Source organism: Pholcus phalangioides, unplaced genomic scaffold, assembly GCF_987345545.1.
Source record: "Pholcus phalangioides strain wild (caught in Gottingen) unplaced genomic scaffold, Ppha-v1.0 ptg000022l_1, whole genome shotgun sequence".
In the NCBI taxonomy this organism is placed as follows: domain Eukaryota; kingdom Metazoa; phylum Arthropoda; class Arachnida; order Araneae; family Pholcidae; genus Pholcus; species Pholcus phalangioides.
The window spans coordinates 29,124,758-29,268,936 of NW_028301615.1; the positions used below are offsets into that span (position 1 = coordinate 29,124,758).

General features: G+C 35.9%; 2 protein-coding genes and 1 non-coding gene across 4 annotated transcripts in view; 1 reads left to right on the forward strand and 2 right to left on the reverse strand.

Annotated features, from left to right (window-relative positions):
• Positions 1-5,063: 5,063 nt before the first annotated feature.
• Positions 5,064-70,741, forward strand: LOC149070152 (uncharacterized). Of its 2 annotated transcripts, none has more exons than XM_089250256.1 (21): positions 5,064-5,422; positions 11,730-11,855; positions 34,373-34,561; positions 39,419-39,619; positions 43,516-44,417; positions 46,895-47,052; positions 47,494-47,620; positions 50,290-50,539; positions 51,254-51,389; positions 51,538-51,698; positions 54,715-55,215; positions 55,366-55,571; positions 56,919-57,086; positions 57,406-57,623; positions 58,952-59,234; positions 62,444-62,621; positions 64,087-64,129; positions 66,749-66,843; positions 66,985-67,077; positions 67,623-67,658; positions 69,704-70,741. In XM_089250256.1, the coding sequence occupies exons 1-21, from the start codon at positions 5,270-5,272 to the stop codon at positions 70,322-70,324; spliced, it is 4,845 nt and encodes a 1,614-aa protein (XP_089106382.1). In that variant the 5' UTR covers positions 5,064-5,269; the 3' UTR covers positions 70,325-70,741. The 2 variants fall into 2 exon arrangements, with proteins under 2 accessions (XP_089106382.1, XP_089106383.1); XM_089250257.1 differs by having other exon boundaries at positions 5,068-5,422; positions 39,419-39,613.
• Positions 70,742-91,054: 20,313 nt separating this feature from the next.
• The window catches only part of LOC149070153 (cholecystokinin receptor-like), a 59,718-nt gene continuing 6,593 nt past the window's right edge, over positions 91,055-144,179 (reverse strand). The window contains exons 2-4 of the mRNA XM_089249693.1: positions 97,540-97,740; positions 95,246-95,416; positions 91,055-92,182 (exon numbers count right to left, since the gene is read on the reverse strand). Of these exons, the coding sequence (XP_089105819.1) occupies positions 91,662-92,182; positions 95,246-95,416; positions 97,540-97,740 (893 nt within the window). The 3' untranslated portion in view covers positions 91,055-91,661. The remainder of the gene's footprint in view (positions 92,183-95,245; positions 95,417-97,539; positions 97,741-144,179) is intronic.
• LOC149070154 (U1 spliceosomal RNA) lies at positions 99,448-99,610 on the reverse strand. The gene has a single exon (XR_016195096.1). It is a non-coding gene; the product is annotated as a U1 spliceosomal RNA (small nuclear RNA).

A 144,179-nucleotide genomic window follows, 5' to 3' on the forward strand; every position in this document is an offset into this window, starting at 1 on the left:
AAAACAACGAGAGCTAATGATTTTATTGCCAAAACTCACGCACCCCCCCCCCATCCCGATACCTTTTCAAGGAACCCTGGTTAAGAACCCCTGAATTGCAGTGTATAAATAAACAATTAACGTTTTATGTAAAATATACCCCAGATTTGATCTGCGCATTTTCTTTACCGAGTTTGAGTCATAATTTAATTTGCCAAATATAATTATATTTGACGAACGACGTCACTCTTCCTTGTTAATACGACAGATACAGGAACTGGATTCATTCAGCATATACATACGCTCCAACGAGAGAAAATGTGTATATAGGGGTTCTAGTGCAGGCTAAGACGACTTGATAAGGACCTTATTATAGTGGCTATAGTGCAGGCGTCCTCTTTTCTCAGTTTTCGAACCTGGTAACCCTAGTCGAAAGAGAAATCTTGCCATTTCGTTTCTATTCATATTCAAATATGTCTTTTGGCGTGTCTTTTTCCATATATGTCTTAGAAATGGAGATGGTAATTTCGTTATTTCTCTGGCGATGGAAACTAACTATTTTGCCGAAATGATCGCTCTTTCGTTGGTCCTACCATGTATTGTTTCATTGTAACAAATCATGGTGTGTGAGAGTGTCTTGTACCGCAGGTAGAACCGATCGACTGTCTGATTAAATCTTTGTTTTTCCATCTCAGTTTTTTTTTCTTTGATAGCTTCAGAAAGGGTTAATGGCTTCGGCTTGGAAAATGTAATTTCCAGTTTGCAGCATTGTAGACCATGTAGTATCTCTCATTCTCCAATGTATACAGCATATGCTAACCCTGTACCACTTGCTCACATTCTCCAATGTATATTGCATTTGCTGATCCTGTACCACTTGGACTTTTTGACAGAAACCTATTGCAATGACTGAGCGTTGTCATGTTAAATTGGGCGTTTTGCCCCCTCTATAGTTCGTTTCAGGTTAACTTTGCAGTGGAGAGAAAGGTAGAGAGTGTACTCCTCCGCTGCAAAATAAAGTTCCCATAAATCGGAGCTTTACGATGATCATTTATACAGAATATTTCAATTTTTTTTAATGATTTTGTGAAAAAAAAAGGAAAAATATCATTTTGAACCAATGTTTCTTCGTTTGAAATTTTTAAATTAGAAAAAAATATTGGTTACCATTATCCAAAAATCTATAGCAACCACAACGACATTTTCGCGGTATCCTAGAAATCGTCCATACCTTACCGAGGCCGCGCATCGATACATTGGTTAAGAGGCTTTTGTTGCCATAGCAACGAGTGATGAGGTTCCCTCGTAGCTTCCTCTTCACTGCAAAGTTAACCTGAAACGGACTATAGTTTCGGCCCTGAGCTGAACGATATCCTGCCGGCCGGCTGCCACAGAGGACGTTCGTTGAAACGGAAGATTTAACCACCAACGTGCTTATTATTCCCACTCCCTCATTTTTCAACTCTTACATCGGCAGTGCCGAGATATCTCATCTAATATGATGCTCTTTATTTCGGCAGTCACAAAATATCTCGGCTCCTTGACACCCTTTCATTTTGGAAATGACGAGCCCAACTGCTGGATTGAAAGGTTTTTTTTCACATTCAAACGTGTTTTCCATCCCCTTCAAACCTGTCGATCAACTGTCAGTAGATGGAGTTGGCTTTTGTTCAAAATTTTATAACGGGGGAGGGGGAAGAATTTTTTAGTACATAGGAGGAAACGTGAAATTACATCAAAAAGAAGAGAACGTGTTCTCCTAAAAGAGGACGGGTCATAACCCTAGTTATAAGGATAAAGAAGTGAGATCTTTCTCTACTGTTGCCACGTGGGCCGTATTTGCTTGAGTTAAGGGGGTTGGTGCACGCAAATTTTCCAAAAAACGCATTTTTCAATTTTCAAATACTATAAAATTTTCTGCGTCTAACTGTGCTCAAGTTTTTGTTCTACCTGTATTAAAGTATTTTTTAAATATTTTAATATAAACTGCTGGCAGGCATTACACATGCTAATGTTTTTCACTAAAATGTTTTTTTTCTCAATACTAAGTTTTTTATTAGATAAGGAACATTTTTTCAAACACCACTCATTCAAATGTCTTGAAACTTTGTGTGTCTCTCATACAAGTGTCTCTCTATAGTGTTACATACTTTACCGCGAGGATTTTTTATTAAAATAATTTTTAAAAATTTTATTGCACAAAATATGGGTAAATTTTGGCGATTTTTGGAAAAGTTGCATGTTGTTGAAAACATGAAAGTTAAAATTCAAGAAAAAAAAAAAAACCAACAATTAAAATTCGAAAAGCTCGTTTTAAAGTATGTAACACCATAGTGTTGAGCGGCACGCACAGTTTCAAGACATTTGAATGAGGTGGTGTTCGAAAAAATGTTCCTTATCTAACAAAAAAAACTTAGTTTTGAGAAAAAAGCATTTTAGTGGAAAATATTAGCATCTGTAATGTCTGCTAGCAGTTTATATTAAAATATTTTGAAATTACTTTTGGTACAGGTATGACAAAAATTTGAACACAGTTAGACGCAGAAAATTTCATAGCATTTGAAAATGTAAAAATTGGAAAAAGTGTTCTTTTGGAAAATTTGAGTCCACCAACTCCCCTTGAGTTAAAGAGGAGCTGCTACGTCTCCACCCAACACATCTTTTATGCCTGTTTATTGGATTCCGACAAGTGTGTTCCTGGTGCATAGCGCACTTGCGCGGTATGTAAGAGGACTCAGATTGAATATCCGGTAGAAGCAAATGCTATTTCTTCCGGAAGGTTATCTCGGCACTAATTTCCACAGAGTCTCTTATAAAATTTCAGCTAAACAGGAAAAAATTATCTTTGACCCTTCGTGAATCTTCCGAAATATGCTGCTGGTCATCGAAAAACCTCCACTATTAGGAATAAAAAGAGTAACTGTATATTAAAATCTGAATGCTCATCAAAATTATCTGAAAATATGGGACGTACATGACCCCCACTGGGAATTGACAAGGATCCAGCCTTGGTACACCAGGGCAATTATAATCATTCTTTGTTTTTCCCGCTATAACTTCACTATATAGAGGGGCCCCGAGAAAAGTCTGGCCTGGGACCTGAAAACGTGTGTGTGTGTGTGTGTGTGTGTGTGTGTGTGTGTGTGTGTGTGTGTGTGTGTGTGTGTGTGTGTGTGTGTGTGTGTGTGTGTGTGTGTGTGTGTGTGTGTGTGTGTGTGTGTGTGTGTGTGTGTGTGTGTGTGTGTGTGTGTGGCCGCTGTGGTGGTAGTTGAGTGGTTATATTGACGGACTCGCATCGCGGAGAACTGGGTTCGAGCCCCACAGTAGTAATCGGCTGAAGTTAGTTTTCTGTGATTCTCAACTTCAAGGCGCAAATGCGAGCCGATCTCTCCGTTAAAAAGTCTCGCCACAGAGAGCAACAGGCCTGCAACAGTACAAGTATTCAGTCATTACACTTCAATTCAGAAATATAGATGGCAGTACTGAAAAATCAGACACGATATGCACTCAGACTGTCAGGTACACACATTTACACTTCCGGCACAACTCACTAGGTAGTAAATTGGCCATGGCGATAGATAGTTGTGCTCGGTTGGAAAAAAAACTGATTGTGAAGGCGATGAGGCTTTTTGGATCACGTGATATTCTGAGGGACATACAAGATAACCAACATGGCGACTTCCTGTGCGATTCATGAAAGAAACAAATCTAAATTGAAGAAACATAGAAATGAATCGTTTTTTCTTCTTTTTAATAGAAACTAGAAATTTTGAATTTTTTTTTTAAATTCAAGTTATCGATCTGCCTGTTTTTTCCTGCACAAAATGCTTGATTAAAGTAGCGGAATTTCTTCGATGTAATTTATATGGGCCCATAATTAATTTAAAAACATCCTAAATTATATGGATTGATGAATTTGGATAATATAAGACAATACGGACACATTAATTTTCATTTTCGTGCTTGAGAAGATATAAATAAAAAGCTGAAATTAATGTTATTGCATGGATATCCACCTCAAAAGGCTCATTGTTTTATAATTAATTTTCTAGGCTTCGTATCTCTAAGCGAGCTCAATAGTTCGAAAACCGAAGATTCATTTCAATTTTTAAAATTATTGATGTGGCGGAAAACGCTCTAAATTTCCGCATTTCTAAGCTAAAATCGGCAATTTTAACATTGATCTTTATTGGGGGGGGGGAATTTATCATCCAGTGTATGTAAGATGACCATACGTCCCGTATTTCCCGGGACAGTCCCAGTATTTGCTGTATTTTTGGCCGTCCCGACTTTTCGGCAAAAGTGTACCGGTTTTTCCCGTATTTTGCACGAAGTCTACTTGAATTTTTAATCTTTATTGAAGTCAAAGATTGAAATTATTTTTCAACTCATAAATTATATTGTGATGATTACGACTATAAATGAGAATATTAATCTCTCACATTTGTTTTGGATAACGTTTTGTTTTTCGTGGAATTCATTTTAATCCACTGCAATTGCAGCAATGCATCATTTCTTGCCATTGTGATTTTCCGTAATTTCAACAATATTTGCCAACTTTGTCTGGATTTGGCGTCATTTTTGGCGTTAATTGGCCAAGTCCCGTATTTGGAATCCCAATTTCCCGTATTTCTCTCGAGGAAATATGGTCACTCTGAGTGTATGTCTCTCAGAAATGATGCTGATGATGATTATGACGTCTATTCGAAAAGCCTCATTGATGTAAGACGCCTTCCTCATACTGAATATTAAGTATAAGTAAGTGTTATTGCTGCTATATTGAAGTTAAGTACACTTCACTTAAGTTAAGTATAAAGGGGTTCTACATTGATGTGCTGTTGTATTTCGCACACATTTGTCCCGTTTTTACTTGATGAATTATGGTCACGATTGTGCAAAGTGATATGAAATATCGGAGAATATCACTTAATTTCGTCTGATAATAAATTTATTTATTTTCAAATAAAGATATGGTAAATGAATTTCATTTAATGTAATAAAATGCCAAAATCTTTTGATTTTTTTTTTTCCATAGACGTTACCGTTATCCCCCTGGATTTGAAAAAAAAAACAAAAAAAACAGCAGATGAAAGAGGGCGAGAGTACAGTTGCAATCTCCATCAGCCTTTTTGCATGATGTTGTTGGTAGTCCGCCATTTTCCTGTTTGTGGCAGGATTTTCTTTTGAGTATTGTGCGCGTTGATGTTGGTTATTAAGTGTGTGTGGGACGTACGAATTTCGCTTGGAGATCGCGCTTCAATAGCCGAGACGTTGCGGTGCTTGTTCGGAAATGGGAGATGCTTACGCCGCAGATTATAAATCGTCCTTGGCTGACCTGAATTGCAACAGCAAGCCCGCAATAAGCTGCATGACCATGTTGGCGGAGGAAAACATCCAATATGCTCCACAGATCGTCAAAGTTATTATTGAACACATTCATTCGGTAAGCCTTCCATTTTCGACTTAAGTCATGTTTTACCATGTGGTAAACATTCAACGTGTGATGTGTTATAGTCTATACCTTTCAACAGGAAGAAACCAAACCTCTAAAAACAATCGATTTTTAAAAAAAATATTTATTGCAATTTCTATGTGAATGTGCCATTTGTTATTCACCATTCTCCCTATAAATGTTAAAAATATGATTAATAAATCAATTGCAGTTAAATGGTTGTGTTTTTCCTCTTCCATATGGAAGGAGTTACTGAGTGGGTAAATGTGATGGTAGTTGGTAGTATCATTATCTACATCAGGGGCAGTGAGCTTCCTTCTGTTTGAGGGCCACTGTAGTTACGTGCAACATTACGGGCCGCTTCAGTTAAATTACCTGGAAAACGTAGATTTGTACATGCCGCGAGCAATATGGAGGAACATAGGCAATTAAGTCGTTAAATTTTTACCCTGGGTTTTGTTCTCCACTTTATAAACTGACACTTCAGCCAGGTTTTCCTAGGGGCAGGTTCTTCTGCGGCTCGTGAACCGAATAGGAGCACTTCACATCCACATTAATAGGTAATTTTCTCACGTTACATCAGCAGCTCTCAAACTTTGCCCACCCGCAGTGTCTTCTTTTCCTTTTCAATGCTTATCCATGAGCTCCGCTGGCTCCCCAGAGCAGTTTAACAAAGAATCTCTTTGATAATGTAATTCTCTTAACAGACAAAAGTTGGAGGCACACCAGGGCAACGCGGCACGCAGTTTGAGAACCCAGTGCCACACGTTTTTGTTTTCCTAGCTTAGAGCATCATCTGTTCTGCTGTCTGCACGTACACTTATTTTTGTCATTATTCACATTATAAGAGGAAGACAGAAAAAAGAAAACAAAAGTAAAGAGAAAATCTGTAAAACTTTCTGTGTAGTATGCATATGACATCCAGAAGCAGTTGGCCAATTACACCTGATGTGAAACACTGACATGAGATTCGTTGCTCTCTGTAGTAAAACTACTGTGTAGTAAAAAGTACTGCTTTTCCTGTTGGTGAGTGGAAGGTGTGTTGCACTGGGCGATTCATGTTGCACGCGGTGCAGAAAACCCGCTTCTAGGAAATTTTGTCTTTGATGTTTATCTGGTTGCATTTTGAGCTGGATGAGTGCATCAGAAGTTATTTTTTTCTGCAAAATTATTTCATCCCCACTACATTCATAGTTCGAGTTTTAGATAATTTTTCTTCTAAATTCCCCTTTAATTTTTTTTCTACCCCTAATTTGGCACTCTTCCAATGTCACCTTGTGTGATCGCATGGATTATTACAATGAATTCATTTATGCACTGGTAGCACGAGATGCATGTGTGATTATCAGAATCAAAAACTTGTCAACTTGCCCAACAAAGTGATGGGGGAAAAAATATTGAAACTTTTTATGAGGGATTTGTGTGTGCTTGAGAAGGTTATATGGTATAGGCATTGTAAGTGGTTTTTGTTGCCGACGAATAATGTAAATAGTTCATTAACAGCAGCAGTGCAGATTATGTTAAAACCTGTGATGCACGTCGTAGAACAATCAGTGCTGCTGCAGAACAATCCAGAATTTCAAGGAAAATGTAGAAAACACTGGGAATTTTTGGTGCAGAACATTTCCAGTTAGCTGAGCACTTGTTGCCTGTTGGACCTGATAACTCAAATAATCACAAATTTAATTCACACCAGGGTTTAAGCTACGGTTGCATTTTTTGCAAAATGCGAAAGAAGTAGTAGTCTTTTTTGCAAAAATGCATACAGGTAGCAAAACAAATAGACATCTAACTATCAATCATTAGCATTGTAGCATTTTGCTATCTTCTTTTTATCCTCTCATTTTTGCTTTTTTTGCTAAAGGAATTTTTTATCTATCTATCTTAAACCCTGATTCACACTATAATTTTACCTTGTCGGGGGGGGGGGGGACATATGGCCAGTCAGATAGTTTTGTACCAGATATTGGTCATCCATGATCTCTATTCTGATAACACAACAAATTTTGATAGATTTTCTGTGTTCGATACATGAGTAATTTTATGTAATTTGGTGTGCTGAACACAAGTGTAGTCACATAAAATTAGATTGGCTATGATTTTCTCACAAATTGTAGATTTAATACACATATAATGACACACAATACAAGATGTAGAAAATCATTAGTTTCTAGAAAACAAATATATATGCCACCACAAAAATACGTTGAAACAACATGTTGGACAATATACTGGTGATTTTTTTTTCTATAGCAGAAAAATGCCACAAAGTATGATGACTCAGTTTCACTCTTGGTGACTTCTCGTGTTTTCAAATGTCTTTCTTGCGGGGGGAAAAAATCACCCATACATCTCCAAAAACAGATAATACTGTGGTTGTTAAAAAAAGATAAAAAAAAACTTAACAATAAAACAAAACATTCTTATGCCAGTATTACAATATAGAAGCTTGATAAACGTTCTTTTATAAAATGTGAAAATGCAAGCAATTGTAACCAACAGGCTTATTGGTTGTTTTTCAAGTTTTCTAAGAGAACTTTCATAAAACTTTTATAGTGTAATCCTGGTCTCAGGCCGGGATTATACGATAAAAGTGTTTTTATAAAACTTGGCAAGTGATTTTTTTATGAAAAATAATCAGCTATGTGCAGGGTGATTATAATTAAAGTTCTTATTCTAAACACTACAATAAGAATCAGAATGACTTTGAAGATTTGCATGGGTGCTCCTGAAGCAATGGAATTTTCTTTGACGAAAAAAAAAACACAAATATACAAGTAGATGAAGCTATACTTAGCCAGTGGTATAATCTATTTTGTGGAATCATATTTTTGCACTTCAATAGCATCAGTGTGTGAATAGCACAACTTTTATCAAGATGCACATTGCAACATCAGCAACGCAGTTTCTGAAAAACTATTTGACGATAACATGATGACACGTTATCGTCCGTGGCCGGCTGTCAGTTCACCAGACGTTACAGTTGCAACTTTTGGCTTGTGGGGGGGGGGGGGTGTCTTGTCTTTCTTTAAAATGTTATGCACACTGGTAGGATTGCAAACTTTGGTGAATTGTAAGCACATCCACATCATTACCATACTCTGGCATACATCATGGCATACTCTGATCTGTTGAACAAAACTTTTTGCACTTCCACCTCACATAGCCTGAATACAGTGTCAACATATTCAGCATTTTCTGTGTGAATTATAGTTGCTTGTTAAGTGACATCATTTTTTTAATGTTTCCATGAATTATGAAATTGTGCGATGCTAATTAAGCCCAGATAAGCCCCTCCTTTTTGCTATACAAAACTATTGCTTCAGGAACGTTCATGCAAATTTTCAAGTCATTCTAAATCAGTGGTTCTTAATTTAGTGTTTTGAAATGGAAACTTAATTATGACCACCCTGTATATAATTAATCTGCATTAATTTTGCTCTATTAAACAGTACCTAGTTCTCATCACAGTTTTACAAAGTAGTTTTCTAATTAAGCATATTGAAAATTACTGGAAAAATTATTATTATATGGTTGATAATAGCATTACAAATTTTCAAATACAAAATAATTCTTTGAGGTAACGAAAAAAATTATTAAAATGCAAAATTTGATTTCTGTAAAAAATATTTGTAAATTAATTAATGTGAGAATAGTATTAATTAAATTAATAAACATTTTATTTTAATTATTAGTAGTTTGGATGATTTTCCAGAAATTCTATTTTTAGTGAATGCTATTTAAACCAAAAACCAACCCTCACTTTAACATATGTTGCAGAACAATCTCGGGAATAATTTTAAGGAAAACACACTTCTGCATACAAAACTGAGGAAGTTTTACTGCAGAACATTTTCTTTCAGCTGAGGGCTCCTTGCAGAACAATGCAAACAATTCTGCTTTGAGGTATTCCAGAATAAGTAAGGGATATGTAATCCTTAGAAAAAATTCCAAATGACGTATTGGGGAATAGTATGTACAATACAATGTATAAATGAACAGAAAAAAAAACAAATGTTTGTGCATGTCTTAATGGATTTGATAAATTTGGGGTAAAGCCTATTGTAATAGCAAACTTTCAAAGGTGACATCACTTTCAGACAATAACTAGTAGAAAAAAGAAATAGCAACCCAGATAGTGTCACATAGAAAATGGGAATTATTACAGGGTATGGCAAATCATATAATTGAGGCACCAGTCGAATTTCTTGCGAGAATTTTTTTTGGCAGTGCGTCTTTTAACATTGGAGGGACATCAAGTTCCCCAGAAACATTATTTAAAACTATTTTGAGTGAAAACCATTCTTGGCTCCAAACAAATTTGTCTGGTACCTACATTTTTTTAATCTGCTCAGCTCTGTCCTAGACTCAAATGTAGCAATTGCATATAGAAAAACTTTATAGGTGCCAATATCAATTTCCTAGTCACTACGGTGACCTGGCACCTAGGATTTGTCAAGCGCTGGATTGTAATATAGCTATCACCTTTCCCCCCAGCAAAATATTTTGCATTGTTCTGTAACGAGCGCTCTGCTGACTGAAAATGTTGTTCTGCGGTAAAAATTCAAACAGTGTTTTCTACAGAAAAGAATTTTTTGTTGAAATTCTTATCAAGATTGCAGGGGTGTTCAGCAGCAGCACTGATTGTTCCACATATTATGCTTTGGGGTTGTTGCGGTCAGAGTACTGATAACATGTGGTTATCAAGAGCTTGTTGTCTATTAGCTTTTGTTTAGAAGTAGCTGTAGATAAAAAAAATTTTGCCCTTCCCCCTCCAGAATATCTGTACCCAGAGTTGGGGTTTTGGATAGGACACGCTGGATAAACTGTCTGAAACCTCCAAGTTTCAAAATGTTATGTGGGAACCTTTAGATTTTTCTTTTCATGATACAAACATATTAAAAAAACTAACAAAATCAAAAAAATCTTTCAGAAGGTGCAACTTTCTTTAATGTTTGTTTCAACGAATTGATGGTTTTAAGCTGGAAATCTGATAGTAAATTAATATCACTCCTATAACTATTTAAATTTCTTTAGTTTGTTATAAATGTCATATTTTTTCTACTTCACATTTTATTTTTCATGCACGATCCTGTAGGAGGTTCTAAGGCCAGGATTACACTAAAAGTTTTACAAAAGTTCATTTATGAAACCGGAAAAGTTCAACGAATAACATAGCTGCCAAGTCTCCTGGATTTTCCGGATGCTCCCAAATTCCTACTCTATCTCCCAGACTCCGGAAAAATTCTTATATCTCCCAAATTTCACCTGTGATTGTAAAAATTCCCTACATTTAGGGAAAAAATTATTCCCAAAGAATTTACGTGGGAAAAAAAAGACTGCTGCTTCATAAGCGTTGTGTAAATTGTCACCATTTGTCAAATCATAAAAAAAAAAAATCCATTTTTTTGGGGAGAAAACCTAAAATTAGCCATTCATCCTTTTGAAATCCAAATTTGGCACAATTGCGTTTATCTGCATTATCCGACAGATTTTTTGGATTGTGAGATTTGATTTTTGAGAAGTATTTAACCAGAGGACTTCAACCTACTGGTTTGCCATAATTGGCAATGGCTTGAATGGTGTCACAGTTTTTGCAATGGGAAAATATCTCTAAAATTTCCCTTTTTCTAGGGAAAAAACCTAAAATGTTTCAAAAGATCCCTTTTACATTTGTTTTCATACGGAATTCAGATAAACACGAAAATCTCCAGCATTCTCATTCTCCAAAGTTGACAGCTGTGAAATAAGCACATCAGTTACATTTGAGCGAATATACCCAATAGACTTATTGGTGGGGTTTTTTTTTTCAAGTTTTGCAAAAATCTTTTATTGAACTTTTATAGTGTAATTAATCTCAGCCTAAGTGTAGCAGGTGCTTTAGGTGAACTTTCTATTTTATTTTAAATTTAAAAAATAATTGCGGGGCTCCCACTCGTCTTACTTTTCTTATTTTGTGGTAAAAACACTTTCTTGGTTTTGTTCTACTTTTCGTACCAAAACCTATATACAAAATTCATATAATTGATTTTAATTGAGGGAGGGGGGAATCATTGATATAATGCCAAATACAAATTAGTAGATTTCAATTAATGATTCTGCCAAAGCAGAAATTGTAACATTTTTAAAGTTATTTGGGGAGGGAGGGGGTGTATGTGGACCATTGGATGGTTTATTAATTTTTCATTTGCTTAGTTTGAGGGTTCAACAAGTAGTCATTAGACTTCTCTGCCTGTATGTTGACAGAAGTTAATTATATGAATCGTCTGATTTCATATTAGCTTTTCTTTTGTTACAGGTTTCGCCAGAGACGAAGCTGCCAGTTCTTTACCTTATCGATTCCATTATTAAGAATATTGGAAAGCAGTATTTCACGCTCTTCAGTCAAAGCATCGCCTCAATATTTACTTCTGTTTTTGAAAAGGTTTGGTTTTTTTTTCAAAAGAAAATGTTTTTCTTCAGTCGTTTTATTTGAACATGTAAATAAAGCCTTTCATGTTTCACACAGATTTAAACTTTTATGTCCAAATTGCCTGATTGGAAAGAATGAGAAGAGTACGAAAAAAAATTATTTCTAGATTTTAGTATGCTGCAGTAGATTCCAGTATGTGTTCAACCTCTCCCTCAGTCCAATCTATCAGTAATACTTAGTAATACATATTTGAATTCAAAAATTGCAGAAAAGTGAGAAAGAACAGCATAAACCAACGGACAATGCTCCTTTCTCTTATTTATGCAGTTCTTTCCTAACTTTTCCCTAATTTTTGAATTCAAATATCGACACTCAGCAAATATTGCACTTAACCGTGAATTTATTTGTTGATCCCACGAGAAACAGGGCAACAATTTTTTTTAAACACATTTTGAGAATTTTTCAAATTGAAACCATACCTCTATGTGATGACCGGTTCATGAGATAAAGAGTGCGTCAGGACTTACAGGATATCCTGTATATATGTTTGTTTGGTACTTGATTAAATTTTCTGACTTTTTCCTGGGTCATACTCTCAGGAACAAGTTTTTTATGAAAGTTACCTGTAAAAGAATTCCCCACGATTTCTCTTACTCTAAACAATTCTTTGATCTCTGAGGTTTCCCATTATAAGTACCTGGGCATTATAATCTCTTCCGATCTCCCCTGGAATCTTCACGTTAATTATATTTTTAATGTCTCCAAAAACTCTTTCCTTCGTCGTAACCTTAAAAAATTCCACCCGTCATGTCTTTCACCTGTGCTACCAGACCTATATTCTCCCTGTTCTCTCCTATGCCTGTGAAGCCTGCGACTCCCCATACCCAAACTAACATGGACAAATTAGAATCTATCCAAAATAAGTCTACTAGCTTCGTTTTGAACTGTTGGTCTTCATCTGTCGTCATATCGGAGCTCAAGCGCCAACTCAATATCTAACCACTCTCCTCTCTTTTCTCTCGTTTTTTTCTTTTCAAAGTCTTCCATGGGTTTTTTTAATATCGACACTTTTAACATTCTAATTAAACCCTCACATTTTTCTGTTAGACTCAATCATTCCCAAAAATTACAGCCCATCTTTGCGTCTTCAGATTGTCACAAATTTAGTTTCTTCCCAAGAACTATTATCAACTGGAACAACCTACCACCAAATATTGTAGATTGTACTAGGATTTCCAAATTTTCCTGTACCACCAATCGTAATTTTTGTCATGCATATCTTCTGCATCCTCTTGTATAGGCGCCTTGGTCAAACAATATTGAATAAATAAATAAATGCTCACGACAGCATCAAATCTAAGCGCAGCATTCTAAAGGTACATAAAGGTACATTTGCACAAAGTACAATAATGTAAATAATCGTGGCATATATATTTTGAGTATCAATGGTATTTTATCTTCCAGGCTCCCGAAAAATTCTTTTATATCTCAAATTTTGCCGTGATTGTAAAAATCCCTACATTTAGGGAAAAAATTATTCCCCAAGAATTTACCCAAAAGAAACTGTTTCATAAGCTTTGTGTAAATTGTCACAATTTCATCAAATCACAAAAAAGTTCATTTTTAGGGAGAAAACACAAAACTTGCCTGTCAGCAAGTGTCAATCTGGTCTTTTTAAATCTAAAATTGGCACAATCGTGTGTATCTGCTTTATCCATATGTCCTGTTATGGGCCCAACGTTTGCAAGATTTTATTTTTTAGAGGTAATTAATTTAACCAAAGGACTTTATACTTACTGGTTGTACATGATTAGCAATGGCTTGTATGGTGTCACAATTTTTGCAACGGGAAAATATTCCTAAAATTCCTTTTTACTTTTGGGAAATCCCTAAAATGTTTTAAAAGATCACTTTTACATTCTTTTTTGTACAGAATTTGGATCCCCACGAAGACACTCTTGAATTTTCATTCTCCAAAGTTGGCAGCTATGTCATGCACTTGTGGTACATAGATACATTTTATAATTCCATATGCTGGAGGTGAAATATATAATATGAGATATAAAATACTATGTCCACACTATTAATTTTCAGTACTTTTGTTATATAGTCCACAAAGGTATAGGACACAGTCATATTGCAATAAATAAGAGATGCACTTTATAAAACAGCAAGCTCCATAGAAAGGGATAGAGTTATGGGACAGTGGCTTATAAAAATTTTCTGTATAATAAATTAAAAATCAATTTTCAGTATTCAAATTAAGTGAATACATTTAATTTTATGAAACAGTTCAATTTTTTCTCTCTTCGAATCAATTCAAGCATTTGAATTCAGCCTAAAAACTATGTGGTTTGTATTTAAGACTCCTTTTTTTGTGAACCTACTAGAAGTAGGAATGGGCATCCTCAATTTAATTAGTTTCATTGGCTCAGTAGTTTGAAAATATTTGATACTGTGACAATTTAATAGTTTTTCTTGTACTCAGAGGCATTTGACTTGTTCAGATGCAGTCTTTATTCTTTTTAACGAATCTTTAATACATTTCTAGTTAAACAGATACTTTTTTTTCAAATTTTTCTATATAGTAGGAGATTATTCTATTTAAATCTGGCTACAGGCATATAATTTTTCAAAGATTTGTAAATATTGGGGTTGTGGTTTAAATAGGTTTTTAATTTAATTTGAATTTATCTCGCTCCAATATTTGTAAAATTTCCCTTTTAATGATTGTCCCATTCCTCCCATACCCATGTCCCTCCTAAAAATATTTTTGTGAAAAGTGTCCCATTCCTACCTACTCTCTCCTACTAAAGAAAATCGTTAAACAGCTCTCTTGTAACATTTCCCTTTTGTGACATGGTGCTCTTTATCTCTGACATACAGATTTATTCCTTGAATACACAATTCTGTAACTATGAGAAGGAGTTGGATTAATCAAAAATCTAAAAAAAACGCAAAACACCTTTGTCACATTGATACATGGTTCCCAGTGACCTGCAAAGTCGGAAATAATCAAGCAGATTTAGCCGTTAACTCTGAAATATCATTAAGGTCAATCTAGGATTCACCAAGCACACCAAATATTTTCATTTGTAACTCAACTTATTCATGAATGTGTGTTTGCATCAAAGGCTTTATTAACCTACAGTATGAAATTTTTGCCAGTATTTTGGTTTGGTGAGATGTTGTAAAAATTTTTGGTGTTTTTTTTTGGTCAATATAAAAAGGAAAATTTTTTTAAAACTTAGCTGTAGATATATTTTTTCTGTGTGTGTGTTTTAAGTTGTATTAATTATAGTTGGTTCAAACCCCATGCATATTCTTTATGTAAGATTCGTAAATTGCACAAGTGAAATGTTTTAAATGTTGAGACTGAATTTCAAAACAAAATTAAATCTGATGTAATATATTTTCTCATGCCTTGAAATTCTTCCAAAGGTTTGAAAACTTTTTTGCCTACTGCCAGTTAATTTCTCATCTGTGAGGATGCTTCTCTATGTGGCAACATACATTGTCCCTTGGTTTTTGTAGTTTTAAAATCAAAAACTGTTAGTCTGCTAGTAAGAGATATTTTATCCCCAAAGCAGAATATGCTGAAATCTGGTAGAATTTTAAGAAAAGCGTTAGCATACAGATAACAAGCATTACACAGAAACAAACTTCACATTAGGCTCGCTACGCATATTCCAAAAGAACATTGCAGGGGATCTCAGCAGCCTAGAAAGTCTTGGGGGGGGGGAGGGAGAAATCCGGTAAATGAAAAATGATTAGGGGAAATGTTAAAATATTTGGAAGGTTGAAACTTTTTTTTTTTTTTAAATTACCGTATTTTAATTGTGTAAGGAACCCCCTTATTTTTTTAGTGTAACACTTGGAAAAAGGTTGAAGATATATCTTTATTATAATATTCATTTACTCTTACTTTTGGGACCCAATTGTAGTATATATATACTATTAAAATATGGTATAGGATGGCCTATTTCATTCTGGAGTTTTGGTCAGGGAAATGATTAAATATACTCTTGGCTGTGAAAACTGCATACATTTCTCAGATACAAACTTCACATTAAGTACATAACACTTATATTACACATGCACCGAATTTGCTTGAAATTCGTCAGAGGAATGCTCACGAGATGCATGTGTGGTTAATTGGTAGTAGTAATATAAAGTCCCCTAGACAGCAGTTTGTTTCCTTGTAATTGGATTTGGCAAATATTTACCTTGAGGACTTAATTATATCTTGATCCAGCTACAAACATTTTTAACCAAATCTTAAAGCTAGGTTTTGAACCAATTATGCAGCAATAAACATGGAAACACTTTTGGAAGGCACTGGGTGAAAAGTTCATAGTTATAGTTAACACCATATGTCATTATAATGCTTTTGATGAGGGTTGAAAAGAATTTTGTATTTAATGTGTCAAACATTAAATTTCTTGACAATTCTGTGATTCAAAACCTGTTTTAAATGTTAGCTATGAATGAACTATTTTATAGCTTAAAAATAATTTTTGCATTATAATTGCATATTGCAAGTGCTTTCTGATGAGTGTAAAGTTTGTCATGAAAATTGATGTATGCAGTTTGTTTGAAATGTGTAAAATTATGCATAGATTGCATTGGTAGAATTAGAACAAGCATGTACTGCTGCTAAGATAAAATTTTACAGGATTACCTTGCCGTTTTTTACAATTTAGAGATAAATGGTGTTTGAATTTTTGAGGCTGATGCAAACTTAAAAACTAGTTATTATTGTGTGTATTCTGATACAGTGAAATATTTTTGAAGAGACCATTTTACAAAAAAATTGGCTTTTTTAAAAGGGTTGTATCAGTTTTGACCAATTTAAGTGGTCAAAACCAAAACTTAATCAAAATTATTTCCATTAATTCCTAAAAAAAAAATATTTTCATTAGACTGCCTAGCCTAGTATAATGACTGAAATTAAGTATGAGTACTCGAATGTTGATTTTTTTTAAATTTTATTCATAAGATTTACTGTCATCTGTAATAAAATTGAGGACATTGATGCATGTCCAAAATCAAAGAATAATAGGTAGAAATCAAGGTTGGCCAGGTTTTAAACATCGTAGTAAAAACCACGCAGTATTTTTACTGTGTTTTACCATATTGTCCTTATTAACATATTGTAACCATACCTGAAAATATGGTATGATGTGAAGATATCTATAAGCAGATCAAAGAACATTAATTGTGAAATTAAAAAGTAAAGTAAAACTGGTTGCTGTTTTCAGCCATTGACTTTTCAGCCATTTGAAGTAAATCACTCAAAGTTGTCGAAACTGATAACAATCAGTGGGATTGAAACAGATTTTATGCTTGGCTGAAACTAGTCACAATGGATGTAACCCCTTCCAACAATAATATTTTGATGCTTGTTGAAAGTAAAAATTTAAATTTGAAATATATGAAGAGAGAAACCATTACTACAATTTTAAGACCATTTCAAGAGTTTAGTGTTTTTTTTACTGATTAAAACCAGTTTTGGCCATGAATGAATGAACGCCAGAACTTTGCCACTGGACTTATCCCGTTGCCGAGATCTCTTCCAGCCCAGCTTCGTGACCAGTTTTGGCCAGTGCTTTGGTTGAAATTTGTTTACATCCCTGCTTTTTAAAGAGGTAGCCTTTTAGCAATAGAGGATGAAATTATTTTTCATGCTGTAAGTGGACATTAATGGCTAATAAGCTATTAATGCGGCATTTCAATAAAATTGGTATGATTTTTTTTTCTTAAAATGAATTTTGGCTGAAAAATTTGATCTGCATTCTTGTCGTAGTTGAGAATTTTGTAGGTTTAAATTTTCATCTCTAGTCCCAGACTTATTTATTTACATGATGCAATTTACTGTTATTTAGCACATGTAGAGAGAGAAAGTTGTTTTTGGAATTTAAGGAGAATAGCATAACCATATAAATATAGTGGATAAATTTTTTTCTCAAATTTTCTATGACTTGACATTATAATGACAGGAGTTTCAAACTATCTTGAACAGTGAATAGCTGTTCTTTTGTCCGCAATGGGAAAAAATCAAATATTCTTTTCTTCACTAAAACTTCTTAAAAAGTATCTATTCATTTTCTTTGACTTATTTTTGCAATAAAACATTGTTTATGTACCAAGTTTTTGGAAAAACAGCTTTATATGATCCTGCATTTTATGTTAAAAAAGGTTTGATTGTGATTTTTTGAGCTCTTGTAATTTGTGGCTTCATTTTCACTTGGCAGTCCACTGACAAGATCAGAAGTATAATCTGCTTGAGAGATTGCATATGTGGAATGAAAAAACTGCAAATAGCCATCAAATCCTGAGCAATGTAAAAATACCTATGTAAGAGAGCTTTTCGATGCTGACTGCATTGTGCCCTGAATGAATTCATTTGGTCAAAAACATTAGTGGCACTCAATAGTAGAATGAAATTTCATAATTTCTCTGTTTACCAACTATAGGGCTCCTACTTTGTAGGTTTCATCCTACTTTTTTTTTTAGCAAATACTATCAACATCCATGTAATTGGTTTCATTTTAGGAGGGAATCATCAATATATTGCCAAATAATACAAATGTAGTAGATTATAATAACTAATTCTGCCACAGCAGAAATTGTTTAGTTTTTCAGCTTACTTGGGCGGGGTATATATGGACCATTTGGCTTGTTAATTTTTCTTTTGTTCAGTTTGAGGGTTCAACAAGTAGATTAGTCATTAAAAACTTCTGTCTAGATGTGAAAAATAATTTTGTATTTACTACTCCATGGTCTTGGACCATAACTAACATTCATCCATTCACTGTTTAAAATTATGGTGCAGGTTTTGTGTATTTTTCCTTATAAAATTTAGTTGATGCCTAATTTGTTTTTTACGATTTGTGACAAACCGCAGGTGCCAGGTTGCCATGGCAACTAGTATTATGGTATTGGCCTCCTAAAATTTATATATCTGTGATTACCAAATACATGGGTGGGATGACACAATATTTTAGGAACTTGTATCAGCTCTCCTCATATGAAGAAAAATTTGAATGAAACCATAATAAACTTCAACTGTCTTCAACTCTTGATAGCTGCCATCTATAAATTTGTCTAAGTAACAACTCAACATATATCATGACACATTGAGTTATAACTAAAAAAAATAACTTGAATTCCTCATGCTAGGGGAGTGATTTCTTCAGAGAAGTTTCACTGTTTTAATTGTTAATTTTGATGTCCTCATTTTTTATAATTTATTTGGAAATTCAATTTGGCTACTGATAAAATAAATGTTTAGTAGACTTGGCAGATATTCCTGTATGTTTGTGCAGCGGTGCATCTTGTTAAATGAATTTTTCATAATTTTTTTTTTGTTTGGGTGTATACTCAAGTATTTTTTAAGTATAAATTTTAAATTCTAAACTTCCAAGTAATTTTATTGCTTAAATTGATCAGAGTCTGACTGGTGGAACTATATGAAAGTTTCTATTAGGGTTTTTTAGGGATGGGACGAATAGTCATTTGGCCTTGGTAGAATATTTGATGGACATATGTCAGCTTTCTTGAAAATTCATCACAGTTATAAATTAAATTGGTGTTTCTAATTGCAAATAAAATTATTGGTAATTTCAAATGATTGATATTAAATTTTAATTATACAATTTATTAATTTAATGTTAAAAACTAATCGTAAGATTTTTATTGCCATGACATTGACAATTAAATTTAATGATTTTTAATTATTTTAATACTACTTACAGAATCAATTTTATTTCAACCCTTGTTACCAATTTTATATCTAATTAGGAAAATGTCAACCATTATTTACTCTCAACAAGTAATGCATTATAAAACTTTAAATGTTAATAAAAATTAACTCACTCTCTTATTTTCTCTTCTTTGGATGTTCTTTGCCCCTATTGCCTCTTTCAGTAGCTCAATACTAGAGATATGAGGTGATATATTCTCGCTCTTAGAGAACGAGAATATATTCTCCTGGATGTAAAAATTTGAGAACAATCGAGAATATTTCTTTTCATTTTAAATAATAAATTTCTTTGTTAGTTTTGTTTACATTGCAAAATATAAATCTGTTTTCATTGCCCAAAATATTTAAAACAATTTTTTTAGTAAAATCACAAGGAGATTTTTAACATAATTCTGTGGTGTGTGGTCAGAACATATCTCCAAAAAATGGCTTTTTGATCTAAAAGTAAGTCTTGTTAATTATAACTAATTAGAAGTGAGGTGAGATAAATGCACAAATATGTGCGTATGGCTAAACATGCTGAGGTATATTTTCATTTGTATTTGCGTGTATTCTTTATTTTTGATTTTTAAATGGAAATGCTTCTATCTCAAAAATGGGATTTTGGAGTTATGTTCTGACCAAACACCACAGAATTCATCAAGGAGAATATTCAGAGTATGACATTTTACTGTTGAACCATTGATCCTAGAAGCAGTCTTTCAGTTAGAAAAAGTATGTGAATAACGTGTACTCAGATTTGTTACTCTCCTGTTGATAGCAAAAAAATCCCACGTTTCTAAGTGCATTAGCTGAGATATTAAAATTCTAGAAATAGAAGAAAGTTGGGGAAAATCATCATTAAAATTAGGTAAAAAGCCCCAAAGCAGAATGTTTAGCACTGTTCTGCGACGAGCCCTCAGCTGACTGGAAATGTTCTGCGGTGAAAATCCCCATGCATGTAACAGTGTTTTTTTCCCCCTTTTTCTGAAAATTCTTCCAAATTGTTCTGCAGTAGAAGTAATTGTTCTGCAACGTACGTCGCGGATTTTGGCACATTCTGCTTTGGGGGTAAAAAGTTTATACCATTTAACACCTTCCTCCCTTTTTCAAAATTGAATATCTCGGCTAATAATGCACTTCATAACATGGAATTTTGCCCAGGGCCCCTGGGAATTTTGTTTTACAGGAAAGTCGGGGCAACTTTTGTACTGAGTTTTTGGGCACACAGACCGTAAAATAAGCTAATTTTTTAATTTTAATAACTATACAACCCCTTGAAACACGAATAACATATCTGAGCATTACACATTATTTGGATACGTTTTCTAATTGGAAGTATGCCTCTAGGGTCAATGATTCACCAGTAAATTGTCATACGCCTTATTACCTATGTATCCTTGTACATTCGTGCTCACTTCCACCTTATTGCAGTAAAATTGTTTTCAGTTTCATGTTTTCCTTATCCTAGAAATTCACTCTGACGTAACCTCTTTCAGAGAAAGGGATATATATACCCACACTATAAAATATAATTGGTAAAGTTTTAGTTTGTGAGAAAAATTTCCATTATAATTTTTTAAATTAGTTTGATGTATCCTGATTTATGTAATTATTACCTAAGCATTATTCAGCCAAATACCAAATTACAGGCAAATATTCGTCCCATCTCTAGTTTTTCCCCCATTCTCATTTAGTTATAGAAATTCCAATAATTTGGCGATCAATAGGTTGTGGGTAGAAACTGTTTGTGATGAGCTTGGACATCTTTCGAAAATAGAATGTCAAAAAATTATTAAGAAAAATGGTTCTGTAGTTCTTCAGGGCTCAAGAAAAATTCCTCTGCGTTACAAAAATCTTTAAAATCTTATTTTGTCTCTTTTATTGCATTCCATTTTCATCAAACGTTGAGAGGTCTCGTTTTATAAATTTTCCTAATAGGATGGCAGTGTTGCAAATTTTGAGCATTTTTGCAGTGATATTTTCACTGACCTTTTAGGTGCTCAAAGCATTGAATAGTTGGTTAAAGGAGTTTGCTGTCAATTTTTTTCGATTGGCTAATTCAGATTTGCATATTTCTAAGTCGAGATTGAAATCTAGTGCACGTCAAAGAAAATTTCATTCATGTGCATTGCTAGTCAGCATTCTCTCTCAGAGTCGCTGTGGTGGTTGAGTGGTCATAGTGACAGACTCACATTGCGGGGACCCGGGTTCGAGCCCCACCCACACCACTGTGGTGGTCGGCTGAAGTTGGTTTTCTGTGGTTCCCAACTTCAAGGTGCAAATGCGAGCCAATCTCCCCGTTAAAAAGTCTCGCTACAGAGCAACAGTCCTACAAACAGTACAAATATTCAGTCACTGCACACCACTCACTTCACTTCTGAGATATAGATGGCAGCACTGAAAAATCATACACACAACACTAGATACACACTCAGACTGTTAGGTACACACACTTACACTTCCGGCACAACTCACTAGGTAGGTAGTAAATTGCCGCTGCGGTGGTTGAGTGGTAATAATGACGGACTCTTGTCACGAGGATCCGGGTTCGAACCCCACCGTCACTGCAGTGGTGGTCAGCTGAAGTTTGTTTCCTGTGGTTCCCAACTTCGAGTCGCAAATGCGAGCCGATCTCCCCATTCAAAAGTCTCGCCACAGAGAGCAACAGGCCTACAACGATTAATTATTCAATCATTACACTTCACTCATAGTTAGAAAAAACTGGTGGAAGATGACAGTACTACACATAACAAGCATTACACAGAAACAAACTTCACTTCACGTTTCACTACACGTACACTCCCGCATGTACCAATTCGTTAGAGGTTCCGCAAAGGAATATGGATGAGGTGCATGTCTGGGTTTAGTAGCAGTAGGTAGTAAATTGCTTATGGCGATAGACCTGAGTTGTGCTCGGTTTGAAAAAAAAAATCTCTCTCAGAATGTTTATTTTATTTGTAGATCAAAAGGCGTTAAGATCTCTATCTTGACTTTCAAAATATGTGGTTGAACAGTATTCACGGAAAAAAATCTATATGTAGCAAATCTCCATGTAACAAAGTTGCTCTCTTCCGTCTGTCTAAAAATTAAAAAATTAGTTTGAAAATTAGAAAGCTTGATATACATTAACAAGGTTTGACGGAGTCTTCCCTTTGCGAACCTTTTCTCAAAGTATTGATCATCACAACATTCAGTTTACTGTTTTCTTTGCATTTATGTCCCATTGTTATAACTGCTTGTTGTGTTGTCCTCATCTAAAAAATTCTTTAAAATCAATTGATCTATTATTTGCTTGTAGCTTGAAAATTTTATAAAACCACAGGTGTATGGGAATTCAAACGCGAGTGATTTCTCGAAGTTATTCTGACAGAACAAACAAAATAAATTCAAAGAAAATTCATTGCATTAAATTCTATTTTTTTCCTCATGAAAAGTTTGATAAAGTTTTACTATTAAATCTTTGATAAATCTGAAAAAAAATTTGTTTTCTGTGTATTGTCCGAGACATCACAATTAGTTCAACTAATTGTGAAAACTCTTATTCAGAATATTAGGTAATTTTTGCCTACCAAAAAATAAAGTGAGATTTAAAATTTTTGTGCTTGTTGAAAAGTTGTACCCAGATATTCACTTGGTTAGAATCTGATTTTTAAAACATTTGAATTTTGATATGAAACATGACCTTGCACTGGTGTTTTTGTATTTGTATTGAATTTATGATAGCAAAATAAAGTTTGCATAGGAATGTGTGTTTTAGTCTTTTTTTATTTTAAAAGTATATCATACATCAATGAATGATGGATTCATTTTTTGGAAGGGTTTGGAAATCATATTCAAGGAACCATTTACATTGAATATGATTGTGATGTATATAATTGAATTTAGGTGCAGGGATATTACTTGTGGTGAAATATTCAAAGCAAAGGAGTATTTACAATATTTGAAACAGGTGCATAATTAAATCAATTTTATTTCATGCACAATTCGTGTATGATATGTCTACTTCTATAAGCATGTTCATGATACTTGTCTTTCGATTTCATGTGGAGCAATATTGAAAATTCAGTACAGGAGTAACCGAATCTAAGGTTGAACTGACCCTTATAAAATAATGCTTTCTTGTGAAGCCATTTACATAGAAGTACAAGCCACTTTTTTGTGAACAATGTTTGGTGATGCATAATCAATGAAGAAATCAAGAGTGATGTGGGAATCCCTTCAAACAGAACTATGATTTATCATACAAAATATTTTTTTAAAACAGTCTCGCGTCTATTTTTGATTCCAGAGGATGTCCATAAAAGTGATATTTAAATATTCAGTTACCTGCATGATTGTTCCAAACCCGTGACAACTTCAGGGTATTTTAGGCTCAATTTTGATATCTGCTGTTTTGCAAGCAAAACTGTTGTAGAAAATCTGACATGTCACCAGGAATGGAATAAAATTTAGAACAATTGTCAATTTAGACTTATCCTTTTCTTTGTTTCAGCTGAATCATAGTGAAATTCAAATCAAATATTTTCTTTTATGCATGTTTTCAGTGAAAAGTATCACTGTGGTAATCGCTAAGTATAAAAAATTAGGGGTCATTCAAGTATTACGTCAGCATTGAGGGGTGGGGTGTTTGGCTTTGCTGACTTTTGATGACAAGGGGGAGGGGGTTTTGAAGGTTGCTTATGTCATTAACCACCCCTTTTTGAAGATATGAAATAATCTAAGCTGCTGATGGGGGGCGGGGGGGTCAAAAATGGCTGAAAATTTGCTTACGTAATACTTGAATGATCCCTTAGACAAATTTTTTTTCGTGGAAAAGGTTATTTCATTTTTTTCTTGGCTTGATAAATACTTCTTATCCTAGTCATATTTCCTTATGAATAGATACATAATTTAATGGAAATCTTTGTTCTGAGATCCATCAGCTCTTTATGCTGTTGATAACTTCCACTCCAGTTAAGAAAATTTGTACCTAGGTAGTTTGTATCTAGTTTAAATAAAAGATGGAATTAATGAACTTGCATGAATATTATGCATATGAAGGGTCGGGAAAAACTCAGTCCATAAAACACAAGATTTTCCAGGAGATTAAAAACGAGCTGTGATTAAGAATATTTAACCCTTTTATGATGTATATATTTCATCCCTTATTGCAGCAAACTGAAAGTATTTTTGCCTCTGGTTTTTCATGATTGAGAGACACTAGTGAGCTATATATACAAAAGCGTACAAACATTAATTTAAATGTTTTTGGACTGAAAGCGTTCTTCCCTCCCGACCTTTCATATGAGAGATTAGCCCATTAAAGCAAGCATTATCAGATATGTGTAAAACAAATTCACTCTGGATTTTTAGAAAATTACTGTTTGTAATTAGATTTTGAATATTGATGTATTATCCCTGACATACAGATGTCAGTTTCTGAAAATCTATACAAAGTCAATTTTTTTTTTCTTTATTTGCATATCATTCATTTTTTTTAAAAATTTATATGTAATATTCCAGTTTTTTTCTATAAACTATGAGGATCATAATTTGGCATGACAAATTGTATCTGTGTTGCTACTATAATGCATAGATAAGTTATGTGTAAATCAGCGGTTTTGCCCATATACTTCTTGTCATGGGCCCCCATTTATAGCAATCGAAACTAAAGCCATCTATCGGCAAGAATGTTTTCGAGCAATGGACATTTTATCCAGTTCTTGTAAATGTGATGCCATAGCAATGCCATCTACTAGATTACAAAGAAATAAAAAGTTTCATACTCTTATTGAGAGCTGCCACCACAAGTATAATTTTGTCAAATATTACTGCTGTAGTCTACCAATGTTGCAATGATGCTTTTGCATGTTAATTTAATGAAAACGTTTCTTTTTAGTAATTTATATTATATTATAATTTCAATTTAGCATTAATTTTTTTCATAATTCTACAATTTGGCAATGGACCCCTATTTGGGAACTGCTGGTGTATATGATATTAGTTTTTCTGCTGCTAATGACAATATTTATTGGAGGATTGAAAGTTGACATTTATGGGCTTTTTTTAAGCATACATCATTGACTGCGCTGATTTATTTTTTCTTTATTTTGTGTTAAGAGCTATTTAAATAGAAAGTAAAAAATGAATTTAGTTCTCAGTAGCAAGCTGGCTGATCACCTTGTATCCATTCATGGAAATCTGAAATTGAAACATTGCTCAGGTATCTTCCTGTGTCAGGAAAAGTTTTTTTTTTGTGATTTTTTTTCTCTTCTGTCAAACTGCTTTTGTAAGCAAGCATTAAGCATCTTGGGCTAATAAAATTCTACATTTATGTGCAGATTCCAGATGTATAGCCTAAAAATAATTTAATAGATATCACTTATATGTAGGGCTTGAAAAATCCTGGGTGCCATGGTGACTAGAAAATCTGTATTATGCCTACAATTTTCTATATGCGATTGTTAAATCGGTGTGGGGATGGCTCACAATTTTCTGATTTCATAATAAAGTGCCTTCTAGTATAGGAAGGAGCCCCAAAGCAGAATGTGCCAAAATGTGAGACGTACGTCACAGAACAACCAGTGCTGTTGCAGAACAATCTGGAAGAATTTTGAGAATAGTGTAGAAAAACGCTATTATGTACATGCAAATTTTTACCGCAGAACATTTTCAGTCAGCCGAGGGCTCGTTGCAGAACATCGCAAAACATTCTGCTTTGGGGGGGAAGGAGTCATTCAAGTCCCAGAAAAGTTGGAAAAAAAAACCATTTTCAAGACTTTTTCTTATGTAAAAACCATGATTGGGCTCTTGAGAAATTTGGTTGGCACCTAATTTTTTTTTCTGATTTCTCAAGCCCTTTAATGTGAGAGATAGAGTTTAGTGGTTAATTTATGGATCCTTGTATTGATAAATTAGATAAGTAATTAATTTTTTTTCAATAGAGTAATATGATTCAATTATTTTTCATGTCTTTTGAACTTTGAATTAACTTGAACTGTTCACCGCTTAAATTATTTTTTAAGTAAGGCATTTCGTTTTTGACATTCTCATACACAATGACATTTTAACAGCCATTGTCAGAGTTGGTAACATGTATACACTACTTGGTGTGTTTCTGCGGTCTGATTGTTAAGAAAAACTCTTCTTTATTTGCTGTAGAAGGTTTTGTGCGAGTAAAATAGAATTTAAAATAAAGCAGAAAAGATCCTAATTTTATAGCAACAATAACGTCAAAATTATGACCTACAATTTTCCACGAAAAAAAAATGAAAATAATACCAGCATTACATTGTTGTAATGCTGGATGTATGAAAAATAAATGTTTGATTGAAAACTAGTTGAAAATTTTGCTATATGTAACAGGCCTGTGTGCCAAATCGATATTTTATTTGCTGAGTGACTTATTAAATATTGTCTGCAATTTCTATTTCCATACATGGGTCATTCTTTTGTACATTGTTACAAGTACAAAAACAAAGTAAACAAGGGAAATAATGGTGTCATTATTTAGTCCATATTGGTTTTATGATTACATATTTTCCGTTTTTCAAATATTTAAAGAACAACTTTTGACGTAATTTGAATGGAGTAATTGAGCGAGATGACAGATCAAAATGTAATGACCAGTGAGTAAAAACATGCACTGTTGAATGACTTTCCTTGGTAATCTTGAAGAAACTGGTGCAGTACAATTATTGTACTTTCCTTTATCAATGAATCTTGATTCATTGATAAATGAATCTTCAATACATTGATTGTTTGTCCCTACACACTTTCAAGTATTCAATGTGTTTTGTCCCCTGACCACTCCATTCTTTATTATTTAAATCATTTGCTCTAAACTAGTGTTATGCTGGCCGATGATGACAGAGTATTTTTTTTTTTCATTCCATTAACTCCTTTCGGAAAAGGAAAGAAAAAGCAAAATGATGGTGAAATGTGGAAATTCCCTGGAAATGACACATTGACTTGTTATAACACCAATTGTTGTTCGGATGTATACTAAGATGGCTTTAAAACAGGCTTTTTGCATTATAATCCCCATATAGAACATTTTTTCACTGAAAATTTATGGCACTACAAGGAGGGGAGCTATAACAGGGTTCAACTGCATATATTTTTCACAAAGAAAAGTAAGAAGAGAGGGGGGAATTTTTTTTCCATGATTAAGTGCAGTTTGCCAAATCCATTGTTGCTGTTCAAGATGAGATCAATGATCATATTTTTATTTAACTTTTCTGTAAAAAATTTCAGTTTGGGTCCTACAATACTTGCTGCACATCTGCTGTCACAAGTACTTGTGACACAGCATATGTATTTGAAATATCAAGTAAAAAAGGGGGAGGGGGGGGGGATTTTCATTTGCCCAATAAAGTATTGATAAAAAAAAATATTTAAAATTATAAAAAGAGTGAAATATGGAAGTGTGTTGATCCTAAAAATATATATTAGAAATAAGAATGTATTTTTAAGATTAAAAATGTTCTAAGCAGAAAATTATTAAAAAAAAGTTCTATACCTAATATGTTTTTGCGTAAACTGCCGTGGACAAGATTTCGTCTAATTTCATGAGGATGACCCATGTATAAAAGCATCAAATTTTCAATGTTCATGCAGAAAAATATTGTAAATTTTAATTATTTGTACCTTTGATAAATTCCAGGTGTTTTAACTTTTCGATATCAGGTATGGTTATTATAAATGGAAATTTTCATTAGAGAAAATGGAAATTAAATTTTCCCAACACAAGTATGCTGGACAAGTTTCAAGAAAACGTGAGGAATTGTTTCCATCTCAAATGTTTCACAATATTTGAATCCAATTGAATGCAGTGAAATTTGCATGATGATGCCATTGTGAGAAATACTTTTAGGTGCTTGTGAGGGTACATGATAGGATTTAAGCTATATGAAAAATTCCTTTTGCAAAAAAGCGAAAATTAAGAGAAAAGCTTTAGCAAAATGCTACAATGCTAATGTAATGATTGATGGTTGGATGTCTACTCGTTCTGTACCTTCTGTATGCATTTTTGCAAAAGTGGCTGCCGCTTCTTTCGCATTCTACGATCTTCTTTTGCGAAAAATGTGACCGTAGCTAAAACCCTGGTACATGAGCAGTCACATCCTAGATTGCCTGACCAGATCTTCAACATTTTGGTTATTTTCATCTGTATGACTGCCTTGGTTTTTATAATACATTCGACTATCGTTATATCGACCCCCCCCCCATCATTCCATGAAAAAAAAAGACATGGAGGTAATTTTTGAAAGTTCGGGGTGAAAATAAGCTTTTTATGAGAATTCTATTATGTTCTATCTTATTATAAGAAGCAATTGGAAATTATCTGGCTATATAGAAAATACTGTACTAGTTCATTCCAGGCGCACACTGAAAGTGATAATTTTCTGTGTGTCAATATGTCATGGTCAGAACCTTTCATACCCTGTCTCCTCAATTTCAGTTCAGAGAAAATCAGACTTCAAGAAATGGAGAGGATTATATGTGTGCAACTGTAACACATATAGGTATTCATTAGACATCCTATAGTGTCTTTCGCCATTACAAGCTGACTGTGACCTTGACCTTCGATGCCACAGAATTCAAACTCGCTTAAGACAGATTTTAATTTCTTTGTGGAAAAACAGGTGGGGTATACCAGGGCCGTCATTTCAACTTTTTACAGGGGGGGGGGGCAAAGCACATGTACTCAATGTATGTATATATATTTGTGTGTATATATATACACCATTTTTTATGTATTTTCGAAAGCCCCCTAAATGACGGGCCTATGGTAGACTGAGTTTGGATGTTGTGTTGGATTGAAGGGCTTTTATAGGTTATATTGGACGAAAAATAACATGGGAGGAAAGGGTAAATAAATAAGGGGTGAATCATACTAGTTGTTATAAAGGAATGGTCAACATTATGATCGGGTACTGTGCCATGCTTTGAACACAAGCTCCAACCTGTCTGTGGATAAATATTCTGTGGCAAAGTGTGAGTATATATATTTGTGCAAAATCAAACATTGCATTCAGCTGTATTGGGAAGTGTTTGCTGCCATAGAAATTGTGATCTGTGTCTGATGGAAGGGAAAAAAGATTATGGAAGAATGCACATCTAGGGGAGCCACATCTGAAATACAGAGGAATTTCAATACCTGGTCACTTTTTTATTTAACTGAAAAAAAAAACCTGCCTAATGCTAATGTATGATAACCAAGGCTTGGAGGATGATGCTGGTTTAAAAACTTGGAAAATACTCTTAAAAAAATGTTATTAACATAAAACAAATTTATTTTAAAACATTGTTTTTGAAAGTCATTTTTTTGTATTCACGTTAATTTATTCTTAACATTAGATTTCATCAAAAATTACCAAAAGAATTTTTCAAATAAACAATTTGTAATGTAAAAATGGGTTGGAAAATATAGAGACACAAAATATAAATGTCTACAAATAATGTTTTATTCAGAGACAAATTTCTCAACATCAGATGTTATTAGGGATATTTGAAAAATTAAGTCGGTGTCTCTTCAATTTCAAAATTTTACGATGTTCCCTTCAAGACATCAGAAATTTTTTAAAGCACATTAAGTCCGTGTATTTTTTTTTCTTTTTATCATTTTGTGAAATTTTGTAAAAGCGAAGGCCTTAGCACACTTGAAGAACTTCATTGACTTTATCAACATCAATAAGTTCAATGCCTTTCTTGAAGGACTGAATGATGGAAACCAGAATTCTGAAGCTTGATGTTGTGTATGTCATTTGCCCTTCAATATTCCGCTGGGGAAATAAAGCTTGCAAAATCTTAATGCGTGCTACCCCCAAAACAAAATGTTTAGCACTGTTCTGCGATGAGCCCTCAGCTGACTGGAGATGTTCTGCGGTAAAAATCCCCATACATGTAATAATGTGGTTTTTTTTTGCACTTTTTCTTAAAATTCTTCCAAATTGTTCTGTAACGCACGTCATAGATTTTGGCACATTCTGCTTTGGGGCATACTGCATCTTGCGGATCAAAATTAATCTAAAATGAATTTGAAGATTTAGAAATCTCAATTCCTGTAGTTCATGAAAGTATTTTCCTATGTTCCAGATCAACCCCTTAGAAAATGTCTTCTTTTTCAACCTTCCACATGGGATCAGCATTCCTTGAATTTTTTTTCATTTATTGTTTAGTGAATTGGCCAGCTCTTCGAATTTTTACTAAATATACTTAGAATTGATACGGAACTAGCCTGTTACCTGTGAAGGAAATTAAAATAGGGTGATGAAAATTTTTTTTTTAATTCTAGCCTTGTTTATAACTACCCAATTAGCATACATATAATTTTTAACCTATTTTATTCTGAAAAAAAGAAATATTGAAAGGGGAAAAACATCCCAGAACTTAAAAAAATTCCTGGAAAATGAAAAAGTGCAACAGAATGCAAAAAATAAGTGCCCAACATTTGGGCTTTGATAACTATAATTTTAGGTCCTCTTAAATGTATGAATTTAATGGATGTCTTGCTTATTTCAACTTTTCCCTTTTCAGAGCATTCAAAAATGTAATGCACATGTAATTGTGTCAAGTTGATCAGTTAAAGGAAAATTGTTTACTTGGAGACCATATAAGAGGAATTAGTCAGAGTGGTGCAATCCACATTTTGAGAAAAACGTTTTACTAGACTATTTTTCATAGCCCCATGTTAAAAATTTGGTGATTCTAGGGCGCAATTTTTTCTGTCAATAGTTTAGTATTTCTGAAATTAGGATAGAATCATTGAAAATGTGACTCTCCTCTGATTTGAACCCCTTCATATGTACATTGAAAACGTGATATGAAGATATTTTGCGGACCAAGAAACAACATTTTAGTCTGAATTGTATATATTAAGTGGCAACATGATCAAATTTATAACTTTTTTTTTTTTCATTATTGACATCTTTAAATCGACATTGGTACCAAAAATGTACTTGTGAGCATTCATTCACCCACCACGAAAAATTATAATTCATTAGTTGATTATATTAAAATTCATTCAGTTGGAGTTTGTCCTTGTAAAGGAGTGTATTGCATTACACTTCTGTGTGTTACACAAAAAAAAGCAATATTGAGAGCTTTAATATTTTTGGTGATTAGATGTGGCAAATTAATGGCATTATATTAGACTCCCTCGGAAGAATCAATAGGTGACAAGTTTAAAAAAAATACATCGAAGGTTTATCTTGAGTATAAGTCCTCATTGAAATGGTTTCGATATCTCTTCAAAAAGTATCATAGAGGGATTTATTGTAATGAAGAATTATCATTGTGTGGAGAGATGATTAACATTAGAATGTGAACAATGACTGAAAAAATGCAAGAACATGCACAAAATTGGGAGCCGAGTATGACATACAATCTCTTTCCCCATAAATCTTTTGTATAATCACAATGTTAGCATTGCAACAGTTTGGCATTTGCAGATTCCATGATGTGGCTATTTGCTGTGCATAAAACTGCACGAAAGAATTCTTTTGCAGGGGATTCACTTGATTTGGCTAAAATGAGTTCATGAGCACAAACTTGGCAATTGGGAACTCACGTTTTTGACACAGTCCCACTTTTAATTTGATCACCTATAATAATTAAATGCATGTCAGATACTGATATGGTTGTCATATTTCAGAATGCATTGTTCAATTATCGTACTCTACTAATGATAAGTGCAATTCTTTGGGGAAATAGATCTATTGCTGGTCACATTGGTGATCATAGCTGCTACAAATTACAGGTACTGTCAAAATCAATATATTAGAAGAGAAAATAGCAGAGGCTTTTTACACGTTATTTTTTGTAAGCAAAAGTGTCATGAAGTAGCTGGTCAGTAGAGTTCTGTTGCTGATTGTTACTATTAACCATATCCCATTATACAAGAAAAGTTTTAGAGAAGTTGATATACGCTTCCCCCTTTCCAATGCACTTATGACACTATTTCATATTCCAACAAAACTATGCTGACCACACATATCGACATAAATATATAGAATATATTTCATCCATTGAAGTTTTTTTCCCTGGTCTGTCTGCTAGATATGAAGCTTCTCTAATATGTCTGAAATACAGTAGACTCAATAATCTGGCCCATGCAGTAATCCAGCATTTTTTAGGCTGGTTTTCGAGTATATATGTAGAAGAGGGGAAAAAATAACACTATCTTCTCTCTGTGCACAGAAGTTTATCATTTTAATGGACTTTTTTTTTTTTTCAATCTACTTCCAGTACTCTGACGATTTCAATAATTTGACACACCTTGGTCTGATATGTGCTATATATATATACACTAAATAGTAAGAGTCAAAAACAGATCTTCACCAGCAAACTATTTTTTTAAATGACTTTTTTGCATACCAAAGATAGACATCAATGTATGAAGTGTCTATTTTATTTGGTCTTCTAATATATTGTCACCAAATACACCCAAAACCTAATTGGGGTTTTGTCTGTATCTACCTTTAAATCAAAATTTTGAATATCCCTAATTTTGTTATTTACCTATTGGAAAGATCTCAAAAGGAATTTGTTGGAAAAAAATGATTTCACATTTTTGGCTGAAATAGGGCTGCTATCCACAGGTTGCTAACTGGTGGTCTATAGGCTTATATTCTCATCCATTAGTTAGAACCAATAAATAGTGGACTTCACGATAATTTCAAAGATCCATGAACTATAATGCATGATGGACTGCATTATATTGCCAATGCATAATCATGTGATTCCATTTTATCACTAGATATTTTAAGCAGAAAATTACATTGAAAGTAAGAAATGAAATTGGATTTCCCAACCAATGTGTCAATGAAATTCATGGTTCTGCTAAATAAATGATTACAGGATCATATACATAGCATTTTTGTGTCTGAGAATACTCGTAAAGAAAAATGTAATGCTACTGATGCACATACCATTGAGATTATATGTATCCATGTAAAAAATTTTATTTTATTTTTAAAAAATGTCATAAATAAAATTTATATTGAAAAGCATTTTATCATATCTTGTGTGGAAGATTCTGAAATATCATCATACAATCCAGGCTCATTGGGACAAACAGTATATCCTCTATGCAAGTCATTGTCATGGGGGTTTCTAATACGTGTGACAAGTGTTTGCATCATCCAGGAACAAATGTAGCAATAAAATTTATTTTTTGCGAGTGGTAAATGTTATTTGGTTTAAAATGCCACAAGCAACTTAAAACTGATGGCTGTACTGAAATGTATCTAGTGAAATAAAATTTTGAAGATGTTGATTTGCTAAATGCATATGATTACTTGGAATCTAAGTTATAAAATAATTTATATTGCATTTTTACATGTAAAGCGTTTGAATTTCCAGCTTGAATTTTTGTAGTATCTAACATTGAGTGAATACTTTTCTTTGTGCTTACGCACATACACATATACAGAATACATTTATATTTTTCCCGTTGTGAAATGATTTTTAAACGTTTTACCCATTTCCATCCTTTTCTTTCATGTGTTTTTTGTAGTTATAGAAATATAGTCAATCTAAATCATGTAAGTAAATCTGCGTGTAATAAATTGAAATGCTTCAATAGTGTATGTGAATTGATGAATATTTTGGTCTGCAAATTGAATTAAAATTTTTTTTTTAACCATAACAGTCAGGTATATATCTTATTCGTCCTTGTAATATATCATGATACAGTATTTGGAATATCACACATGAGCATGTGAAAGCGAGAGGAGGAAGAAACAAGTTGATTGATTTGATAAATGTTTTGTAAGTTTATACATTTGCTCTGACTTAGGTTGACGAAAATACAAGGGCTCTGATGTATAAATTGAGACAAACATGGAATGGTATATTTCCTAACAAAATACTTTATAGTATTGACACACGTGTGAAGCAAGTTGATCCTGCATGGCCTATAACTGCTCAACCTCCCACACCAAGCATTCACATTAATCCGAAGTTTTTAGCCCCTAATAAAGTGGAGGTAAGTTTGTCACTTTCAGAATATGCAGCTGCAGATCCTCATGAAACACATGTGGCCTGCTTCAGTTTTTTCAAGTTAATTTTTATGAATGGATTTGTGGGAAAGAGACATTTTGATTTTTTTGAAATTTATTTCCACAATATATTCAAAAAGAATTAGACTGAAGTAATGAAATACACCAATTCTTCAGAATTTGATATAGTATTCCATTACAAAATCTAATCCGTGTAGTGAGCTTGCATACCGGGAAAAATAAAATCTGGAAATCTTTTTTTTTCTTTCACAAATGTGCTTTCATTTTGTAATATGGGACATGAATATTGTAATGGTGCATTTTTTTCACCATTTGATTCCGTAAAAATCATTAGTTTGGTTTATTATAGTGGGCATTGAAAAAAAGTGTATAATTCTACTTTGTGCCACCTACACTAGAACACTACACTATTTGGGCTGAATAATTTTCATATTAAAGAAATTGTAATTAGTAATTTATTTGCTTGTACAATCTCATTAGTGAGTTTTCTTATTTTAGCAAACAAGGTATTGTTATTCAACATTTTGTGAAAAACTGAATTGATACCTGGATTACATATAATATCTGGACTATATCTCGCCAATATTAAATTGTAAGACTATAAACAGTTGAATCCCCCTATAGTGAACTTCAAGAGATGGGAGAAATCACTTCATGATATAGGAATTCCAGGTTTTCATACATTGTTTCTATGTAAATTTATCTGGCGGGAATTAGTAAAGTTTTTGTTGAAACAAGGTTTTTGGGTGTTGTAGCCTAGGTCAATAAGATACTTACCTAAAGTACCAAAGGATGTTTAGAGGTGTCGCGAGTTCAATACCCAGTTCGTCCTTGTCTGAAAACTCCTGACACATGGGTATAACAGAAACGGTGACATGACCACAGAAAAATATTGCTACCACAGGGAGTCCCACATCGAGGGGTTAGTGCACCAACCTCTCGATGAATATAGAAAAGGCTGCCATTCGGAATCAAAAAATAATTGTAGGTTCCAGTCTAATTAGCCCTTGTGCAGAAAATGACCGTGGTGCAACAAAAATGATCAAAACAAGATTTTCACTATAACTATTTATTAAAACTGGAATCTACTGTATTACATAAATACAATATCCTAAGACTATGTATAGAAGATAACTTATCACAGTTTCTGATTTGTTAATTTTAAAGTTTTCCATGACACTGATTTCCTTTAAATAATCTGCCCATGCAAATTTTGCAACTTATAAAAGAAAAAAATCATCCTACAATCTACATGAAAATTTTTGGTTGCTATCTCTTATCACCAATAATGAGATGCTGAATGGAAATAGTTTGTGGTCATGATTTTTCAGACAAAATGTTGTCATCTAAATGCACCATTATCATAAGTATTTAAAAAAATTATTTTTGGAAATATTTATTCTTATTCAGAAGCTGCAGATAATATGTAGAGCTCGGCACACAAATTTTGTTTTAGTGCAAGATCTGCATATGTGCAAAGAATTAATAATTTAATTTCTACATCATTGAAAAAAAAATTTTTGAGAAAAAGTTTACTGTCATATATGCAAATTAAAAAATCTTCATAAGGTCACATTTTAAGAGTTGAACAGGTTTTTCTAAAAATACAGAAAAAAAGAATTTAATACACAGGCTATACAGTTGTTTCTTAATGCAAACTGCTTGTGTCAGAAGCGCAATGCCAATTTAAGTGGGTTATCCATTAAGTCGCTCAAAGCACAGTAAAATTGATGAATTTGTTTTAGTTATCACTTTTTTTTGCAAAACTGTACAAATATAACTTTTTCTTGTGTACATTTTTCAATTACAAAGAGGTGTTTTACTCCCATTGTGCAAACAGATAATGAGGAAATGAAAAAAAATCTCCACACTTCAACAGTAGTCATATTCGCATTGCTTATTTCTTGGTCTGAAATTTTCCAATCGGGGTTTTGGGTAATGAAAAATAAGGGGAAAAAAATTATATCAAGGGATTTTTTTCAATAAATATGGGTTTGACAGTTATTTTCTCTAGAATTTCAGAAACTAATTTGTTAAACCATGATATTCACGGAATCAGATTGTTATATCAGGGTCCTACTGTATATATTTACGGTATTTATTCAGGTCTCATTATTACCACCTATCATTATTTATGATAAAGGGGTGAAAAAAATTTCAGATAAGTTCTATTGCTATGGTGTACAATTTCACATAGGTTCATTATTATGTACAAATTTAAAATCCTACAGTTGTCCCTTGATCACTTGTTTTTTCATGTAATGGGGGGGGGGGGGGGGAGGAAGAGAGGCTGACTCAATTTTTCTTAAGCATTACCTTGGATACAATCCGGAAAGTTTTGGATTGAGAATAATGACTGGTGCCTCATATATGAACTCACTTATTTTTAAAAACAATTTTGTTCTACACATAATTTCTTATTATTGGAATGGTATTTGCGATATCAATGTGAGCAGTGTTTTGCATTCTAAATAGGGTGAACTTGTATTTCAACACGCTACATTACAACACACAGGCGAACTCATGTTTTTATCCTCAAAGTAGCTGAAAAAATGTTTCCATGAAAAACCAGTCTACAATGTGTTGAGGAACAGAATTATTTTTATTCACTTATATACAAGAAAAAATATACAAAAGGGAACAAACATCCGCAGACCAGACGTTAAATGCTGATAAACTATATTTTTACTTATAAAGTTGGCAAGGCAGAATGTGCAGGGCTGGACAAATAAAAAAAAAATCTGGGAACCAAAAAAAAAAAAATTTAGGCTCTAAGAAAATTTTCACCCTTAGAAAAAGGTCCAAAATAATGCTTTTGACATTTTTAAGGTATAGTGACCCTCTCTCATGTTGGCAGATGTGCTATAAATTCCAAACATTTTGTGCTGTCCTCATCCTTTAAATTAGTAACTACACAATAAAAAAATTAGGCTCCAATACCAATTTTTTAGTCGTCATGGTGACCTGTTGCATAGGATTTGTCCAGCCCTAGTAATGTGGCTATCCATGCTGACACCATTACAACCTAGTTAAGATATTCCGTAAAATCATAAGCACAAACAGTATTATAGAAATGCGTGAAAATGGAAAAAAGACGTATGAATATATACATCAAGTAAATAGTAAATCAAAAGAAAATATAAAATTTTTGGTTGTGCCATCGATTTGTTAAAAATGTCAAAATGTTTTAGGTTATTTGAGGAAGATAATTTTAATATTTTTAAATTATGAATTTGTTATTGTAACAACTTCATTGACAGCTTCACCATTAATTAAATTAATTTATGGTCTTGGACAGTAATATTCAAAATTATGATGCACATTTCTATAGGTGAAACAACAGTTTGCTTAACAAAGCAGTTGGATATATAGCCTTATTCTAGGTTTAGTGATTCTGATGCTACATACAACGGCATTCAATTGTCTTCTGTATCTCTCTGGGGCATGCAGAGGCATAAACAATATTTACAATGCTTAGCAAAGAAATGAAAGTGCTTCATTTTTCAAAAACGACTACATTGACATGTATTATAAGTGAAATAGAATATGATGACTGCAAAATTTTTTTGGAAGTTAGGTCAGCATGTCGGTGCTAGGTTAGAAAGGGGTTCCTGGAAAAATCAAGTGATACAAAGGAACAGTGGCCAATTTTTTATTAGGAAAAATGCTTTTATAAAATTTAATAGATGCCTGATTTGTTTTTTATGACTTGTGACAAACCTTAGGTGCCAGGTTGCCATGGCAACTAGTAATACTATGGTATTCGCCTCCTAAAATTTATATATCTGTGATTACCAAATACCTGTGGGAGGACAACACAAAATTTTAGGAACTTGTAGACACCATTAACTTCATTTTCACCATTTGGGTTGCACACTATCTGCTGCTAAAAATGAAAATTTAATATAAATTTGAAAGCGAGGGATTTGAACCAATGGTATAACACTGTAAAATTTATGATTTTTTAAATGAAATCGGTGCTGCTGCTTCTGAAAATCAAATTTTTAAACAAAATTTCACTTTACTTGTGCAGAACTAGAGATTAAACTTAATGATTATAAAGTCTTGTTTTTGATAGCTGAATCGCATTTGCCCTGCCCCTCCGCCAAACACCAAAGAACTGAGAATTCTAGTGTTATGACATGGTTACTTTATTTTCATTCTAATTTCTGCTTTGTTCTGAAACGTATCTCCACCCCCTCAGAACAGGTTCACTCGGCCAATACATACAATCCGCAATATCTACAAGTATTGTAAAAAACCGAAATTCAGGTTTTCAACCAATCGGTGTCATTGACAAGTATTGATGAAAAACCTGAAAATTTGGTTTTCTCAACTGGTCAATGTTGTGGTTGTATCACTTATATCGGCCCAGTGCGAAAACCCCAGCATTATTAATCTTTGTGGACCACCTTTGGAAATAGATACACTTTTTGGAATTACAAAATCGAATGACCAACTAATAGAATATGGTAACAAGCTACCATAAGTCAACATTACAGTATGCTCGTAAAGCATAGACTTTTCAAATGTTTTAGTTTTGGATTTGTTAGTTATAAAAATTGGGCACACAATAGAATCAAAATTGTCAGGATAAAAGTAATTTTAATCAGTGACTCACACTGTAGAAGAAAATCGCAAAGAATGCTACCCATAATGCTAAATATATTTAAATTCTGTTTAACATCAGCTACTGACATCTTATACACCTCAAAGTATTCACTTGCACACAGGATTTATGTGGCACAAAATGTGTAATCCATGCTTTAAGCTATAAAATTTATGCACAATGTTAAAAACGTATTGTTTGACTCTCATGATAGAAACCTTCAAATAAGCTGTTGTCAAATCAGGTAGAAGAATCAGAAAAACTGAAAGCTGCTCAAAATGAAGTTCTGAAAACACTTTTTGAAAAACAAAAGACGCTTCGGGAGCTAGAAGAAAGGAAAAGAGAACTGGCTGCAAAGCAGTTCCTCAGTTCTCAGTTGCCTCATGGAAGTGCTGATTCTTCTGTTGAAGTACGAGTAAGTTATTATTATTTAGAGGAAAAATGCTGAAATAGTTTTATTTAACATTTTTCTACAAAATAAAAATTTACTAAGAACTATTTTCTACTACTAGCCAATAATTCTTACTAGCTAATAGAAAAGGCAGTAATCATACTACCTTTTCCTTTATTATTCATTAGAGAAAAATGCTCGTCTATCTGCCACATGATTTATACTTTGAAAACATTATTTTGATTATGCTTAAATATATGGAGTTAATGTAAACACATTAGATAACCACTGTGCAGTTAAACATACTGACACGCAAACACACATAAGCATCTCAATGAAAGGAATGTATACTAACGCAGAATTCTGGACATCGGAAATTAAACTTACTTTCGACTCTTCTAATAGAATTTTCTCACCTGAGAACTCAGAGAGGTTCCCTTGTGGATCTACAGAGGTTGTCACGGAAGTTTGTTGCTCTTTCCGGGGCACATCACGATATGATAATACTTCTGGAAGTGTCAGACGTTCTGGTGTATATGTTGGCCGAACTTGGCCAACATGTCTTCTGGTGACTTCAGAAGAATTTTTACAATCGATCATAGTAGTACCAATGTGGGTTTTCACCATGCCTGGAACCCACTTCGAACCTTTGGCATAATTCCAGAACCATACGTCGTCTTGAACTTTATATTCAGCATTAGAAACGGACGCTGAAAAAGATGGCAGAAATTTATCTGGCCTGAGTGAATCGAAACATGTTCTGATTTCTCGACCAAACATTTGTCTGACGAGATAATGCGGTAACAGCTGAAAGAGTTTTCCTATAGTTAATCAGGAACTGCTGTAAACATATAGGAAAAGGCAAAGTCTTGAATTTATACAGTCCCGACTGGACAGTTCTAATGGCTCTTTCTGAAATTCTGTTTCTTTGGGATATGATATGGTGCAGTTCCAAGGTAAAAAACATTTTTGTGCAAAAATTCTTGAAACTCATGGCTTGAAAACGAAGTCCTGTTATCGCTTAATAATAATTTTGGCACAAATTTTGCAAAAACTTCTCAGAGTTTGTATTGCCAAGGCTTCCACAGCTGTGATTCCTTGAAGACCATATCATGCGTGAAGTTCTGACAAGACATGCTCTTGAAATATCTCAAAAATATACACTTTGATACCTTGCAAAATAATATCTTGTTCGAATGAAAATTCATCTTGGTATAAACAAAATGGTCGCATATCGTCTGCTACTTCTGTAGGCCATCCATCTTGAATATCCTCTTCCTCACCATACACACTACATAAGATTAGTGTTTGAGTACTGCCTCAATGTATGAACTTAAATTGGACTGTCATCTATAGATTTTGCATTGAATATACAAGTTCTGCCAATTGAGGGGAAGATCAGCACAAGAGTCGGGTAATGTAACCTACTCAACGTGTGTGCATTTGCGTTTGACTTGCCTATCTTGAATTTGAACCTGTATGCATATATAAGCAGAAAGTGTCAAAGCCCCCCCTTTGAATTTTAGCAACAGCTACAGTGGTTTCTTTTCCGACAAAATGTCAACAAAGGCTGACTCCATTACTAAAGTAAACTCTGCCCAAGAGATAATTTCTAAATCTTGTTAAGTCAAATAATAAGTCTTCTTTTTCAAAGTGGCTACAATTTTTCTCAGCCTTAGTGAGAGACCTCAAAGCAAAAGTATGGGACAATCTCCAAGATTTGTTGGATGAGAAAGGGCCACACCTAATTTAACTGGACTAGCATCCCAGGCTAAAATAAGTTCTTTGTTATCGAAATCACTAGCAAAGGAGATATTTTCAAAACAGCTTTAGCCTTGGAAAATACATTTTCTTCCAGAGCAGACCATTTCTATTTTTGATTTTTCTGTAATAAAATATTCAGAAGAGCTAACAAAGTTGCCATATGAGGGAAAAACTGTAATATGTGATAAGTCCTAAGAAAAACGTAGTTCCATCTAATGTTCCATGGAACCATTCCTTGCAACATTAGAAGCAGAAGGAGCTTTTTCAATCGCATCCAATTAGTACTCACTGGGTGCAAACCAAATTTGTCAATATGATGACCTAAATACATGAGTGTCTTTGAAAAATTCAGATTTTGCTTTGTGCAATTTTATACTTGTACTATCCAATCTAGATAAAACCTTGGCTCAAATGTTAAATTTCATCTTTACCTGTCACAATCAAATCATTCAAATAGACTGCAACACCACACAAACCTTGTATTAATTTGTCCATTTCTTGTTGACAAATAGCTGGGGTAGATAAATACCAAATGACATTTTTTGTATGAAAACATACCACGATGCATATTAATGACTAGAGTCATTATCAAGTTCAAATTGACAATAAGCATCCTTCAGATCCAACTTGGAAAACTTTTGACCATCCTCAAACTGAGAAAATATATTTTCAATATTTGGAAGTGATTACTGTTCTAACTCTGTGGCAGAATTAGCTGCGGTCTTAAAATTGTCACAAAGTCATAAATCATTAGGACTACTTTACCGCACACCAACTCCAATCATATATTGCCATGTGGCAATTTCCAACTACTGGAGTTGTGTGCAAAATGAAGGTGCCATCTATCAGTGGTTGCCTCAGTCTTGATCGGTAAAGAACTTTTCTGATATTCTTTTGGCTGGATTCGAACCATGGACATTGACAGCAACCTAAATAGTGGAAGTCAAGCATCTTACCACTGTGCCACTCAGGTACTAGTTTTTAAGACTGGAACCACTGGCGTAGCCCATTCAGAAATGTTAATGGGCTCAATAATGTTCTTGCGTGACAGTCCAATTGATGATCTAATTTATCATCAACTTTAGCACGGATCACTATCGGCACCACACAAGGTTTGAAACCTTGGAACTGCATTCAGCTTCAAAACAAAGTTCACTTTCACATTCCACGTAGCACAGACACCAGGAGAAAACCGACAAGCCGAAAAACGCAAAGCCGATATCATGGCATCACAATGAAAGGAACAGGTTATATATATTGATGTACAAATATTCCAGTGGCGCCACCTAAGGTTAAAAATATGAACAGATATGCAACAAACTTATAGCATAACATTCAGATATATCAACCGATTTAATAGCATTACGATTGCTCAGGATTAGTTCTGAAAGTTAGCAAGCATTTTCTGACATATTTTTGGAATACAAGAAAAAAAGTGATTGCATTAAATTTATTTGAATTTAGTCTTGGAAAGATGTGGCGAGTAAGTAAATGTAGATATTTTTTCAATTTCTTTTTCTCAATTGCAGTAACAATGTGACCGGCTAAAAAATGATATAAATTTGACATTAATAATAAAAATTATATTGCAATTTATCAAGCATTTTTCAGTTTGAATCCTCTACCTTTTCTTCCTATATATTTAATATTTTATGCATCGTAACTATTTTTAAAATAAATAGTATGAGTTGCATGAACTTATTGATCAAATGAAGCAACTTGAAGTGCTTATTACATTACTGTATTCCCGCATGTTTTTGTATGCTCCAAAATTATGAAGTTGATCAACATGTGGGATGAATCATTTTTTCCCTCATGAATTAGTTTTTGTGGTCTTTGTTTTCTATACTGTTTGCATCCACACATCAGTGAGCCTCTGCATATGCAAAATTTGGAAATTAAATATTAACCCCTTCGCCTCTGGCACTGAAGAAACGAGTCTACTCGTAAAATAAAAATTTGCGGGAATGATGTTTAGCCTGACATTTTTTACTACTTTAGAAAAATAATTTGCTTTTCCTATGACTTGAAATTTATTGTACCTTAATGATGCTATTCTATTGTCTTCTTCGCCATACCAAATGGTGTATGGGAATACAGTAATTTGTTGAGAGGGAGATTTTAGATTCACATGCATCTTTTTTTTGTGTGTTTAGGTTGGGGATCCTCGCATTCATCCAAAACTGAATCCTAATTTAAATCAGAGAGACCCTAGGGTAAAAAAGGCACTCTCTGCGATGCTGAACAAAAAAACTATGCCCACCATTTGTAAACATATATCATCAGACTCTACACCAAAAAGTGTAAAAGATGTGAAGAAAATTCCGTCTGTCATTGCCTCCTCAATTTCCAATGCAAGCACCAACTCTGTCTCCAGTGTTATTACAGCAAGGCCCACAGTATCCATTCCCTCAACTCTGATCTCTTCTGTCGTAGTGCAGAAACAAGAAACCAGAACGAGTCCATCAAAAAATATTTCTGGGAAAGTGATCAAAGATGAATTTTCGAAATCTCATAAGCCATCACAAGTTCCTAGTGAAAACAGAAAGGAATCTGCCAGAAATAGTGCAAAACCATCTAGACACGACTCGGGTAGTGCTTCACCATCTAAGGGTGTTTCAGGCAAAAGAAAAAGACGAAGCGATGAAAAGATGTTAGACATTGATAAAACTGACAATTCCTCACCGTCTAAAAAGATTCACCGGGATAAAGGGTCAAAGAAAAAAGATAGTCCAAAGAGTAAGAATGTGGATAGATCAGAAAATTCAAAAGATTCCAAGAAGCATCTTCGTTCGCGGTCAAGGTCGCCGATACCAAAGTTTGTGAAGAATTCCGAAAGAGTTGGTGTTGCTGCTGATCCGCGCATGAGAAAAAAAGAAAATCTTGAAATAAAGCACGTGGATAATGAAGCAAAGAATAAAGATGCTCAAAAACTTAACGTTTCCAATGACCCAACAAGGAAGAATTCCCCAGTTCCAGACAAAGAGGGCAGCAAAGAAAATATCGAGGATTTACAAGAAGAGACACCAGATTCCTCTGCAAAAGACGACGATGATGGGTGAGTCAGACATGAAGTTTCACTATACTTAAATCTATTTTTTATAATTTTGTCAATCCAAATTAGTTTATAAAGAATAGACTTATGATCTCGTAGTACACTGCTGTATAAAATTTATGCATGAGTATTAAAGAAAAAAAAATCTTCAATGTGGTTATTATGGTTGAAAGGCTATAAATGGTACGAAACTAATTTCTGTGATGAAGTTAGAAACCTATGAAGCACGTAACTCGTGGTGTAGAATATGCAAATTAATTAACAAATTGAAACATTTCACTCATAATCCTTTTATGAGTTTGTTTTCCCATTATGTTTTCCCATAAATAGAAAGTAACTGATGACATTTTTTTTTTTTTCATTTATGCATATGTCGAGTATATTATGAAGAAATTGTTTAGAGAAATCTCAGCAATAGGGTAAGCGCTAGGGAAGTTCGAAGCAGCACGATACGTAGAGTTGATGAACAGTGACATTCAAAATTGATGCCTTCATGAAAATGACGTAACACAAATTTACTAAACAATATCTTTAACCTACTAAACCACACATGTACCTCGTCCATATTCCTTTGCGGAACTTCTAACGAATTATTACATTTTGCAGTGTACATGTCTGTGTTGTGTTTTGTTTCTGTGTAATGCTTGTTATAATGCTGCCATCCTATGAGTGAAGTGCAATGTTTAATGATTTTACCATTGTATGCCTGATGCTCTCTGTGGCGAGACTTTTTAATGTGGAGATCAACTTGCATTCGCACCTCTAAGTTGGGAAACAGAAAACCAACTTCAGCCGACCACCACTGCGGCAACGGTGGGGTTCGAACCCACATATGCTTAGTCGAACTTTGTTAACTACTACAAATTGCAACTTAATCATCAATATTCGCATAGGATAATAATTACCAATTTTTATAATTTTATCATTTGTTACAAAACTGGTCTCAAAATTTTAATAATTTGTAATTATAATTGATTTTAGCTGCTACATTATTCTACTGTTCTGGAATCAGCATCACTGCGGAATTTCTTGACTATACTCTAAGCCTGATTTATGGAAACAGTTCACAAAATTAAAACCTATTTTTTCTTCCACTGACTGCTTTAAATACAGCTACTTTCCTCATACCATTGGTGAATGGAACAAACTCCCAAGCTCTATTGTTGAATCTCCCACTATCACTAGTTTTTTTATCCAATATCAAACAATATCTTTGTCATTCTCAATCGCATCCTCTTGTATAGGCCCAAGGGCCAACCATATTGTATAAATAAATAAATAACAATCATCAGCTACAAAACTATTTCCCAAAATTTTCTTATTATGATATCAAGGAAATATACTTTCATTAATGTACTACAATTTGTTCTTTCTGATACTTTCCATTCTCTTAACGCATTTGTGCCCATGTGTATTTTTTTCCAATTAAATTTGTAACACCTACATTTTCTCGTTGTACTCAAAATGTACAGAAAACTGTACTCAAATGAGTATTGGTACCAATGGGTTAATGACGATAAAAATATTTAGATTTTGAATGGTACACCTTGACCCACAGGTTTAGTAATATCCATCAAGTGGTATGATGCACTCCATCTGAACAATGTTAAAATGGGCATTAAATTATCAAAGAAAGAGTAGAGAAAAACAGAATTTTCACAAACTTTTACTCCCCTAAAGCAGAATATGCCAAAATCTGCAACGTACGTCGCAGAACAATCAGGAAGAATTTTAACAGAAAATGTAGAGAACACTAGTGTGAGGATTTTCACCACAGAACATTTCCAGTCAGCTGAGAGCTCATTGCAAAACATTCTGCTTTGGGGCCTTTACTCCTCTTTAAAGATTTGCCGCTTAACAACTTGCATAGGTGCCAATGCTTCCGATTTGCCCAGAAGCCTTCTGATTTTTCAGCCTTATTAAAATCTTCCGGTCTGAAATCAGATTATTCCGATTTTTCGTATCTTCATAGAAAAATCCCTAAAAGTCCTCAAATTGCTTTGTTTAAATAGAAAATCCTTAAAGAAAATACTCTTCCAGCCCTTGCAATTTCAGGACCCCGGTTTCTCAGGAAAAAATATGGAGAATGGGAATTTCAAGTAGGAAAAATTGGTAATTGTCACCAAATACGATGCCAAAAGCATGCAAAGCGGCTAATTATTGCTAAAAAAAATCCGAACAGCAAAAAATTTGTCCCGGAAAAACAGGATTTATATCATATACGGTCACCTCATCAGACCATAGGGTGCCAGATTGCTGGAAGGTAACTGAAAAAGCTCATCTAAATAGCAAATTTTTGTGCAGACATGCTGTGGCATGTTTTATTTTTTTTTATACTCATAGAAAACCCACCTTAAAATGCCAGATTGCTGGATTAGCGCACTGGCGGATTATTGAGAGTCTACTGTATATAGTTTTTAAAATTGAAGATTAATTATAGATGGATAATGTTAACTGCATTGATGTAAATTTATCTTTAGCTTTTTTGCGAAACAAGATCAAGATTACAGAACTATGTCTAAAGGTTTGAAGAATGGTCCTCAGAAAGGATGGGCCATGTATAAAGCTGCACACCCAGAGCAATTCAGGATGCCCCACCCAACAGCTGGAAATGAAAAAAGAGGTTTTGATGATTTCAGTGAGTCCCATAAAAGATTTAATTTCAGTTTTTCCTATTGAAGACTTCCATTCTTTGTACATGCATGCTCACAAACACACACAATAATAATGTGTATTTTTCTTTTGTTATGTTGCATGTTAAATTGAGAACAGTAAACCTTCATTTTAATTTATTTAATTAATTCAATTTAAATTTATCAATTTTTTTTTCTTATTTGTATTGTCTTATCAATATGTGAATTATAGTTACTAACGACCCTATTTACTGACAGAGTTTAACTGCAATCGCAGGTTAAAGGATTAGAGATAGACACGGATTGGTTAAAATCCTGAATTCAATCTCTATTTATTGTTTAGGATAAATTACAGTTAAACTCTGTCGGCGAATACGACTGTAAGTGTAACTAAAGAAACTTTCATAGCTGAATGATTTTATGATTTTTTTCATTTTTTTTTACAGAAAAAATGCCACCAAGGCATGGCAGACCTTTCTATGATAATGGTAGGATTGAATATGATCGGCTAGGTCGGCCTAAAATATCTAGGGCACGTATCATGCAGAGCATTTACATATCAAAACCTCCAAGGTTTGTTGTTTTCTGCTATATTTTGTGTACAGGTATCTCACTTCACACGATTTTGAAAAGTTGATTTTAGAAATTTCAATTTGCAAAATTTGGTCGGTAGTTTGATTTTAATCCTGAAAATAGGCTTACAAATTAGAAGTATGACATAATTAAATTAACAAAATCTGTTGGGTTTGTTGATGTAAATGAGACAAATAACTTGCAGACCTGCCAACTCTCCAGATTTAGGTGGGAGACTGGATTTTCCACCCTTTCTCCTGCTCTCCGGATTTTGGCAGAAAATTAGATTTCCCACGAGCTTTCACGTTGTTGTGATGTCAATGATTGCCGTCGTCGTTAGGGAAAACAACCATAGAGGACAGCCGTGGTCATTTCCATCGAGCAACCATAAAAAATGCCTTGGTGACCGCATTTAAGTAACTGGCAAAGACGTGACTTTGTTTGCATAGCGTTTATCAGCAATCATTTATCAGGGGGATGTCCTTGGTTGCCGAAATTCCTGTATAATTGTTATTGTATTCCATTAACAGCCGTGCAGTAAACACAATAAGTTTTTTCATCAGAAGCTTTGTACTTAGGATTTTTTTAATTGCTTCCTCTGATTAAGTATGTCTTTGGGAAGAAAATATAAAACTGCTTTTAAGAGTTCATATACCCAAGAATAGCATCCATGAAAGGAAACATTTATGTTTTATGCACAGTATGTAGATGTGATTTTTCTACTCTATATGGAAAGACTGACATTAAATTATATTCTGCTCAGGGACAATGCAGAACCTGCCTTGGGGGTAGGAGACTTTTTCTTAATTGATTAAAAAAATTTGTTTTTTTGATTGAGTCTATAAGTGTCAGGGAAGGCGATATACCCCTCTTGGGAAAATTTCTGGATTCTAAAAGTTGGCACGTCTGAGCTTGTATTGGAAGAAACTTCCAAATCCAATTCACCAGATCTCACTAATGAACATCTTTTGGTAACACATCAATAATGTCATCAGAATTTTAATCAAAATCCATCCCAATGAATCTAGAATTGTCTTATTTGCGAAAAATATTTGCAATTCTCTAGCTCTGTTTTTAAAGCTTTCATAGAAACACGAATTCTTATCAGCTGAATTTGGACTGCTTTCATTAACAGTATTATTGGTCTATCATATTAGGCTCTTCAGGTAGGAAAACATCCACATTCACACTAGAATCAATCAGAAGTAGTGAAGACAAGTAAAAAGTATTAAATTTGTTCATATAACCTAAATTGCCAAGATTTATTTATATTTGAATAATTGACTCATTCAAAAAAACAAAGAATATTTTGCTTTCGGAAGTGTGGTTTATTTTTTTCCTATTCTTCTGATGAAAACCCCCATCTTACCCATGTTAAATTCAACTAACTCTATGCAATTTTGTCATACAAGATAATTTTGTGGAACCAATTAATTGTGTAAATTGAGGGATGCCTGTATGAGCAGTGTTAATATATTCTAATAAATTCATTAAAATGTTGAAGTGTTTTATCTTCCATCAGTAGCGCACAACATGTTAAAAATCAGGATAGTCTACTGACTGAATGTTTGTCTTTATAGGTCCCAAATGATATCAAAATAATATTATGAATGCTTTAAGAATTAGATTTTGTTAATTATTTCACTTCTGTGCAGGTATTATGTGGCATAATTTTGTGAGCTGCATGTGTCATATTTCACCCATTTGAGTTGTATCAGCAGTTTTTAAGTTGTGCATTGAAAAAGTTTTGTGTACTTCATAAAAATTAAAAAAAAAGTAACAGGGCGTATGGTATTTTTCTGGCCAATCGTTGGTCTTAGAGGCATACTTCCAATTACAAAAAGTATACAAAAAACTTTTAGTACTCAGATATCTCATTCATGTTTCAAGGGGTTGTATAGTTATTGAAATAAAATTTTTTTTATACAGTCACAGTGTGCCCCAAAACCCAATTAAAAAGTTGTTGCTCCTTTCTCTGTAGATGACAACGAAAAAAATTTCACGTTTCTAAGTGCAATAATTACTGAGATATTAAAATTCGTAAAGCAGAGGAAAGTTTGAAAAAAAACAGCATTAATTAACTCTGCTGTTTTTTTTTTCCTGAATTTCCGATGTTTTCGAACATCTCAGTGAATATTGCACTTGGAAACGTGGAATTTTTTTTGTTGGCATCAGGAGAGACGGCTGAATGTTAGTTGAAAGTTGTTTTTGCAGTCAAACAAGTTTTCCACTTCCTCTAATCAAGAACTTTCTGACAGATTTTGAGCACAGGATGTTCGTGTAAAAATTTAGCTTTTTTATTTTGATGACTATACAACTCCTTGCAAATAAAGGTTCTTGTGCATATTCCATATTCCACATGCATGCAAGGATTAAATTTGCTATGAGCTGAATAAAATGAACTTTTCTGATTTAAGTTATTAATGTAGTAAACTTCACAAGAGCCTGGAATCAATTGGTTGATCACAGTCAGTGTTTTAGTTCATCCTTGTTATAAATTATGAGTGAAAATGGCTTCAAAATTTCTGAATTCCGATTCCATTTTATATCTGCTTTTTAAATTCCTCAGAATTAAAAAAAAAAAGTATCAAGTTCTATTAGTTCGGTCTTGTTCGGTCTTAAACAAATTTGAGGAAATTTATTGAATTTGCTATTAATTTCAATTCTAGGGATTTTGATAATCGGTTTAGTGGCCACTCTGGTATGAAACTAATGTCACATCCATTGATGGATAGACGTTTGCATGACATATTTTCTGGGAATCCAAAAGATGTGTTGCGTCAAGCTGAAGAACAGTACCAGTTGGGAAGAATAAGTGAGAATCAGTTCCGTGAATTGCAGCGAGATTTAGAGAGAGCATGGGCAAGTGAAGAGTACCAGCATTTCAAAGAAATGCAGCAGCACTCCAGGAATGTTCCTGTATGTTTGTTTAGCTTATTTTACTTTAATGTTGATATGAGATACTGTTAGAATTGCTATATATGATATATGACAAAACATGTATATTCAATGATTTCCATTTTTACTTCAGAAAATGGAAAACATGTAGCAGCACAAACACGAAACAAGCACAACTTGACAACATAAATACGTTAGGGCCACACATACATTCAGAACACACATTCTCTAGCATGGGCCGATTCATTTGAAATTCTGTAGAGGAATGTATACAAGGTGCATGCACGGTGTAGTAGTAGTATATAGTTATGTAGCTTTTCATTTTAAATTTTTGAAGAGATACATTTCAGTTGTGCTCTTTATCATTTCTAATAATTGCCTATTTAAGTTTTTATTGAATAAAATGTGAAGAAAAAAGTAATGATCCGAATTAAATAAATTTACTCATAATATACATAGAAACCTTGCTACAACGATACATACCAATAAATCCCTCTACAATGATATTTTTTCAAGTCTTGTCTATACTCCTTTGTTAAACTCCCACCTCTCGATATAATGATAATCTCTCTGCAACAAAATTTTTCTTGGTTCACAAAATATTGTATCAAGTTTTTTTTTCACTGTATGCTGTTTGCATTAATTCTAGTTTTTCCCCTTATAAAACATACATCTTGAAATGACCAATTTTAACATAGTTGTGCATTGTATAATCTTTTTTAATTATTATCTTAGCCATTTGATGAATTCAATGTGCCTTACAATGAACGGGACAGACAAATGATTCATAACAGAATGGATCCAGGCTTTACTGGTAACAATGGACCACATCCAGTTGACAGTGATGATCAGTATAGAATGAATGATAGAGGTAATTTCTCATGGATCCTTATGTCCCTGATAAACTTGCTCATATTTTATATCTTATGGATTTTTGATCTCATTTTAATTTTGTTATTTTTATGAAAATCAAAGCAGGTATTTTCTTTTGCTAAAACTTTTTATACACCATCTTTCAGGTTTTCCAGCTCCTCCTCCAGATACCTCCACATTCAGACTTGACAACAAGAACCGTGTGATACATTTCATTGATGACAAAGCTGTTATACTTCTGGACAACGAAGAACCAAGGGAGTTAATTTTCAGGGGTCAGCCCACGCAAGTTGAAATAGAGGGACTGGTAAGGCTATTCTTTCTCACATATTGAGTAAAACTCAATTTTTTTTTATATATACCAATTGGAATTTTAATACATGTTAACCCTTACCAGGGGTCTGTCCAGCCGGAATTTGGGTCCGGAAAACGGACCTTTCACAAAATTCCGGGGCTAAAAAACGGACCCTTCACAAAATTCCGGGGCTAAAAAACGGACCCTTCACAAAATTCCGGGACTAAAAAAAAGGATGTTTCACAAAATTTGGAGGATAATAAACGGATCCATCACAAAATTCCAGAAAACGAACCCTTCATGAAAATTACGTCGTAAAAAACGAACTTTTGCGACTGCTGTGCGACAAAATTCTTATCAGTTATGACCCTAGTTGTAATAGAAAGCCATTGATCTTTTTTTTTAAGCATGCATTGTTGGCCCAACACCACCACCCCCTCCCCCATAGATGAGTAATCTTATCTATAGAAGTTGTTGGTTGGATACCGGAAAACATGACCTTGAAAAGGCGATCGGAGAAAGAGCGTGACCTTGAGAGGGCTTTCCTTGTTTCTAGTCTTCTTGTTAGGACATCCCGCTGGTTGACCACGGATTGACCGCGTCCGATATTTTATCGCACAACCTATGCCATTATGCAAACGCTTTAGCCCCGCACTTCTCCTCAAATGGTCTTTGAATCACAACCTCTTGTTAGTCGTAAAATCAGCGTAGTTGATGCTTATTGTAGAATTGGATTTTTTGTGCACGTTTTTTTTCCAGTATTGTGCTTTCATTTTTGAAAATTTAATATGAAGCGTGGTCGACCACCAACAGGTGGAAATTCAAGGAATAGTGATTACTACATTAAAAAAATACGGCCAACTGACGTTCGGGGATGCAGCTCCATAACATCGTTTTTTAAACGAGGATCTGAAAACGTCACCAAAAAGACGTCAGATACAGATAATTCCAATTGTGCTAACCCGGAAAAAATTACTGAAACATTGCTTCCTTCATCGGTTTCGAACCACGCTGTCGAAACCTTGGAAACGGCGCGATACATTACCGATTTATCGGAGGCGCCTAAAGACATTACCGATTTATTAGAAGCGCTGAAAGACATTTCGGATTCTTCGAAAGACATTGCCGATTCGTCGGAAGCGGCGGAAGAGATGACCGATTTATCGGAAGTGGCGGAAGACAATTCCGTTTCTTCGAAAGACATTACCGATTCGTCGAAAGCGGTGGAAGACATTGCTGATTTATCGGAAGCGCTGAAAGATGCTACGAATTCGTCGGTAGAGCCGGATTTTAAGAAAATTTCATCTACAGAAGCTAGAAAAATGGGTCCAAAAATACCGAATTTGGTGAACATCGCACGTTTTGAGAAGCTTCACAGTTGGCTATGTTACAGCATTTCTGCATCTGGCTTTCTTTGCAAAATATGTTCTACATTTTTTTGATAAGGGACCCTGGATTGACCAAGGGGTGCAATTTGGTGATCACCCAACACGATGTGTCAACAAGCATATATATAGCCAGAAACACAAACAAGCTGTGAGTGCATCCAAAACTAGGAAAATGATAATAAAAATGAAATGAAATAGGAAAATGAGGTTGCTGTTTAATTAGTATTACTTTCACTGCTATTTTGAACGTTTTCACAAAAATGAGGTACATTTTCACAAAAATAAGGTACATTTTCACAAAAACAGGACCCTGTGCAAAAAGTCTGGACAGACCCCTGCTTACAGCGGCAATTCTGAGATATCTTGTCAATCTTGATTCTGCTTTATTTGTCACCCCGAAATATCTCTAATAAAAATGCTTTGAAGTTGTTTTTGCAGTTAAACATATTTTTCACTTCCTGTAATCAATCGACTGTCAGTGGGTGGAGTCAGCTTTTGTTCAAAGCTAGATAACAGCAGTGAGAAAGAAAGAGACTGTGTGTGTGTGTTTTCCCTTTTTTTTCAGCACAGTAAAGAAATATACGTTCAGTGTAAATAATACAAAAATATTTCCCCCCCAAAAAATGGTCTTTTTAGAAAGCCACACATCTCATGGCAGGTGTCTTGGCATTACAATGAGGGAAATGAAAGCACTGGGCTAATGAAGTTAATTTTCTTGGTTTCTTGTTGGGTGGGGGGGGGGGGCGTTTATTAGCTCACAATCAGGAAAAAAAATCTTGAAAATAGGTGGTAATTTGTAGAATGTTTGATTTGCAATGTGGCAGTTATAATGTGGATCAGAAAACATTTTAAAAACTGCTTAGAGGGTTAAATGTCATAACTTGCAGTTGCTATTGTTAATCTAAAAAAAACCAAAAATCTTTTTCTAAATGATATTTTGCTGCTTTAAAATTCATCCTTGAATCAACTTTTTTTTTTTCAATAATGTCACAGTTTAGGCCAACCTTCTCTGAGTCACTTGTTTATTTTTATATTAATCATCAATATTTTAGTTTTTATAAATCAACAGAATCTTTAATTTGCTATTGAATCATGAAAAACATTTTGGTTGTTGAGGTTCAGTGGGATCATTCGGTGACTAGAAATTCGAATCTAATTGAAATTTAGAAACTAGTCACCATTCTAAAAATATTTGACATGACATACAAGCATTTGTGCAACCCATAAAAAAGTCATTCGCTTGATTGCTTGCGGTTCCCTTTTTCCCTTTAAGCCGATGATGTTCCTAACATGTTGCCCAAAATCTCTGATAAGGACCTATAAACATTTAATTCACAGATGACATGGTTATACTCTTACTCTTTTTAAAAGGGATCCGGGTTCATTAGATGGTCTGAGTTCTCAAGGGACATAGTGACGTCGCTGAGCCTGCATGTATCTTTAATATTGCACTTGTAAAAGCTTATTTTGGTTTTTTATATGGGAGAACAGGATTGAAAAAATGTTATCATGCAGTATTCTATATTATTCTGCTGATTCTAATGAAATTGATTAATCATTTTGTAGACACATTTTCTTTTTGGTTCAGTTTATGATTGATACAAAAAATATATAATATGACATGTTTTTTTTTCTTTCAGAAGCCAATAATGCTGAGGTTTGATGGCAAACCAGTCACCTTTGAGCTCAATGGAAAAATGTATTCATTGAAATTTGGTGCTCCTTCCCGTGAATTGTACATAAATAATATTCCATACAAAGGGGAATTTGGAGGTCCGCCTTTTGAAGTGGTGCTTGGTGGCCAGATTCGAAGGGTACGACTTGGTGGGCCTCAGCCTCAGGTTCAAGTCATTGACTGCCCTGTATCTGAAGACTTATTCAGAAGAGTAATGGCAAGAACCAGGGGGCATAACATGCAAAATGCATCTATGCATTTAGACGTAGATATGAGAGGCAATGCTGCTTCTGCTGTAGATCCAGCAATCAAGGACACTGATTTACGTCTGGGTGGTCCTGACATGGATAATTTGAGAGACAAGTCACAGTTTCCTGGTGGTAATTTCAGAGGGCAATCAGTGTTTAATGTGGCTAATGCTGGCCAGCTTCCTATGATGGGTAACCAATACAGGGAATCTATGAAGGTAAAGTTATTGCATTATAATGATTGTTCACTTTTCATTTGCAATTCAATTTTAATTATTTTCAATCTTCTGATAGTTTTTATAAGTATACACATGTATTTGAGAGCTTGTCTCATACCACCTAATAAAATGATTTTTTTTTCTATACAGGATCCAAGTTCTTGGGAGCACCAAAATGATCCTAACAAAGTGCCTTCTATTTCTGAGCAAGTTAGACACTCAGATAGTGGGAGATCACAAAATATGCCACTTCAAGATAGCAGATATTCATGTGAGTCAAAACCACCAACTTCAGCTGCACCATTCAATCAACATCTACCTCCACCAAATATGCCATGGCCTGTCAGAGATTACAGGTAAAGCTTATGGAATACAGAAATAATATGTACTTTTTTTTTCAAACAGAGCACAACTCGGGTCTATCACCATAGGCAATTTACTACCTAGTGAGTTGTGCCGGAATTGTAAGTGTGCGTGTACCTAACAGTCTGAGTGCGTATCTAGTGTTGCCATCTATATCTCAGAAGTGAAGTGAGTGATGTGTAGTGACTGAATATTTGTACTGTTTGTAGGCCTGTTGCTCTCTGTGGCGAAACTTTTTAGTGGGGAGATCGGCTCGCATTTGCGCCTAATATGTACTAGTGCTCATGTTCTTATGGTTGTAAATCTTTGGCTGCATGAACAGTCAGAATTATGCTTTTCTCTATGAACAGTTCCCTCTTTTATTAACTTGTATTGTGATTCATGAAAAAGTGCCTCAGCAACCTTCTATGCTCATCATCTATAAATAATGGAGAGCAGTTTAAATGTTAACCGACTTCAATGAAGCATTTAAAAGTTGTTATGCCAAACATTATTTTTTATTCCGTATTGTGTGTTCATTTTGACCAAAGAGGCTTTCCAGATATTTTCATAAAGAACATAATTTTGCACTGAATTGAGATACCAACAGTATCTCAAAGGGGAGGGGGGGGGGGAATTAAATCCTTGATTAAAACTTCATCACAATGTCAAAGAAAGATGAAAAAATATAAACCTGGTATATAGTATTCCTTTGCGTCCATTGTTTGGAGTGTATAAGCTCTTGATAAAGTAAAGAAAAAATAAACTGTCCTTGTGCTGAAGTATCTTATAAAGTGCAAATGTGTGGGCATCACAAGACCTTATACACAGTGGTAGTCAGCTGAATTTGCTTTTTTGTGGTTTTCCACCTTTGGTACAAATGCAAATGCTGCTTTCCTGTTTAATGAAGGCTCTCCTCAGAGACAGCAGCAACACAATTATTGCAAATTACAAAATTCATGTATCTGCTGGAAGATAGATGGCATAATAAGAACACATGACATCACACAAACACCATAAATACGTAAGGGACCCCATTTATGTTCAACATTTTACGGCATGTACTAATTTGGGAATGATAGAAATTCCTCTGGGGTGTGTTTATGAGGTGCGTGTGGGTGTCACCTGCTTTGCCATCAGTGTTCATGAATTTGCCTACGCTCATGTGCGCTTATTTATCAGTTGATCCATTATGTTATCTTAGCACAATAGTTAAAATTCTGTATATTTCTCTTTTAGTAAATTATTGTCAAGTGTAGCTAAACAAATTTTATAAATTCCATCAGTTATTCTAGCACAGTGAATTCTGGTACATTCATTTTGTTATATATTTAACATTTTTTTTTTCTGTTATTTCACAGCCATGAAGTCCAAGGACCTCCACCAGCTCAAGTTTCTGAATCAGTCAAAACATTTAATGCTCATAGAAACAGTCCACAACAATTAGATCCACTATCCAAAGAGTATTCTGATGTAGCACAGTCAAGGCAGGGTGCTCTGCATTCTGGCTACATTGGAGAACCCCCACGGTACTTATTAAAATTTTATGATAAAATATACTTATTTGAAGTTTTTTTAAACCCATTTGTATCCACTGTATTCATTTGATTACAGCTTAATGAAGAACTGTTCTTATTTGATGACAGCTTAACAAGAAAATGTGTGTTGCAAATTTTTTTGGAAAAGATACTTTTTCACACACAAAAGTGGATTAATGTTTTATAAATTTAAATGATTAACCAATTTCAGAGAAAAAGGTTTTTCATTGATTTTTCTATCATAGCAGTTTTGAATGCTGATGTCCAGAATAAGCAATCCATCAAGTCTTTATGATATTTACCTTTTCAGGTTGCAGTTGAATCAGCTTGGTGTTCAAAACAGACTTCCTCATCCTCCGTTACCACCACCATGGTTCAATAACCCCCCTCCTGACCAGAATGCGTTGCCAGTATTGCCACCTCCTCCAAGACCACCATTGCTTATGGGCATGGGAATGCCACCAGAATTGCAATCAATCCCTGTTTCATCTGGTGCATTGTCAATACCTGGTATACCCGTCTCTCTTGGTGAGTGGGGTTCTATATGTATGTATATTTACATTTACAGTTCATTTACAGTCAAATACACTTGATGCTCATAATATAAGCCCAACCCCGAAAATTGTGGCCTGTTAAAATCGTCAGCCAGATGAAGGCATTCTGTAGGTCTGTTGTTATATATGACAGGTTGTTTTGTATAAAGTGATATTAATATACAATATATTATTACATTTGTACTTAATGATAATTCAAGTTATTCTGTAGTTTTAAGGAGAATGTAGGAGAATATTTGTGTTTCCCCACTTCTATAAATTCACTCGGGCAGTTTCCAAAAGCGTTTATTAATTAATGGAAATGTGTCCAATAATTTGAAACTGAGCCCAATGTACATCACACGCGTTGTATTTTATTGTGCTTTGTTAATTTTTAGCTAGCGATTCCCGCCTATTAGATAATAACACTATTTTTTCCCAGATGGTGTGTCAGGTAATATGGAATGCTATAAGTATTATCTGAGTTGGGATAAAATATGTCTTCAAGATGGAAAATTTAGTAAGATAAAAGAGGAAAGATATTTAGAAATAACATGCATCCTGTCCTCTGAGGTCCCACCTATACTGTTTTGGGACAGAGAAGGAAGATTGTATTTGTGACTTTAGTAAACAGACTACTACATCACCACATCAACTACAAAAACAAAAGATGAAATTTTTATTTTTCATTGTCATAGAAAAATAAAAATAAAGTAAAAAAAGCTCATTAAATCTTGTTTTTTACACATTCAAATTGGTTTTCTACACACATTTTGAACCCCCCTCTTCCATATAACCCCACAAAAATGATTTTTTAAATTCCTTTTCTTTTTAGTTATAATATTTATTTTTTAAACATGATGCACTTGTCGGTGCAAAGACTAATAAAATTTTACAGAAATATAATTTTCAGGTTTCTACTATATTTCAAATTATAATAATTGGAAAAATAAATGTATCATTTCATATTACCTGAATGCACTATATATATGTATAAAATTTCCATAAATTTGGCTTCATATTAAATTCAGAATGCTTCCTCTATCATATGATGATATTTGAGTCTTCAATTAGACAATCTTTAGCTTTTAAACATCATTGTGCTTCATCAAATTTGAATTGCCATCAAATAGTAAATACTGGGCATAATGGGAATTTTTTCCCCTTCCATCTTTGCGACTTTGTTGTATTCAGTCGTTTCTGTTAATTTTTTATTCAAATGTAATGCTATGGTTCATGGACTTTTTTTCATCTGCTTTTCATTCTGAAAACAAATATTGTGAATAACTTATTCAAAAATGTATTTTTTTGTGTACCCCTTAGCAAATACCATAGCTGCACCACCTCTAGCAGCTCCTCCACCATTCCCTCTGCAGCCAACAGCGGCTACAGCGCCTCCAGCATTTGATATAGGTATTCTTTTTGATAAGCTGTTGGCAGCTGGGATAATTTCAAAACCAAGTGTTCCAGCAGGAGAAGAAAAGAAAGAGCCTGAAGATGAGGAAGATGTGAAAGAAAAGAAGAAGGTTGACGAGGATGAAGAAGAGGAGGAGGAAGAAGAAGAGTATATTCCACCCATTGAATGGAAAATGGATTCCTTGAAGGGGTGAGTTATGCTTCATAATTCTTATTTTTCAGTCACCCAAATTATTTATGCATTTCAAAGCTGGCAAACATGAATATCTGGCTATCGCTAGTAAAATTTTATGAAAGATGCAATTCTGTTGTCTGTATTTTTGATACATCTAGTTATTAAACTCTACCCTTACAGTGTGAGACATAATTATAAGACACTCTTAAATTTTAATGAAATCATAAAAAGCAAAGTAAAAAATGTCAAATTTCAAGCTGTTTTATGACATTGCAAAATAATTTTATACCAAGTATGAGGAATTCAAAAAAATATTTTCATGTTATTTTATGGAAAACAGAAAAATATGTTATGGACGAAATTATAAGACACCTAGATATTTGAGGGAAAAGTAAAATAAAATTCAAACAAATCAAATAATTATAAATTACAAATACAAATACAAATACAACGCCACAACAGGCAAATTGCCCAACGAGGTGGCTGACTTAAGAACATCATGGATCCCCGAGCCATTTTTTGGAGGCCCTACCTACTACTACTACACCCCCACCCCCCGCGGAACCCCCCAACGAATCGGTACATGCGGGAATGTGCGTGTACGTGTAGTGAAACCTGACGTGAAGTTTTGTTGTTCCACTGTAATGCTTGTTATGTGTAGTGCTGCCATCTGCCACTAGTTTTTCTAACTATGAGTGAAGTGTTATGATTGAATGATTTATCGTTGTAGGACTGTTGCTCTCTGTGGTGAGACTTTTTAACGGGGAGATCGGCTCGCATTTGCGCCTTGAAGTTGGGAACCACAGAAAACCAACTTCAGCCGACCACCACTGTGGGGTTCGAACCCGGATCCTCGCATCGCGAGTCCGTCACTATAACCACTCGACCACCACAGCGGCTACAAATTATATATTTACACAAATTTATCAAAATCAATATTTTGTATAACCTATATATAATATATTTTGTATAATATATTGCTAATCAAAGCAAAAATGTGATCAGGCATGAATTCAACCAAATCAATGTGTGTGTCACAAGAGACATCATTCCAAGCCTGTGATATGGCTCACTTTAGGTGCTCGATGGAAAAAAATTGCCTCCTACCTGCGTGCACTGATCTGCAAAGGATGCCCTACAAGTTTTCCATGGGGTTGAGTTCAGGTGTACGAGCCGACCATGAAAGGACATGAATATTTTCTTCCTTGAACCACTGCTTTGTATGACCTGACACACCAATCGGTGCATCATCTTATTGGAATATACAATCTCTTCACCACAAAGAACTTCTTTACATATACAAAGTTGCTCCTGCAAAAGTTCTACATAACTTTTTGAGTTCATCCTTCAGAGTAGAAAAGCTACATCAGTCTTTCCTCGGGCAGAAAATGCTTCCCAAACTATCTTTGAACCACCACCAGCCATTGGAAGGCTATGCTAATTCCTGCTTTGCAGACCTCAAATCATGCCAACATGAATGGAAATCATTTGTGCAATCAAGATTGATTTTCTTTTAATCGGAGAATATAACAGAATACCACTGATGAGTCCAAGGCATGGTACGTTTTGTGAGAGTCAAATGCAGGCCCATCATTGGGGGGGGGGGGGCGGGGCGTTGCCCCCCTCCCTGGCTTTTGAAAATACACTACAAATGGTATATATATATATACACACCTTTAGTGCATGCTCTTTGCCCCCCCCCCCCAGAAAAAGTTGAAATGACGGCCCTGGGGTCAAATGATCCTGTTTGTGTTTCAAAGTTAATGGAGGTGTTTCTTCATTTTCAGGAATTTGTTTTTACTTGCAGAACTTAAAACTCTTCAAATTGTTCATTTTGAGACACTGCTATTATAAGGAAGATTTTTTATTTCTGAATGATGTTTTGCTGCTTACTGCTATGGCAACATTGCAGGCATAGCAGCGTTGGGTGCACCCAGATAGTTATCTAGAATGTCTAATTTTTTTTCTATATAAGTTTTGGAAACGCCGGTGCCATGCAATAGCCAAATTACATGAATATCACTTTCTTGCAGCTCTACCCAGTGGTATTTTTTTTACTGATGAGGTAGTTGTAAAGATGGAATATTTTTATTGGTTTGTTATCCAGTGACGTAAAAAAGTTGATTTGCATAAAGTAACATAGTGCTACACTACTGTAAAATGGTTGAAATGAAAATGTCTTATATTTCTTACCTCCTAAATTCTTACTGGAATTCACAAAAATATTAAAATATCAAAAGCGATTTCTCGGACATCCTTGGGATTTCTCTCACAATTGTAAGCAACGTAACTGATATATATTTAAGTTTCATTATTGTGGAAATATTCTTTCCGGGTTTTTTTTGTAAATATTTTGTGGCATCTTATAATTATGTCTCACACTGTATCTAACAAAATAACAAAATTCATAATTACAGATGAAAAAAATAACATTGGTTATTTTTCAATCAGGGAAGAAATGGGTTGTTTGGAAGGAATTGATCTGTTTGAGTTTACTTTTCTTTTATGCTTAAATGTCAGGCTATATTGAATTTAAAGCCTTATTGCTAATTCAAGTAACCAAAATATGATATCAAAAAATTATACACCTAACATCATAGGTCATTGTTTTTTTACATTTTTTCTAATTTCCAAATTTATAATTTGAAGGCGTATGAACTTCAAATAACAACAAAATCTAAATCTGGGTTTTCAAAAATGGGTGATTTTGTCTCTTGAAGAGGGATAGAATAGAGTGGGTGGGTGGGGGAGAAGAAAGGCATTCAATAGAAGCTACACATATAACAATAGGATCCCATGGGTTGGTGTAAGTGAGGTGGGGGAGGTGATGGGGCGAAAGATTTCTTAGAGACCCCAAAGCAAAAAGTTTTGCAATGAGCCCTGAGCTGACTAAACATGTTCTATGGTAAAGAATTTCTATTTCAGTGTTTTATTCATAGAAGAATTTGTTTTCCCTTTTCTTAAGATTTCTTCCGAGCTTGTTCTGTAACAGCTTTGATTGCCCTGTGACATAGGTCACAGTTTTTAGTACATTCTGCTTTGGAACTGAGAAATGGGAGAAATAAGTTTGGATCTTAAATTGGGAGGAATAAGGATGGATTTGTGAAATGACACTCTATTGATATTAAAGGGTAAATTTTGATAATTTTTAAAAAGTTGATATTTTATTTGATCTGTAAAGTTTTTTTTTCATAATTATGATGTCTCCTGGTTTTTTTTACTAGGCATTATTCTGGAGTTATATCCATACTGTACAAAGGCTCTGAATGTCAGTCTTGTGGGATGCGTTTCCGGGATCCTGAGCGCTATAGTCGACACTTAGATTGGCACTTTAGGATGAACAGGCGCGAGAAAGATGGTGTGAAGAAAGCATTTTCCAGGAAGTGGTACTATGAAGTGGAGGTAAATAATGGTTCAACAAATGAAATGAAAATAAACTTTTCATGTTTAGAACATTTATATTTTTCAAGACATGCTCATTTCTAAAAATATGTAGTCATCCCATTTATCATAGCTGCTAAGTCTTTTGAATTTTTCAGAGGCGGCTCCCAAATAATTTCTACTTCTCCCACACTCCCAAAAAATTACAGAAATCTCCCAAATTTGGACTGTGATTGTGAAAAACCCCACTGTGGAGGAAAACATTCCAGATAAGTTAGATGGGGGAAAAAACCCTTCTTTTTTTTATCTCCAAATTTGTCACAGGCATAATGTAATATTGCCATTGCATCAAGTTGATCTCCAGTTAGGAGATCCACTAGACTACGACGTCAACTACTTCCAGACAGCGATCTCGTACATCTGTTTAGAGAAGAGGAAGAAGAAGAGGAGCCTGAGTAGTCGAGAATAGTTTGATCTACGCTGGCTTATCGAAAAGCTGGATACAGGCAGCAATTACTGACGAATGTCTTTGGACCAAATCAAACTGCACGGTGCAGCGATTAGATCAACCCAGCAGTAGATTGACAGCTTTCATTGATGTGATAGTTACTGATCCAATGAAAATTCCTGAAGAGAAGCAGATCAAATTTTATCAAGAACTATTCCCGATTATGATGATTATTATGTGATTTATAACCTGTGATTTACAATTGTGATTTATTTACATGAATCACCATTTTTCGATTACAAATTTTATACTTGTTTACTGGCGAGGTGCGTAATGGCACCTGCCCATGTATGTAATATATCTTTCTCAAGATCAATAAATGGTTAGGTTTCCCGGAGGCACCCGAGTCCCCAGGGACAATGTGCTTATATCACTGAGTGTGACAGAGCCTGGGTGTTTCTCGGTTCCTATCACTATCATTGCATCAAGTCACACGAAAAAAACAAAAAACAACATACATTTTGGAGGTGAGGCCAAATAGCCAGTGCCAATTCGGCTTTTCTACATTCAAAATTAGAGATGACTTGTATTTAATTTGACTATATGCCCTGTTAAGTCGGTATGTCTCACTTTGGGTCCAGTTCAGATTTGTTTTCTTGGTGTGACTTGATTTGAGAGTGGTACTTGAAGGCAATTTAACCTATTGACTGAAGACGATTGGCGACTTGGTGCTAATCAGCAAAAATAAAAAATGCATTCAATTTTAATTTTATTAACGAGAAATCCCTATATTGTTTTTCCAAAAACCCTCAAATTAATTTTTGTACGGAATAAAGCAATATGGATCCACCCAAAAACCTCCATAATTATCATTCTCTGAAGTTGGCAGCTATGCATTGCATATAAAGATTTCCTTAAAATTTATTGATAATTTAATCGTTCATTATGACCATTGTTTCATAGATTTTTTGAAATTGTCCATGCATTTTTTTAATATCTATTTTTTTTTTTTTTCAAATTTTCTATATGTTTTTTTAGGACTGGATACAGTTTGAAGAGTTTGTAGATATTGATGATAGAGGTGAGTTATTCATTTACACACCCTATAGCTACAATTAACTGTTCCATTATTTGAAATTTTTACCTGTTCATGATTGTGAAAATCAATTTGTATATCCCATATTTCACCATACTATTGTATCTTGCTAACCTGTATGCTATCACGATAGGAGCATGACTCGTGCAGGTCAATGAATTACTAAGTAGGAAAGACTAGATACCAAGCGAAAATGAAGTTTGGTAAAAAAAAAAAAATAATTCACGCGTCTCTCTGGGAATCTAACCTCTGTCTCTACGTGGTTCAATCAAGTGTTCTACCATTAAGCTATATAGGACTGGTATTTTTTCCCCAGAGACTACAAATGCTGAATGAGATGGCATGTGTCTGTCTAGCTCAACTAATAGCTCTTAATCTTCACTTAGTATCTTATCATTCATGCTTTGTGTGAACAACAGAGTGTGACATTGTTTCTCCCCTATGAATTATTGTTAAATTAACACTTTTCTTATCAAAATTATATTTAAAATACAGTTTTTCAGTTTTTCAATGCATTGTGAATGATATTCTCAGGGCTCCCACTTGTCCTACTTTTCCTACTTTTTTGGTAAAATGTCCTACTTTTGTCCTACTTTCTCGGTTTTGTCTTACTTTCTAGTTTTTGTCCTACTTTTTTACCAAATCCTGTCGGCAAAATTTGTGTAATTGATTTTAATTGAGCAGGAAATCATTGATATATTGACAAAAATATTACAAATGTTGAAGAATGCAATTAATGATTCTGCCAAAGCAGAAATTTTATCATTTTCAAGGTTATGTGGGGGGGGGGGGTGTATGTGGACCATTTGGTTGATTAATTTTTCATTTGCTTAGTTTGAGGGTTCAACAAGTATAGTAGTCATTAAAAACTTCTGTCTGGATGGAAAAAATAATTTTGCATTTATTACTTCATGGTCTTGGACAGTAACTAACATTCATCATTCAAAATTACGGTGCAAATAGGTGAAACAACAGTTTGCATTTCAAAGAAGTTGGATACATAGGCCTATTCTAGGTTTGGTGATTCTGATGCTACCCAATAGCATTCGGTTGTCTTCTGTATTTTTGAGGCATGAAGAGGCATAAACAATATTTACAATACAAGATATACAGAAGACTGGATGCCGTGAAGATATTTATTATTTCAGATGTTAATTTTTTAAGGAAGGAAAAAACTCATCTCTGCCTCTACCGGGAGTCAAACCCGGGTCCCTCGATTGCCGGACGAGTGCTCTGTCGAGGGACCCGGGTTCGACTCCCGGTAGAGGCAGAGTGAGTTTTTTCCTTCCTTAAAAAATTAACATCTCAAATAATAAATATCTTCACAACATCCAGTCTTCTGTATATCTTGTATTAACAAGTGGAGAGCGACATTCATGTCAAATATTTACAATGCTCAGCAAAGAGCTAGAAATGGAAGTGCTTCATTTGTCAAAAATGATTGCATTGGCATTGAACAGTAAAATGTGAACAAATCCCTTTAAAAAATTATGGACAACGCAGTAAAACTATCTGGTTCACCTTGCCTTATTTTAACCGCTGTGGTGGTCGAGTGGTTATAGTGCCGGACTCGTGATGCGAGGATCCGGGTTCGAACCCCACAGTGGTGGTCGGCTGAAGTTGGTTTTCTGTGGTTCCCAACTTCAACGCGCAAATGCGAGCCGATCTCCCCGTTAAAAAGTCTCGCCACAGAGAGCAACAGTCCTACAACGATAAATCATTCAATCATAACACTTCACTCATAGTTAGAAAAACTGGTGGCAGATGGCAGCACTACACATAACAAGCATTACAGAGAAACAAATCTTCACGTCAGGTTTCACTACACGTACACGCACATTCCCGCATGTACCGATTCGTTGAGAGTTCCGCGGGGTGGGGTGGGGGTATATGTGTGGTGTAGCAGTAGTAGGTAAGGCTCGGGGATCCATGATGTTCTTAAGTCAGCCACCTCGTTGGGCAATTTGCCTGTTGTGGCGTTGTATTTGTATTTGTATTTGATATCGGATCTTGTAATCTACACATTTTGCACACTGTGCTTTTGAAAGTGGTTTCGAAGGAGCGTCATTCTTAAAAAATGTATATCTTCAAAATTTGCTGTGCATTGTTGCACTTTGGAAGACTCGGGAAAAAAAAAAATGTAATATAATTATATGAGGAGAGACAGCTTCATTTATCATTTTACTTTGGCTTGAGTCAATCTTATAGGAAACTGAAAGAGTGCTATGAAAAAAAAAAATTAATTGAAAATTAATTGTTTTTTTAAAATAATTTTATTTTAGGGATTTTTTTTTCATTACGCTATGATTATGTTGTCTAAGGGGGGTTACCCTCCCCCATCCTACTTTTTAGTCCTGCATTTTCCTACTTTTTCTCATTTTTTGAGTGGGAGCCCTGTATTCTGCAAAAGAGAAAAAAACCCTTGATTCTTCCATATTTTCATTACACACAATAAAACCTAGATGTGGTTTGGAATCACGGAATCAAATATATTGTGTCCATAGTCCCATTCTCCTATTATTTTATTGAAGTAATAAAAATCATTTTTATCGCGATTACTGATTGGTGTGTTTCAATTAGTTGATCGGTTATGTTTTTTTCCAGCTCGGAGCTTCTTTGAAATGCAAGCTGATCAGCAGTTTGAAATGGAGGAATCCACTGAACAACCCAGTGTACCAACAATGGGACGAGAAGCAGAGGTAAGTGTGATATTAAAAAAAAACCCAATCATTGATTAAAGTATAGTTCACTGTATGAACAGTTTAGTGCAAGACATGACTGTTATTTGTAAGTTCAGCAATATAACTTACGAGAGCTCACATTTTTTTCCCCTCACATAGGCTTGTGTTGTATGTGGTGAGACATTCAAGCTTTTTTGGGTCGAGGAAGAAGAGGAGTGGCATCTGAAAAATGCGGTCAGGCAGGATGAACAGGTCTGTATCAAAATTTTGAAATTCCATTTGCAAAAGCCATAGGTTAAACCAGGGAATTTCAAGGCATGGCCAACTGAGATGTTCAATAACACGTGTTGGGTAGCTGTGTGGCCTGCAGGCCTCATTAACCCTAGAATAACTAACTAAAATAAAAACTGCATGTTATCTATATTACTATATTCCTGAGACATAGAGTTAGCATTCTAGGGTTAACAAGTCAATTGTAGGTTATGCCACATTTACAGTTGAGGCTGTCTGGGTTAAACCATTCAGAGTAGGCTCTAGAACTGTAACCCTTTGTGTTAATTTTTGAAAAATTATTATTGACTAAATCAGTCTTCCTAAAATTTTATTAAACACGCCAGACTTGCCATGAAATTCAGTGTACAGACAGTTTAATTTGATAATTGAATTTATATTTTATTTATTATCATTAAATTTATTTTGTATTACAAAAATTTTTGAGGTGTAAATTAATTTTTAAATTGCTCTAAATCATTTTTTTAAACTCTTTAACCATATTTATATATATTTTCTATTTCTAGGTGTATCACCCTTCTTGTTACGAAGACTTCAAGAAGGTATGTGTTTGCTATTTAATCATGTTCATTCTATCAATATGAAATTAAGCAAAGAGAGAATTTTAATTTCAAAATTTTTCACCATTATCAAGCCTGAATATTATGAAAGTGGAAAAAGAACCTTAAATATTTAGTCTGATTAAATGCTATTCATATGTCGCATACCGTATTACCCCACTATCCAAAAATTCTTAGGGAAATCCTTCAGGAAAATTCTTAAATATCTGAGCTCGAACAATCGATTGAATTGACTGATTTAAATAACTGATTACATTTCATCTCGTTTCTCTTATATGAACTACCTTAGAGACATGTAATTTGAATGTCACACGCTTGCTTTTGCTATCATAAATCTTGGTTTATTGCGTACTTGTTACTAAGCATATTTGTTGGTTCTTGTAGGTTTAAATGAGTTCATAGGTGGAGATAGACTTGTAAGTCTGGGGAGGCGCGGTTATTATTGCTGGGGGGACATGATGATGTCAATTCATATATACATTAGATCAGTCCACTCCACCTTTGACGCTGGGGGTCATGCCCATGACCCCCATATCTGCCCATGAGTTAATGGAAAAATTAGTGGACTGTGAAGTATTTTCATATTCTTTGATTAAGTGTTTGTAGAAGTAGAGCAAACAAAATTGCACTGAAAAACTTGTGAACAAAATGTTTACAAGAAAATGTTGTAAAGGTGCGTATACATTGCCATGGTTATCATGCAATGAAAGCATTCGCAATTGGTTCAGTAATTTGTATGGTGTTGTGAACAATTCTTGAGCTGTTTAAAATGGACCCACCTGGAATTGGTTTTTTTTTTTCAACAAACACAAGGGAAAGAAAGGGACAAAAAGGAAGTTAATGTACCACAAACAGATTAGAATAGCTGCAGGAGGTTGTACGCTGCAATATTGGTGCACTAATATATACGCGCCTAATATAAAAGTCACAATATCTGAAATAAGTTCTTCAATATCTGAAAGTGCAGAAAAGAAAAAAAAGTGAAAATACAGTTTTCTGTATTAGGCGGGTGATAATTAGATTCAAGCTATAAGTAAATGCTTAATTTTCATTATTGTTATCAATTCGTGGATTAAACATGTGAAAATGATTATTTCATTTATATTTGCATATTTATTCAGTGTTTAACATAGATTGATATTGGTCTTCTGAATGCTTCATGTGATTTTTATTGAACCTTGCTTTCAAAAAGCTGGTATCTTCCGATTTTTAAGGCATGTTGGCTAATGTGAGGTAATATGGTAATATATTTTTTTAGGGTCGGGAATCTCATATTAACTTTCAAATATATGCGGAGATACACTTGAACATCTGAGGGAGGGGAATGATGTCAATACATATGTGTGTTAAGGCCAAAGAGTCTGAAATAGACCATTTGACGAATTGGCCTGCCATTTCACATATTGTTCATTTGACCAGCCAATGTCTGATCTTTACTACTTTATTTTGGGCTTGGCCAGCCACTTCCAGAAATGACATGGAGTGATCAGCCAGTCAGGAGAAAAAAAACCCGCATAATATTAAATTTATTCTTTATTATCATCACTTGTAACAAAATGAATTTCTATGACATTTTGAATTGCAAAACAAACCAGAAGCGATGGGTATGTTGCTATCAGACCTACATTTTCACATAAAATTTATCCAGGGATCTCCTGTCGCTTTGAGAAATGGCAGACCAAGATAAAAAAAACAAAACGAGTAATTTGTAACAAAATGAGTGGCCAATTCACAAACTGGCCAGACTTGCAGCTGCCAGCTTAACATAGATTGATATTGGTCTTCTGAATGCTTCATGTGATTTTTATTGAACCTTGCTTTCAAAAAGCTGGTATCTTCTGATTTTTAGGCCTATTATTGTCTAAATGTAAAAGATGCTCTATACTTTGGTGAAAAATATTCTTCTGAGGAACTTTTTTATTGATAAATTGCTGCTGGGCGTCTTTCTTTCTCTATTTTTCAAAATGTCATCAACATTTTAGGGATTATTGTTTGCATAGGTATTTATTTATATCCCATTATTACAGGCATCTGAAAAGGCTGCAACCGAGGCTGAAGTAAAAGAAGTCGTCATAAAGGAAGAACCGCTCTCGCCAGCGGAAGAAACTGTGATACAGCACGATGAAGATTTTAATGTAGATGCTGATCTTGCATCAATAAAAATAGAGATTGATGAATCTGTAACAGATTTAATGCATTCATTAGTTACACTAGTAGTTGAAAGTTGTGAACCTAGTAACGAATCATTGCCCGAGGTAGACAAGGAAGTCGTAGAAAATGTAGACGAGATGGAACAAGAGGAGGTTTTACAGGGTAAACCAGGAGAAGAAGAAATCATAGGCGTTATTTCCGAGTCAGAGGAAATGGATACTCACGATAATCTACCCCTTGACGATTCTGAAAAGGTTGTGATAGAATCCGGGGGAATCATAATGAAATTCAGGGCCGAAAGTCTCAAACCGGCATCTCCCGCAACAGATGCTAATGCCGAAAAAGATACCGTTTCCAAAGACAGTAGTTCGGTAGAAACGAAAGAGCAGGAGGAGGAGGTAGATGAATTCAGGCCTCCTACGCCTGACCCACGTTTTAAACAAATGCCGCCTGTCCAGAGAGGACTCGAGCTTTCTGGGATGTGTTGTATCATGTAATTATTCTAAGTTCAATCAATTTGCCAAAAAATGAACAGAAGAGTGTGGGAGTCGACAAGCGTTTTAGAAACAGGATAATGAACCAAAATGTTTCTAGTCATGGGGTGGGTGGGCAAACATTTCCTTTTTTTTCGTTATCAAGGGTTTAAGAAAAACATACTCATTTGATCTTTTTAAATACTAAAGTCGGAATCTCTAGATTATTAATGGGAGGGATGGATATAGTTTCAGAAGCCCAAAAATCCTTCAATCATTTCTAAATAATACTCGTGATTGTTTAGTTTGTTACGAAAACTTCGTGCCTTCAAAAGAAAAAAAATGGTGGATAACATTGTGCATAACTGTATATAGTTTTTTTTTTCATGTGTATAGGATAGATTCATGTGCGAGAGAAATAAATTTTCTTTATAAAACAAATATTACTTTGCCTTTGGTGTAAGTTATTTCTGAATTATTTGAAATTGAACTTTTTCATCGTTGTTGTTTTAATGTTTGCTGAGATCAATTTTGGACGCTGTAACAAAACAATTAGGAATTAAAAAGAAATTCATTTGAAAATTTTTGTTTCATGTTTTGCGTTTGCCTGGTCTTTTTCTGTTTTTCATTCAGCCAGGTGTCTGTCCAACCTTATTTTATAGGGTCGGATTTCTGTGAAAATGATCCTTAATTTTGTGAAGAGTAATTTTGAAAAAAGAAATAGCCCTTCTCGTATATATATAAAAAACTAAATGCCATTTATGATTTTGTTAATTAGTATTTTGTTGAGGTTCTAGAAAATAGACCTAAATTTTGGCTGGACAGGCTCCTGTTAGCTTTTGTACATTACATTCAGTCCTACTAATTTAAATCTTGAGTATTATACTCTATGAATTGGATTTGTTTTCAACATTTTATTGGCAAGCATTGAAATATTCAGAGGAGAAATTTTGTCGAGGAGTTATATATATTAATCAAATGAGGTACCCTGAATGCTATCGCATGCCTAAAAAATGCCAATATTAAAAACATATAGGTTTTTGTACTTTGGGGAACCTACTGTGATATCCATAGATGTGAATAGTTTAAAACTCCCATGTCATTTATATTGTTTTCAAGCTTCTCTATCGTTGAATGCACAGCAATATGCTTGTCCCCCCATATAGTGTTTCCCCTCCAAAATGCAAGGATTAAAAATCGTTCTTGCTTGGCTTGTCAAGAAATAGGATACATGCGTACCTTTGAGTCATTTTGCTGGTAATCACAGAAACTTCATGAACAGCTTACAAGTAATAATCAAATGTTGCTTAGAGTTCCTTAGAAGAATCAATGCAGACACAAGCTCAAAACATAACTATGCCTTCAGTGGAACTTTGGTTAACGAGCTTAATTCGATCAACGTGCTCTTTATTGAAATCAAACTTCCCCATAGGAAATAATGAAAACTCAGGTAAAATTCGTTCCGTAAAAATTCTTAATTCACATAAAAATTATTAATAAAAACGGCATTCATTCAATAGTATAACACAATAATATAATAAATACAATAAAATATATATAATGTAATAACGTCATAAGTAAAAATGCAATACGATAATGCTTACAATTGAACTTGCTTTAAACGACGAGAGAGAGGACTACTGTTTATAGGAAGAGACTGACTCACTTTTTCTGTAAACTTATTCATTTTGTGTGACTTTTGAAAGGACAATCATCCAATGACATTTTTACCTCTGTTTTAGGATTTCTCGGAAATGGAGAAATTGTATTTTTGTTGGACAGATTCATTGCTCGCACACTGCTAGAGCTTTATTTGATTGGTTCTTTTCTACAGAATTTTGCAGATTCCCACATTTTGCACACCTCTTTCCTCAGACGAGATCATAATCTCTTGCTGCCGCATGCACTGAGGGTCCATCAGTTTGTTTATGGTCGACTATTGGTCAAGCAAAACTTATAAAAAAAATTACAGTGCAGCATCTAGTTTCGTACCTCAGGTATTCCGTCGCTCAAAAAGATGTATCGTAAAACCTAGTTGTAAAACACTGCTCTTAAAAGATTGTTTCAAAATATTTTAAACTATTGAATTAATATGTTAAAAAATGCGTTGCATAAATGTAGGCTGACCATATTTCCTCTATAAAAATACAAAATTGTTAAATGTCACCAAGAATGATGCCAAAAAGGTAAAGTTCTCAGCTAAAATTGCCAAAAGAAATCACCAAAGGAAGAAAATGAAGCACCATCGTGTGGAAGCAGTATATATTTAAATGATTCTGTGCGGGCAAAAAAGAAAAAAGAAACCTGTTAACACATCGTGATACAATTTATAGAGTTGTAAAAATAATTTTAATGCTTAATTTCAGTAAGAATAAAATTCAAATGACTTGAAAATTCGGGAAATGAGGAAACATTTTTATGAAAAAGTCTGGATGGTCAAAATGTACTTGAAAGTATGGGTCATATAGTCACTCTACACACATATGGCTTCATGTGCTTTCTGATTTTTATCGAAAGCACATTTCAAGTGTTTCAAGCAAAATGATTTCTGCTGAAATGTCCTTTGATAAAACTACAATTTTTTTTTTCTTTTTAAAGCAAGACCTTTAGAACTCAATATTGTCTACAAGCTGAAATTAGAAATATAATTGTTTTAAAAATTATTTATTTTAAGTAAATTTGAAATGCCAATTTATACATTTTAAACTATACATTAAAATGAGTAAATGTGGAATATAAATAAAAAAAAATCCAATTCATTTCATTTTTTGAAAAAATCATGATTTTTATCAACCACGATATGAATGTCCTTGAATTTTTCAATTTTACCTGGAAAAGTGTTTTTTTTTTTTAATAGTTCTTGAATTTTTTCACTTTTAAAGAATGTGAACCATGAGAATGATTCACTCATAAAAATTCCAATTTTACTCCAAATTTCGTTTAGAAATGATAAAACTTCTTGAAAGTTTAGGTAAATTTTTTTTAGTTATTTTAGTAATTTGTTATAGTTATTCCTCGCTTATGAAAAAAATGCCTTTTTACAAAAATACTCCTTGGGATTTTTGAGAAGAGTGAAATTACTCTTCAAAATTATATTTTCGGATAACACTGGTTCCTAGTGAACGGCAAAAGTCGGGGAAATATGAAAATTTTGGTAAAAATCAAGACAATTTCGGATGTCTCTCGTGGATACGCACGCCAGTAATGCGCAACATCGCATATCTAACAAACTGTTTCAGTGTGTGGTACACCTGTTGCTTCAGTTATCCCCAGAGAGAAAAAAAATTAAGCAGTGTCAAGTCTGGTGATCACGGCAGCCTCTCCTCAAACTTTTGCTCGTTCATCTACCAAAGATACTCGTAGCATAAATTGTACTTTTTTTAGAATATAGAATTTCTACATCAGGTATACTATGAAGTACCACTGCATCCAGAATACCAACTTAGTAATAGGGAGGATCCGGGGCCGTCTTAAGAGCATCATGGGCCCCCGGGCCAAGTGATTTTTCTGAGGCCCTACCAGGCAAATTCTTGAACATTTCAACCAGATCTCATTTTTGTGAGGCCCCCAGGCCGTGCCCGGGTGGGCCCCATGCCCATGACGGCACTGGGAGGATCATCCCTAGACAATCATGGATAAAACTAGTGTGTGGTAATGCGGCAAGCAGAAGTACAAAATTCATGAAGGTGGCCAGTTTTGGAACGCACTCGTACTTGATAAGATTAGATAAGTCTAGGTTTCTAAGCCGCAAATACTTTATAAAACAAAAAAAAAATACATGAAATGCATTTCAGACCACACGAGTAGCCAACTGGAACCGGCGTCAAGAACAGTTGGGTGTATATCTAGGCAGTGGTTCCTAAATTTTTTACGCCACAGAATGTTTTTTAGGTGAAAATTTAATCACGGAGCATTAATTTTGAAAACACTTGAACGATCTTGTTACACTAAAGCGGCACAGAATTGGAGGTAGACAACAATATGCGTCTTGTGGCACTACTCAAAATCATCTGTTTCATCACCCCTTTACATACAGGCTTTCTGTAACAAATTTGAACAATATATGGTTGGAGTACCAGCGATAAGTCTCTGAAACTGGTATCTTTATTTAACAATCAAGGGCATTTGTGCCAATGCTTCCGATTTTTCAGCGTTATTAAAATCTTCCGGTCGGAAATGAGATTCCGATTTTTCGTATCTTCATAGAAATATCCCTAAAAGTCCTCAAATTGTGCTTTGTTTGAATAGAAAATCCCGGAAGCAAATACCCTTCCAGTCTTTACAATTTCAGGCTGACCCCGGTTTCTCAGGAAAAATATGTGGAATGAGGATTTCAAGTACGAAAAAAATCGGTAATTGTCGCCAAGTATAATGCCAAAAGCATGCAAAGCGGCCAATTATTGCTAAAAAAAATCAGGACAACAGAAAATTCGTCCCGGAAAAACGGGATTTTTATATGGTCACCCGTTGAAATTTAAAAAAGTCCCTGGGTTTTCCCTTTTATTTGTGTGACGTGTTTTCTTTGATGCGGAATGTGCCATCACGTGATAAACTACAGATTTTTCAAGTCTGCGAATTGGCACCTATGCAAGGGGAAGAAAAGATGAGAAGGTTTTCATTGCGTCCCCCCTCGTTCACCCTCCTATGTAATACTATGTATAAACTGAAGAGCCAAAAAAACTGATACAGGCATGCGTATGCAAATGAAGAGATATGGAACCAATCAGAGTACGGCGCTGCTGTCGGCAACGCCTATACAACACAACAAGTATCTGGCATAGTTGTTAGATTGGTTACTGCTGCTACAATGGCAGGTTATCGAGATTTAAGTGAGTTTGAACGTGGTGTTATAGTCGGCGCACGAGAGATAGGACTTAGCATCTCCGAGCTAGCGATGAAATTTGGATTTTCACGTACGACCATTTCACGAGTGTACCGTGAATATCGGGAATCCGATAAAAACTTAAATCTACGACATCGCTGCGGCCGGAAAAAGGTCATGCAAGAACGGGACTGACGAGAATCATCAAACGTGACAGACGTGCAACCCTTCCGCAAATTGCTGCAGATTTCAATGCTGGGCCATCAACAAGTGTCAGCGTGTGAACCATTCAACGAAACATCATCGATATGGGCTTTCGGAGCCAAAGGCCCACTCGTGTACCTGATGACTGCACGACACAAAGCTTTACGCCTCGCCTGGGCCCGACAACACCGACATTGGATTGTTGAGGACTGGAAACACGTTGCCTGGTCTGACGATTCTCGGTTCCAATTGCTTCGAGCTGATGGACGTGTTCGAGTATGGAGACAACCTCATGAATCCATGGACCCTACATGTCAACAGGGGACTGTTCAAGCTGGTGGAGGCTCTGTGATGGTATGGGGCGTGTGCAGTTGGCGTGATATGGGACCCCTGATACGTCTAGATACAACCCTGGTAGGTGACATGTACGTAAGCATCTGATCACCTGCACCCATTCATGTCCATTGTGCATTTCGACGGACTTGGAGAATTTCAGCAGGACAATGCGACACCCCACACGTCCAGAATTGCTACAAACTGGCTCCAGGAACACTCTTCTGACTTTAGACACTTCCGCTGGCCACCTAAATCCCCAGACATGAACATTATTGAACATATCTGGGATGCGTTGCAACGTGATGTTCAGAAGAGATCTGCACCCCCCTCTTACTCCTACGGATTCATGGACAGCCCTGCAGGATTCATAGTGTCAATTACCTCCAGCACTACTTCAGAGAGAGTCCATGCCACGTCGTGTTGCGGCACTTCTGCGGGCTGGCGGGAGCCCTACACGATATTAGGCAGGTGTACCAGTTTTTTTGGCTCTTCAGTGTATATATATCTTATTTTACTCGTCAGAATCAATCAATTCCCGTTCATAAGGTTACCAATTGGCGTCCTAATGAGGGAAAGAACGAAGAGGGAGCTCGAATATACTTCTACCATCTACAATGGGCTGAGATATCTCGCTCTTGAGCGGGAAAAGGTTTAGACTTTAGAAAGTGTCCAAAAGTAATAAAATTCTATGGGGCATTTCAGAGTGGAAGTTACACATGGAAAATGATCAGCTTTGCGATTCAGTTGTTATAGTCTTTATAATGCTTACCTCTTTAAAATTGTAGTTGCAAGAAACATGAAAATTAAAAAAACAATTATGGGATTAGCAGTAAAAAAATGCGAATTTGTTACATTTGGAACTCTTAATTTTGTATTGAAAGATATTCATCCCATTACATTTGAAGAAAATTATCCGAGACATCGATAGTTGAAAGTAGCAATAGTGGATGTGGTATAAAATGTCAAAAATTTTGGCAGTCAGTTAATAGTAAGTGTTTTATATATTACCTCATTAAACAGAATTGAAGCCGCAGTTTTGTTCAAAGCCCGTTGATTTGTCAAGAAAAGATTGAAAAAAGTTCAAGAATTTTCCACCGGGGGGGGGGGTAGGCTTTTGGTTATTGCTATTGTATAGCGCATGTCCAATTTAGTATACCTAGACACGACTTCCATCGCTCTATCTTTATGCATACAAAAGTTATGACCTCTCGAAGATCTCGTTTACAGAGACGCCGCAGAGTTTACACAGACATATGCGCTGCCTCTTACAATCGTTTTCAACCTCTAAGAATCGTTTTGGGATGCCCTGGAGCAAAAAAAAGATAAATATCGAGAGAAATAATGAACACTGAAATTTCACTTAATCTTGAATAATTTTTCTGGAATATGGCGCATAGACTCATGAAAGTAGCGTAGTTGTGTAGCAATGCGAGCACGCGTGGAATGATAAGGTTAGAACGCCACCCGGTGGAAAGTTTATAAAATTTTTGTGTTATCTAAGAAAGATATAGACAAAAAATTTCACCGGGTCTTAAAAAGGTGTTTAGTTGATGAGAAGCATACTTGATTATATGAATCTATACCTAGCACGGATACGATCCTTGTCAGGACCCTAGCGTACCTTCTCGGAGGGGCCCCGAGGCAGACATTTTCTTATGGGGTCCCTTGAAAATGACAAGATTATGCAAAATAAGTGTACATTTTTTGTGAGGCTTCCACTTATTTCGGGGTCAGGTTGCCTCAGCCTAGTTACGGCCCTGATTCTTGTACACTTACATACAACAGGATTATGGAGAGGCTTTGGCAATAGCCCCCTACCCAGTACTTTATCTGGTACAGACTCATCCTGTGATCTGGGAATGAACAAATTTGTGTATTTGTAACCATCCCCACTCCTCGAAAAATTACTAATGTGATATTACACATACATTTATTATGAAACGTAATGACCATTGCCGTGATTATGTTATGTGTTCGAGAACGAAATTTTCGGCGTAAAAAGCGCCCCACAGGAAGTTTGGAAACCACATCAAGAGGACCCGGATTCGATTCCTGCAGGCAGCTTCCAATTTTTAAAACACAAAACTGCTGGTCGGATTCCATGCAACCATTGTGGAGTCTAGGTAGCAGGGGCGATTTAAGCGAGGGTGTAAGGGGGTGCGGTGCACCAGGTGGTAGGTTGTAAGGGGCGGCATCTTAGGCTTTAGTTAGACGCCATTTCAGTATCAAATTTGTCGCCATGGGCTATAGCCCGCTAAGTCCCCCTGTAAATACGCTTCTGCGCATGACATCATGCTGTGAATCATACCTTGTCGACAAAGATGTTGAGAATAGCAATTTTTCTGGAATGGTCAGATGAGGGCGAATTAAGAATTTGGCTTCTTACTTGTCCGATCCCTGGCACACCAGAAACGCCGTCAAAAATAATTTTTGAAATAAAAGTCGCCTCGTTATACTTCCTCTTTACAGGATAAGTGTCAGTAATGGTGACTCAATGATGAATAACAATAACATTTGTATTGTTTAGTGAGAAATTTGGCATAATATTAAGAAAAGTAAATGATTATAAACAAAAAACGGGACAATCTTTTCAAAAGCAGGATGTATGGTCACGTATATTCCGAATGGTAATTAATCGTATGCAGCTTTGTACTACAAAAAAATCATTTTTTTCCCCCTATGGTAAAGCCCTGCCGGCCTCCAGCAAAAGTAGTTTTTAGGCTTTGCACTCGGGCGGCAGATAAGAGCTCTAGCCTTTTATACTAGCTATTTCACTGCTGGGGGTTGCCCCTAATTCATCAGTTCTTCAGCTCCCAAGCCTCATTCCATTCTATTAGTGATTCGGGGGAGGGGAATTCAATGCTGCTGCTGTTATTGGTTCTTTCACGCGCACAAAACTAACATCTAGGAGTAAGCAAGGTGCTCCCAGGCATAGAGTTAGTTTCTCTGCATTATTAATTTCTGCTTTTATCTTCACTGTGGGGAAATATCTTGGAATTATATAGAACCAAATACATAAAGACGATTCCTTTCGGGAAGTTTAGTTTGCTCGTGTACGTGTATCGAATTTTCTCTCTCTCTAACGTGTATTGAATTTCTAACCTGTATATTCCTTCTTATACCGAGCGAGATGTATCGCAGTGGTGAATATCCGGATTATTCTGGTGAAAATTCCAAGAGATCAGACACACACGCACTCACGCACGCACTTTATACGTTCGTCATGGAACATATTCGCGCTGTATATTTCAGAACTATATTCGAAAAACTGGACTTTATATTTCCATAATTTACTTCGAGACGAAAATGCGAGCCGGTCTTCCGTGTGAAATGAGTTTCTGGGGCCATTCAAGTATTACGTAAGAAGATTTTTAGCCATTTTTGACCCCCCCCCCTTCCCCGTCAGCAAAATTTCGTCAGCAGTTTAGAATATTTCATATCTTCAGAAAGGGTGGTTGATGACGTAAGAAACCTTCAAACCCCCCTCCCCCCCTTGTCATCAAAAGTCATCAAATCCGAAACCCCCTCCCCCTCCTCGATGCTCACGTTATACTTGAATGACCCCTCTCCTCAGAGAGCATCCAGACCTTCGACATCAGTGGGTGCACTGCACAACCTTCGGCTAGCGAAAGATGTTCCGGTATAAAAGTATCCGCCCACATAAAACACAATGAATATCTTGGCTGACTATATTTCCTTCATAAAAATACAGCAAATCGAAGTCCATTCGGCGGGATATAAAAACAAAGGTTGGCCAACTGAAGCAAGAGCGCACATTCAGATGTGCGTGGGAGGCATGCGTATTCTTGGGAATGCGTAGGAGGCGTGCATTAAAATATGCGAAAGAGAATGATGCGCTTATTATCCGTAGGAATGCATAGGACACCATTTGAACATTAACGGCCGTATTCACCAACACATTTTGATCTACAATCGCAAGTTAAAGGATTAGCGATCGACACTGAGGTTGAAATCCTCATTTTAACCAATCCGTTTCGATCTCCAATCCTTTCCACCAGCGATTGCAGTTTAAACTGTGTTGGTGAATACGGAGGTTAGATATGCGTGGGACGAATGCGTATACCTAGATGTGCAGGGAGGTCGTATTGCCCCTAGCAGCCGCAACTCCCACCGTCGGAACAACTGCCCCCCCGTACGCCCTTTGCTCTAATTTATTCCTCCTTCCGGACAAGATATTTTGTAAAATTTTTATTTATCGAATGTATCGAGATCAATCCGCGGTTGATTATATTTGCAGCCACGTTTTTTCGTAGCTCGTAAAAAAAAATTCACTTTCTTGAAATTTTGTTGGTTATTTGTGCCGATTCTGCGATTTCCTTGCGTCTAAAGGATTGAACCGAGTGCCTGTCAACAGAAATTGAGAATGCGAACGTAAAATTTTGAGAAATCGTCATTTTTCTCGTCTGGGTGGTGGAACTATTTTCCGCTGTGGTTGTTGGTGGCGGATTACCACTGCAGAGAAGAAGTAGTTGCTGGGTATGTAGTGACGTAGACAGCAACTTAAACAGTAAAGAAGGAAAAAGGTAGGCCATTTGTTCTTGAACTGATTATTTGCAATCAACACGAAGGCGCTTGCCATATTTTTGAGGCATTTTGCGGGACAAGTGTTCTGGTCGATTAGAAATAGGCCAATAAATTTGAAAGATACCGCTGACCAGAACGTGATAAAAGGTGCGGGACATTGCTTTGACCATATAAAATACGGGAAGAAAGGAGGAAAAACGCCTACCATATTGAATTTAGTGATTGAAACGGCTATTCGGAGATGCAATGCCTGAGACAGCGTCACAGACAGACCTTGAGGAAATTAGGGAAGAGACCATAGACAGAACGAAGATTGACATAGAAAACTCCTTTACAGAAGTTAAAGCAATTATTGACGATATTAAGAGAACAACAGCAGGGAGTAAAGCAGCAAAAGTTGAGTTGTTTTCTAAACTTGACTCAATTCTAACAATTTCGAAACATGCTCAGTGCGAAATTAGCAGGTTAAAGAATGAACTAATGCAAAAAGAAGATATAAGGAGAGATAGAAAAGAAATTGAGGAATTAAAGAAAGAATTTAAGGAACTGAGGGAATTTGTTAGAGAGTCACGATCAGACAAGACATATCGAGACGTACTTAAAGAAGGGATACACAGGGTTGGCGAAGTGGAGAAAAGGGATAATAAGCAACCCAGTAAGAGTAGGAGTAGGTCTAGGGTAAAGCCTAGACACATATTGACAATAAAACCAATTGAACCAACACAACCAGAGGAGACAAGACAGGAAATACAAACAAAGTTGAGCCTCTCGAAGAAACCGATACCAATCCACAGAAATTGGACAACTAGACAGGGAAAATTGATAATAGAGACGAAGGAGGAGGAGGACTTGGACAAATTGATTGAGGAATTCAGGAAAGTCGACGAACTTGCAAACAGATATACAATATCTAAGCCTCTGAAAAGGAACCCACAAGTGATCCTGTATCAAGTAGAGAGTACCATTCCAGATGGCGACCTGATAGATGATATCATCTTAAAAAACAGATTGGAAGAGGCAAAGATAGACATTGTTTATAGATATCCTCCCAAGGGAAACAAGACGACTAGTAATATTATTATTGATATTGATCCAAAGAACTTCGACCAAATAATTCGAAGAAGACGAATCTTTGTTGGCTGGACTTCGATCAATTTTAGGGAACACGTTAGAGTAATCCAGTGTTATAATTGTTGGGCCTTTGGCCATATTGGCAAGTACTGCCAAAACAATAAAATCTGCCGAAAGTGTGGCTCTCGAGACCACGTGATACAAGATTGTACAGGTCAGAATAGGTGCAATAATTGCGTCATACATAATTCGAAATTCAAAACAAATTTTGACGTTGATCACCAGGCAACAGACACAAATTGTCGAATCTTTCAAAAAGAGCACGATAAACAAAGAGAGAAAGTTAATTATATAATAAGAGACGAAAATGCCTATAAAAGCAGCCCATTTGAACCTTAATCACGCCATTGGAGCAACGGAACAACTCTCTGCTGATATTTCCACTCTTGATCTTCAATTAATTAGTATAAATGATCCTTATTTGAGAAAACGTAAATTGGTTGGCTATCCCATGGACCTTCGCATTGTGTCAATTGATGAGGACCCAAAGACTGCTATTATTGTCAATGATAACAGACTCCTAATACAGGTTAACTATTGCACTAAAAATATAGTGGCAATTAATGTAAAAAGTGAAGATATGGAATTTGTCTTCTTGTCGATCTATTGCGAGCCTTCCATTAATATTGAAGATTACTTGAGAGAACTCCAACACTTGTATGAGAGGGATCAAAGACAGAAATATGTCATTTGTGGAGATTTTAACGCAAAATCAAGAGCATGGAGTCCACGACCAACGGATAGCAGGGGTAGAGCCTTGTTGGATCATATCAATCTATTTGATTTGATAGTCGTAAATGACCCTGCAAGTAACCCAACATATTCTTCCACAAATGGGATTAGTTGGATCGATCTGACACTTATAAAGAACATACCTACTACTGACATTCTCCATTGGCAGGTTTCGGATCATGAAACGCTTAGTGACCATACACTTATGCTGTTTGAAGTTTCTACTAGTGTCCCAACACCGTACTTCAAGAAAACCTTGAGAATGGCTGACATTGACATTTTGAATTTAAGAATGGAAATCAGCACTCTTGCACATAAACTGCAAGAAATAGAAATAAAGGAGTCGAATATTGACTCATACATAACAGAAGCACAGAATGGCCTTTATGAGGCTGCGATGAAAAGCAAAAGTAAATTTTATAAGAGAAGGAAAGACGCCAAATGGTGGACAATAGACCTAAAGATCAAAAGGAAACAAATAAGAGCCCTTAGGAGGAGATTTCAGAGGGAAAGGAATAGTGATGAAAGAACAAGATTGAAGCTGCTTTATAAACAAGAAAAAACACGATATAAAAGAATGATTATTGACACGAAGCGAGGATCACTTAGGGATTATTTGGAAAAAATATCGGTCAAAGATGCCTTTGGCACCCCATATCGAATCTTAACAAACAAGATAAATAGGCCTACTGTGGCAAGTGGCGTAAGAAGACTAGATGGAACAATTACAAACACATATGAAGAGACATTGGCAGAGTTGGACAGCCATCACTTCAGAAATACAACCTATGATGTTGACGACATGACACCATTCGAAGCTACGACGGTAGATAGAGAGGCCGAAATAACAGGGGTAGAACTAGAGAGTACCATCGAACAAATGAAGATTGGTAAAGCTCCTGGGGCAGATGGAATAACTCTGGAGTTGATAAAAGAAATGTATATTGCAGACAGAAAAAGATTCTTAGAACTCTTAAACTACTGTGTCAAAAACAGTATCTTTCCAAAACCATGGAAAGTGGCCAGGATTGTTTATATACCCAAAGATGGCAAGGACCTACGGAGACCAGAGTCATACCGTCCAATAAGCCTCCTTCCCGTCTGGGGGAAGATTTTAGATAAATTGTTGACGAGAAGATTAACAAATTACTTGGAGAGGTGCGGAAAATTGAGTCCCCGACAGTATGGTTTTCGAAAAGGCCGGGGTGCTAATAACGCCTTGCATGCTTTGATCCAGAACATAGAGAATAATATACGAAGAGGCTTTTACACATGTCTCATCACTCTGGATGTGAAGAGTGCGTTTAACTCTGTTAGATTGTCTGGAATAAGAAGTCTAATGAACAAATACGAAGTGCCAATACCACTAGCTAACATGGTAATGGATTTCTTAAATGAAAGAAGTATATTTGCAGGAGCTTCGAGAGAAGTTAAATACTATAATATAGGTGTGCCGCAGGGCTCATCTTTAGGCCCTATACTTTGGCTTATATTGATCAACGACCTATTGGAAATGCAGTTAGATGAGCACGAACAAATTCAGGCATTTGCCGATGATGTCATAATTTTACTTAGGTCGACGAATTACAGCATCTTCGAACAACTATCCACTCCAATATTAGATAGAGTACACACTTGGTGCCAGACCCATGGATTAACTCTTAGCTTTGATAAATGTAAATACGCAATATTCAAACAAGGCCAGGAAGTGAGACGTTATCCTCCCATAAGACTAATGGGAAACAGTATCCCCCATGTCAATAAGATAAATTATTTGGGTGTCTTGCTGTCACATAATATGAACTTCACAGACCATTTAGATATGAAATTAGATAAAGTGAATGGTTATATTCAAAAGCTAAGAAGAATTGTTAAGGCCACATGGGGCTTATCTCCAATAGTGGTGAAAGAGATATACATTACTTGCGTGGAAAAGATGGTACTCTATGGAGCAGAAGTATGGTTCAAGGAACTACAATACTTGGAATCAAAACTTGAACAGATACAACGAACAGCATTGTTGATTGTCACTAAATGTTATGACAGTGTTTCAGGGCATGCTCTACAGGTTCTTTCCGGCTGCGTGCCCCTTTTCTACAAAGCAAGAAGCATACACAAGATGTTCACCTTGTTTAAACTTAGAATGCCCATTCAAATAGGAACGAGACAAATACAAGCCAACGAGGTTCAAGAAGAAGATCAGGATTTTGACGAACCGTGGAAAATGACAATTCTAAACTACGACAGAAGAGAGGAAATATACACTAACAGATACTCAGCATACACAGATGGATCAAAAACAGACTTTGGGACTGGCCTGGCCTATATCATATTTGAAGCAGAGAACATTTTATATCAAGATAAAATAAAATTGTCAGATAATACTTCAGTTTTTATGGCAGAATTGCTTGCAATAAAGCTGACAATTGAAAAAGCAATTGAGATAGGATTATCTCAAATTGACATCTACAGCGACTCGATGTCAGCCTTAGAAAAATTGAAATCATTAAAGAAGACAGATAATATTATCAAAAATATTAGACAACTGCAAGAAAAGATCAGAATAAGACTACATTGGGTAAAAGCCCATGTAGGCAACCCTCGCAATGAACTTGTAGACAGACTGGCTAAAGAAAGTACAACGAAGACTACCATCGATATTCACTGTAAATATTCAAAGTTCCAGATACGAACTTTATTAAATCGCGATAACATGATCCAGTGGCAAAACCTATGGGACAACTCTACTAAAGGTCGTGCTACATATTACTTATACCCGAAGGTAAGCTGTGGCAGGATTAAAGGCAACTTTTATGTTAACCAGATACTGACCGAACACGGCGCTTTTGGTTATTATCAAGGGTGGAGACACCAGAAAGATGACTCTTGTGTATTTTGTGGTGAAAGGTGTGCAAGAAGAAGACATTACCTGTACGATTGTCGTTACTGGAAAAGTGAAAGAGAGATAATCATACCTCCGGATAAAAGAAATCTCGACATATTAACTCTTTTAAGAAACAAGGAAATTTATGAATTTTACATAGGAGTCATCAGAAAATCAATGGAGATATATCTCGAATATTGGTAGGGAATAGTGAAAAAAAAAAAAGGGAGGAGAGAACTTTTCCTAACTATATTGCGAATAATGTGTGAATACTGAAGCTTGTGTCATTTTGATTTGAGTTTTATATTTTTAAGTTATCCCATGAGATTATGGGCATATATTTCGTATTTATTTTTACAGAGTGAAGTTGTTGTTTTGCATAGTGGATAATCTTTCTTTTCTTTATAAAACCCCAAAAGCTGAGGGGATTGTTATTATTTTTATGTATTTTATTATTTTATTTATTTATTTTTCCTCGCGAACAGGCTGTTCGCTTTGATGGTGTTTTTGTAACCGTATAGAGTCTCGTGTGATCTTTCGTATCTTTAATATTGTTTCCGGCGATTTGTTAATTGGAAGCTCCGGTCCGGAATTATGATCTATATTTTGTCGAAGCCCTGATTTTCATATTCCCCCATTCTTTGTTATTTATTTTTATTTATTTACTTGTTTTGCTTATTGTTGCGCAATTGATTTGGATGTAATTATACTTTATTCGTTGTTTTTCGATATAGAGTTGAAGTAAACGGAAAGGGGGGGGGGAATGGAATGGAATAAATGGGAAGCTTAAATAGCCAAAAAAAAAATATATATATATATATATGTGTGTGTGTGTATATATGTGTGTATATGTATATATTTTTAGACATCTCTGAGAAAATTGGACTCTTTGTGCTGAGAGGGATTGATTGAAATATTGAACTTCAGAACCCGCTGTATGCCTCTAGGGGCGGGACAGCAATATATATGATTGATTATCGAATGTATCTATAAAGGTATCAGCAAAAATATATGTATACGTGTAAAATCAAAAAGTACCATCTAAAGTCAAGGATAGATGGCGCTGTAAAACAAAATTAATTCATATTTTTACGCACGATTACCGAAACCTAAACTCTTCTGAAACGGAACAAATTTTTCCAGGGAAAAAAAAAATGATATAACTATACAGGACACTGACACAAAAAGGAATGTTTGCAAGTTAATGTATCGAAAGATGCTCACAGAACAAGAATCATTTCGCTCAGAATGTTTGAAAGATCGACAAAACGTAAATGTGGGACAAAAACTCTGTACATAAGATTAATAATTCGGTACCTAAGTGCCGCACGGGACCGTGCAATGAACAGCTTGACACGATCAGCTAAAAGCTCATGGACGACAAGCCACCAGATTTTTTTCCTTCCTTAAAAAATCAACATCTCAAAATCAAAAAAATAAATACAGTATCTTCACAACATCCAGTTTTCTGCATATCTTGCATTAACAAGTGGAGAGCGACATCATGTTATCTGGAAGCTTGTCGACCATGAGCTATTACAGGGGCGTAGCCAGAAATTTCCTTCGAAGGGGTGGGGAACCACTTTCATTTCCCGGGATGACCAAAGTGATAGAACAATAGATTTGTCCATTTTTTCCCCTTTTTTTCGGTCATTTTCTCACATTTTTTTTGGGGACTAGACCCCCAAGTCTCGCCACAGAGACAGACCTACAAACAGTACAGATGTGATTCAATCATAACACATCATCCACTTCACTTCTGAACTATAGATGGCGGCACTGAAAAATTAAACAAAACACTACATACACACTCAAGACTGTTAGGTACACACACACACAGTTGCACTTCCGGCACAACTCACAAGGTAGTAAATCTCCCATAGATGGTGATAGACCTGAGTTGTTCACCGTTTGAAAGAAACAAAGATCCCCAAGTCCCCCTTCTCGCTACGCCCTTGAGCTGTTAGTTGATCGTCACTGTCCATTGCACGCCCTAGTATAGGGAAATTCCTATCTTCTCTGTAGCTCAGTGGTGAGAGCACTCGTACAGTGAACGAGGAATCCCGGTTCAACTCCCGCAGAGTTTTTTTCTTCCCAAAGAAAAATCAACATCTCAAGAAAGAAATATCTTCACACAAAATCGTTTTTTCTGTAAAGCTTCATTATATAATTTTTTTTTAAAGACAGATTGAAGTTCTTGACTAGTACACGACCTCCTATATAACCGTGGTTATATAGGAGGTCGTGACTAGTATGACGAAAAGAACGGGATCAGGTGAAAGAGAACTATTCAGAAACCCAGAAATGACACAAATAAACGAATGAAATAATTTATTCAGAAATCAATGGTGGGACATTCACAAGCATAAACATATTGTTCTAGAACAGTGGTTCCCAACTTTTCGTGTTTCGAGTACCACCTGAAAATAAGTAAGAGGCGTGCGTAACCGAACACCGAACAACCGAAAAACCACTGTATCTTGAGAATTTGTGCTTGTGGATGCATGAAAATTTTAGACTGACAACTGCAAGTGGAACTTGTAGAGCTTGTGGAACATTTTCCACTAAAAATAATTTTGATTAATGCTGTACGGACTAAGAAAAGGACTTCTCAATCACTTTTCGAGGGGATTCGCTGAGTTGGCTTCAAACCTATATACCTTATAGACTTTAAAACTCATACAGGGACATTTTCCTATTGAAACTAAAACGGTCTAAAAGCTATGAGTGGTGCCTCAGAAAACATTAAATCTCTGTCAAAACTGTCTCTATGTGTCTACATTCCCAAGATATGGCTCTGCCATTTCATAGGTCAGTAATATTAAAAAAACCAGAACCCCCCTCTATATCAGTGTTTCTCAACCGCTGGGCCGCGGCCCGGTACCGGGCACTGACATCATTAATACCGGGCAGCGAGTGTTTCATTTTTCCGTTTGTCTTGTGTTTGACCGGGCCTTCCACTCACAAAAATGAATGAAACCGGGTCGCGGGCTTGCCAGGGTTGAGAAACACTGCTCTTCATCAAATAAAACATCCTTATTGTACAAGGTACCGATAGGCACATGCTGTTTGGTCGATTCACGCCACTTTTAGCTACGCTGGGAGGTTATCATCTCGGGGTTTTGCATATACTAGACATTCGAATTTTTTTTTTTATCACATTAGGCACCTTTCGACGTGCGCAAGCGAAGTTGTATTCGTTCTGGAATTGCACCTGAGAGAAATTTTTCACTCAAAAACTGTGAATAATCGTTTTTTTCTGGCGAATAGTAGGAGAGAAGAAAGATTTTTTGCAAAAGCTTTCAGCCCATAATTCTCGGGCCCATTTCAGAATCTTTTACTAACAGCCCTCAATTTCTAAATTCTTCCCGCCATTTCGTGACCCAGGCATCGAAGTTTCTTTGGGAGAAAATATTTTGCCTTTTCAATTTCTCTCATAATATGTTCTTTCTCTTAAAAAATTTTATATTTCACAGTGCATGACTGATCGAAACAGTCTCGGCTGTTACGCCAATATAAGAAAAATTCAAAATTCTTTCTTCGACGTCAGAAACTACGCGTGTCTTTATCCAGGTTTTGACCTTCACTGTAATTATTATTTTTTTTTTTCAAATGAGAAAGTACAGCACTCACCAAAATTATTTTCAGTGGGAAATGTTTAGTTCAACTTGTAATTATCTCTCCAAAATTTTCATGCACCTACATCTCAACATATAGTGGTTTTTCGGCTGTTCTTGAACTTTTTTTCTCTGTACTTTACAGTTTTATACAGGGTGATTCCATAATTCCCGTTGGGGGCCGTTCAAGAATTACGTAAGCAAATTTTTAGCCATTTTTGACCCCCCCCCCCTTGTCAGCAAAATTTCGTCATCAGCTCTGCCCCTCTGAATCCAACTCATATTTTCATAAAGGGTGGTTGATGACGTAAGCATTATCCAAACCCCCCTTTGTCATCAAAAGTCAGCAAATCGGAAACCCCCTTCCCATCGATGATGACGTAATACTTGAACGGCCCCTTGCCGCAAATTACTGGTGAACAGTTAATCCTAGACGAGCCATGCTTCTAATTAGAAAAATTATCCGAATAACGTTTGGAACTCAGATACGCCATCATACTCACCGCTGTGGTGGTCGAGTGGTTATAGTGACGGACTCGCGAAGCGAGGATCCGGGTTCGAACCCCACAGTGGAGGTCGGCTGAAGTTGGTTTTCTGTGGTTCCCAACTTCAAGGCGCAAATGGGAGCCGATCTCCCCGTTAAAAAGTCTCGCCACAGAGAGCAACAGTCCTACAACGATAAATCATTCAATCATAACACTTCACTCATAGTTTGAAAAACTGGTGGCAGATGGCAGCACTACACATAACAAGCATTACAGAGAAACACAAAAAACTTCACGTCAGGTTTCACTACACGTACACGCACATTCCCGCATGTACCGATTCGTTGGGGATTCCGCGGGGGTGGGGTGTTGCAGTAGTAGGTAGGGCCTCCAAAAAATAGCTCGGGGATCCATGATGTTCTTAAGTCAGCCACCTCGTTGGGCAATTTGCCTGTTGTGGCGTTGTAATTGTATTGTATTGTATATTCATGTTGCAAGGTGTGTGTGTGTTATTATTAAAATAAAAATGCCAACTTTCTATACGTACACCCTGTCCTCAAAAACCCAACTAGAAATATGTTGCCCTGTCTCTTCTGAGGATAAAAAAAAATTCCCGGTTTCCAAGTGCAATATCCACTGCGATATTTGAATTTAAAATTGGAGAAAAATTAAAAATTTGGAGAGAGAGAGAACATAGCATAAAAACGAAGAAAAAAGCGTTAACCGTTAGTTTTCTCAGATTTTTGAATTCAAATATCTCAGCGAATGTTGCACTTGGAAAAGTGGAAATTTTTTTTTGGTTGACCTTAGAAGAAACAGGGCAACAACTTTTTAATTGGGTTTTTGAAGATAGGGTATCCGTATACTAAAGTTAACATTTTTATTTTAATAATATACAACCCCTTGCAATATAGAGTATCTAAGGTCTGTACGTTATTAGGAAGTCATGCATACATTTTAATGTGCGAGGGAAGGTTCGTATCCAGAAAGATATGCTGGTGCCACATGCTTACATCTAGATATCAAGGAGAGGTGCTCATACATTCAGGTATATGGGGAAGCAAGAGCGTACATTTAGACATGCATGGGGAGGCATGTGTATCCTTAGGAATGCGTAGGAGCCACGGAAGTTCAAGTATGCGAAAGGGCGTGATGCGCGTATTATCCATAGGAATGCATAGGAGAGGTTCGCACATTTAGATATGCGTGGGCATACCTAGACTAGATGTTCAGGAAGGGCATGCGTAGATTTAGATGCGCAGGCTGGTAATTTGAGTATTATTCATAGGAATGAGCAGGAGTGGTTAGAACGTCTGTATATGCAGGTTACGCAAGCACACATCTATTTAAGTGGGAAAGACGTGCTTATTTCCTGGACATGTGTAGGAGGTTTTTGATATGCCGGAGACACGTGTACATCTAAATATGCGGAGATGGCATGCATATGGCATACTCAGAATTTTCTCAATTAGGGGGGGGGGGGTTTCAATTTCTTTTCTTCTCAACGAGGGATTTTTACGTTTTTCCTCCAAAATAACACTATAATCTAGCGTACGCTAATGCATATGCATACATATGTGCAGGATGTTACATAGATCCGTAAATAGTTTAAAAATTTCATAAAAATTGAAGAAATTGGTATATTTGAGAAATTATTCTCACGAAGAGAGGGATATTCTTTTTTTGTTACAGGAAAAAGAACTAGTCCAAATTTTTTGTCGATAGACGGAGCTGCACGAAAGCAAATCACTGGAAACCATGCAAATCAATATATGTAAAATTACATTACATGTAAAATGCAGGGTGTACGATTAACTGAGCATTCCCAAATTTTCCTGTTTTTATCGCTTACATAAGGTTTTCATTGAGATGTTGACATTGGTGGGAAAAGCACTATTGGTCTAGTTGTTTCATCTCAGCCACGAATCGCCGGCTGCTACTTTACGAACGTTTCGGACGCAGAAGAGATTGAAATAGTTTTCCACGGAATTCTCGATCTGCTTCCGTGAAGCGTCCTCTATTGATAAAAATTTGAATTGAATTGTTTTTCTATACCAGAAAAAAAAACCACACATTTCGTGAGCATAAACTTTTCGCAAACCGCATTCAAATATACTCCTTCCTTGAATTTTCTAGAATTTTTAAACTATTTAAGAATTTATGGGACACCCTGTACATGCTTGGGAGCTGTTAGTATATTTGATATGCTGGCGACGCATGCGTATATCTACTTATACGAGGAATGCTTGCGCATGAAATACGTTAGAAGAGTGCCTACACTACTTGAATATTTTGCCATAACCTGATACAACGTTTGGTATTTTTTAAACTTTTTAGAGGAATTTTTACCTCGGAACGGTCGGTTACGTTATCCGAAAAGGACAGAGGGGTATGATTGTGAGCTTATACTACAGGTTGGGAACCAGTGATCTAGAATAAAAAGCTTTTGACATGACATTAATTGGATATAAATATTCTCGGAACCATCCAAATATTTATTATTTCCAAAATCTTCATCAGAGAATATTTGAAGTTGTCTGTGATTTTGAAAAAAGCTCAGGTTTCTTCCCATGAAACATCAGATGAAACGTGTTTTGGCGCCAGTTTATGACCTCGCCAGGGTCCTCTTCCTAAGATGGAAGCACGCGCTGAAACTCTGGATGAACTCTCTCCTGAAATTGCGGTTCATGAAGCAGTAGGTGATCGGGTTGCAACAGGACGAGACGTAAGACAACAGGTGGAAGAAGGAGATGGTGAAGTAACCGAGTTTCTTGTAGACAAGCTCGGGTTCGAAGCTCGAGATGGTGTTCACGACGTAGATCGGAGTCCAGCAGACGAAGAACTCGACCACCACCACGAACAACATGAAGGTGACCCTCTTCTTCAGGGCTATCCTCTTCTCCATGTTGCAGACGTTCATGCTGCGCGTCGTCGAGTTCCTGTTCTGGCTCCTGATGGAGTTGAGGCCCGTCGACGTGACGGTCGACCGCGTGGAACCTTCGTGGGACTGGAGCACCACTTTGGTCGTCTTCACCGAGTACTTGGCGGGCTTCCAGAAGAAGCATTCTTCGCCGGAAACCACGCTGGAGAAAGCTGCGCCTTCGCCAACTGAATCGACATTGTTTGCTGCGGGAAGACAAATAAGAAAATGGGTAATTTGATGCATTTGGAAAACAAAAAATGCCTTTTGGCCACTTTGCGAATTGCTCAGACTTTGACCGTACAGTAGATATACAGTAGAACCTCTGGATAACGGACACCCATGGGACCAACAATTTTGTCCGCTAATGGGGAGGTGGTACGATATGCGATGAAACCTCGGTTATACGACTTTTACATTTATACGACGTTTGGCTTCTTTCGCAATTGGTTCCTATACATTTTAATGTTAAAATGTAAAATGTTACTGTGTAAAAGTGATACACCGGTGTTGAGAGAGAGAAAGAGATGAATGACCAATCGTTTAGATCAAGAAAGTTTGATTTAATATTTTTCATCACTTTCGCCGGTGATTATGCATAATTCCCAAATAGTTGGAAAGTGATAAATATGGAAAAATTTATAACTTTTGCTCTCCTCACTAAACCAATTAATAATTTTCACCAGTACATGATACGTGTACTTCACATATTTTGCAATAGAAATAAAATTAAAATAAGCGTGAAGATAAAAACATTGATAACATGATCGGCTTTGCAATGGTGGCTTATTTACACGTTATCAACAAACAAAAACCAACATTATCATTCGAATTCACCATCCTGTCCGTAGTTATGTTCAGTGAATAAAAGTAATTAATTGACGATTTGTCATGTTCACTAACACGAACTTGGGATTAAACATAATCTTAATTGAATGTGATAAATTCTTGATTTTTATGACCAAAGGTTAATAAAGTAGAGCTTGCCTGATTTTACTGTCCGTTATCGAAATATCCGCTAACGGGGATCGGACCGGATATCAGGAAAGTGTCCGTTAACGGGGAGTGTCTGTCAGGGGAGGTTCGAAAGTATAGTACATTCGCGTAGTATGGAATAGTCGGGTAATATAGAATAACTGGCTTTCTCTGCCTTCAGGTATGGAATCCAAGTGTAAGGCCGGGATTACACACTTTAAAAGTTTAATAAAATATCTTTTACAAAACTTGAAAAAAACACAACCAATAATTGTTTTGGTTACATTCGCTTGAATGTAACAGATACGCTAATTGGTTGCATTTTTAAAGTTTCATAAAATAACTTTTATCAAACTTTTAAAGTGTACTACCGGCCTAACAGTGATAAAAACTTCAAAATAACCCATGATGTTATGGAGCCGTAGCTAACAACCTCCAGGGTCATCGGTCCAAATGCGGCCCGATAAAGGGTTCCATCCTGCCCGTGAAAGTCCGGTCAGTAGAAATGTCTCAACATACAGAGCATTAAATACAGTATATCTAGGCTAAATATATTTCTTGAAGAAAAGTACGGGATATCTCCAAAAAAGTTGACGAGGCAAGTAAAGTTGCTGATTACCGCTAAAGGTATCGCCAAAAGCAAAGTAAAATTGCCAATCACAGCCGAAAATTGTGAAAGGTAAGTAAAAATGCCAATACAAATACAAATACAAATACAACGCCACAACAGGCAAAATGCCCAACGAGGTGGCTGATAAAAAGATGCCCATAAAAATATGGATGTCATGTTTCAAAAATACAGCAACCCCATTAAAAATGCAATTAACACAAATTACAAACAATATATACACATGATAAAATACTATACAATGCCCATAAAGAATACTTATGGTTGTCTTATTCTAAGAATGGATAGCTTCTCGATTTACCCCAACATGTTTATCGTATTTCTTTTTAAACGTGTCAATTGTGTTACAATTTACTACCTCCGGGGGTAAGCTATTCCATTCATTAACAACCCTATTAGAGAAAAATTCCCTGCGACACCATAACCTTGCATTGTCCCTCACCAATCGATACTGGTGTCCCCTTGTAAAAGCAGTCGATTGGCGGTGTACTAAAAGTTCATGGTCCATCCTATCCATCCCATTGAAAATTTTGAACACTTCGATCATATCTCCTCGACACCTGCGTTCATCCAATGTAAACATATTCAAAAAATGAAGTCTCTCTTCATAACTCAAGCCCTGTGTGCCAATAAGGACACGCGTGCCTTAGAGTAGAATAGTATCTGAAAAATTTGCCAAATGCGAGTAAAATTGCTAATAACAGCCAAAACATTTTTCAGAGACATTAAAGTTGCTAATTGAGAAAAATTTCCAAGGGCAAGTGAAGTTACCAATACAAAAATATCGTCAAAAGCAAGTAAACGTGACAATTACAGTGAAAAAAAAATTGTCAAATGAAAGTAAAGTTGCCAACTATCGCTAAAATTGCTGAAAAGTCGCCAATCGCGGAAAATGATAGGTACTACCGAAAGTCGAAATTTACAAAAAAAAACAAAAAAAAAACACGAATATGTTTCACAAACATGTGAGTTGAAAATATCGACTATAGTTAATTATGATACAAAATAATAATCATCATGAGTCATAATCATCATAATATGTGTATAGAAATAATCGGAAATAATCGATTTCACACAAACCAAGTCTTGTTGAAACTAGGGTGAAAAACGGTACATTTCATAAAAGAAAGTAGAAACGGTCAAAATTACTGCAAAATCCTCTAAAATACGTGTCATTCGATCGATGAGTGGCGGCTCCTCAACATGGGGGCGAACCAGTCTTAGGACTGATGTGCTATTGATGATGATGATGATCGATGAATACTAATTTCTGGCCCCCGCGGACTGAAAAGGTTGTGCATTGTGCAACCCGTAGTGGTATTCGCCAATTACCGGTGAAGAAATTGTTGAAAGCAAGTAAAATTGCCAGTCAAACTTTGGCAATCAAACCACAGGCAATCAAAAATTGTGAAAGGTAAGTAAAAATGCCCATTGCATCCGAAAAAATTTGTCAAATCAGCCAAAAAAATTTTCAGAGGCATTAAAGTTGCAGATTCAGAAAAATTTCCGAAGACAAGTGAAGTCGCCAATCCAAAAGTATTGTCAAAAGAAAGTAAATTTGGCAATTATAATGGAAAAAAATTGTGTCAAAATGCAAGCATATGATATTATATTCGGGTATACATCCGAATGTATTATATATGTGTAGAATAATGATTTTTTTTACCATCTTCGCAAAATTGATTTTCCGGGATTTCTCGGCTCAGAACCAATCCTATGCGCAGGTAAGAGACGGCCATGACCAGCAGAGGCACGGCCAGCAGACACGCGTCCAATGACAGATTGAATATGCTTGCCCATACGCCACTCGGCCAGTTTTCACGACATTTGAACTTCCCTGCAAATATACATGGTGAAGAAAATCATTCTTACAACAATGCATTAGACAACATTCGATTTTGCAACAATGTATGAGGTAACAGTATAATTTTTGTAACAATTCACGAGAAAAAGAGTGCGTTTTTTTTTACGCGATGATGTAATAGTAGACTTTGCAATAGTGCACGAGGTTACAGTAACTCTTGCAACCGCTGTGGCGGTCGAGCGGTCAGAGTGACGCCCTCGCATCGTCAGGACCCAGGTTCGACCCACACCGTCACTTTCTTTCTTTCAAACCGAGCACAACTCAGGTCTATCACCATCTATGGGCGATTTACTACCCGGTGAATTGTACCAGAAGTGCAACTGTGTGTGTACCTAACAGTCTGAATGCGTATATAGTGTCGTGTTTGATTTTTCAGTGCCGCCATCTATATTTCACAAGTGAAATGAGTGATGTGTTATGACTGAATTACATTTGTGCTGTTTGTAGGTCTGTTGCTCTCTGTGGCGAGACTTTTTAAAGGGGAGACCACACCATCACTGAAGTGGTGGTCGGCTGAAGTTGGCTTTCCGTGGTTCCTAACTTCTTGGAGCGAATGCGAGCCGATCTCCCCATTAACAAGTCTCGTCGCAGAGAGCGAGTCCTCTACAAATGTACAATTAGTCAATCATTACACTTCACTCATTGTGAGAAAAATTGATGGCAGCACTATACATGACAAGCATTACGCAGTAACAAACTTCACGTTAGGTTCACAACACGTCCACGCACATTCCAACAGAGTACTAGGTAGCAGTAGTTTTTGCAACAGTGCACTAGGTAACTAGTTTTTGTAACAGTGCGCTAGGTAACAGTAGTTTTTGCAACAGTGCATTAGGTAACAGTGGTTTTTACAACAGCACACTAGTTAATATTTTTTGCAACAGTGCACTAGGTAGCAGTAGCTTTTGCCACAGTGCAGTAGGTAACAGTTGTTTTTGCAACAGTGCACTAGGTAACAGGTAACAGTAGTTTTTACAACAGTGCACTAGGTAACAGGTAACAGTAGTTTTTACAACAGTGCACTAGGTAACAGGTAACAGTAGTTTTTACAACAGTGCACTAGGTAACAGTAGTTTTTACAACAGTGCACTAGGTAACAGTAGTTTTTACAACAGTGCACTAGGTAACAGTAGTTTTTACAACAGTGCACTAGGTAACAGGTAACAGTAGTTTTTACAACAGTGCACTAGGTAACAGTAGTTTTTACAACAGTGCACTAGGTAACAGGTAACAGTAGTTTTTACAACAGTGCACTAGGTAACAGGTAACAGTAGTTTTTGCAACAATTCACGAAGAAAGGAAACCTTTTACAACAATGCACGAGGTAATAGTAGTTTTTACAACAGTATAGTAGGTAACTATATTTTTACACCAGTGCGACGAGGTAGAAGTAGACTTTACAACAGTGCACGGCGTAAAAGCAGCTTTTTACAACAATGCGGCGAGTTAGCAGTAGTCTTTGCAACAGTGCATGGGGTAGCAGTAGTTTTTATAATGAAAGGTTTAATGTGTGTGTGTGTGTGCAGTCTTTTTTCCCTTAAAGCCGGTCATCCACTGCGAGCCACTCGAAGCGATAAACAAGTCGCGGGCAGTTGTCTGTGTCTGTATTGACAACACTGATCTCATTGCAAAGAACGTGGGCGAACGTCGTCAACTACAAACACTTTCGGCGACTGTAGCAGTCGCCCGACCAAATCCGATTTGAATGGGATTTTACGGGTCGGAATTGGATTTTACCTATCGCTCTAATCTCTTCGTTCCCCCCCCCCCTTTATGGTCTCCCTCCCTCTTTTCCCAAGTGAACATAGAAGCTGAATATTTGATCTTATTTTTATTACGGGGTTTTTTAAATACAGATCCTCCAGATCCATTTCTCAAAAATTTTACTTTTCAAGTATTTCCTCAAGTCGGACACACTCGTCGGCAGTCGCGAACTGAGTAGCGTGGAAGGGTCGCTTCCAGTAGACGACGTCGGACGACCCTAGTCGTCTGACTTTAATGTCGGCTGTTGCCGCTGGCGTTGCTCGCCGGATGTTGTCGCTCCCAGTGGACGACCAGCCTAATTGTTTGGGAAATGTAAAAAAAAAAGTACTCACCTGGTGGTTCTGTAGGCAAAAGCATAGCCACGCACGCAATTGGCGACATAAGCGCCAGCGACGCCAACCATATCCCCACGACGACTTTACAGGCGTGCTTCGACGTCTGCCAGCTACGAGAACGCAGAGGTTCGCAAACGGCGTAGAACCTCTCGAGCGAGATTGCGACCAGCGTCCAGGCACTTACAGCTACCGTCACGCCTATAATAATAATATAAAAAAATCAAATTAAAATGAATTAATTAATCATTACGGCTAAATGAGATCTAGCTAGATCAGTTTAGAGACAATTAGCATTTGTTTCCATCCTTAACTTGCATAATGTTCCGAGTAATGGAAAGTATTTTCCCCGAATAAGAAAGCTTAATTACGCGACAGACATTGTAATTAATTTTGAAAGCTTAAACAAAAAAAAGGAAAATTAGTACACATGAAGCGCTTTGTCTTCTTAAAAGCAGAACTAACGAATTGTTATAATTAAACCAATATATATATAATTAAGACCAATTAAATTTCGTTTTCGAGAATTATCTGAACTGTAAATGATTAGTGATAGCTGCAGCCTCTATATTTATTGCTTTTAATTTAAATTGGGCAGAAACAAAAGAAATTTTGAATTAATTTACGTCATTAATTTACAAATTAAACGAGCAGAAAAAAAATTGTCGAGATTATTTACAAAAATTTTTTTTGAAGAAAAGCTAAATTACAGATGAAGTCTACAGCAGTGTTCTTCAACTATTTTCCGCTACCGGTGAAATTAAGTGAATAGTTTTGCGAGCCGGCATAAAACGGGAGAAATAATTTGCGAACCAGCCAAAAATAATTATAGAAGTAAAATGTACTAGATCCGATCGGACAAATATACTTCTATATTTACACTCTACTATACAGGGGTTCTTAACCTATGGGTCGTGATCCGAACCTGGTTCACAATGGCTCTTGAGACGGGTCGTACACATGATCTTCATAATTCGTTATACAGTCGAATCCCGTTATAGAGAACTCCCCCAAGAGACCGGAGAAATCACTTCGTTCAATTTAAATTTCGTTATAAAGGAATTCCAGGTTTTTGCATTGTTCTTATGTAAACTTATCTGAAGGATTAGAGAAGTGTTAAAACGGGAATTTCGCTATAACAGTATTTGTTGAAACGGGATTCGACTGTACATCCATTCGGTGCGTTACTGGTTTATGAGCCCTTAGATTTTGGCGATCTGGACTGGGACTCAGACATTTTTGTCGGACCTCTTGAGCCATGACTCTATTAGCCAGTATTTTTGGGGACAAGTCGGCACCAGAAAAAAAAGCGTCTATAGTAACATTATTATAGAATGCACATAGCAATGCTGAGAAATACTTATACTGTACGAAAATATAAACAAATTAAATAAAAATTGATGGGAAAAATAAATTTCGCAGCTGATGAAAATTCGGAATTTATGAAAAAATGAATTTCAGAAGTCATGAAAATTTTCATAAACTTAGGGGGGCCCCCCTCTATTCTATTCGAAGGTCCTTGGACTCTGGCCTTGTAGGCTCACCAGTTAAGAAGCTCTACTTTGCCGCACACCAACTCCGGTGTCATATCGCCGTATAGCAATTTACTACCAAACGTATTGGGTTGGAAATGAAAGCGTCATCTATCGGTGGTCTCCCCAGGTAAGATGAAAAAGTTGTTATTTTACTTTCTTCCCCAGGATCGAATCTACGGACCAGACAGCAACCTTCATGGTGATAGATAAGTACCTTACTGCTGCAACACTCGTGCGCAAGAATAGCGTTGAGTTGGAACCCCTCCTAGGATGATGCCACTCAAATAATTATATCATTGCGGGAAGAAAGTAAATGTGCCACCCACGAACACAGGCGCTTTTCGGGCCGTAGATGTTAACCGCTCAAGGATGGGAGGGATCAGCGCAAACGCTAACCCTGCTACCAAAAATTATGTGCATCAAGCAACCGAAATTAGCGGATGTTGCGAGCTTGCAGCCTACCAGAGTGCAATGGAAAGTCTCTGCGCGGAAGAGCCGCCTCCTTGATTACGGCGTCTCCAGCATCAGGTAAGAGGGACCCCCTCCTGTCTCACCTATCAAACAAATACAAAACTATTTGTTATAATTCTTGAAGTAAAATTTTTTGTTGGTTTAAAACCGGTGTGTAGTATGAAAATGAACGATGGGCTGTACACTACGATACTGCTATAAATTTTATGCATCCCAGTTGTTTTATGTTTGCCACAGAATTTCAGGAATTTTGTTTGTGTGCCGATTAGAATTGAACCTGAAACTGACAAGCTGTAGGATATTTTTTTGAAGATAATCCACCATAAAATATAGAATTTTTTTTTTTATATTTTGTAGATGGCACCAGGTGTTTAAACCAAATAAACCAAATAAACAAATGTCTGATATAATTCTCGAAGTGAAATTGGCTGTTGATTTTAAACCGGTGTGAAGCATGAAGATGAACAATATATGGTATGTTGCCATATATTGTTCACTTTTCAAACTGCATGCATACCGACGTAAATTTTATGCGCGAAAATACCAGTTAATATGTTTTCGGTGCTTAGAAGAAGAGATTTTGCGGCAAACATAAAAACGTATTGACGGGCATTTTGGCGCATAAAATGTATCTCTTCATCATCGCGAAGCTTTAAGGTAACCTTGTAAACATTTTTTCTCTTCCCGTTTTATCTTTTCTCCTCATAGTGAATTTTTTTTTACCCACATATATTGTATCTTCATACTATATACATGTAAGAGCGATAGAGAAGAGAACACGTTGGGTGAAGGCGAAAAGAGACTCAAAAAAAAAAAAAAACCTTATCTATACCTTATTTTTTTACCTTATTGTTTTCTTTTTATATATATATTTTTATATATATTTTTTCCCTTTCTCCTTCTTTTTCGAACGCGCGATTAGGTTAGGGCAAGGTTACCATATTTATCGCCGATTAGTCAAATACAGTTCATCTGAATTTCTTGCCAATAGCTTGGCAAGTGAAAGGTGTTAAGATAAATCCAACGATACTACTCTGGTTTAATGCATTTTCTAGAGATGTGAGATGAGATTCTCGGAGAATGAGAATATTCTCCTGGATGTAAAAATTGGAAAATAATTGAGAATATTCATTTTTCTTCTGAATAATGAAATATTTTTTTACTAATTTGGTTTATATTATGAAATATAAATCAGTTTTTTCATTGCCTGAAACATCACAAAAAAACAAAATTAATTTTTGACATAATCACCCCTCCCAATGGAAATTTTTAGTTCGAGAATATTATGATGAGACGTTTTAAAAGTTTGGTTATGGAGATTTTAGAAAAAACTTTGCGATTTAAACCTTAAAATTATTTTAAAATAAGATAAATTTTTATAAATAGGTTCACAACAAAAGAAATTAAACCAAAGTTGATTGATAAAGGAAGCAATTCTTATACAATCATTTTCATTCTAAGAAGATACAGAACTGTTGTTTTCTTCAATGTACATCCATTTTAAATTCTGTATCACTCATATTTCTTTAAAAGCTGTGCAATTCAGCCCTGTTAGTTTAATTTTCTTGCTTTCTAACTTTAAAATTGTGGTCTACAAACATCAATATTCCCATCTTCTTGACGGGAAGAGAGACAGAATATTCTTGAGAATATTCTCTCAAAGGACTACTATTATAAATTACTAGAGAATATTCTTATCAAAAATAACAATTATTATACAAAAATAATAATTATTATTCTCAAGTTATTTATCGAGATTATTTATTATAATACATGTTATTACATATATTCTTGATAATACTCTCTGGAAAGATTTCGGTAACTGAAGAATATTCTCATTGAGAAGAATATTCGGGAATATATCTGGAAGGCCTATTATTAATAACTTCAGAATAATTCTTATTATTTTCCATAAGAATATTCCCCAGTAATTTATAAAAGTAGTCCTTGCAGAGAATATTCTCAACGATATTATATGTAACTATATTATAAATAACAGGAGAATATTCTCATCAAGAACTTATAAAAATATTTTCAAGCAATTTATAATAGTAGTACTTCCAGAGAATATTCTCCGAAAGATTATTCTCGAGAATTTTACATCTCTAACATCTTCTAGTCTGAGCACTAGGCTCGCGGCTACGTTTTCGTAACAAAATTATTTTACGCTGTATCTCGGGATGTTCATAACGCAAATGAAAAAGAATGGTATCGTCTGTTAGATATTACGGGAGAAAAAAATCCGATGATACCAATTTTATTATGTCAGTACCTGCCACGCAAAAGCACGTACAAAGAACTTATTCACGTGAAAACTTGCGTTCGCGTCTACGGTACAGTCTCTACCCCAATTTTATTTTACTTTCATTCATCTTGTTCAGCCACTCTCTGGACACCCTATATTTGCAGTCTCCACAACATTATATTACGGATATATTTCAACATCTGAAGTATTTTTTTTAACAAAAATTTCAAAAAACAAAAAGTTACTGTTATTTCGCTATGCAACAATGTTATTGGAATTGACGGAATATTTTACAAGGCACAAACCACACATAAAAACTATTATTTCCACTCCATACGTATCATCATCTCGTCACTTGCCACACTAAAAAAAAAAAAAAATATCACCATTTTTCCGCTCAAATTCAAGAAAAAAGATAAAAAATTAGAATAATCTTTGACATTTTCTAGAAAATTCCAAGAAATAAAATACATTTCTTATTCCTCTTTCCTGGAAAAACTTGTAAGAATTTCAGCATTTTTCCCTCTCTCTTATTTCTGAAGCGTAATAAATACGTACGCTTGAGAAATTCGTTGAAATGCGTTTAAATATTTTTTTCCCTCTTTTACTAGAATTTTGTTATTATTATTTTTCCCCCCTTTAAAGAAGACTACATAATAATAACCATTGTTTGAATATAAAATGTGACATCCAGATCTTTGAAAAATAATCCCTTCAAAAAGGGAGGAAAATTCCTGATATTTTTTATTTATAATATTATATAGATAGGACTAGAAAAGAATCATGATACCCATAAATTTATGGAAATTTCAGGAAAATAAATCCTTGGAAGATATTAGATTATATGGGTTTTACGCCAAAATATTCATTTCTTAAGGGAAAGGAATTGTCCGCATAAATGTCTCGAAATCTTCAAAAAATTGCTGAAAATGTCATATATAATTTGATTATTAGATCTTTCTCAAAAAGCCCGAATTTCAAAACATGAGTGGTGATGTTGAACATTTTATATTTGCATTTTTTTTTTCGGGAAATAAATTTTGATATTGATTTTTCTTATACGTTGAAATGCCATTAATGGATAGTCCAGATTATTTTAAGGCCGTAACAATGTGCTTGGCCAGCTGGGGTAAGCATTTTGACATGTCCGTAGGAAGGCATGCCACCCCCATGTCCTGCAGCAGGGCCCTTAAGCCCGACTTTTCACGGGACAATGTATAGTGATTATAGTGTGGAAAATATAGTGTAGAGAAAAAAAATGATGATAATCGTCCCGGGTTCCCGGGATGAAACCCTGTCTGTCAAACCGTTGTCGGGGGGATGGTTGAAGCGATTGCGTCGGAGTCAGGGGTGTTGTGGGTGCTCAAGCACTCATAGTAATTTTAACACCGGTCTCTGAGGCCCCCCTAAGTTGTAATTTAGTAATCAAAATTTTTCCTATTCTAAGCTCAAGAAATGAACCCGACTTCCAACGCACGTGGATTGAAGGATGATTTTGGCAATCCCTGTCATCCTGGGGGCGGGGGGGGGGGGGTTCCGAGGCACCTAATCCGTCTGCTCCTCCCTCTTAGTTGCGGCCGTGTTTGCAATCGCCGATCCGGGGGTGGGGGTATTGTTCCTTCCAAGAGCCGAATAATACGGTAAAAAATTTACATGTGCACGACGGGCATGCAACTTAAAATTTTCCGCGCTGTTGGCGTCGAAAAAGACGTCACAAAATTACAATTCATCTGTCTCATGGAATCGCAGCCAACTTACGGTACGGGATCGGAACTGGGGCTAATCCTGATTAAACTGAGGACATAACGCAAATTTACTAATAAAAACGGGACATCCTGGAGAGTTTTTCTTGAGAGAGAGCACTATATAGTGTCAAATTGTAAGGCAACGGATAAAATTACCTATAGGTACTTTAGCCTGGGCCTTGAACGGTTTTGTTCAGTGTTCTTCAACCTTTTTGACATTGAAGGCCACTGAAATTGAATGAAAATTTTCGCGAACTAGCATAAATTGGAGATTAAGCTGAAAATTTACAAATTTACAAACCTTCTGTCCTATTATATTCCATATTTATACTTTGTCATTATTAAATACAAGAAATCGCGTTAAGCAAGGACCCTTGGTGTCACCTGTTTGTGAATGAAAACAAAACTGTGTCATAGTTTTCAAAATCAAATGATTGTTAGTTTTAAACCATGTTCAACATAAAAATACACAATATCTATAAGTATAAAATTGATTTTCTCTCTGTCCGTTCTCTACATCAAATCTATCATTTTTGATCGATCGTCGTCAAATTTTGCATATATTCCAAACGGGACCCGACGTGAATGATAGGCTACTTTAAAAGTTTGTCAGACTGGGCAAATGCCCCAGATGGACAAAAAATTGCCGGACAACAATGGTTTCTGAGCCTGAACAATCACTTTCGGAATGTTTACTTTGGATACCGTGGCTCCCTTGCAATGCGTTTGAGACATTCATATGCTTTTACTATGGTTTGTCACTTCTTTAATGCTGCCCGTATTATGTATAATACTTTATTCCTTTGTAATGGTTTGTCACTTTTTCAATCCCCCAGTAATTGAAGAAAACCCGGGCAGCACCGGGAATTGTAGCTATTATGGTATAAAACTATAAATTTTTTATTTGTATGCTGCATACCGGCATAAGTTTTATACGCCAAAATACCGGTTCTTTCCTTCTTTTTTTGGTGTCCACACAGTGGTTTTGCGGAAAACTCAAAAATATGATAACCAGTATTTTGGCGTATAAAATTCTACGTAGGTATGCAGCATAAAAACAAAAAAACAAAAATATAGTTTCATACCGCATGTCGTTCATTTTAATGCAGCACATTGTTTAAAACCAACAACTATTTTGTTTTGAGACAGATGATAGTCTTATTTTCATTCACTACGTGACAGCAGAGTTCCCAGTGCAAAGATTCTCTACTTCAAGCAATATTTATGCGCAAAATGTTTTATCGATACGGGAAAGCGAACAGAATTGGAACTCCCTCATCAGTTTTCAAGGCAACATAATTTATTGTTCTGACACATGCAAATGTTCGGGAGTAATATTAAAATTAAAGAAATAAAAGAGTGTTTGAAATTTTTTTACATGCCCGCATCGGGCATGTGGTAAAAAAAAAACTACATTCCCGGTCGAAATGTTTACATGTCTCGGGCATGTTGGACAAAAGATCTATCTAGCCTTGGCCGTTTTTTCCCGAGTGGCGTGGTGGTAAGATGCTCGTCTACAATCGTGAAGGTTGCTGTTATGGTCCTGGGTTCGAGGGAAAATGTGGATAAGATATTTTCTCCTAACGAACTTGAGGCGACCATCGATAGACAGCGCCTTCATTTCGAATCCATCTCATTAATAGCAATAAATTGCAATATAGCGATATGGCCAGAGCTGGTGAAGTAGCCTAAGCCATTGAAACTTTTCTCTAGTAGAGAGAGAGGTTTCAGTGCAGTCACAAATCTGCGGTCTACAGATATGCAATCGCGGGAATTTAAAAATACTACTTACTAAAATGGAATACAGCTGCTCTAGAATACATACTGCTCATTAAAAAGGATACAGCAGTCGAACAAATTAATTACAGTCCATCAGGTTCATCCTTCTCATTAGAGTTGCTATTTGTAGTTGTGTTTGTGTGTGTGTTTTTAAATAGTGCAGTGATCTATCTTTTGTTTGTGCGTCGGTGCAAGGAAAATAAGAAAAAAGACGTATAAGTGAGAGAGGCGTATAAGTGAATAACATTATTTTATCTATAGGCCTACTGTACGGGAGTGCAAAAAAATCATCCGCCATATAACTGAGAGAAACTTATAAGCGAGAGATCACAGTAATATATTATTATAAACAGATAGTTTTGAACTGCGATGCGAATATTACTTTGTCAATGTAATGTGAATCATAAATATGAATCAGTAACATCAATCATAATCAATGTAAATAGGAATCTTATAATTTTATAATTCACAAAATTTAGTTTTTTTATGTTTCAAATAAATTTTACTGTAATTTCATAATTTTCTTTTCTCAGTCAACACTTTGTATGGAAAACATATTTATGTAAAAACTTAAGAATTTCTCACCGTATCTTTCAATTTTTTTATGGTGATTTCTAACGTCACTTTTCCATGAGGATTTTTTTATTTTTGAAAAGGGGATGGAGGGCCGAATTCATTTTCGAAACACTGATCTAAACCAAGCTGATGGAGAACATGGCGACCCTTCCCCCAGGAGGACACATGGATTGTACTTACCAATTTGGTGGATACACAAATTGAAGTAGTACAAAGCCGTAGTGGATGAAATGGTGAATTGAATTATTGAGTTTTCTTATCGCAATATTTAAGTCAGTATTAATTTGTATCAACCATTGTCAATGCATCTCATTAAGTGTAGGTACTTCTACTTTACCAAACACCAACACTGGCCATATCGCTATTGCAATTTACTGTCATTAATGAGATGGGTTGGAAATGAAGGCGCTGTCTATCGGTGGTCACCCCAAGTTCGTTAGGGAAAATATCCTATGTATATCCTCCCTTGGGTTCGAGCCCGGGACCGTGACAGCAACCTTCACGGTGAAAGAAAGAAAACCTCACGGTGGTAGACAAGGTACTGTCTGATCACCTTCAAATGGATACCTACTAAGTTCATCACCGATCTGATGGAAAGTTCGGTAACAGGACAGTTTCCTCTTTCAGAGGTTACATTTGGGTTATGCCTGGGTTTGTTATTGTTTATGTGTTATGTCCGAAGTGGCCAGTAGCTGGTCGGCGTTGAAGAGATTTCAACGGGTATGCAATCGAAAGAACAATCTCCTCTTCTTATTTCTCGCACGTGTGCAACTTTTCAAGAATTTCATCAATTAAATTGGCTATTTCCCCGAAACAATTTTCCACCTTTATGGCAAAAAATTAGAATCTCTTTGGCAATAATTGACATTTCTTTTGGCGATAATTGGCGAGTTCTATATTTTAACGTTATTTAGTATTTTCTGTATTTTTCTTCATGAAATATGGACAGACTAACACTTAAGAAAGTTTCTTCAAATGGGGTATGCTAATCCAAGAAACAATCTCTTCTCTTAAGGCGGAGATAATTCTCAAATATATATACGACAGCAAACGGAGGGAAAGTAACACGGACGAAAAAAGTCTCGAGCAAAAAAGCAAATTCCCATCAGGAAAGTCAGTCAACTGCAAATATAAGTCACATTCGTTAGCTTGTACTTTGGGCCTTATTGACTCATTAGTAATGGACATTGCCTTTAGTTTTGTTCTAGTTGTTTTATCACACACACACACACACACACACACACACACACACACACACACACACACTCAAAGCGCTAACGAATGACAACTTAAAACAAGGTAGACGAATACATTGAATGCTTCGTCGAGCTAATGCACTTAAAAGTTTTATTTTCCCTCGAGATTCCAAAAAAAAATGACAGAAAGTTCTTTTATTTCCGAGTGACCGATTTGATAATCGATGATGGGATATAAAAGGAATCGGATAAAGAAGGAAAATGGCGTCGCAACTCATTTTTGTGAAAAGAGGGCGCATTAAAAGAGGCGTCGGAAGCTTCATCAGTTCATCGTTTTCTTGGTCGGTGACGTGAAAAGGCAATTTGTTAAGGACACTGTAAACGGATTCTAAGAAGATTTTTCTTTAATGACTTCCAAATGTTTTTTTTCTTCTTCTTCTTCTTCTTCTCTTTGGACAGTTTTCTCTTCCGTCTTTTCTAAAAGGAGTGTCATCTGTTCCGACCAAGTACATAATATAGAAAGAGAAGAAGTTTGAGGAGAAGAAGGGTGTTGTGCTTTACTTGTTAGATGTGTTGCCAAAGAAAGAAACAAAAATAGAAGAAACCCCCGATGATTAATCCTTTTTCTATTTTAAAGATTTTAAAAATTGAGAAAAATGTCGATATAAAGTTTCGAGATGAATTTCCCCCATCGAATCGGTTCTGTCCATATTATTTTAGGTATGACATTGAAGAATTACTTTCTCAGATCCTATTAATGATCAGCGGTTCTCAACCGATGCTCCGCGAAGGCCTCCGTGTGTACTCCCAAGGGGCTCCGCAGCCACTCGAGGACAAAAAAAAAAAAAAACTCGTAAATTTCAAAAAAAATAATTATAAATAGTTTTAAATAATAAAAAAGTAATTTTGATGAATAAATGAAATATAGGCTTACAGGGCTTCGCGAGTCCAAAAAAGGTTGAGAATCGCTGAATACATTGCGCGAGCAGGTCTATATTTCGAACAAATCCAACCACACGGTTTTATTCAGATCTATTTTATTCTCCAGTCTTGCCTTCATATTGTTCACTTTGGGGTCATTCAAGTATTACGTCAGCATCGATGGGGGTGGGGGTTTCCGATTTGCTGACTTTTGAAGACAAGGAGGGAGGGGGGGGTTTGGATGATGCTTACTACCCTTCATGAAAATATGAAATATTCTTGATGGCATCTTACTCGGTGCGCCAAATACGAGAAAAATATTTGGCTAGTTTGTGGGCACCTGAACTAACATTCTACCTATTGATAAGTCCTCTACAGACCCACTTTAATGATCTCTAAATGTTTCACGGATGCTTCAAGTGCTCTGGAAATGTTTCCTGGCCGCTTAAGTGCTCTGGAACTGTGCCACGCATCACTCAAGGGATCCGTAATTATGCCACGGATCACTTAAGTAATCTGGAAATGTTCCGCGGGTAACTTGAGTGATGTAGAACTGCACTGAGGGCCGCTGAAGTGCTCTGAAACTGTCTGGGAGGGGCACACGAGCCCCCCCTCCCGCGTACGTTTCTGATCTCACCAATATGCGTTAGGATTCGGAGAGGCAGAGCTGATGACGAAATTTTACTGAAAAAGTGGGGGGGGGGGGGAGGGGATCCATGATGTTCTTAAGTCAGTCACCTCGTTGGGCAATTTGCCTGTTGTGGCGTTGTATTTGAATAACTTTGTGGGGTTTTTTTCATGCACGTTACATGTTTTATGTACATATACCATAATAAAATTAGAAATAATAAGGATAATAAACCACCTACAGGCCACATAAAAGACGAAATAAAGACACGTATTCAGTTGATTTGTAAGATTCTGCCAGTCCCTGCAGAGAATGTTCTTTGGCCTTGCATATTTAGCCACATTATTATATCTATAGGTTGAGATGTTTCTAATATGTGAGTATGGGGATTCTCTGTTGCTCTTAAATTGTTTTCGGCACAGCTTTTTAACGTAGTTGAAGAGAGAGAGATAGTTGTAACCTTTGAAGATCCTTCTGAGAACTTGTTTTGGAATACAGTCGGCCCCCCCGTATTCGCGGGGGTTACGTTCCGGGGGTGACCGCGAATAGCCGAAACCATAGTTTTTCTTTCATATCTCGTTTATTGAACATCATGAGAAAGGGCAGGGTGACGCAGAGGTAGAAGGGAATGTAAAAGAGAGTGCAACGATCGCTGGCGATGTTTTCTGAAAAAAACGTTGTGATTTTTCTGTTTGCCGTTCTTCATATCATCAGTATGTTGGAGTATGTTGACAAGGCTTTCTCTACTAATTTTTCTACACGTGAAGAACGCCAAATAGAGGGATCTATGTTATGAAAATAATCTTTTGCTAATTTGAGCTTGGAAAGCTTTTCTGCTATGTTACTTGTGGTCAACTTGTCTTCTACTTCTTTATCTTGATCTTCATCTGGTACCAGTAAGCTGCATTAATTCCTCCTCGGTCAATCCAGCATCAAAAGAAATTCGAGTAGCATGTATTCACTAACAAGGGAACTCCTGACTTCCAGAACAAAACACCGTTTAAAACAATTCAGGAAAAGTGTTTTCATAGTCCAAGCCTTTTTATTGTTCGCCCAAAATACTGATAGCTTTGACTTATCGTTCCTTTCAATTCTCACGGATTCACAGATTTGAAAATGATGGTGGGCTTTATCATGCTACCCATGTACGCATTTGCGCCAAACTACATAGTAAGTCTATCTCTACTCGCCTTAAAAAACCAGGAGCTCGCTTTTCTTGCTTAACTTCTTTGCGGCATTTCCTTCCAAAATAGTGTAGTTTCGTCAGCTTTAAACACCTGCTGGAAGTGCATAACCCTTCTCTTCAATAATTTTCTACAAAGTTTTTGGAAATTTTCTAGCTGCCTCCTGGTCGGGAGAAGCTTGATCGCTGGTGATTTTTACATTGCGTGATCCGACTCGTTTCTTAAACCTATGGAACCAACCTTTACTTGCATAAAATTCTGATGAAATAGACGTTTATCACCAGCCCTTTTCTTACGGAAGAGTAACATTTTTCGTTTTTTGTGTTAAAATATTACAATCATTTGGAATACCTTTTGTATCAGTCTTGTATTCACAAAAAACAACATTTTCTGTACGAGAAACACGTGGATCCCGTAGGCGCTGCAAAGTTTTGACTGCCACGGGTGCAACTCAGCTGAACGAATTTTAGAGATTCCTTTTTCTTTATATATCTCACCGTAGATGCACATCCTGCGCGCACATCCTTAGTGACGTCCCTTATTCCAATTTTTATCAATAGATGGCGCCACTATTACGACCAATAAAACCGGTCACAACAATGATTTTTCCCAACTCAAAAACAGAAGTACTGAAAAAATGCGTGTGAGGGGGAAAAACCCCACAAAAACACGCATATCATATCTTAAGGAGGCCTGGTGAGCCCATGCATTACTATGGACTTACGTAGGACTTACCTTTGATGGTGGAGAGCCGCACTGGTGAGCCGGGGAGTTCAGGGAATTTATTCTAGAGAAACTTTCAGATAATAACCTCCCAAACTTTTGAAATTAAAAGAAAAAATTGAAACATCACTTCCAGTTATTTTTCTTTTAATAGTTTTTTTTTCCAACTATCAACTTGCGATTCTCGTTCTCCCACGCCCCTCTCTACGTACACCTATACATTGTATCCATGTAACGGTAAATGTGATAGATCCAGTTATTAATAACCGGTTATTATGCATATTCACCGAGCATTTTGGTAACGTTGATAAATTTCCTTAAATGTATCACTTTTACCGGTGATTATGCGTAATACCCAAGTGTCGTTGACAAATTTAATAATTAGCCTACTAAAAAAGATCACTTTACCGGCGATTATGCATAGTTTTTACACAAGCATCGCGATAACTCATGCGTAGATTGTGCAATTACATCGCTGGTACGATCGCTAAATTTGTTATCATTATATCGGGATCCGACTATATTCATCACACATACTAGATTCATTTGGAATTTTTTTCATATTTATCGAATTCACCAATTGCACTAGGGTTATGCATAATCAAGATAAAGGCGACAAATTTCAAGTATTTATCAAACTCACCAACGACTCTTGGGTGTTATGCTTATTCACCGGTAAAAGTGATAAATTTATCAAACTTACCCCTTAATAACCGGTTATTATCTACAATAACCAATTCACCGATTTATCACATTCATCGTAACATATACATAAAGAACTCCATCCGATTCTGTCCGGCATTTTTGTTTTTGATACTTCTTCGACAAATTTGAAAAGAAAATATTTCAGCAAAAACTTATTTACGAGAGTTCCCAGAAAAACAACACTTATTTAGCTGCTGAAATCGATTCCGGGAAACTACAGTTAGATTGAAGAAGAAACAAAAGGGGAAAAAGTTCAAAATATAATACCGAAAATTGAAGAGTATGTTGTTCCAAGATCTCATTTTGATCTGAGACTTTTAGCTTCAAACATTGTAGCTCCAATTATTTCTCACAATAACAATGCACTTTATAGTACCCCCTCCTCCTCAACACTAAATCAAAGATTTGATGATCGATTTCATCGCATGATTCTCTGCAAAAAAAAAAAAAAGATTGTAACTATTCACTGTACAATGATGTACAATCTTGACTCTCTTCGAGTTATTTCCCTTTGTAACAATACCAGCTATAATTATATAGGAAGTAAAAAGAAAATAATCCAACACGTGTATGACTTCCATTACTTTCAAGAATTGTTATCGTACTACAAACGAAAGTAATTATTTTTCGTAACAGCGTTTCTAATCGATTATAATCGATTTTCTTGATGTTGTTACAATTTAATAGACTGTTGAAAAACGTGAGACGAGTTTTTTGACATTGTGTTGAGCATGGGTTTTCTAAATTGGCTAATAATAGCTCCGGACCGTGGTGACATTCATCATTATTATGACGTTTCCCCACCGAAATGTCTTTTTTGATAGATTTTCGGTTATTTCCTGCCGTTTTTGTTGCTTTTTCTGGGAAAGGGTGTTGCCAGTTTTTTCCACTGAAAAATATTGGATTATTCTGACAGTTTCCTGAATCCGATTATATGAGGGTTTTCTTTATTTTTGTCTCCCCCTCCCCCCACCATCCCCATCTCCGAGTTAATATACACTGTCAGATATAGTGAAAGAAATAATTTCAGATTTAATGAATGAAATAATTTCAGATTTAATGAATGAAATAATTTCAGAATTAATGAATGAAATAATTTCAGAACTAATGAATGAAATAATTTCAGAATTAGTGAAGGAAAAAATTCAAGAATAATAAAATTTGCGAATAACTGAAAGAAAAAAATTGCAGAATAATAAAGTTTCAGAAATAATTTCAAAAATAGTGAAAGAAATGATTTCAGAACCAAATAATGGAATACAGGAAATAATTTCTACAATTAACTTTAAGATTAAGTAGAAGAAATTTATTCAGATCTAGAGTGAAACGAATAATTCCAGACTTAATGGCAGAAATTACTCCAGAATTAATGAAACAAATAATTTTGGAATTAATTACAAATAAATACAAGAATAATAAGATTCCGGATTCAGTGAAAGAAATAATTTTAGAACAGTACAATTTCAGAATTTTGACTAATTGAAAATCAAGTAAAATATAAAAAAATGATCAACAGAAAGGGGGTAAAAATAGAAATACCAATTGTAATAACGGCACTTGAGTGAAATTGAAATAAGTTCAGGGGGTTCTCAAACTGTGCACCGCGGCGCCCTAGTGAGACTTAAATCAGGGCGCACTTTGTCAGGGGCGCACCGGAGCAGTGTCAAAGGTTTTTTTTTGAAAATATCCTTTATTAAACAGCTTAGGGGAGCTGGCGGAACTCGCAGATAAGCACTGAATATGAAAAAGGGGCGGCGCGGATGGCAAACGTTTAAGAACCCCTGAATTAGGGTAACTATAAGATTAATATTGTCGTATTCCCTACAAAATCACTGCAATTCACTGTATTCCACTATTCTTCGGGAAGAATAATAATGAAGTAGCATTTGTGAACGAAAATTCGCAGAGATATCAGTGGCTGAAACTCTTGATTTCTGGCATTTTTCTGCATGCTAAAAATAATTATGTCGCAAAAATATCGAAGGCTTCGAAAATATTGTCATAATTCATCAATTATCTCAAGAAATTTTCGTTCACATGATACGGTGCAAATTCTTTCCAGAATAATAAGGACCGGAACAAATTTTAATAAATGACTTTTTTTTTATCAAGGGTCGTTTGAAAAATTTTAATTTTCATATATTTCATTTAACTCGAATTAACATTTCATTTAACTCGAATTAATATTTCATTTAACTCGAATTAATATTTCATTTAACTCGAATTAATATTTCATTTAACTCGAATTAATATTTCATTTAACTCGAATTAATATTTCATTTAACTCGAATTAATATTTCATTTAACTCGAATTAATATTTCATTTAACTCGAATTAATCGACTCGTTGTTCGTTGACTCGTTGACTCGTTGTCACTATCCCGGATGCAACTAGAGTCACCGATTTGGGAATTCTCATTGACGAGCGACTTAAGTTTTCTGAACATTGTTCAGCGGTTGTCAAAAAAGCGAATAGAATGCTTGGTCTCATTTTCAAAAAGGTCTCTTCGCGTTCTCCTAAAGTCATTCTTCCGATTTTTCGAGGCTTAGTTCGTCCTGGACTGGAGTATGCTGTAAGGTTTTGGAGACCATACCTACAGAGGGACATAGACTTGGTTGAAGGGGTGCAGAGAAGAGCTACGCGTGTCCTTATTGGCACACGGGGCTTGAGTTATGAAGAAAGACTTCATTTTTTGAATATGTTTACATTGCATGAACGCAGGTGTCGAGGAGATATGATCGAAGTGTTCAAAATTTTCAATGGGATGGATAGGATGGACCATGAACTTTTAGTACACCGCCAATCGACTGCTTTTACAAGGGGACACCAGTATCGATTGGTGAGGGACAATGCAAGGTTATGGTGTCGCAGGGAATTTTTCTCCAATAGGGTTGTTAAAAATGGAATAGCTTACCCCCGGAGGTAGTAAATTGTAACACAATTGACACGTTTAAAAAGAAATGCGATAAACATGTTGGGGTAAATCGAGAAGCTATCCATTCTTAGAATAAGACAACCATAAGTATTCTTTATGGGCATTGTATAATATTTTATCATGTGTATATATTGTTTGTAATTTGTGTTAATTGCATTTTTAATTGGGTTGCTGTATTTTTGAAACATATGACAACCATATTTTTATGGGCATCTTTTTATCAGCCACCTCGTTGGGCATTTTGCCTGTTGTGGCGTTGTATTTGTATTTGTATTTAATATTTCATTTAACTCGAATTAATATTTCATTTAACTCGAATTAATATTTCATGGAATCGACGAATAATAATAATACTCTTGAATTATATATCTGTTATGGTAAATTTGATAAATCTGGTCATCATACATATTAACCGGTTATTATACATAATCGCTGAGGATTTTGGTAATTTTGATAAATTTCCCCTAAATTAATTATTTTACCGGCGATTATGCATAGTTACCCAAGCGACGTTTGTAAATTATAAGTACTAAAAAATTATCAATTTTACCGGCGGCTATGCATAATACCCGAGCATCGCGTCGTTGTTATACATGATTAATCGTATAGTATATGATATACTTTACAGAAATTCACGCATGTATCATAATGATATATGTGTGATGATAAATGATATCTATAACTTGTACAAATATCTTTGTATGTGATAATGATATCAGTTATCACATACAAAGGCGATAATTTTCAAGAATTTCTCATACTTACCAACGACACTTGATTATTATGCATATTCGGCGGTAAAAGTGATAAGTTTATCAAACTTGCGAAAACCATTGGTAAGTATGCATAATAACCGCTTTTTTTGTATGATAACCGATTTATTACATTTGCTTCAATATATCCACTGTTACAATTCAAAACTTTATCTTCTAGGTGATATTTTTCCATATTTTACTCGAATTTAAGAATCAATAGTAAAATATTTATCTTTCTGCACTGCTACATACAGTATCCAATTAAATTTAACACAATTATTCACAATATGTTCCAGCTTAATTTTCTTTCTTTGGGTGTTATTCATAGATTCAAATTTCTCTGAGATAAGCTCTTTTCATCACACATAGTTCTTATCATCACAGTTACGCTGATTAATAAGTAAATATGATTTTTCCCTTCAAAGTTATAATTTTTCGAGACGGATTATCACAATAGAGTGACTCTTTAACAACATCTGGAGACTTCACGGATTATTTTAAAGCTGAATTTTTGTAATAAAAAGACAAACAAATTCAAGGAATTTGTAGGATAATTTTGACTTTGTTTGTCTTAAGAAACTTTGAAGAGTGCTTTCAAGGAGAGGGATTAAATGAACTTTTACACCAAGAACATTCTACTAAAACAGCCTTTCTCAACCTTTCTGAACCCAAGGAATGTCTGAAATAATTTGACGGACTACTTGTGTCCCGTATTACAGGACATTCCTTTAATTTTGTTGGTCAGATTTTTTTTATACAATAAGTATTGAATTCATAATATTTACTAGAGTCATGAATACACAGCGTTTCTATAATTTATAATACTATGATAATTATGACAATAAATATTCATATCATATATTTTTCTAAATTTTTCAGCAATTTTAATAACAAATTGTGATTGTGCCTATTTCTGACACGTTTCTGATGACGATTGGTGATGCCCCGTATTTTACCCTATTTAAGATCCTAGTTTACAGTATTTTTCTTAATGAAATATGATCATGTAATTTTTGAATTTTTTTGAATAATTTGGATTTTTTTTCCACTGCGATTTGTAGCAGTCCTTCATTTTCTCCACCTTTGTACAATTTCAGAAGTAATAAGCAAATTGCATTTTTTTCACTAAATGTAGCGATACCCCGTATTTATCGCATCCCGTAGGATCGCAATTCCAGACACTATGATGTGTATGTTGAACATCATCGGCATGAATGTGCAATTTTTATTTGAGCTCATATGGATATTATTAAAATCCATCACAAAAGTTTTTTCATTCAGTAAGTTCTATTAGAATTAATTTTACCAAGTCTGCTTGCGGACAACTTATACCATCGTCGCGGACCATAGGCTGAGAAACACTGTACTGAAACTCACCATTTCAACTGGAAATTTGATCGAAACATTAGATATGGAAAATTATTCGAGATAAATCCGCTAATTATTTCGAATTCAGAGTATGATAATTCCTTTGCATGAAATCTCCTAGTTTACATTTATTATTCGTGGATGGAAATATACGTATGAGTATTCATATTTGTTGCATTTATCCTTTAGTTTGGATTAATAGTTTGGATAACGTTATCTATTCAAATTAATCATACGCAAGCATTAATTTTAAAGCAGATTTAGTCGCAAAAGAGAATATTTATTAATTATTCCGTTCTAACATTATACGGTAATTTACCAGGTTGTGAATTGCGTCTGAATAACGGTACACGTGAGTTCATAATTAGCGATGTTGACCATATGACACGTATTTTATGGGATATTAGATGATCGTGTTCCTCTATCCAGACTGGAAGAAGTTGAGAAGTTAGTCGCGAATACACGTCGTGACCAGAATTCAAGATCCACGTGTCTGTGTGCGAAAAAGCCCAATCTATTGCACGACGAGATTTCCATAGGACACAACCGGGATGTCTAGCCAATTCTTGCCAGAAATTGACCAACCAGTCTTGAAAAATATTAAAAACTAGCGATATACTACTTGGAGCTGCTCAAGTTCTCTTGTATCGGGAAAATTGAAGAAGTGAATTTTTTTTTCACTTATTCGATTCTCGAAATATGTGCTCTCACAAACTCGGTCGCCAATGGCTAACTGCAAAGATGACATAAAGTGTGAGCCCCCGACGTCAATGGCGGAATACAAATAGAATATACAGTTCTGAGTGAGTCACTCTGTCGCCGATGTGAACTAAAAAAAGGCATGTATATGTAACTTTATTTTAATTCAATTCTTTCTTTCTTACCCGGGTTCGAACCCCACCGTCACCACAGTGGCGGTCGGCTGAAGTTGGTTTGCTGCGGTTCCCAACGTCAAGGTGCAAATGCTAGCCGTTCTCCCCTTTAAAGTCTCGCCCATAGAAAGCAAAAGGCCCACAACGGTACAATTATTCAATCATTGCAATTTACTGATAGTTAGAGAACTTGATGGCAGATGGCAGCAGCACTACACTTAACAAGCATTACACAGTAACAAACTCCCCGCTAGGTTCACAACACATACACGCACATTCCAACATGTACCAATTTGTCAGAAATGCAGCAGAGGAATGCGGACGAGGTGCACATGTGGTTTAGTAGTAGTAGTAGACTTAATTCTTAATCTATTCCTCTGTTTGTTTACATCTAGCGGGGGGGGGGGAGGGTGCATGTGTGCTGTAGCAGTAGTAGGTAGGGCATCCAAAAAATGGCTCGGGGATCCAGGATGTTCTTAAGTCAGCCACCTCGTTGGGCAATTTGCCTGTTGTGGCGTTGTATTTGTATTTGATGCAACGAGAGGAGAAAAAGAGGAATTTGAGACGAAAAACTATTTGTATTATAATATAGACATCCAGTTTTTCTGTCAAATTTTGAAAAATAAAAGAAAAGTAAAAGATTACTCTGCACATCGTGATTGCGATATAATGGGTTGCCAAAATGCCAAAACTAACGTGGGCATAATTATCACGAAAACATACGCCAGCTTGGCGATGACCCCCGAGTCATGTCTTTTTGTTAGTGAACTTTGGGCCAGGGTTCTCCGGCCACTTCGTAAACTGGTTGGTCCAAGCTCTAAATTCAGAGATTGGCCGGGTCAATTTACAACGAAATTGGCCAATTCGTGATCTGGCCAGCCACTTTGCGAACTAGCCAATTCCAGGATTCGGTAGTAACATATCTACTCCATCAAACCTTTTAAGAAATACCCACAACCGTAAAAGTAGGAGCAATTTTACACCTGAAAAAGCTTCAATTTAAATCAAACAAAGAGAGCAATGATTCAATCAAGAATATCTAACGAGCAAATTTCGTTCCTTTCAATTTTATTAGAGAGCTTGCGACCAAGAAATTTGCATATCTCGAACGAGAAACTGTCACCGTCACCAAATTGCTACTCCATCGATTTCTTATCGGAGAAAAAAAAAATACTTTCCAAGGAACAATCTTGAATTGAATTCGAAAAAAAAAAAAAAAAATCTTGAAAATTCTTCATAAATTTGGGCACAATTGAACAAAATTTATGGACATTGTCTATGATTATTTGCATTCAGTTTATAACTGAATACATATATATAAATTCTGGATTTGCGAATGACATTGATAAATGCGGGGAAAACGGGAAAATAAACGTTTCTTCATGATCCGACATATGTTTTTGAGAATCTCCTCCATTGTCCATGATGTGATACTCGATCTCGTGCCATGAATTTCAATGCCGATTTCCCCCCGTCGGCTGTCATTTCCATAACGCGTTGCCGTTTAATCGAAGCAAGTGAGGGGGGGGGGGTAAGGTAGGCACTGCAAATGTATTTTTGCTGCTGTTGCCAACAACGATGATATAGAATATATTCGAGGTTTTCTCTCAATGGAAATGCTATTTATGAAACAGAGATAGATATTTCTGAGCTGTCATGTAAATATGCCCGATTGGAATCAGTCATAACTGTATTTTAAGGCACCGTCGTGCTTTATGTAAACACATTTCAAAGGATATTGGTCATAATATGTAAATTTGTATAGGAAAGAACAGAACAGCTGCTCTTATAGGGTTCTGCGACAGGTGCGCCGCACCACCAGGTCCCAAAATTAGGCTGTCAAAAGCTCGAATACAACCGAAAATAATGGTTCTGTCCCGTAAAACATGGGACTTACATTCATCGTACGCCAGCGGTTCTCAAACTTTTCCCACCCGCGACTCCTCGGGTGTTGTCATCCTGATTTTCGCCTTGTAGGTTATGGGCGGGATTTTGAAACTTCACAAAAATATCAAGTTATAATGTAAGTAACCATTAATCATACGTAAAAATTATGTGCAAATTGGTAAAGAAATTGGAAGAGCGATGAATGTGTTGATGAACACAGAAACACAAATGTTTTCACTAGTGTCCTGTACAGTTGACTTAAAATATTAATTTCTGAATTGATGGAAAACAGTAATATGTTCATCTCTTTTTTTTTTTTTGGAGAAATTTATGTTATTTTCTTATGGTGAAAAATATTTTCGGGACTAATTCTATGGATCCGCGATTCTCCCCAGAATAGTCAGGAAAAGAATAATTCTAAAGCACTGAACATACATGCATGCATTGATACACCAACTATTCGTGACGCTTCTGACATAGGTTGGAGATTTGCCGAGGAGCTCAACGGCCACTATAGTAGTAACATTTCTTGGTTATCGAATGTATGCCCTGTGTCCGACATTCAGACATAATGAATAAATTCGAAAAGATATACACTACAGCACGTCAAGCTTAAGTTTTAAAATATTATTTGAATTGAAAGTTTTATATATAAAGATAACCGATATTTCACTGTATGAGAATATTTCTTTTTATAAGATGATCAAGCATTCTGTAAATTATTGAGAAATGGATTTTTCCTATGAAAGTGCAGAATTATCAGCAAAATGTATGCATACGTGCAAAGTCAAGAAGTACCATCTATAGTCAAGAATAGATGGCGCTATAAAACAAAATTAATTCATCTTTTCACGCACACTTACCGAAACCTAAACTGTTCTGAAACGGAACAACTTTGCCCACGGGGGGGAAAAAAATTAACCGATATTCGACTGTGTGCATCAAATTTCTCTGAGTGAGCTCAACTGTATTAAATTTCATCAAAATAATAAGGCGTGGATTCAGGCTGATGTGTCGAAGAAATTGTCTTATTGTGCATTAACGGTTGCAGCTGTCCCGTATTTTACGGGACACGCGGAATTTTCCCATATTTTTGGGGTCTTGGGGGGAAGAGGGCGATCATCCCTAGCTTCTTCCTGATACGAGCTTTGCACATAGGACATTTCCCCTTAAGAGATATTTTTCTATGGTCCACTAACGGTTATTACTTCTCCAAACACCAACTCTGGCTATATCGCTATATTGCAATTTACCGCCATTAATGAGATGGGTTGGAAATGAAGGCACTGTCTATCGGTGGTCGCCTCAAGCTCATTAGGGAAAATATCTTATCTATATCCTCTCTCGGGTTTGAATCTGGGACCGTAAAGGCAACCTTCACGGCGGTAGACGAGCATCTTACCACCACGCCACTCGGACGTTTCACTAACGGTGACTGCCCCTTATGAAAATTATCGCAAAATTTTTCGTATCATCAAGGGGACCCCTGCGTCTGGTAAGGTTTGACCCTGGAGAATACAAACAGCCAGCAGATCGGCAACCATATTTAGAGCAAACCTTTCTTAAAGGGTCACCTTAGAAAAGGTGGCCACCTCCTATAGACAGAGCCATGTTTACGTATGAGCCCAAGCTAGCTCGTCCCGAAGTGCCTTATATTCTTAGGAAGCCTACCCGACAATATCTGGCGCTCTGATTTAAAGAGTAATTATGTAAATTAGCCGACTTTTACTTCCAGCTAAGTATGGGATCACCAAACATTATTTCGCCTCTTGGTCGTCTATGATATTATTGAGACATCCCTGCCTATACAGCCAGAATTTTCTGTCACACATCTGAATGGTCCCCTCGTCAAAAAAATCGCCAACAAAAATATCGTTCGTCGAAACAACGCTTGTGAAAACACCGTTGTGACGAAAAGATTGCCAAATGAAACATTTTGGAATAATACGTTTCCAAAAATTAATTATAAAATTAGACGGCAAAACGTTAGGCGATATTTTTGGCGAAGACGTTGGCGATGGTTTTGTGTTGCGTTACTCTTTTCTGAGTTATCAATTCGAATAAAATTCATTTCTCTATGATTTACGTTAAATTCCATCCTTTAAAAGTATTTTCTTTCCCCCTAAACATTATAATTCCCTTGGAAAAAAATACATTATTCATATTTTTAGAGAGCATAATGCCTAGATAATGAATAACAATGCTCTTCTCAGAAAAAAAAAATATATATTATATCACATTAACAATAGCGTCTATATCTGAAAATGCACGTCACAAAAATTGTCCAATTTTTTTCCCCTGTTGTTGTCCTTATCATGTACACGGTCTCGTCTCTGGGACCACTTATTACATCTCTGCACATATTGTATATTATCTTTTTTCGTGTCCCTAATAACTAGGATATAATCCAAGATTTATCTTCTGGGGAGGGCTTGTGAAAAGAAGCTTGCGAGAGAGAGAGAGAGAGAGCCCGCTGCACGAATATATACGTGCTTGTGAGACAGCAGGCAGTACTCGATGATTTATATGTACAACACTGATCTTTTCTCCTGTTGTATTTTTTTATGCGTCTGATATAATGGAGTTATATCAACAATGTGATCTAATGCGCTAAAGAAAGAATGGACGAGAAAACGAGCACTCTTCGAATATAATGTCGTTTCTTTATTTCTCTGGACATTATGATAGCGCGTTCCACTTTACTGTTGTTAGTAAGTTTTAATTCCATACGAACGGATTTATTTAAGGATTGTTAGGATAATTATAATTTCAGAAACAGAATTGTGAAAAGTACGTGACCAAGCTTTGAATGCCCATGGGACACATTTTAAAACTATTGAAAAATCAACCGAACAACACGACAGACAGACAGAATTTAATTTTTCTCGTCGCTGCCCAGCCCAAAGGGCTGCCTGGCGACTTACAGACTGCTCTTGCTAGCTATGAAGAGGGTTATAGGCAAGTTTGTGCGTGTTTGTGTAGATGTGAAGCGCTTGTAAGTTAATAGAGAAAAAAACCCCCAAAAAAACACATACAGTCCGATAAATGCTACCATCAGAATAGGTAAGAATATAAGAATATAATACACAAAGATCAGCCAAACTGCATCAAAATGCCACTCTATGCAATAGAGCAGTTGATCAGTAAAATCAATAGTAGTAAAAAAAAAAATGTATATATATATACATACACATATACACACATATATATACACACATATATATACACATATATATTATGCGAAAAATGCATATTATAATGGACACAAAAATGAAATTACTTATGTACAATTCACCAAAACGCTACATAATGCACTAATGAGAAAATAATAAAAAAAAAAATAAATCTAACATACAAAAGAAGTCATAGAAAAACAAGTGTGTTAGCCGAAATTATACAAATTGATGCAGTGCAAGATCAGTCATGTACATCAAACCACAATGCCACTCTATGCAATAGAGTTGATCGATTATTTCGATAGCAAATTAAAAGTACAAAAATATTATGATAGATCGACAAAGATTATACAGCTCAGTAGTTCAGACTCTAACGCACCGACCATAGCACGTGCAGCACGTTTTGAGGCCTGAGAAATTTTAGTCTTTCACGTGGGTTGTAATCGACCAGCTCTCTCAGATGCTCGTATTCTGAGTTCCTCATCCTTTCAAAGTGATCCTCTGAGATTTGTTGGATGTAGCTGAGGATGGTTGGAATCTTCAGGTCTTTTCTAATGTCAGCCCCTCTGATGTACTTTGGTGCACGCACAAGAGTTCTCAGTATTTTATTCTGTTGACTTTGCAGACGCATGTTGAACTTTGTTTTATTTTTATGTTGAACATTGAAAAAAAAGTAGTTCAAATTTTAATTCACTCTGTATCACGAAAAACTTTACAAGGTATGAAAAAGAAGGTCTCTACAAGCTACAAGATATAAAATACAACACAAAGGGGCCGTTCAAGTATTACGTCAGCAGATAGGGTCTTTCCATTAGGCCAAAGAAGTTACCGATATCACGAAAAAACGAGGAGGTAGTAAGTAAACGTGAGAATATACGGCCACTCACCCACTAATGAGCAGCGGAGTCTGATTTCAACCTTTTAACAGTGCAAATAGTCACAGATTTATTTTTCTTACTCATAAAGGAAAATTTTCCTTTTCGATTTCTCCTTTCTTTAATGGCAGATAGATGGCGTTCTGAAAAAACCGGATTAATTAGCAGATTCTGAAGCTTTAATCTGCTAAGTAATCTGTTTTTCTTGAGGCGTTTGTCGGGCTACTAGGCCGTGTATATAATGCGACGACCAAGAGGTATGGGAGTGCATAATAGAGAGACTAGCGAAGGAAACAATTGTATTGTTTTATTTTACACACACACACACACACACACACACACACACACACACACACACACACACACACACACACACACACACACACACACACACACACACACACACACCGCACAACTCGAGAAGAGAGGCGAAAGAGAGACAAAGGCCACTCAACGAAGTGCGCGACTTGAACAAATCTGTTTGTTTTCACCTCGATCTGATGATTGGTCCGTTTCTCCTTTTTCTTTCTTTCAATCTTCTGCGGAGGGATTATCATCATTACATCCTTACATTTCGGAACCCCACCGGCCATTTTCTCAATACTCCTCCACCTCTTTTACTATGTGCGAACATCTCTTCCTCCACCCCATGCATTATTTTTCTTCCTAGTCGAAATTTTTGTAACTCGTACCTCTTCGCTCCACTGTGAGTGCAGCCTAACCATTGAAAACAGAGCACGATAGAATATTGCGATTGGCTGTAGCGATAACACTGACGTCATTATTTCACTCAAAGATGGCGGCTGTGAATCAGCCTTGTATTTCAAGGATTTCTATCTTTTCCGAAAACTCCGAGACAGCTAGAGACAATAAAAATACGAATTAGACTGGGAAACATACGCCATTGATACATCATGCAAAAAACCTCAAACCATCAACAGGCTATTGATTACTAAGCAGATTTTCAGCCATTTTTGACCCCATCCCTCCTTGTCAGCAAAAGTCAACAAATCCGAAACCCCCTCCCTCCCCTCGATGCTGACGTAATACTTGAATGACCCCTTAGCAGAACAAGGGCTAAAACGGAAGGAAAAGAAGACAAACATCAAGCCACTAACAGATTGGTAGATACGATTGACGAACACAAGAATATCTGAAGAGGTTCTATGTTGATCGGAACAAGTTGTGCGTCCATGTGAGTAGACTATAGACCACCACCAGACCAACCTTGTCCCCATAGGGATTTTTGTTGTTGTTGTTCCTCTTGTAGGCCCTACCCACTCGTGGCCTGATGACGATGTGCGTTTGTACACCTGCCTTATGTATTTCCACCCATTTTGTGTGTGATTGTTCGATTTCTAATCGTCGGGTCCGACTTGCGTTTTTCCACCTTGACCCATGCCCTTGTGGCAAACCAGCTTATATCCCACTATGGGGACAGAGTGGGGGTAAAGGTTGGTCTGGTGGTGTCCCCATAGGGCAGCAGTTCCCAACCTGGGGTCCGCGAAAAGAAAATGACAATGACGGCAGATCATCAATTTTTTTTCACGAGATACCATCACGGTACCATCATCAAATGATTAATCTATTTACAGCCACACACCAGTGTCGTTGAAGGTATAGTATTACTGATTGGTTGGAAAACCTAAATTTCAGGATTTTCTACCAATCAACAACGACGTTCCATTTTTAGTATATTAAAACAGTAGCCCTAAGAGCTGTCGCCAGAGGCGGGAAACAAAAAAAAAAAAAAGACTGAAGCGTGATTGGAATAGCGAGGGAAAATTTACTTTTTATCGAAAGTTACGGAATGTGCAAAATATGCCTTAAAATTTTGAAAATATGCTGTCACGTGAAAATAGCAAAATATGCAAAAACAATCCAAGGACATAGAAATCCGAGTCCTAGTAATTATATTTAGATATCATATATATGATGCTGTTGGCTAAAGCGATATCGTTCGTGCAAATTTAGTTAAATGTTTACTTTTTTTTCGTTAGCGCCCTCTTGGAGCAAAGATTACGATGCCCGTGTCTAACACGGGGAAGTCAGGCACACAAGTGGTTAAACCAGTCTTCGACATTCGACCTGGAAATATTTTTCCGAAAAATGTTTACCTCCGCCTCAATACCTTTGGGATTTAAACGTTACCGAATCTTGCAAGGTAATACTTGGAGCCGAGAAAGAAACACCGTACAGGCAACCACACACACACACAACATCACAGATATTTCCATCACGTGTTATTTTTCCTTAGAAAAAGGGAAGGCTCGGATTTCGGACATCTTATTTCCTGTTTTTCTTCTGTACCAAAGTCCGGAATAAGTTCATTTCTTTTTTCAAACTGAAATGTCAAGCTGCTGACGCTATTGGAAGATATATATTTGCCGTACCCAAGGATTACGGACCTCGCAGTTTAGAAATACTTTGGATGGGATGTAATGTAAATATATATTTTTTTCATCTCTCATTGATTTTTGTGTATTTTATAACGTATGTAATTTTATAACATGCGTATATTACACTGAAGAGCCAAAAACACCGGTAAACCTGCCTAATATCGTGTAGGACTCCCGCGAGCCCGCAGAAGTGCCGCAACACGACGTGGCATGGACTCGACTAATGTCTGAAGTAGTGCTGGAGGTAATTGACACCATGAATCCTGCAGGGCTGTCCATAAAATCCGTAGGAGTAAGAGGGGGTGGAGATCTCTTCTGAACAGCACGTTGCAAGGCATCCCAGATATGTTCAATAATGTTCATGTCTGGGAATTTTGGTGTCCAGCGGAAGTGTCTAAAGTCAGAAGAGTGTTCCTGGAGCCAGTTTGTAGCAATTCTGGACGTGTGGGGTGTCGCATTGTCCTGCTGAAATTGTCCAAGTCCGTCGGAATGCACAATGGACATGAATGGGTGCAGGTGATCAGACAGGATGCTTACGTACCTGTTACCAATCAGAGTCGTATCTAGACGTATCAGGGGTCCCATATCACGCCAACTGCACACGACCCATACCATCACAGAGCCTCCCCCAGCTTGAACAGTCCCCTGCTGACATGTAGGGTCCATGGATTCATGAGGTTGTCTCCATACCCGTACACGTCCATCAGCTCGAAGCAATTGGAACCGAGACTCGTTAGACCAGGCAACGTGTTTCCAGTCCTCAACAGTCCAATGTCGGTGTTGTCGGGCCCAGGCGAGGCGTAAAGCTTTGCGTCGTGCAGTCATCAAGGGTACACCCGCAAGGGACAGAGCGGGGGCCATGTTTGGTGTTATAGTCATCAAGGGTACACGAGTGGGCCTTCGGCTCTGAAAGCCCATATCGATGATGTTTCGTTGAATGGTTCGCACGCTGACACTTGTTGATGGCCCAGCATTGAAATCTGCAGCAATTTGCGGAAGGGTTGCACGTCTGTCACGTTTACTGATTCTCGTCAGTCGTCGTTGGTCCCGTTCTTGCATGATCTTTTTCCGGCCGCAGCGATGTCGTAGATTTAAGTTACACTCGTGAAATGGTCGTACGTGAAAATCCAAATTTCATCGCTACCTCGGAGATGCTATGTCCCATCTATAACACCACGTTCAAACTCACTTAAATCTCGATAACCTGCCATTGTAGCAGCAGTAACCGATCTAACAACTATGCCAGACACTTGTTGTGTTATATAGGCGTTGCCGGCCGCAGCGCCGTACTCTGATTGGTTCCATATCTCTTTATTTGCATACGCATGCCTGTACCAGTTTTTTTGGCTCTATTATGAGAGCCAAAAAAAGAGAGCCCCGTCAATTATGATAGAATTCATGACCCTCGGAGCTAAGCTATTCCATTTATTGGCAATCAATCTTATGTGAGGAAAAACTACCTGTGACACCACAACCTGAACTGCCCTTTACTAAACGATACTGGTGTTCCCTTGTCGAAGTGGTTGATTGACGGTTTATTAAAACTCATATTAATAACTCAAGAAAATGTCACTCATTTTTGCAGAGTTTCTATTTTATTGCCACATTATTTTTGATATTTCAATTGGTTTCTTTAGAGAAGTTACTTCTTTAAATGGAAAAGAGAGAGAGGATAAAATTTTTCGCAGCTGTTATCTCTCAAAGTTTTGAGAGCCTCCACTTATTCCCAGTAAGTAAGTCAGTATTTATCGATATACACCAGGTTGCCTGCCAATGAACGACGGCAACACACGTACATTTCCAGTACTTGAAAATTAAAAATTTATTTAAATTCTTGAAAATCCACATATTTCTTTGAAAACCCACAAATTCTTGACAAGTTTCTACTACTTTATGGTAACGCTATTTTTAATGTTTCAATATGATTCTTTTTAACGAAGTTATTTCTTTCAATGAAATAAGAAGGTGACATTCGCAGCTGTTACTTATCTCCCAAATTTTTAAAAGCCTAATGCTTCTGGGGATTTCTTTTCTACGCCCCCGTTGCCCCATCCGAAAAGTCTAGATTGTTCAATTAGCATAATTACCTGTGTGAAAAATTTTAATTGATAGGTCGATTAATAAAATTTATTTAGATGCTTTGCCTCTGTAAAGAAGTTAACTATATTGCACACATGTGCCTTACACACAAAGTTACAGCACCTACAACTTCAACAATATTTACGGCGATCACGTGATGAAAACACCGATGTTAATAGACGCCCTTAGCACAATGATTAAAAAGTGACGAAGTTGAGGATTTCGGAGCAAACTTTGAAAAAACATCGTTTTAGCGGGTTTCAAATCTTAAAAAAATATCGTTATCGATAGATTTATTGTAGTAGAGGATATCGTTGTATTGGGAGGAAATTAACATTGGGCTATGGGCAATTCCGGACTCGGAATTGCCCAATCTTTTAGTGCCGGACTCGTGATGCGAGGATCCGGGTTCGAACCCCACAGTGGTGGTCGGCTGAAGTTGGTTTTCTGTGGTTCCCAACTTCAAGGCGCAAATGCGAGCCGATCTCCCCGTTAAAAAGTCTCGCCACAGAGAGCAACAGTCCTACAATGGTAAATCATTCAATCATAACACTTCACTCATAGTTAGAAAAACTGGGGGCAGATGACAGCACTACACATAACAAGCATTACACAGAAACAAACTTTACGTCAGGTTGCACTACACGTACACGCACATTCCCGCATGTACCGATTCGTTAGGGGTTTGTTGGGGGGTTCCGCGGGGGGGGGGGTGCATGTGTGGTGTAGCAGTAGTAGGTAGGGCCTCCAAAAAATGGCTCGGGGATCCATGATGTTCTCAAGTCAGCCACCTCGTTGGGCAATTTGCCTGTTGTGGCGTTGTATTTGTATTTGTAATTCCAAACAAGGTCTGAAAACATATCGCTGTAGAGTGATTAATCGTTATATCGAGTATTGTTGCAGAGAGGCTTCACTGTATCTAGAAATTAAATTACACAAGAAAGCAATAACACGCATATTATTGCTTTAGTTAATCATAACAATATCGTTCTTTAAGTTAAATATGAATTAAAAAAATATATAAGTATATGAAAAATGATAAAAAGAAATGATCCGAATCAAGAAAAATTTCAATAATATCATTTCAAACGAATAAATAATGGATAAATAATAAGCATAATTTTTCGTTGTCATAAACGGATAGAAAATTTCACGCATTCTTGTCAAGTTTTTACTATTTCATTGTCACGTTATTTTTGATGTGTTCCGATATGATTCTTTAGAGAAGCCATTTCTTTGAATGAAAAGAAGAAGGTGACATTCGCAGCTGTTACTTATTTCTCAAAAGTTTTGAAAGCCTAAAGCTTCTGGGCATTTCTTTTCTATGGTGCTCCGTCCCGAAAAATTCGAGATAGTTCTGTCACCTGATGGGTATTGACTAGGTGACACATGTTTTGGAGAGTTCCCTGGCAAAATAATCATAATAAATATATAAAATAAGAGGGGAAAAAAGGAATCGACTCTTTCTCGTCGGTGAAGTTCACACGAGAGACTCGTATATAAAAATTGACCGGTTTATTTCCAGGAGGAAAATAAATGAAAATGAAATTTCTGCGACGAAAAAAGGGGAACACACACAACAAAATCGTCCGCATTTATACGAATGATTTTATTTGGAATCGATAAGCCTCCTTTATATATCGATATGCCAAAAATGGAAAAGGAATTGACACGATATTGACTATGTTTAGTGATAAGCTAGCTATTCGGTGAATATTATTAGGGGGAAGGCGAAAATATATAGTGTTATTTTGAATTATTGATTAGAGAGTTGACGATATGACCCGTAATTTCCTGGACATTCCGGTATTTTCTGTAGTTTTACCGTCCCGAAATGTTTTTATAAAAATTAATTTTTTCTGTATTTGCAACAACCCTGTTTGAATTTTTTTTACTGAAATAAATAATTAAAATTACTATCCAAACTTATAAATTATAGTACGATAATTATGATTAAAAAATATTCATTTCGCACATGTTTTCCATGTTAAACGTGTTTTTCGTAGAATTGATTAAATCCGCTGCGATTTGCAATAGTGCTTCCTTTCCCAACGTTTGGAGATTTGTCGACTATTTTAGAAGTAATTGACAACTTTGCTTCCCCTGAGGCATAATTTTTTGGTGAAAACTGGCGATTTTTCCGTATTTGGGATCCGATTTCTTGTATTTTTCTCGATAAAATTATGGTCAGACAAGCTGTTGATATATGAATGGCGACGTACAAGTTTCGATTTTGTAAAAGGGAGAAGGTGGACGGTGCATCTATCTTATGTCAATTGACTATAATATGCATCATTTAGCCTTTTTAGACAATGTGATAGACTCGCATCGCGAGATTCACGGTTCGATCCCAGCAGGCGGCGCTGCGATGGTTGATTGAAGTCGGCTGTCTAATTTCGAGTCGCAAATGCGAGTCGTTGTCCTCTTGAAAAAATGTTTCCACATCAAATAACAGACCTTATAGCATTTGAATTGCGCTCATCGCAATACCGATTCATATTGCCAGGTTTGTCTATAGGAAATAGATGGCAACACGTGAACACATACATGCACAAAACACATAAAAGCGCGGGATTGTTACTGAAATAAAGGGTGGGTACGGAAGTGCCCATTTAAAAAAATTAGTAGTAAAAACCAACTGAATGACTTGAAAAAGTGAAATTTGAGCTAAAATACTTATAGTTTTTTTTTGTTTTGATAAATTAAAAAACAGTGCAGTATTTCACTTACGGGTAGTGCTGTATCACAAACAACCTTGATATTGTGACACAACGAGTGCGTAATTAATATTTGTTTTACGTAAAATTGCTCCCTTCGGGGAACCCCGTATGGCGCGGGCCGGGGGTTAGTATCTCTTACGTAAAATTGCCACATTTCAATATGAGTCCTTTTCGAAACATACATGTCCAAATATGTGTGGCTACACATAATTGGACTATATTTTCAGATTGGATTTCTTTGTGTGCTTAGCAACTAGCTGCAGTCAAGCATGCCAACACTAAAAACAGATCATTTCCAAATTTCGAAAAATAAGTTTTGCAAATGTCGTTGATATCTATTGCACCCCATTAGGTCACTTATTACTCTTGTGTAGAGTTTTTTTAATTACACGGCGCCATCTATGAGCAAAATTTTGAACTTTTTTCTTCAAATTTATGTGAAAAACTCTACGCCCGTATAAACAATTTGAAGTCAATTAGTAACTTTTTTTTTAAGTTAATTTTTTAGCGATCTCATACATTTGTTTAGAGAAGAAGAAGAAGAGCCTGAGTAGTCGAGAATGGTTTGATCGACGCGGGCTTATCGAAAAGTTGGATACAAGCAGAAATTACTGATGAATGTCTTTGGACCAAATCAAACCCCACGTTGCAGCGATTAGATCAACCCAGCAGCAGATTGACAGCTTTCATTGATGTGATATTAACTGATTCAATGAAAATCCCTGAAGAGAATAAAATCAAATTTTATCAAGAACTATTCTCGATTATTATGACGATTTCGTGATTTATAACCTGTGATTTATAATTGTGATTTTGTGATTAATTTAGAAGAATCACAATTTTTTTTCGATCATAAATTTTATACTTGTTTACTGGCGAGATGCGTAATGGCACCTGCCCATGTATGTAATATATCTTTCTCAAGCTCAAAAAATGGTTTGATTCCCCGGAGGCACCCGAGTCCCCTGGGACCATAGACTTAAGATATAAATAGACCGCGCACGCTATTCATAAAACTTGTCGAACGTGAAGAAAAGATGAGCAGTATTGTCGGGGAAAGAACAGGTTCTGCGCTATTACTATTGGCGCGTTTTCGCAGAAGCTAGGATGTTGCTGTAACGAAATTTGACTCAATTCGATCAAGTTGATGAAAACTTTCCTTCATTTTTTCAATGAATTTCACTCATTTTTATGTGAAATATTTAGGGAGTATCAGATTTGAAAAAATAAATTCTATAAAATAAACAAATATTGGAAAACGGAACAACGTATATGTTGTAAAGCCTAATTCATTTATATTTTTAAATATTTCATTTATATTTTTAAATATTCTCTTCATTCAGTTTGTCGCTTTTAATTTCGAAAATTTATTTATACGAGGGGTTATTAAAACAAAAATATATCTTTCCAGAACATTACAATTACTCTATATACTCATAATTAATGTCTAATTAATTATAATGCATCATATTATGTTATGTAATGTAACACATTCACACTCATACCATATTCAGTCATGAAATAATATTCAAACAATAAGAAAAAGTTTCATTTCTGACATTCCTGAAAAACCTTTTATAACCTCATCACACAAAACTGTAAACACTTACATAATATTTCAGGATTAAAATAGATTTTACTCAAGAAAATTTCAGAATCTCATCATCAATTTCTCTAAATTATAAGAATTAAAATTCCATGTAGAGTATATATATGTAATAATTTAAAGTGTGTATATATATATATATATATATATATAATATTTTAGGATATAATATTTCATATATATAATATAATATTTACACATGTCACATATATATATATATGTGACATATATATATGTCATATATATATGTATATATATGTCATATATATATGTATATATATATGTCATATATATATGTATATATATATACATGACATATGTAATCTCTTCGCTCCAAAAGTATGCATATGTTAATCTTAATTTAAGGTATTAAATCGTTTTTAGAATGATTCTTTTTCAAGATAACATCTGAGGTACACAATATATGACTTCAGGTCTTAGTACAGATATTGACTCAAAAAATCAATTGAATAATTAATTTTCTTGTTTGAAGCGGCAATTTCACATACAACAAACATAAATTAATGAATAAAAAAATTTCTTTTCTGTAATAGTTTTATCTCAGGTGTGAATAATATTTTTAGAGGTTGTTATGCACTTTTATGCAAAACTGCAATTGTCTAGAGGGGGGGGGGGAGTTTTCCTCACATTCTATTTAAATAGAATATTTTTCATAAATTTCTCCTCCTGAAAAGCATATTTTCTTCCAAGTTGAGCAAAAGTCGAATGAACTCACTAGCTCGCCAAATCTCGCCAAATCTTGCGGAGACGTATATTTCAGTTAAAACTTCATAAAACTCACAATTTCAATCATTTATTGCCAAAAATTCTATTAAAACATTTAATAATGATTCATGACATTTGAATTTTACCAAAACTTGGAACTTTAATTGAATTAAATCCAAAATGGAGTCGTTAAAAACTGAGATTACGTCAGAAATCCATTGCATCGTCAATTTAATATTCCAATTTTTAATTTATAAGAAGGGGAATAAGCAAAAAAGTATTCCCTTGTGAAAGGATACTGGTCCCCCTTTCCTAAACCGCTCAGAACATCCGAAAGCTGCGCAAGTGTTGGCCATTCTAATCAAAAATAAGACAGCGCGTGTAGATCGTCATACGAGTAGCCATAAGGAAAGCATTGCCAGCGAGATTCCCTGACCAGCCTTTCGACCGGAGTCACGTGACTCCGGATCTTTGCTTCACATTGTAACCCCTCGCGCGCACTCTATAGTATTATTACTCTGTGCCTGGGACAATGTGCTTATATCACCGAGTGTGACAGGGCCTGGGTGTCTCTCGGTTCCTATCACTATCACCAACTTCTTCAAATCTCCAAAACCCTCAAGTTTTCGAACTATCATACTGATTTTATGAGACAAATAAAATATTTTTCAATCATTCCAGAATATATATTATATTTCTTATCTACTCGTAGAGACCCGACGATCCACAAGTCCCTAATTCCCCCTGAAATAAGCTCATGCATCTCTGTCGGGCCCACCGGTTAGTCGACCGACTTTCATTAGTTAAGATTCAATTAATATACGAAGTTAGGTTACTTCGACTCTATACATCTCACCAGGCATCGTGGAAAGCCAGACAATGTTCGGACACGGGACTACAGCATGTCACGGTTTCTGATAGACACCTGCGCTTTGGACGGATCCTTCTTTCAGCCAAAGCCTTCACCCTTTACATCAAGCCAGAAGGAGTTAGCATTGTTGGATCAGGTTGGCATTGTTGCAACAATAACAATGAACAATCACAATAATATTACGAACTTCTCCTAACATTAAAGGCGTAATTTTAGATTAACAATGGAAATAAACTGCTGAAAGATCATCTTCTGTCGTTCCTTGGTATTCTCTTATCCTTGGGAGGGGCAGAGAGCCGTAAAAATTCTTTAATGCTTCCCCCCTCCCCCCGGCCTGGAGGCGTCTGTAAATTTAGAGGATTATTTAAATAAATTTCCAGCGTAAAAAGTTAAAAAAAATGCATAAGTAGTTTCGAGGTTATGTTTCTGATGACTAAAATTCGTTCTTCGGAAAATTTTTTCGGTAACAACCGATTTTCTACAACATATTCTTGCTTTATTCTATACGATAATATAATATGTCCTGATTAATTAATTCACTGATTGTTTGACTGATTCACTGACTGACTGATTCATAATCGCCGAGCCGAAACGGCTGAAGCTGCAAATATGACATTTGGTTAGTAGTTTTATTTTGTAATAGGAGGATTTTTCAAAGTTGATACTGTAAGGGGTTCGGGGAGGGGGGTTCCAAGGTGTGTTATATTGGGCAATCACCGCTGAGCCGGAACCGGTGGAAGCTATAAATATGAAATTCGGTCAGTATTACAGGGGGACAAAAAGTCCGTAGAAACTTTAAAAACTCATAAAAACATAAAAATAACTGAAATAAAAAACGGTTTGTAGGGTTAGCATCGCTAGGTCACGGGAATGTTTTTTTACAGAAAAAATAACTCAAAAAACAGCTGATAGGTGGCCTGACGTACACAAGTCAAAGAAAAGTACGCAAATAACGAACAGAATGAGTCGTTTATTACAGCAGTATGTGTTCCATATGACCACCACCACAGGGGATACCACATTGCAAGCGAGTCACAAATCCAGCTACGGCAGAGTGCAGCAGGTCCACATACACGGTTTACAATGGTGAATTGGTTGTGGACTAGGAGAGCAAGTTATAATCGCCTCATTTGCCTATTTCCACCGAAGTCACTTGTACCAGCACCACCTATTGGCTGTTTTTTGAGGTTTTTTCCTGTCTTAAAAAAACGACCTAGAGATGCTAACCTTGCTAACCATTTTTTATTTCGGTTATTTTTCTGGTTTTTATTCATTTTTAAAGTTTTCTACGGGCTTTTTGCCCACCCTGTATATTTCATAATATGGAGACTTGCCAAGACGGGATTTCTAGTTCATGAGGGAATCAAATATTATTCGAAGGAATCATTGCCAAGCAATTTTCGGATATCCAAATCCACGCGAGCGAAGTCGCGGGTAACAAAACAGCTAATTAGGCATATTCAGGGTGTCCTGTAAGTCAGGCCCGTCATTTGGGGGGTCAGGGGAGGGGCATGGCCTTTGAACATACACTAAAAATGGTACATATATAAACAAACATACGTTGAGTACATGTTCTTTGCTCCCCCCCCCCCGGAAAAGTTCAAATGACGGCCCTGCTGTAAGTCGCAATTCGGCTTTTATCTCATCAACCGTTCATCGTAGAGGAATGGTTTCACTGTAAAGAAATGCTGAAAATGTGTTCGAAAACACTCTGAACCAGTTTCTCTGAAAGTAACTCTGAACCCACTTGAACCTGAGTGAAAATACAGTGCGTCACAAAATAAAAAGGCTAAATGTTTTTACTGTCCCCTTGTCATATCTTGCTTCCTTGGCCAAAAAAAAAAAAAAAAAAAAAAAAATCACGTTTCCGAGTACAACATTCTCTGGGATATTTGGATTCAAGAATCTCTCGGAGAAAAGTCCATAAAAGAAAAACCGTAAACGAGGGAAAGAAACGTTGTCCGTTAGTTTATTCTGTTCTTTCCCAACTTTTCTTTCAATTCTGATTTCAAATATCTCAGCGAATACAGCCCTTAGAGACAAGAGTTTATTTTGTTGGCCTCCGGAAAGACAGGGCAACAGATTTTCTTTCTGGAAGTTAGAGGACAGGAGAAAAAGTATAAAAATTGATTTTTTTTTATTTTATGACACACTGTATTTTCCACTTTCGAAATTGGTACAAAGTGATTCTTAAACACATTTTGAGCATTTTTTAAATTGGAACCATTTATCTACGACGAACGGTTGATGTGGTAAGGGCCGAATCAGGACTTACAATACACCCTGTATAGTCACAATCTTCTTGTAACAATACATTATATTCATTGTAAATCTTTTCGCAGCAATGCATTCTTAAAAAAAAAACTCTGAAACATTTTTGTGGCTATTATTTTTTCACATGGCAAGTTCTCGCGGCAATCTACTGTATTTTGAGGAAATTGTTTTCGAAAAGACGAATTTATAGCAGATGTACACACACATATTATGACTAGGATATTATGCATTGATTACGTCACTTTGGATCGACGTGGAATAATTCGATTTACACGTACTTCTATGATAATTATTCAGATTTTGGACTCATGGGTAATATCTGGGAAAATTCAGGCTGGCGGAGATGAATGCGTATCGCACAGCTCGGCGCGTTTGGCTCAGTGATTAATAATTTATATATTGGAGTATTATTGAAATCACTAGTGGATTGATCTATATGTAGATTAACGGAGAACCTAAGGTGCTTTATTGTTTTAATCTGTGTTTCTTAATTTTTTTCGTTCGTGTTTCCCCCCGACCTATTTTCTTCTTATGGCTCCCCTGAGTTTCACAGGTTTCCCCTACCCTCATCCAGGAGCGAGACCCTTTGCACTTATTGAACTGGTTTTTTGGACTGAATCGAAAGTGAACGAAACTTTATACGTAAGGATAACCTTCCGCTCCCCTAACGGGATTAATCAGTGAGTTTCCTTCTAACTTTCCTTCTCTAATTAAAAATTTCAGAAAGTTCCAAAAATGATTGAAATTATCTGTCTCGATTTGGTTTTCAATCAACTCAATGAAAGTTAACTAACGTACGTGATTCAACTGAAATGGATCCGCGAAATCGACGGAAGTTACTTTATAAGCGAATGCAAAATTTCTCATTTTAAACTGGTTGGACGAAGCAAGCCAATAAATATGCAGATGCGAATGATAATAATCGAAAAGGTAATTTCGGAAGGAATTCAGTAAAATGGGCAGTGTACAGAGATTGCAAACTATCGTAATTAAGAGGGCAGCAAAGCGTGCACGCTCGGTTCAGTTTGAGCAATGACGCCAGCTTTCACCGACTCCGGCCAGCACCTCCTAGAGATAGAAAACTTTCGCATGGGTTGCAAAGTTCATCTGTAACGTCATAAGACTACCTAGCAAGTTTGCCACATTTTGGACCACAGCATTCTATTTCGTTTCGTCTTATTTTGGCGTTGAATCTTCCTGGTTGGGTCACAAATGCTGCATGGTGATTGGATGTGACGTATAGAAATCGCCAATTCTGAGCCCGATCGTTTATTTTCCCGCACAACGATGATAGTGACACGAGCAGCGGATTTTTTTTCCCTGAATATTCTGAGGGAAAATGAACTATTTGCTGACGTCACGAACAGTGTGCGGAAGCCTATCTCTAGGAGGTGTTGCTCCGGCGCGTCACGGAAACAGCCCTTATTATATAGCCTTGCACTTTGAAACTCATGAGTTGGGGACAGAAGATTAGAAAGACCAGAGAAAAGCTAGAACCGGAGGCCAACGATAGTTTTGATCATACAGTGAATGTAGAAGCCGCTGCGGCGATAGAGTGATGGACTCACATCGCGAGGACCGGGTTTGAACCTCACCGTCGCTGAAGTTGATTTTCTGTGGTTTCACACTTCTAGGCCAATCTTCTCATTAGAAACACCTCGCCACAGAAAGCAACAGACCTTGTACAACGGTGCAATTACTCAATCATTACACTTCACTCATAGTTAGAAAAATTGATGACAGATGGCAGCAAGTGTTACATAGAAATAGTATTCATGGTAGGTTCACAGTACGCACAAGCAAATTCCAACATGTACCAATTCGTTAGAAGTTCCGCAGAGAAATAGGGACAAGGTGCATGTGTGGTTTAGTAGTAGTAGTAGTGTATACAGAATCCGGATATGCAGAATTTCTAAGAAGGATACATAGGAATACACAGAGACTCCGAATCACCAATGCATATTACACCTACACACGTGTAATATCCAATCTTAATGTTTCACGAGAGTGAATAGCGACGCAACGTCCCAAGGAGAGAGAAAGAGCTTAGCAACAAAGACATTACGCTGGATAACACTTGGATATTCAGCATCAAGACTACAAACATTCTTGGAAGTCTTCGGTGAGCAGGACATCAACACGCCTTCCAATGAGAGGCACTCTCGCGGACATTCCGAACTAATGCAGCGAATAAGATTGATAGTGAATCCTTACGACTGGCTGATCAATTCTTTCCCTGTTGGTCATTGAGAGAATGTGATATCCTGGAATCTATCAATATCAGTGGTTGGAAAGTATCGAATGTTCCGGAAATCTTTCCAATACGTTATCATTTGCAATACGCGCAACATAACCGTAGGTGTGTTTCTCGACTAGAAGTGTCCGAAAAATATTTAGCTTCTATGCTTCTCATTTCAAAATTCCAGTGAAATGTGTAGAAGTATCAACAGAAAAAAAAAAAATTCTCATTCCCTAAATGTGATTGTACAAAAATTAAAGGGCGCGGTAGCCCAAGTCGATAAGATACTCGCCTAAAGTATCAAGGGATGTGTAGAGGTGTCGCGAGTTCGATACCCGGTTCGTCCTCATCAGAAACCTTCCTGACACAGGGGTACAACAGAAATGGCGACATGACCACAGAAAGAGATCGCTACCGCAGGGGGTCCCGAATCGAGTGGTTAGCGCACCAACCTTTCGATGAGTATAAAAAAAATAACCAGGCTGCCGTTCGGAATCTCAGCAATAAATTGCAGGTCTCGGTCTAATTAGCCCTCGTGCGCAGAAAATGACCATGATGAGACAAAAATGATCAACAAAAGATAAAATAATATATAATTCGCAAAAGTTACTGGGGCAAAACACATAATAATGCTGAAAAAATTTCAAAACTATTAAAATTCGTGCTTCTTTTCGTAAAAAAAATTTCAATTATTTTCAATGTAGAAAAAATTTAAATAAAAAAATTATCCATCAAAATAAATGAATTTTTCTGAAGTAACGATGATGATTTTTGCAACTTATTGCGCGATAAAATATTGTTTGTCCCGAAAAATTCCAGGACTTCCAAAAGTGGCAAAAATTAAGGTGCAAATTTTAGTATTTTTACAATTTTTGGACGAGGGTCCACATAAAAATGTTATTCTTTATATTTTCCCTAATAATAACTTATGTTGGTATAAACTATCATAGAAAAGTTTTACATCTTTTTGCTGATAACTTTTCATATTTTACTTGAATTTTATAATGAAGGTATACGCTATAAATGGTATTCCTTAATATATATAATATTATTATTCCTTAATATATATAATATTATTATTCCTTAATATATATAATATTATTATTCCTTAATATATATAATATTATTATTCCTTAATATATATAATATTATTATTCCTTAATATATATAATATTATATTCCTTAATAAATGTGGTATCGTATCCCTTTATAGATAGATTCCTTTCGGTGAATCTACTCTGTATACGTGTTTCAGTAAATACCATAAATCCGGTAATATGCATAATAACCAGTTAATATGCATAATCACTCAGCATTTTGGTAAGTTTGAGAAATTTTTCTAAATTGATTACTTTTACTAACACCTATGCATAGTACCCAAGAGTCGTTGGTAAATTTAATAAGTACAAAAAAAAAACTACCACTTGTACTGGTGATAATGCATAATACCCAAGAGTCGCGTCGTCATGGTAAACGTGATAAATCATACGATATGCATGATAATTCATACATTTATTGTATCATTATATCGGAGTACAATCGTAAAATTTGTTATCATTATCGATTACATTCACCACACATACTAGACTTGTTTGGAATTTTTTTCATATTTATCAAATTCACCAATTACACTGTTGTATTATCCATAATCACAGAGAAATCCGATAAATTTCAAGTATTTATCAAATTTTTACGACACTTGGTTATTATGCATAACTGTCGATAAAAGTGGTAATTTTTTTGGTATTTATCAAATATATCAACGGTGACGCATGGGTATTATGCATACTCGCCGGTAAAAGTAATAAATTGATCAAACTTAACAAGACGATTGGTAAGTATGAATAATAACTTATTTATCACATTCACCATAACATATATACGCTCTGTATCGTGCTATAATTGTTGGCTCCTGATTGGGCCCTTATCTCGTCAACCATTCGTCTTAGAAGAATGATTCCAATTTAAAAAGTGCTCAAAATGTGCTCAAGAATCATTTTGTACCAGTTTTGAGAGTGAAAATACAGTGTGTCATAAAATATAAAAAAAAATCAATTTTTATACTTTCCCCCATTCTCTAACTGCCAATAAGGAAGCTGTAGCTGTGTGTTTCCGGAGGCAAAAAAAAAAACTTTCATGCTTCTAAGGGCAACATTCGCTGAGATATTTCAATTCAAAATACAGTGAAAATTTGGGAAAGAACAGCAAAAACTAACGGACAACGCTGCTTTCCTAGACTTGATTGTTCTTTTGACGGGCGCAGCGGTTTATAAGCATAGGCAAGGAGGCTAAACTCACGTAATACGCACGATGGAGGAAAAGTGTGTGAACACTACTACTCACAACCGAGCAAAATAAGCAACTCCATTAAATTGATTCTACAGTTTATCATTCGAAACTATTTCATAACTAATTGTTCAGTTCTCTATTAGATGCATTAAACTTGTCCCGGACTTTCTCTTTGACTTGCTGACCGTAATAGTCTTTTCCCTCCTGACTAACATACGCGGCAAAGAGTGTCATGATAAGTCATCCAGAGGAATGTGTGCATCCCGAGCATACTCTCTCTCTCTCTCTCTCTCTCTCTAGCAAGGCTGAATGAATGAACAAACAAACTTATCACGCATCGGTTGATGTATAACTTTTGGTGTGTATAATCTTCACGGGACATTAACACGTGGTCTTGAAAAGCGAACGGAAATGAGCCAAGCTTATACCTCGAGACGTCGCCAGTTGCACCTCCAAATTCAAAGTTTTGATATATTTTAGAAGCTCAACACGAAATAAAGACGTTTCTTGAATATTTTCCATCTTCGAGTTTAAAGTAAATATAGGGGACGCCGCTGTACCCCATATAAGGACAGTTGTACCTACGGATATTTCATTTTAAAATTCCTCGAATAGGTAGGAATGTAGGGTGGGGTTCCTAGTGGAAACTATCGATAGGCAGTTGCTTAAAAACTTGTTAATTTGCAGTTGAGATAAAGTTGTGAAAATTTCAATTTTTTGTTAGGCACCCTGGCCGTGCCCGTGTGGGTACGTAAAGACGGCACAGTCCGCAGAAAAATCCAGGTCTGTCCAGGCCCGTCATTTAGGGAGGGCAGGTCGGCTTTTGAAAATACACTAAAAATGGTACATTGAGTACATGTGCTTTGCCCCCTCCCCCCCCGGAAAAAGTTGAAATGACGGCCCTGGGTCTGTCCGTAGGTACATCAGGTTGTGGTACCTAAGGACGAAAATAACATCTCCAAACTTCGAATTTTTCAAAATTCACTAGTCGAAATTTTTTAATGAATTTAATTCTCTTCCTTCAATCCATTTCTAAAGCAGAACTGAACAAGCAAGCAGAATTTATCGATTGAAGAAATTTTTTTTAAACCAAACTTTTTGTAGGTCATGTTTGTTGCGCCATCTGTTATACATCAATGGTATTAAGTGCTATAAGTTGGTGGTTTAAGTCGACTAATATTTGCATTACATTGCAACTTATTGTCGTTTATTCTGCCCGAGATTTCTCCTCCCCTCGTCACTGTTCTAATTATGAGAAGAGACAAAGTTAACTTCAGATTTCACATGTAGATACGAATAATTCTCCGCATCAACATTTTTTTAATAGACGATGGCGGATCATTCGATGGTCTATGCGTGATCAATTATGTTCCCGATGGAGTTACTTACCCATTGTTAACCGTTTAACTGCGTAAATTGTAGGAGATTTACTTGTTCAAACGCAAAAAAATAAGATTTTTCATTACGTCTCTTGGTGCTTCTAATGGTTTTTGGGGAAAAGAGGATGGCCTAAGTACCTAATAAATAGTTACTGAAGCATTAGTAAATATATATAGTACCAGTTTTTTTTTTCAAACAAAAATATTTTACTTTCTCATACGCAACAAATCAAAACACATTTTTACTGACTTCCATTAAATATACTTTCCTAGCTCATTCTGTAAGCCTACAATCAGCGCGGGAGAATGGGTATATAACGGCAAAAATTTGATTCTGCTCTGGTAGCAGTTTTTTCTAAACCTGCTAGCCAGTTAACACTTAAGCTGCTCTCATCGTTTTAGGATGATTGCATTAGTGGCCTGCTCAATCACCCTCTGAGGATTTGAACTGATTTTTTAGCCGCAATTCTTAAAATGATGCGTAGATGACGTCATTTACTACAGTAGAACCTCTCGATTACGGACACCCATGGGAACAAAAAATTTTGTCAGCTAATCGGGAGGTACGATATACAATGGAACATCGTTTATGTGACATTTGGCTTCAGGTCGCAATTTTAATTGCAGTAAAACTGATACACCGGTGGTTACGCATAATCACCAATTGTCCCGATAGAGAATGTTTGATTAAATTTCACTAAATTTGTCAATTTTACCGGCGATTATGCATAATTCCCAAATAAAGTTGAAAAGTCTGATAAATATAGAAAACTTTATAACCCTTCCTCTCTTCATTAGACCAGTTAATTATTCTTACCTGTACATGACACACGTGCAATATGCATATATATATTTTTTCAATAAAAATTAAATTAAAATAAGTGTGAAGAAGATAAAAATATTCATAGTAATATTATCAGTCTTATATAATGTTGACTTTCTTCACAAGAGTATCAACAATCAAAACCAACGTTAACATTCGAATTCACTATTCTCTGGATCATAGTTATGTTCAGTTAATTAAATAATGAATTCACAATTTATCATACTTACTGACACGAGCTTGGGACGTAATCTTAGTCGAATGTGATAAAATATCTCCATTTATGACCAAAAATGAATAAATTAGAGGTTTAAAAAAAAAAATTTGTTTGCCCGATTTTACTGTCCGCTATCGATAACGATTAACGAATGTTATTGTGCCCTACGAAAGGGGACCCCCAATCTCCCTCGTTGTCTTTCAGAATTTTCTCCGGCATGACTGCGTCCTCCGGGGCAATGAGCTGAAGTCGCGTAAGCGACGGACCCTGGTCGTACTCGGTACGTTCTGTTCTGTTCTGTCCGCTATCCAGAGTGTCGGCTAATGGATAGTGAAATACATTAAAGCCCTATTCCATGGGACCGGGGATTAGAAACGTATCCATTAAGGGGAAGTGTCCGTTACGGAAGGTTCCACTGCAGCTAAATTTTGTCTCATTATTTGCTTGCGCTGCATTTCCCAAATATATTTTCAATTCTATTCAATAAAGTATAATATAATGAGGAAAGTATGATATCCAATCTATGAAACGTTTCAGTTTGAATGCCATCTATCTTTCACAAAAGAAAATTTAAAAGGGACATTTTATTTTCTGTTTGCGCAGAGAGCGAATCATATTATTTCTGTCCGTTTGCGCAGACAATGGGTTAAAGACAATAGAAAAGCAAGGAAGGCTAGAAAATATCTATAAGGCATTTCAGGATATACATTCATCAATAATAATTAACCAATGGGAACGGATTAAGGGACGAAAGAGATTCGGCAGAAGCTCTGCCTCTCCTTATGTAAGTAGCCAGGTAAAAAATATCTGAGAACAAGCGATAGAAACTTACCACAACAACAATAAACCACACGTACATCTCGTCCGCATTCCTCTGCGGAACCTCTAACGAAAATTTGTACATGCTGGAATGTGCGTGTACGTGTTATGAACCTGACGTGAAATTTGTTTCTGTGTAATGTTTGTTGTGTGTGGTGCCGCCATCTGCCACCAGCTTTCCTAACTATGAGTGACCTGTAATGATTGAATAACTGTGTCGGTGTGGAGGCCTGATGCTCTCTGTGGCGAGACATTTTAACGACAGACAGAAATTTACCACAGAAAATGAACAATACAATATATATATTGATGAGCTTGGATGAAATTTCGTGGTAGTCAGTGTCGTCGATGATTAATAGATGGCGCTAGACAGGACCACCAAAAATTATGTATGGCAGCATTTCGTACAGACTTCGGAAATTTCATGACGAGTAAAACGTTTGTCGTTAAAAACTTCAGATTTAGGTTTACCCGTAGTCACAATTATTTAATTTTTATAAATGGTTTCAACTAAAGATAGAATCGGCCAGTCGGTAAATACTGTATTTGGAAAATCGCCAAAATATAAATCACCAATTTTTATTTTCTTCTCCACTTGAAATCCTTCAAGGCTCCATGGTGGA

Coding starts and splice junctions, on each gene's coding strand:
- LOC149070152 (XM_089250256.1), top strand. CDS start 5,270: ATGGGAGATGCTTACGCCGCAGATTATAAATCGTCCTTGGCTGACCTG. Junction 47,621..50,289: donor TACATATCAAAACCTCCAAG/GTTTGTTGTTTT, acceptor TTTCAATTCTAG/GGATTTTGATAATCGGTTTA. Junction 55,572..56,918: donor TGGCCTGTCAGAGATTACAG/GTAAAGCTTATG, acceptor GTTATTTCACAG/CCATGAAGTCCAAGGACCTC.